Source organism: Pollachius pollachius (genome assembly GCF_949987615.1).
Source record: "Pollachius pollachius genome assembly, chromosome: 8".
Taxonomy (NCBI): domain Eukaryota; kingdom Metazoa; phylum Chordata; class Actinopteri; order Gadiformes; family Gadidae; genus Pollachius; species Pollachius pollachius.
Genome location: NC_136941.1, coordinates 9762527 through 9901796, shown reverse-complemented (window position 1 = coordinate 9901796; position 139270 = coordinate 9762527). Strand labels below are relative to the sequence as shown.

General features: G+C 43.8%; 15 protein-coding genes across 21 annotated transcripts in view; 7 read left to right on the top strand and 8 right to left on the bottom strand.

Moving 5' to 3' along the window:
• Positions 1–4875, bottom strand: part of mapk14a (mitogen-activated protein kinase 14a) — a 10098-nt gene extending 5223 nt beyond the window's left edge. For both annotated transcript variants that reach the window (XM_079741658.1, XM_079741659.1), the window contains exons 1-5: positions 4394–4875; positions 2705–2834; positions 2488–2546; positions 461–572; positions 296–325 (exon numbers count right to left, since the gene is read on the bottom strand). In XM_079741658.1, the coding sequence (XP_079597784.1) occupies positions 296–325; positions 461–572; positions 2488–2546; positions 2705–2834; positions 4394–4512 (450 nt within the window). In that variant the 5' untranslated portion in view covers positions 4513–4875. The remainder of the gene's footprint in view (positions 1–295; positions 326–460; positions 573–2487; positions 2547–2704; positions 2835–4393) is intronic.
• Positions 4876–5159: 284 nt separating this feature from the next.
• elapor1 (endosome-lysosome associated apoptosis and autophagy regulator 1) lies at positions 5160–18006 on the bottom strand. Its single transcript, XM_079741099.1, has 22 exons — positions 17908–18006; positions 15786–15906; positions 15224–15401; positions 14402–14549; positions 14222–14302; positions 14029–14134; positions 13698–13847; positions 13275–13363; positions 12640–12817; positions 12207–12338; positions 11980–12070; positions 11608–11713; positions 11359–11496; positions 9261–9518; positions 8717–8893; positions 8219–8369; positions 7802–7895; positions 7581–7682; positions 7188–7314; positions 6880–7058; positions 6112–6277; positions 5160–5811 (listed from the first exon to the last, which is right to left on the bottom strand). The coding sequence occupies exons 1-22, from the start codon at positions 17986–17988 to the stop codon at positions 5725–5727; spliced, it is 2940 nt and encodes a 979-aa protein (XP_079597225.1). The 5' UTR covers positions 17989–18006; the 3' UTR covers positions 5160–5724.
• Positions 18007–19424: 1418 nt separating this feature from the next.
• cfap276 (cilia and flagella associated protein 276) lies at positions 19425–20710 on the top strand. Its single transcript, XM_079741647.1, has 5 exons — positions 19425–19510; positions 19692–19808; positions 20080–20195; positions 20290–20408; positions 20638–20710. Exons 1-5 carry the CDS (start codon positions 19430–19432, stop codon positions 20700–20702), a joined length of 498 nt encoding a protein of 165 aa, XP_079597773.1. The 5' UTR covers positions 19425–19429; the 3' UTR covers positions 20703–20710.
• On the bottom strand, positions 20476–32250 carry smc5 (structural maintenance of chromosomes 5). The gene is made up of 24 exons (XM_079741642.1): positions 32063–32250; positions 31521–31662; positions 30992–31044; positions 30565–30724; positions 30175–30309; positions 29738–29878; positions 29471–29632; positions 29162–29233; positions 28807–29062; positions 28260–28414; positions 27868–27981; positions 27491–27585; positions 27030–27162; positions 26707–26880; positions 26244–26413; positions 25853–25976; positions 25560–25682; positions 23752–23877; positions 23208–23303; positions 22678–22782; positions 22197–22316; positions 21655–21834; positions 21391–21486; positions 20476–21138 (listed from the first exon to the last, which is right to left on the bottom strand). Exons 1-24 carry the CDS (start codon positions 32236–32238, stop codon positions 20998–21000), a joined length of 3249 nt encoding a protein of 1082 aa, XP_079597768.1. The 5' UTR covers positions 32239–32250; the 3' UTR covers positions 20476–20997.
• A 2417-nt stretch (positions 32251–34667) lies between these two features.
• LOC307078894 (protein FAM107B) lies at positions 34668–37100 on the top strand (the record flags this gene model as incomplete). Its single annotated transcript, XM_079740904.1, has 5 exons — positions 34668–34691; positions 35977–36004; positions 36288–36429; positions 36610–36754; positions 36972–37100. The coding sequence occupies 5 exons, from the start codon at positions 34668–34670 to the stop codon at positions 37098–37100; spliced, it is 468 nt and encodes a 155-aa protein (XP_079597030.1).
• A 1313-nt stretch (positions 37101–38413) lies between these two features.
• On the top strand, positions 38414–48288 carry inavaa (innate immunity activator a). Of its 2 annotated transcripts, XM_079742420.1 has the most exons (10): positions 38414–38503; positions 41793–41893; positions 42203–42336; positions 42683–42805; positions 43228–43462; positions 43654–43707; positions 43881–44091; positions 44297–44440; positions 46280–47039; positions 47463–48288. In XM_079742420.1, the coding sequence occupies exons 2-10, from the start codon at positions 41827–41829 to the stop codon at positions 47553–47555; spliced, it is 1821 nt and encodes a 606-aa protein (XP_079598546.1). In that variant the 5' UTR covers positions 38414–38503; positions 41793–41826; the 3' UTR covers positions 47556–48288. The 2 variants fall into 2 exon arrangements, with proteins under 2 accessions (XP_079598546.1, XP_079598547.1); XM_079742421.1 differs by lacking the exons at positions 38414–38503; positions 41793–41893 and having other exon boundaries at positions 42220–42336; positions 42708–42805.
• A 5484-nt stretch (positions 48289–53772) lies between these two features.
• rpl10a (ribosomal protein L10a) lies at positions 53773–56444 on the bottom strand. Its single transcript, XM_079742255.1, has 6 exons — positions 56397–56444; positions 55890–55961; positions 55718–55798; positions 55134–55282; positions 54850–55022; positions 53773–53974 (listed from the first exon to the last, which is right to left on the bottom strand). Exons 1-6 carry the CDS (start codon positions 56399–56401, stop codon positions 53804–53806), a joined length of 651 nt encoding a protein of 216 aa, XP_079598381.1. The 5' UTR covers positions 56402–56444; the 3' UTR covers positions 53773–53803.
• Positions 56445–56707: 263 nt separating this feature from the next.
• On the bottom strand, positions 56708–59799 carry fance (FA complementation group E; the record flags this gene model as incomplete). The annotated part of the gene is made up of 10 exons (XM_079742344.1): positions 59520–59799; positions 58825–59401; positions 58660–58704; positions 58524–58580; positions 57992–58135; positions 57782–57905; positions 57362–57437; positions 57151–57217; positions 56913–57038; positions 56708–56812 (listed from the first exon to the last, which is right to left on the bottom strand). The coding sequence occupies exons 1-10, from the start codon at positions 59720–59722 to the stop codon at positions 56708–56710; spliced, it is 1524 nt and encodes a 507-aa protein (XP_079598470.1). The 5' UTR covers positions 59723–59799.
• Positions 59800–60312: 513 nt separating this feature from the next.
• On the bottom strand, positions 60313–62546 carry mkrn4 (makorin, ring finger protein, 4; the record flags this gene model as incomplete). Its single annotated transcript, XM_079741603.1, has 8 exons — positions 60313–60447; positions 60533–60635; positions 60848–60955; positions 61030–61298; positions 61397–61455; positions 61549–61787; positions 61872–62000; positions 62494–62546. 8 exons carry the CDS (start codon positions 62544–62546, stop codon positions 60313–60315), a joined length of 1095 nt encoding a protein of 364 aa, XP_079597729.1.
• A 265-nt stretch (positions 62547–62811) lies between these two features.
• On the bottom strand, positions 62812–68923 carry ppardb (peroxisome proliferator-activated receptor delta b). The gene is made up of 8 exons (XM_079742077.1): positions 68581–68923; positions 66651–67028; positions 66244–66395; positions 65998–66136; positions 65679–65881; positions 65223–65429; positions 64797–65040; positions 62812–64686 (listed from the first exon to the last, which is right to left on the bottom strand). The coding sequence occupies exons 2-8, from the start codon at positions 66967–66969 to the stop codon at positions 64439–64441; spliced, it is 1512 nt and encodes a 503-aa protein (XP_079598203.1). The 5' UTR covers positions 66970–67028; positions 68581–68923; the 3' UTR covers positions 62812–64438.
• A 344-nt stretch (positions 68924–69267) lies between these two features.
• LOC307078932 (differentially expressed in FDCP 6 homolog) lies at positions 69268–78587 on the bottom strand. The gene is made up of 11 exons (XM_079740969.1): positions 78461–78587; positions 76670–76810; positions 76377–76562; positions 75638–75865; positions 75408–75554; positions 75104–75212; positions 74623–74921; positions 74100–74266; positions 73435–73633; positions 71549–71639; positions 69268–70314 (listed from the first exon to the last, which is right to left on the bottom strand). The coding sequence occupies exons 1-11, from the start codon at positions 78554–78556 to the stop codon at positions 70124–70126; spliced, it is 1854 nt and encodes a 617-aa protein (XP_079597095.1). The 5' UTR covers positions 78557–78587; the 3' UTR covers positions 69268–70123.
• A 1050-nt stretch (positions 78588–79637) lies between these two features.
• troap (trophinin associated protein) lies at positions 79638–84981 on the top strand. Its single transcript, XM_079741008.1, has 14 exons — positions 79638–79760; positions 80250–80353; positions 80451–80688; positions 80787–81354; positions 81439–81560; positions 81964–82009; positions 82347–82492; positions 82576–82630; positions 82753–82832; positions 82972–83046; positions 83214–83321; positions 83527–83836; positions 84053–84252; positions 84498–84981. Exons 2-14 carry the CDS (start codon positions 80292–80294, stop codon positions 84558–84560), a joined length of 2073 nt encoding a protein of 690 aa, XP_079597134.1. The 5' UTR covers positions 79638–79760; positions 80250–80291; the 3' UTR covers positions 84561–84981.
• Positions 84982–95834: 10853 nt separating this feature from the next.
• pfkma (phosphofructokinase, muscle a) lies at positions 95835–103076 on the top strand. Of its 3 annotated transcripts, XM_079741378.1 has the most exons (21): positions 95835–95908; positions 96078–96155; positions 97028–97217; positions 97353–97518; positions 97823–97867; positions 98196–98304; positions 98393–98488; positions 98587–98679; positions 99050–99175; positions 99288–99352; positions 99470–99533; positions 99629–99775; positions 100220–100290; positions 100400–100487; positions 100883–101035; positions 101477–101641; positions 101733–101794; positions 101926–102037; positions 102158–102257; positions 102394–102499; positions 102736–103076. In XM_079741378.1, exons 1-21 carry the CDS (start codon positions 95837–95839, stop codon positions 102869–102871), a joined length of 2244 nt encoding a protein of 747 aa, XP_079597504.1. In that variant the 5' UTR covers positions 95835–95836; the 3' UTR covers positions 102872–103076. The 3 variants fall into 3 exon arrangements, with proteins under 3 accessions (XP_079597504.1, XP_079597505.1, XP_079597506.1); XM_079741379.1 differs by lacking the exon at positions 98587–98679; XM_079741380.1 differs by lacking the exon at positions 99050–99175.
• A 1220-nt stretch (positions 103077–104296) lies between these two features.
• larp4aa (La ribonucleoprotein 4Aa) lies at positions 104297–116666 on the top strand. Its single transcript, XM_079740695.1, has 16 exons — positions 104297–104844; positions 106493–106610; positions 106778–106930; positions 107752–107836; positions 107924–108060; positions 108172–108275; positions 108407–108517; positions 108613–108666; positions 109629–109838; positions 110557–110660; positions 111977–112225; positions 112639–112693; positions 113047–113205; positions 113313–113452; positions 113555–113762; positions 114125–116666. The coding sequence occupies exons 1-16, from the start codon at positions 104728–104730 to the stop codon at positions 114533–114535; spliced, it is 2415 nt and encodes an 804-aa protein (XP_079596821.1). The 5' UTR covers positions 104297–104727; the 3' UTR covers positions 114536–116666.
• A 340-nt stretch (positions 116667–117006) lies between these two features.
• asb8 (ankyrin repeat and SOCS box containing 8) lies at positions 117007–138315 on the top strand. 3 transcript variants are annotated; one of them, XM_079741986.1, is made up of 14 exons: positions 117007–117073; positions 117669–117876; positions 117970–118074; positions 126781–126852; positions 129484–129580; positions 129889–130019; positions 130704–130868; positions 131259–131407; positions 131517–131610; positions 131789–131908; positions 132780–132932; positions 134440–134628; positions 135192–135297; positions 135497–138315. In XM_079741986.1, exons 2-14 carry the CDS (start codon positions 117748–117750, stop codon positions 135772–135774), a joined length of 1788 nt encoding a protein of 595 aa, XP_079598112.1. In that variant the 5' UTR covers positions 117007–117073; positions 117669–117747; the 3' UTR covers positions 135775–138315. The 3 variants fall into 3 exon arrangements, with proteins under 3 accessions (XP_079598112.1, XP_079598111.1, XP_079598110.1); XM_079741984.1 differs by lacking the exons at positions 117007–117073; positions 117669–117876; positions 117970–118074 and adding an exon at positions 121992–122061; XM_079741985.1 differs by lacking the exons at positions 126781–126852; positions 129484–129580; positions 129889–130019; ... (6 more) ...; positions 135192–135297; positions 135497–138315 and adding an exon at positions 118183–119685.
• The last annotated feature ends 955 nt before the right edge of the window (positions 138316–139270 follow it).

Genomic DNA, 139270 nt, shown 5'->3' with positions numbered 1-139270 from the left:
GTGTATGTATATTTAGGACTGTATAATGTTGCTTAATGCTAAATGCCATACCCCATTCAAAATAAGAAACATATGTCATTCTATTAATGTGTGGGAAAACAAGGTAATGTTTATGAGGTGTTCCCGTTCAAACAGTGCTCCCATCAGACACAGGCCCAGGAGCCTTGTGTATGGAGCGGACGCTATACAGAGGGCACCATTTCCCTTGTCGCCTCCCGATACATACAAAAGGAGAGGGGGTTGCAATCTGAGCTGATATGCAGAAAGAAAAATCCAAACAAAACACGCCACTTACTCTGTGAATGATGTCCGCTGAGTGGATATACTGAGAACAGACAGGAGAAGGTATGCATTAAATAAAGCTCATATATTATGAAGTGCATCAATCCACCACAAAAGGCAAAGCGATGCACAGCTGTGATCTATTGATCAATTATGACAGCATCACACGTGGCCTCACCTTCAAACCTCGTAGTATCTGGTAGATGAGGAACTGTACATGGTCGTCTGTGAGCTTCTGACATTTCACTATGTTGTTGAGGTCGGCCCCCATCAGGTGGGTCACAAAATACCTGGGGATCACAAGGGGTTGCGCAGTGATGAACAGGAGTACTAAGGATACTATGTCACTGAGGATATAGAATTCAAGAACAGCTGAATTGTGCCTTTTACATAGAATACTATACATTCGCCATATTGATTTGCACTTAATCTAATTGCACTCTGGTGCAATTAGATACTCGTTTATTGTGAGCCTCTTCAAACAAAGTTCTCTTTCACTGATGTACTTATCGCTCATTTAATAATCCTTACTACGTAGGATCATCAAGAAACTGCAACGGCCCAGAGACGTTTCTCTAATGTATTAGGGAATCATTATGTACTCAGGAAATGGCAACTTCTGTGGACAGACACCTCTCTATTGGCCTCCCTGAACCGGTTAAGCTTCAACTCTGGCTCATAATCCTTTCTAGAGCGACGATAGACCAACTAAATGACTTATGTAAATAAACAGAATGCACCCAATGTGTAACGGGAGTTCATAAGTTCATAAGTGGGGGCGCTAATCCCATTGCCGGGGGGGCATGTGTAGGCATTCTGCCGCTCTGGGATTTCTTGAACACTCATCTATTCTCATACGCCAGTGAGAGCGGATCTTTAAATAGCAACTGGTGGAGATTTGACTTGTTCCCAGTAAGATCCTCTTTGAGACATCAGACCGCAGCAGCAGCAGCATATGCATATAGAGACGGCATATAGAGACACAGCAGAGTCCACAAGTGGGTGGTGCAGCACGTCCAACCAGAGATCCAGGTTTGAACCAAAGGAGTCTTGCAACATCAGTGTGTGAGTCACTTGATGGTTCTGCCGGGCTTTTTTTTTTTTTTTTCGATCATTCTTGTAGCAGAAAATCCCGGAGAACTCTGGGCATTTGCCATGATCACATTACAATCGAGTCAGTGGATGTGATTTAAAATGGACGAATTTGAGCGATATCATTGCATAACGCATGCACAGAAAACCTGCTTTTAAAAGCATTTCAGAATTCTCTTCGGCAACCCTTTCATCCTCCAGTCGTCACGCCCACTCCGCAAGGGAAGGCGACCTTGCACGGCCTCCGGGACACCGTGTCCTGCAAGCCACAGCGTGTTAATCTGGGACAGTGGGGCAACTACAGTTGTCAACAATCCCTTCCAACGTGATAGTGCAGCAATGTGGCCCAATATATGTGCCAGGGCCGGGGACATTACAAATGTTTTCAACGGTCTGATGGTTTGCTATGAATCGAGAGAAGAAAACAACAGCATTGTGTCATTGTAGTTCACTCCTCGCGATAGAACTCCATTATGTCAAGTGTAGAGCGCGTTAATGGAGCCACGTCACGGGTGAGAGACCTGACTAGTTAAGAGTTGTGGCCTTGATTGATGGTTTCTCGATTTAACACAGAGCTCCATTGTTGCAGGCCCAAGCCTCAACACCCTCTCTCTGTGGTGTCCTCGGAAACCAGGAGGAGACGAGGGAAGAGGCCAATCACAACCAAATCTCAAGCGGCCAACTTCTTCGATTTTGTAAAGAACAAATATACCGGCCACAAATAATTAAAATACCTAGAAAGCAAATGGGCCTTCCTTGTAACAAAGCCAGGAACAGGAGGTTGAACAGGGAGGGAAGGAAGCCAGCTGTGAAACAACTGTTGTAGCTGCAATTGACTGAATAAGTAACCAACAAGCGGGCCAGTCAGAGACACATTCCAGTGTGTTTAGTCTACTGGCCGGCCTCCAGGTGTTTTCCTGGCACCGGGGACGGTGTCTGCTGTAGCAGCGGCGCCCAGGCCAGATATGTTGGAGCACATTCGTGAGACAATGAAACACTGTGGCAGCGCGATCAAGATGGAAACCTTCACACTCGTTCAACAGGGATCTCTGTGTTAATTAGAGGTCAGGAGAGCGGAATAGTATATGATCGTGTAAAACGCATCCAACTCACACATCGTTGAACTCCTTCAGGCTGGTGGCGGGGGTGAAGACATCGAGAAGACAGATCACCTGTTTGTCATACAAAAGGACACAATCAGCCAATCACTAGAGCGTACAGGGTTTGCATAGAAATAAATCTATGCCGGTCGGAGGGCCTTAACGGTTTCAATACACGAGTAATAGTAAACGGGGGAAGTAAAAATAGTAAAAGGTAGAGAGGGACTTACATTTTCATGATTCATGTGCTTCAGCAGCCGCAGTTCTCTGTATGTCCTCTTGGCATGGATGATGGACTGGAAGGGCCTCGACAGCTTCTTCACTGCAATCTTCCGACATGTCTTCTCGTCGTATGAGGAACTGTTGAAAAGGGGACGATACAGAGTCTTAAGATCGGTGTCTTAAGGCTTGAGTCTCATAAATACTTTCATCTGTTCACCAAGGAACCATTTTATTATACTCCTCACAGGAACATTTGGAATTCAACGGAGCCCTTATTTATGATTACATATTTGGAACGCAAACAAGATGACTAATGTGCTGCTGAGGACTTGTGGCTGCTGAACAAGTTACTTTGAAAGCCGAATCAGGTGCGGGGAAAATGCTTTGGAGAATAAAGCAAGAGAAAAAGCATAAACAGAAAAATTATAATTATCAGCACATTCTGTTTCCGCTTTCATTTTAGCTGTAGTCTATGGGGAAACCGATAGCAATACAGCCTCAAAGAACTTCCTGTCTATATATCATGGCCATGATTTGTCAGTAGAATAAGTGACAAATGGTTTAGCACTAACAAAATACTCAATAGCTAACAGGCATTGCTTTAACAATGCCTGGTTTTAAGAAATAACTTGAATTTTTAAAGTTGAAAACAGAGATGCATATATGAGCTGTACAAATTCCCAAATGATTCTGAGGGATAATAGCTTCGTGTTTGGAAGGGAAAACAAGAGGTTTGGTCCATGCAGTACACCAGTCTAGTCTGGGGTGCAAAGACATTCACTGCCACCGTAATGCGAGCTCATAATCTGACCAGCAAGAGATTACCAGATTCCCTAGCAACAGTACAGCTGTCTAGTTCATGGGCAAAACAAACATCTGCCCGCTAACAGCTGAATAACAAAAAATCTCCTACACAAGGCCTTAAAAGGATTTGAATCGTTTTCATCAGTAAATTACTTCAAATGTATCACTGTTCGATCAACTGTCCTGCCCAGGCATAATTTTGATTTTCAACTAGTTATTTTCAGCCTGCATTCATTACAATGCTTTTCATTACACTGAATGCACGCAATAGCATACCGTGCCACAGTAGCTATGTTATGCTAATTATGCAAAACGTTTTTCTATTCCAACACCATTTAAACAATCCAAACGCATCCCAAAACAGACAACACATTATTTATGCATGGCATAACGTGTAAGAAAAAAAAAAATATATATATATATATATATATATATATATATATATATATATATATATATATATATATATAAACTAAACTACAAGAATGCACAGACCTGTATAAAACTTTCACTTTGGTTTGGTTTGAAGACAAACATGTTTTATGTTTGATCCAGCTGAAGCCATACAACGGTTTCAGTGAAAACAATCTCTCCAACGGCCAACATTATTACAGACCACAAACCAACGGAACTTTATTTTTCTAGATGCAATTCATACAAGCGGAATGCAAGGAGGCCTAAATTGTTGTTGTTACTGTACTCAATGTCTAGACATAAAAATAAATGATTCTCCTCGTTCGGAGGCACACCGTGGCTCCACCTTAGCTAGCGTTAGCTCGCTGGTGGAGCTGGAAGGCTAACTTTAGCATACCCACGGCAGGCCTCGTCGAAATGAATGGTTGTCAAGCGGGGGGAGAAGGACCTCAGTGTTCCGCACACAAAACGAGACTCACCACACAGATCCGTACGCTCCAGAACCGACTGGAAGCAGAGACTTGTAGCGCTCCGGAACCTCCCAGATGGTCTTGTTGACCTCCTGCCGGTAGAATATGGGTCTCTCTTTCTGCGACATTCCTGCAGAACCACTCACTGAGTTGACTTCTGCTTTCCCTGGCGTAAGGTGGCTGCCTGCTAGTGGGAGTCGTGCAACCAACACAAGTTTCCAAAAGTTTGCAGACGGTGCGATAGGAACCTTTGTCGTGCTTTCAGAATATCCACCAATGTGTATTTCCTTCCGAAATCCTCCAATATAACCATGTGGATCCGGGCGTTTGTTTTAGAATGTAATTTGCCTAAATCTACACGCATGCTGTTACCATGATTCGCCCGACACACAAAACTGTGGTGTAACCAAGTATCGCGAGATAACAGATATCCAAGCAAGTCAATGGATCAGAAAAGCCCAGAAGTCAGCGACAAGACCAGACGCTCTTCAGGTCCGACGCATTCATCTCACTCGCGCTATAGTTCCATCCTATGTTATGTACTGTGGGTGTGTGCTGCAGGAGGAGCTTACGATCATGCAGACAATTGTTTGGTTAATCACAATAGTTAAAAATACATGTTAATTATTGGCTTCGACTAATGATTCATGGATGAGCCGTGTAAAAAACACGCTGGAGTAGGCCTAAAACATCGACTCATAAAACAGCCTACAAGTTGAATTGGAACAACGACACAATTTAGATGACATGTAGGAGGAAGGACATTCCGTTTTTATAAAAACTTTTTTTATGGTTCATAAAATACAAATAATGGAAACTTAAAAAAACGGTTACAACATTGTATCAAAGGCAGATAGGATGTCATAGCAGAATCTAAAACACTAGTCTATATCACATATAGGACTACCGACATCTTCACAGTCAGCCTATAGGTGAACATTTCAAATATTGAATCATTAAACGTTCAGTTCAAGACAATTGTCCAACATAAACGTCTGTGTAGTTTATGTAAGGTCTATAAAACCTTTAAAGTACATTTCCCCCAATACAGATAGGTCTACTTTTGTATTGAAGATATTGTGTTGGCTATTACAGGTTTTGGCACATGTAACACTCTTTTGAAATAATACAGATTTCGTCAGGCAGAAAAACACAAAAAAACAATAAATAAAATAAAAGATCCTACACTTTCTCAAGTATTGTGACATTGTTTTAGATTGTCTCATCTTTGACCTTTTTGAGCCATCCCCTACAGATGCAACTCTACCGTTAATTAGAAACCACCCACGCAAAGCCTGCTCAATGTGGTCTGCAGAACAGGTTCTGCTTGTTCCTCTTATTCAGCACTCATCCATGTCCTCTTCGTTTCTCAGCAGGCTCGATGCAGACGACTTCAATGGAACCGAATCAAATCCATCTGAAGTCCTCTGATCAAAAGAATAATAAACACAAAATTTAAGTATCTTCCTATGCTTGGTTATATATACCTGTGTGTGTACCTGGACATGTGTATATGTACGTATGGTGTGTGCATACGGTGTGTGTGTGTGTGTGTGTGTATGATGTGTGTGCATGCAGTGTGTGTGTTTGTTTGTAGGGTGTGTATTGTGTGTGTATGATGAGAGTGTGTGTACTGTGTGTGTGTGTGTGTGTGAAGAGTGTGTATGTATGGTGTGTGTGTGGGAACGTGTGCGTGCGTGTGTTTGGGGGGCTGGGCTGGGGCTGACCTCTCTGGAGTAACTCTTGGCCTTGTGGAAGAAGGACTTCTTGGTGAGGTAGATGAGGTCGTCCTCAGCGTCCTCCCCCTCCATGATGGCACAGCTGTCGGCCGCCGGGAGCTCACACTCCTCTTTGTCTCCAGCAGTCATCAGCTTGGAGTACTTGAACTCCAGCCTGGGGAGAGACACAGTAACACAGTGTTAACCAGCAGGAGGAGACCTCATTAAACAGGGCCAACCTGCTCTCTGGCCCTGTGTTGTGAGGATTTCTCCAGTTGGTAAAAGGTGTGTGTGTGGTGTCTCTCGGCAGCACACACAGCGTTTACCTTCTGGAGGAGTATACCACACAGGGCAAACCTGCTCTCTGCCCTGCCGTAAAGAATGGCACTATGGCAAATGTACAGTTAAGTCTTAAGGCTAAATGGCTTTCAGACTTCACGGGTTGGACTTTAAATGTTTAAATAGATTTGAGTTTGCACTTTGACTTTTGCACTTTCATATTGGTCCCTTGTGTTTTTGGTCTTTCTTTCTTAGTCGATTTCTGATGACTTTTTTAGTGTTACATGTTGATAAGTGTATCTACAAGTCACTTCTCATGCAATAAGGAACTGGTTCAAGATAAGTGTATAGACCCAGAGTCTTCAGAAGGGGATAGAGAAAGATAAGAGAGAGAAAGCGAGAGTGAAAGAGGAAGTTAAAGAGAATGAGAGAGATAAAGAGAAAGAGAAGGAGATTGAGAGCTAGAGAAAGAGAGAGCGAGAGAGAGAGAGGTCTTACTTGCGCGCCCTCTTCCAGAAGTAACAGATCACCCCGATAAGCAGCAAAGCAGCCACTGTTCCCGTGGAAACACCAAACTTAAGCCAGAAATCCAGGCTCACGCAGGCATTGACTCGCTGTGCTGGCAGGGAAACCCCAGAGTAACACTGCAGGGGCTGCTGCCACACATAGGTCGTTCTCTACAACAACACACACACACACACACACACACACACACACACACACACACACACACACACACATTATTATTTATAACTCCAATATTTTCTTAAGTGTATTGTACATATGATGTGGTTTTAGTTTCCTACCTGTATTCCTTGGACACATGCGCTGACGATCTCTCTGTAGTGATCTGAGGTGCAGAGCGGACATGCAAACTGGCTTCGCCACAAGAAGTGGAAGGAGCAGCCGTTGCACGTCCCCTCCTGGCAGGCACTGTGGAAGGAAACAATTCAGGATAAAAATGAGTTGTCTTCCAGTAAAGAGGATGTAGTTCTCTAAATTAACCACAAGGGGCATCGTTTGCAATGGAAAATCATTACATTTTTATGTAGGCTATTGAAAAACCCTTTGGAAAATTCCACAATATCCTGTGAACTTGAGGACACGAGATGGCATGCTGCAGAGTCAGACATTTGCAATGCGTCCTGTTCTTTGTTAATTGAATGACTCCGATCAGGTGTGCAGGCGTTGTAACGTACCTGGGTAGAGAGATTTGGTGGCTGGCTGACACCGTAGGATCACATCTCATTCTGATCGTGGTAGACCGGCCCTGTTTACAAGCCTGCGTGGTCTCACTGGCCCTACAGACACGATGAATCATTGATGTCATAATGTCAAATGCAATTTAGTTTTTCTGTCTTTGATTACTCTTGCATCGTCACAATAAAACAATAGACGAAATAGGAATCAGCTGTGTAACCTGTAATAAAATATGACATCAGGCAGACCGATGTTCACAAGGAACAGGTTTTCCAGAGAAGAAATGTGATCTAGGGAATTTTCTGTGGTCACTCCTGCACAAAGAAAAAGACACACATGTCATTATGTTATATATGTCGTCTGAATATACATATTAGTACATAGCATACTTCAGTACAAGGCAATACTCATGTACAATATGCTATGCACTATATTAAATGTTTTCATTGCAGGCTTAGACAGACAGACAGACAGACAGACAGACAGACAGACAGACAGACAGACAGACAGACAGATAGATAGATAGATAGATAGATAGATAGATAGATAGATGAACAGACAAAAATACAGGCAGGCAGATAGATTCATAGACAGATGTACTAGAAGAGGATAACAAGAAGCAGCTCTCAGCCCTCACCCAGCAACATGTCGGCGATCACAAAGGGCTGGGAGGAGACCAGTCCCTGGCCTCTGGTGTCGGAGGGGACCACCATGGACTGGCAGGCGTAGCCTCTCACCTCCCTCTGCTGCTCCGTCACGTTGTCCACACACATGGCCAGCTGTCTGTCCTGTGGGGAGAGGAGGACGAGGCCATTGGGGGTCAAACACTTCCATCGTTCATGCATAAACACCTGGTCAGAAAAGGTACAGGGTTTCCCAAAGGCTCACATCCAAGTGGTGGTGTTTGGGTTTTGACAGTGGGCCCTGGAGGTTGGTAGTTTAGGCTGGGGTGGCTGTCTATGTGCCGGATAATGGGGAATTGAACCCAGTGCCTTTTTGCTAAGCATTTAACACCCTGGTTGTAAAAGAATAAGCTATGGACTCTACACCCCCATTTAATAGCCCTACCTGCTCGATAATGTCCTATGTCTGAATTCTGAGTCAATAAGGATTTAAGGATCCAATTAATTCCCACCTCTTTCCCACACAGCCCGAGGTGGAAGTGCTGGAAGTATCGCAGGCCTCGGCTGGTGAAGCGGGGGCTGCTCCTGAAGCCTGTGACGTTGGCCAGGGAGGAGAAGTTGTAGTGCAGGTGCTGGCCTGCTCCGCTGTGTACATGTAGGGTACAGTCGCTGACGCAGGCTGAGCGGGCCTGGAGGACAAACCGGAGGAACAGACCTTGATTAGTTAGAGACTCTGTGGCTCCTAGTGTTGAGCTGCAACCACGGCTAAGGCATCATCCCTCTTTTTTGTGGCCGCATTGCTACCATGCTGATTTGTGCAGATGCTAAATTCCTAAAGCCTTCATTTCCCCTGGGGGATGAATGCAATTGGTTAGCTTAGGCTAAAGAAAATGCTATATAAATGAAGCAACGAATACCATGGCAAATTATACCATAACAATCGGAAGGAAGATGATTTAACCAACTACCAAGAGTAGCAGTAAATAGCAGTAATAAGAACTCCACATTCATCCTAGGGCCCCAAGCCCGTGCTCTCCCGTGCTCCTCCCTCCTGACCTGGTTGGTGGAGGTGTTGGGTCCGCAGGGGACGCAGGCCTCCTTCCCCACCGTCTGCTGGGGCCTGACAATGGTGTTGGGTGGGCAGCTCTTACACACGCCCGTGCCGTTGACCATGTAGTGTCCGGGCGGGCAGGGCACGCAGGCCGAGAGGTCCGACGGCCCCGCTGCACACTGGCGACAACGGGAGGCCACGCCGTCAACGGCGTTGGTGACGAGGACGGAGTAGATCTTGGCCCCGTCGCTCGTGTGGTTCCTCTGTTGACAGTAAAGGTAGAGTTATGGTTGGACGTAGACGCAACGCAAGGGGGTTTACGGACCCATTACGTCCTTGCGGACCCTCCTTGCGTACACCCCAAGGGCCAGACGTGCACCTCCCAAAAAGTGTAACCTTGTGTTGAGGCGACGCAGCAGCAAGGGAGGCGATTGGTCTGCTCACGTAAACCCGAAGTAAATCTGACGCAGAACCAAATCAGGTTGACGACTGCGTCGAAGCGATTGCGGAATCATTACGTTGCATCAACATGGAACCATAACGAAGCCTTTAGGCCAGTGGCTATGCTTTTTGATCTAAGCTTTTCTAAATATGATAAATACATGAAAATTTATGAATATAATAGTAGATAAAGGGGAATAAAAAGATGCATATTTAAATAATAATAAATATAACATACAATAGATGTACACAAATACTAACTTGTATGTTTTCATGTTTATTGACTTTGTGGAGGAAGGCTGTGTTTCCCAGGCATTCACTCTCGGTGAATTGACGTGTGTGTATGGCGTGTGTGTGGGAGCGTGTGCGTGCATTTGTCTTTGGTTATTCTTCTGTTTCCCTATAGTTGTTTCACATCTTCGATCGTGTCCTTTTATAGTGATGTGATGCCATGGTATAACCACTTCGGGAGCTATAAGCTTCAATAAATATATCAGTAACAATTGGTGGCTCTCTTGGATTAGAACCTTTTCTTTTTTTACAAAAATAATCACCAAGCTGTAAATACCTGTTAAGCTCAAACTATTCAGTTCCCATTTGATAAGAATCTTGCATATGGAAGTGATACCGGACCAATTCTCTTTGAAGTTTTAAACATTTAACCACTTCCACTCGTACTTCCACTCGTACTCCAGCATGGAACTAATCGTGAAAGACATAATTTATACTTATTCCATTCTATAAATTGCTTCTGAGAAATTTCTTCTGATAGAAAAATATATCTTAATCAGGGATGAATGTTACTTTAACATTCTGCTGATAAGAGTAAAGAGGATGCAAGCCCCCATTGAGGTCACCCTCAATGGGGGCTCTTCACCCTGTTGCTCTTCCCACATCAAGGTTCTTGATGTGGGAAGAGCAACAGTTGAAATTATATTTTCTTAGCACTTAATTCTTGGATGGGAGTGTAGTTAAATGTCCTAACCTGGGCCTAATTAACCTTGTTAATGTTAAGAATATACCCTATACCTTTCCAGTATTTGTATTAGTAGAGGCAGGCCAGAACCTGGTTCCATGATTGGGAACAGTGCATCCTCTGCATACAAACTTTATACTTCCTACTGTGGTCCTCCAATAGATATATCCTATCATTCTGCCCCATTGGGCCAGAGGTGCGATGAATAAATTTAAGAATCTGGGGCTAGCAGGGAAACATTGGTCGCAGCATCGTAGCAGAGTTATGGACTTAGGAAGGCTCCTATCAAACTCTATTCTTGCAGTGGGAGAGGAGTAAAATACCTTAATACAATGTATACAAGTATATTGATGACTAGATATACAAATCCCAATAGAACCAATTCATAAGCTTTTTTGCATCTAAATTGAAAATAATAATAATACTACCTATACTTATTAATCTGCTCTACAATATGTAAGGCTCTTGTTATATTGTCCTCTGGGTTGAGATGGTGGCATAGTGTCTGTTTAAGACACCGATAGGTCTATAACCTTTACAGTCCATCATTTCCTTTCCTTCCTTGGGGATAACGGCTATGAAGGCCTTCTTCCAGCAGGGGAAGGAAGGGGGAGGCCATGAATATTCAACATTTCAAAAGAGCCCGAATACATTACTATCAGGGTGAATATGTGTGTGGGACTGACCGTGCCATGCGACTGCGTGCGTCGGAAGGCCCAGGTGAAGCTGGTGGTGATGTTGTCCTGCACCTCGTAGGAGTAGGACTGCTTGCCCGTGGTGCCGTGCCACTTCTCCACAACGTGCTGATTAATCTTGCTGTACCCCTGAACACGGAACCCGCCAATACCATGTTAAACACATTCAACTTGCAGATGACAATAATATTCCTGACGTTGATGATGCATCGCATGACAGGTAGGTGTTAGTGTCCTCACCGCCAGGAAGTCCAGCATGCAGTCGGCGGTGCACGTTGTCTCGAAGACGAAGGTGATCCGAGACAGCTTGGTCGCTTCCTCGTCTTTGGCAGGGGATGGAGGCAGCCTTTTGAGTAGATGAAATATAAGATTGTGTGAGCTCTCTCCTGCTATAAAAGCCAACGAATGCACACCCGCTGGCATATGATATAACCCTGTCTTTTTGTATGTGTGTGTGATTTGATGCGTGCGTGTGTGTTTGTGTGCAGGCGCGGGTGCATGTGTGTGCGTGTGTGTGTGTGTGTGTGTGTTTGCGTACATGCGTGCGTGCGTGCTTGCCTGCGTGCTTGCATGCGTGCGTGCGTGTATGCATGGTTGTGTGCTGGCCCTGACCTGTATCCCGGGACACTGAGTGTCAGGACCAGAAAGTCTGAGTCCTGCTCTCCTGGCACAGTGTAGATGTAGTCTCCGGCCACCTCCCACCCTGACACAACCACACAACATCACATCCATTAAGAACCACAGCGCTTCATCAACACACAACTATCGTAGCCCCTTCCTCTCAGCTGGCACTCGTAGCATGGGGCGTTTGGGCTCTGATAGGTGGAAGCGCGTCTCACCTGTGCTCTTCTCCATGTTGAAGGTATAATCGTGGCGCAAGGCATAGCTCGCCATGTTGCTGGGCATGGTGTTCCACCATTTGTACTCAAAGCCGACCACAGGCTCCGTACCAGCGGGACATTTCGCACAATCTGGTGTCGCGTTGGGAATTGAGGCAGAGAGTATGAAAGACACAAGAAGAAAAAACAAGTTGAAAATATTTTTAGGGCAATGGCAATGGCTATTGATACAGATTCCAACGAGGACCTCAAATTGACAGAGCATCACACATCTGTATTGTATATTGCATTTTATTGAGTGCTTCAACTTAAAGTTTTGAATTTACTGGTAACACTGGACATATTGAACCATATTAAACAACGTTATACAAGGCGCCCATCGAAACACACAAGCGAAGGCTTCAGAGACGGCGGTCTCGAGGAGGTACCCTACCCGTTCCGTTGGAGTAGAAGTCATCGGAGCAGGGATGGCAGGCGGAGGCGTTGGTGAGGAAGAAGCCCGGGTTACAGGGAGGGCAGGCGGTCAGCTGGCCAGAGGCGGGAAGAGTGACGGCTCCAGGGACAGTCTCACTGCAGATCTTTGGCTCCACCCACTTGTACATAATCTGGGTCTGAACAGAGACGCGGGAGGAAATCACCAACCATTGTTTTATTATTAGATTATAATCCCGAACCGTTTAACCCTTTTATTGTTGTTTCTATCCTGTAGTTTTGTTTGGACACCCACATTTAACACACACACACACACGCACATACACACACACAATCATATAAATGCTCAGAGTTATAATTGAAAGTGTTTTTCATTGAATATGTCATAAACTGAATTTTAAATTGAAACTTGTATTTAGCTCTTTGGTTCTAGCTCATGTTGCTGCATTGTATTTAATGTGGATGTTGCTTATTGCTTATTTTATTAGCAGCTACTCCCATTTTGATTGTATTCGTGCGAACCTCTCCTGTAAGTCTAACACTAAATGACTGAAAGTAAAGATAATGCAAAGATAATTCAAAATGTAATTTCAAACCCTCCTCCCCCAGACACATACAGGTCTTTGAGCTCAGTACCTGTCTCCTGTAGTCACACGGGGTGTGAGTGTAGAAGTAGTCACTGTTTGTACATGCAGGTCTCGCTTTGCAACTCCCCCAACCAGCCTCTGGGGAAACATTAGAACAGTCAGAGGAAACAGCCAGTGAGCATGCAGAAAAAACACATCTCCTACATTAAGATCCGGGGATAAGACACGCACACACACAGACACACACTTTGCAGTTGCATATTTGCATAGAGATAACCTGGCCTTTATGCGTACTCATGCAGGACAACGAACTTGTGGTATAGTGAAGTATAATATAGCATAGTATAGTATATTATAGTTTACTACAGCTACTTTACTATAGAGTGAATGAATAGAATGAATATATGAATGAAGAATCTGAATTTCTTTAGTGATCAGTGATGTGAATCAGGGAAGCTCACAACAAACGTACCGGCGTATGTGTCCGGTTCACACTGATGGCACACGGTCGCACCCTTGTTGGAGTAGGAGTCTGCAGGGCAGGGGTTACAGCGCGCGGACCCTAGCTTAGCACTGTAGGTGCCCGGCTTGCAGAGGAAGCACTCTGACGTGTAGGCCACCCCTGGACCAGGAACAGGAACCAAGATGTAATTATTAACAGACAATGGGGTCGGGGGGGGGGGGGTAATGTATTTAGTGGCGTGAGCAAACAAAACAGACTTTTGTATCATTGTTAGATACAGCAACAAGATAACCTCTCCATGAATCAACATCCAATATATATATATCAGATGATAACCTACCTGAGATGGCGATGTTCTTCAACAGAACCGATTTGACAGAGGTTTCCTGCAGAGCGTAGGCTGTGGTTCTCCAGTACAGGACGTTGGTGCCTTGGTTTAGTTTAACCTTGACACAGCGAGAAGTAGAACAGATTGAAGAGCAGAAACAGACCATAGCCATCTAGGACGAGATGTTGTGGGTTCACAGGCTTACATTATACTGACTCCAGTCGGCGTCGGATAGCTTCACAAACCGGCTCTCCGTGTCCGTGGACTGGCACTGGTCGTTCTGAACCTGCAAGACCCAGAGAGAGACGGCCAGAAATAAGTTAACAAACCCAACGACTTATAAACGTTGATAATGATACAGGGCATGCATCTGTAGGATACTTACGAAGAACTCAAAGTAGATGTTGTTGTCGGGGTATAGATATTCAAAGGAGACGGTTCCGGCTTTCTTGAGGTTCACAGCAAAGGACAAGGTGGTGGTGCACTCATCTACATTTGAGGCTATGTGATCCCCCATGGGAACCCATGAGGACCTAGGGGAAAGGACCACAAACTGTTTGGTACACGTCTGGAAACGGTTTCTACACACGTCTCTGTATATGACACTGGGCAGGATGCTGTAGTATTGACTATGAGTCTGCAACCTTCATTATCAAACGAGAAATCTTTGGTTCCTCTCCCACCAAATAAAATAAAGCTGGAACCACAAAACATATTTGACCCCTAAAAGGAAGATAACACAGCGTATATAGTTGTATATATAGTTATACTATATATAAAGTAACCAATAGCCTATAGTTTGAAATTTGCAGTTGTAGGATTTGAGTTTATTTTGGTTGACAAAATATTAAAAAACTTTCATTCGTTTTTTTTTTTGTCACAGTATAACCTTGTCCTCTAAAATAACATGTTACCCTTGAAAGAAAAAAGAAAAATAGCTATACATTCTTTTTTGAGAGGGGTGGAAGAGACACATGGGGCTCCAGAGCCGCGGTTGGCTGACCTCTGGGCTGGGGGTTCTGCTTAACGATACTGGGATCCACCCCTGATGAGGGCAACCTACCGGTCCGCATCCTTAAATGCTGCCTGATGACATCAATCTGAAATCATCAATCTGTCTCAAATTCACTCTCCAAGTCGCTTTGGGTAGAAGTGTCTGCTAAATGATTAAATATGAAATATGAAATGAATGTGAGGACAGACTCACTTGGAGCAGTTGGTCTGGGAGTCATCGTCGATGCTGACACCGTGCGTGACGAAGCCTGCCGGCAGACTGTCCCACTCATCGAAGGCCACCCCCGTACCCAGAGAGTAGCTCCCCGCCGCGCACTTCTGGCAGCTCTGGCTGCTCATCTCCAGGAACTCCCCGTCCATGCACGAGAAGGCTGCGCAAAGTAAGACGAGAATTAGAGGAAATGGGCCCATTTGGAAAGATTGTAGAGACGTACAGGAATAAAGGACGTTTCTCAAAGATGATTTCATGGAAGAAGGGTTCTGAACATGTGTGTTTTTACTTCCCCTGTCTCACTCCCACTTCCACAGAGATAAGATGGAAGATCATAAGAATGGATACTGCTCAAAACTAGTCCTGACTAATTCTGACTTATTATAAACAACAATTAAAGACCATGGCGCCAAGTTTCGGTCTGCCAAATAATCTGACAAAAGTCTGAGCATTTATTTTGGAAAAACAGAGCATTACTCTGGCCTTGACCTTCAAAGGATGAAATGAGGTGTCCTGCGTAATGTAGTCAAGGGGTGAAACTCACTGCAGTGGGTGCCTTTCACAGGGTCAGGGAGTCCTGTACACGTATCAAGCTTGTTTGGGACAGCCACTCTCCACCTGGACTGGTGCATATCACACTCTGTGTACTCAAAGTGGTAGTCCGACTGGAAAAGGAGAATTAAAATTCATTAAAATGTTAATGTGTGACTGCAAACCAGTATACAGACAATAAATCAACATAAGAAAAACAAAGAAGGCAACAGGGGGTCATATGATAAGAACCAAGGATGGAGTTTGAGTATTAAAAACCCATGTTCTGTAAATGTATGGTAGTGTGATGATCATTAATGTGTTTTACAGTTTGCTGTAAACCACAGCAAGCTCTTTTCCAAATAAAGTTGGGAGACAATATTTACCCAAGAAAGCTGCCTCACCTGTTGTCCCGATAAGTTCTTCTTCTATTCTCTAATCAAGGAAGTACATCTGTTCTACCTAAATCCCTCCAGGGTTTACTGAATGAGTCACGGGGAGATGTTGTTTGTGAACCAGTCCTTTTATCAACATGTCACCTCAGAGTTGTTGTAGAAACGCTGCCTTTCCACGGGGAGACAACAAACACTACGACGCCGCTTTGAGACACAGTAACAGTGGCTCATTAACTAACACCACCCCACCCAAAATGCACTCAAATTATGCTAATCGCTTTTATTTTGCTGTATGGATCATTTATAATTGCAGAGTAGGCGGATGGATTGAGCTAAGATGTTGTCACTGATAGCCTGGCATTACCTTGCTGTTGGTATTAAAGCCATACCCCAAGGCCAGTTAGAACCACGCGGGATGAACAGTTTAACAGTTCTAAAACACACATCAGCAGATGGCAGCTCTGTGTTTCTGATCAGTGCTGCTTCATTAGCAGGGGCCCAAGGTATCTCCTTACCCAAGGGGTCTGCGTCCCCAGGAGCCAGCGATCAATATGAATAGAAAATAGGAATAAGAATAGGAATATGCGCTCACAGCCCAACCGCTTGCTATTAACAAACATGAGGAAACCAGGGACATTGGGATCAGCTCATGGTCAAATGAGTTCTGGTGGCAGAAAACCCATTTACCTGGGGGACCAGCTGCTGCCCGCTATGCTTGCTGACATTTCACTTCTAAGCTCATTCACCTTGAAATGCAGCCGCTAGAGTTGCCATAGAGGACCTTTGGCGTCATTACCATGTAGATAAGCCTCGACACAGTATCTGTCTGCCATAAACGTTCTGCCATATTTGATAGTCTACTACTTTATCAAATACAGCAGTTATAATGCAAATATTTAGAAGGAGGTTACCAGATAAGTACTGTGTTGTACTTTAGGTGTTACAACTAGGAGTTACCAGTCTGGTAGAACACAGTATAGTACCATATTTGGTTAACCCAATGATTTTAAGACAATGTTTGTGAATCCATACATAGTGGCTTGACCTCAACGTCAAAATTATTCCTCACGACTATACTTATTTTCAAAGTATGGATGAAACGGTCCAGTGACCCACTTCACCAAACCAAGCAGAAACACAAACATTAGCAGGTTTTGCTAACATATGTTCATTTCCCACATGTGTCACCTATTATGTAGAATTTTAAACAAGCCCCTTTCAGCCAAATAACTATAATTCAGGAACCCTTTTAGAAAAATACATATGTTCTAGGTAAATTATAATAAGAAACATTAAAGTAAAACATTAAAACATGGATATTTAAGACAAAGCTATGTCTTAGCTTTTTTTTTTGGCCTACTTCAAACAGAAAATGTGTATATGTGTATGTGGGCTAAGGCCTTGGTATTTCAAAGGGTTTTTACATGCTGTAATACAACAAAACAGAATATTAAATTCTAACTTTAATATCCCTACAGTAATAGGCTCATTCTTGCTCATTCTTACATATTGCATCTGATATTGTTCAATTTCAGTTCCAACATAGGCCCAAAACCAAGCATTACCTATTGTGCTAAGTTGCAGTCATTTGCCTTTGAAAATTAAATGACAACACATTAAAAAGGGTCTTTCTCTCACACATGCTCTATATGACCGTTTTACAGTTGTGTGCCTTGTTCATGCAGAACAATATTAAAACAAAAAAAAACATGGAGAAAGTTATTATTGTGGTCATCTTACCTCTTTACACAAAGGCAATTCCGCATTGATATGAGCAAATAAATGCCATATAAAAAAATAACCGAAATTCGCTACGTCCATGGTTGCTGTTCCCAGGTCGTCCCGGTCTCTCTGTAGTTATGACGCAACACGAGCCATGACAGAGGAGCCACAGGTAGGCGCGGCTGTTTGAACGCAGGTAAACACAGGCTCCTTTCTGATTGGCTGCCTGGCTGCCAATCATCTTTAAGTAGCGTTTTGTGGTGAATAATACATTTTTTATTTACAATGAATGTAAGAATAATAACAAATGTTTTGGGATCTTAAATAAGATGCATTTTATTTGTATTTTTCTCATTATTACTGATTATTTATTTATTTATTTATTTATTTTATAGCATACATATTTTATGTAGTTTGCTTCGATTGGGCGAGATGGAAGTTTTCTTAGTGAATAGGGGTAAATATGGGTATAACGTAAGACTCAACATTTGTAAAACTGAATGACATGGGAAGATCATAAATAAGGCGTATCAGGGCTGGCAAGTTTTGCAAAAAGTTTGGAGTGAGATGACGTGTGTAGGGGGCGGAGCGACCGAACATTTTGCAAAAGGCGGCGACCCGTCCCCCTACACAATAATTAGAAAAAAAAGTTGGTGGCAATTATACATTTTCTTTATAATTTATGGTACAAATGTTGCAATAGCAATTGGAAAAGAAGACAAATTCCTACACATAAAATAAACTACTTTTAATTATAAATACAAATGGATATGAATTTATAATCTTGAACAGTGGGCCCTAATAATAGGGCATGGTGTTAAGGAATTATTCAAATCAGTGCTCTACTAAAAGAAAGCGTTCTCCTTTTTCCAATGTTTTCTTCACTGTCAACTTGCATCAAATTTCATCCAAGTCAACTTGTATTTTATGACAATGAAAAGCAATTGACATAGACCGCGTTAATTTGCTTCTGTCCAAAACTACTGTCGACGGATCGTAGAGCTAGGACAGCCCAGAGCCATAGAGAGAGAATAGTATTATTATTATATATATATATATATATATATATATATATATATATATATATATATATATATATATATATATATATATATATATATATATATATATATTATATTGTTTTTTCTATGACTCTGGCACAGCCTCAGTTGAAGCCAGAGCTCGGTTCACTCTGCTCTGTCTCGGTCAAGGTCACATTTATAAGAGCTCTGCACGCTTTGAACCTTAGGATCGCACCATTTCATTATATACGAGGAACAAGTTCATGTAATACCTAAATAGAGCGTCATTTGGGTGAGAAAGAGGAGGAGTGTCGTGAGAGCACGTGAAGAGGGTCATTCAAGCTCCGGGCTCATTTTTACAGCGCAGCGTTGTGAGGATTTTGAGGAAGGCCTGAGTAGGTTATTTGCGTTCAGTGGTTGCTTAGAGACCAGGCTGTAAACATCGTAGCTTGTGACCCAGTAAAACAAATCCAAGAGGCAAGTCTCTCTAGGCCTACTTGGTCATTCCCTGTCACGAGATGAACATATCAAGCCGAGACCCCTTTCCATTTCCTCAGCCAGAAAACGATAACACCTTCACGGGGACCAAGCCATTACAGGTAGGAGGATTTTTATTGAATCTGGTCGAGCCTAGGGTCACCTCTATTGTGCCTGGGAATGCGGCGCTAACTTAAGACATTAGTTATCAGGACATTGCGAATACGTTAAGTTTCATGCATGTTTGTACCCTGTTAAGATACCACTCACTTAAACAAAGCGCCGTGTGGCTTGCCTGTACAGAGAGAGATCTCTGATAAACCAACTCATCTGGCCCAGTACGAAGAGCCGTGGAGCCGCCTCTACGTCACTGCGACGTCATCGAGCAGCAGCAGGACCGTGACGCACCACGGCCGAAAGGTTTACATTTCACTGCGGTTGACTATAATGTAGGCTACGGAAGCGTAATCCATTCACTTGAGAAAATAAATTCTGCGTTAAATCACTGACACAATTCAACAAAAATCAACAAAATTTTCAACCGATTTCCATGACACTGCTCAATCTTGGCATTGCAGTGCATTATGTAACTGATACGCTATGCAGACCTTAATCACTGACTACATTGAAATATAACCCATCACCTGACCACAAGCACATCTGATCGGATTCTCCCTCCACTTCTCTCCAGGTTCCCCACGACAGCCTCGACTTCCACCTGAAGTCCCTCTATGACCACCACGAAGACTTCCTCCGCACCAGGAACCAGACCTTGTACCAGCCGGAGACCGTCTCAGGCGACATTAGGTGGCCAACAGGAATATGCTAATCCATCCACGGCCGTATTACCTCCCCAAATGAAAATAACTTCAATATGCTCATATCTAATGTAAACCAACAGGAGGACACTAAAAGAACGTGAAAAGCAAGAAGTCCAGCAAAAGAATCTTAAAAACAACAGCATCAGGGTGTGGATAACCCCCCAGAAGTGCTCCATTTACAGCATCAAAGGAACCATAGGTGAGTTGATATACATGTCAAACTCATCTACAGCTGGTGAACTCGTGGTAATGAATTAACAATATGATTATGAAAAAAAAGTGTTTATTAACAAAGTGAAGTGCAGAACATCAGAGCAAACCAAAAGAACAATGAAATAAATGAGTCAACTAGGCTGTTCCATACCTGAAAAATGCATGGGTGCCATGTTAATCCTTTCCTTTTTATCACAATATTTTCCCTCCCCAAGAGTCTCACCACAACGCGAACAGGGGCTACTCGAGGAAACACGACGGGGGCTTCTACTCCACCTGAAGGCACCTCCCACGCTCTAAAACTACAACCACGGGGAGATGGATAGTGGAGGAGGCGAAATAAATTCCTTTTCAAGATGCCATGTTTGTAATGCTCTTGTTATTAACCTCAGACACCACTGGAACAAGGCGTTGTTCAGAATGAAACCAAAAGACGATTACTGTCAATCAAATGTACACAGAATTGTAATCTCGTCAGTCAACAATAACAGAAAAGGCTCAACATAAATAACTTCTAGCAGGCTACGTGGGTCCACTGCATACGTTTTCCTGGAATACACAGATTCTAGTATTTATTATGGTTTTGTGCGATTCTTCCTCCGGGCGATGCGTCTGAGGAAGGCCTTCTCGTCCCAATCCCCCGGAGACAGCATCTGAGGTCCGTTATGGATGCAGAGCACAGTCATCTCCTCTGCATATTCGAGGTTTTGGAGGAGCTGAGGACACACAGCGAGCACATGTGTTGGACATGGCAGGTAGGGAAAAAGCATCACAGGTAATCAACCCCAGGTCTGAACTAAAGTCAACGGCAGGTATATTTAGTCGGAAATGCCACATAAAAGGAATCAAAGAAAGAGGACTTTGGTTTAAAAACAACAATGATGGGACTACCTATCGGGTTCTATGCTAATGGGTATTTTATGATTGTATCGCCGCCAATACCTGTCCATCAGAGAGGCCGCACTCACCTTTGGAGTGATGAAAAAGTACTGCGAGGTGGTCTCTTTGCACGCCGTGCGGACCACGATATCAAAGACCCTCCGCTCGTTGATGGGGTCCATTCCCTGTGGAGGACATTAAGCAAGGACAATAAAGAAACAAGCTCTTCAAGATGAAGACTATTGTATTAGGACATGCAATGGGGTTTAAGTCTGCACATACACAGTCAACACTGGCCCGTCATCAACACTAAAACCTGAACATTGAGGATGTGCAGGGCGAGTGAACCCGACCTGGTTGATCTCGTCCACCACCCTGAAGGGGCAGCGGTTGAGCTCCTGCAGGGCCATGAGGTAGAGCATGGTGGACACGCTGCGCTCCCCCCCGCTCTGGTGGTGCGCGGTCAGCTCATGCAGCTCTGTGCTGTTGTGGAACTTCACCCGGATGCGGATCCCATACTTATCGTACTCCTCCTACACACACACACAAATATATATATATTTAGTACATTCTACACGTGAACCTCCTACGATTGCGCAATTTCATTGGTTCGCAGATTGAGATCTCAAACTCAGGATATTTGGGAGTATGCGTGAAGGTCAGCTCGTCATGCTAATTAAAACAAATAAATCCCGGCAAAAAGTGTTATCTTGTTTATTTTTGGAGTGTTCACGTGTAGCATATACTAGCCTGGCTATTCCCCACTATTCACTTCGCCTTCGGCGAATAATTGTTAAATATATACACACAATCATTTTGGGAATTAATTCTCATTCACTTCCCAAAGTAAAATGTTGCTGGTAAATGAAATGCATGAGCAAGTGGGCCCCGTTACCTCCTTTTCTGAATGGAGGTCCACCTCCCCCACGCACTGCATCGAGCGGAAGAACTCGCCGAACCTCTCATTGATCTGACCAATCAGAGCTCTCAGAGGGTTCAGCCAGCGCTTTTTAGCCTGAGACCAAGACAGAGGCAGAGGCTTTTACCACACGAGGCAGCACACAGAGCAAGAAGGGACATTCTGCTGGGCAGAAAGAAGATAATCTAATAAAAAGCACCATAGCAGGCCACATGGATTTATTGGTACATATTTACTTTTATTGTTGTTGTCTTTTAATGTATCGTTCAAAGTCTATCCATCCACATAAGTAAACGTACGCAGACAAACAAGGACCAATACCACATACTTCCCCAATTTTATGCCCAACAAATCCGAGTACAACAACCTCCACAGCGGTCCAGTAACTTAATGTAAAACAGCGCACTCTAGTGGCCTCAAAGTATTTCAGGCCAACCATTTCAGGTTTTCCCTGTACCTCAGATATGTTATTTCGGAAGGTGTTCAGGGCTTGTCTCTGATCGCCCAGCTCCTTCTCCAGGTTCTGGATCTCCTGTTCTTTCTTGTTGTACTCCTCAACCACCTGGGGCCCAGCGAGGGGAGAACCATGTCACGCGGTCAGAGCAACTCAACGGGCAGCTTTAGCCTCCACCAACACAGGCTCAGCAGAATGTAAAAATGTAAATTTAAGGAAACTCACAACGCTTTTTGCATACGATTATAATGAAAACAACTTTGTGTGGCCTAGTTTTTTTATTTTGCTTTGTTCCTGCTAATTAAAAATACCCCCATTTCACAGAATAATTACGGGGAAAAAAATAAATGGTGTTTGAAAATGAACCAGGTTCAATCCCCAATGCCTGCAGTTTACCGGTAAGGCCTCTTCGTGGAAGACGCCGAAGCAGTACCCCCCTCCTAATGACTCTTATCTGAATTTAGCTTTAGTCACTATGGACCACATTAGCATCTGCTACATAACCAAAATAGTATGCAAAAGGGAGTGCTCACGTTTTCTCTGATTCCAGTGAAGCCCTCTGCCCTGGAGCGCTCCTCGTTCAGCAGGGCGTCCAGCTCCTCCATGGTGTCAGGCAGCTTGCTGAAGGCCTGGACAGACACAAGCCCTGTGACTCCTCACAGAGAACCAATCGACACTGCACTCATAGTACACAGGAAGAGACACTGCGTTTTCCCATTACATTGAGGATGTTTAAGGCCCTTTTGGATTTCTATAATATTATGGGTTACTGTTACTGTAAACTGTGGGCCTGTTTTTAAAAAGGGTCAGTGAGGGCTATGTGTAGCCATGCCATGATTATCTTTTCTCAAAGTCACGGTTCTGTTTATAATAATTACATATTTACAACAGAATGACATCCCAGCCATGACTCCTTAATTACAAACCTTAGAAGACAAGCTCCTTCAAAGTATTGGGCACAATGGGTACCAAGGGGCAAAGGACTAGCACCCACTCCCTCTCCCATGCAACAGGTGACCCCATGCTCTGCACAAGAGCTCCTCTGTTGAAGAGCAGCGCAGCAGGCCGAGTACTCACCACCATTAGCTCCGCAGGCACCGGCCCTGCTGGGTCCATGTTGCAGATGTTCCTGGCGCTGCTTAACAGGTCTATGCACTTCTCATGCAGCCGGTTCCTCTGCGTGTCCAGGCGAGTGAAGGCATTCTTTGAGGAAAAAAAAAAGGGAGTCACAAGTCAATGACAGGAGAAGTAAGACATAAAAAAAGGGGTTCAAAAATAATAAATGTACAAGTCTAATGAAACCAATGCCTCAATAATCGCATAAAAATACATACAGTAAGATATAAGGTTGGGCAATCGTCTACAAGGGTTCGCTGATTTATCACATTATTAAATAGCCGTTTTTTAAAAAAAAAAACGATATGGGTGGTCTTCCCCTTGGACCAGCGTGAGCCTCCGCTGATTTAAGTTTTGATACGTCGGGGCCGGTGGTGCTGTCATGATGACACAGTTGGTGTGTCTCAATAGTGAACCCTGGGGGGGGGGGGGGGGGGGGGGGGGGGGCTGGTCGTGTGGTCGTCAATATCACCGTTTCATGGAACGCCAGATGCAACTAACTCCACTCCGCTCATTCACTTTTTTTAAGCTGATTTATTACATTATAAAATTGCCGTTTATTTTCTCATTTTTTCTTAAAAACTATTATCATGGGGGTCGTCAATATCACAGTTTCATGTAACGCCGGATGCAACTACTCCTTTCTACTACTTTCAGTTAGTTTCATTGAAGCCGTCTGGTCAACCTCTGACAATTCAACACATCGTAACCAATTCAACCGTTTACCTACGCTCAAACCAATGAACATCTACACACTTGTATCTTTAACCCATTCAGACCGGATCACGCATCTGTGCGTGTTTACCTTTAAGACCGGATTGCGCATCAATGCGTATTTACCATTAACCCATTTGTACCGGCTGCGCGGAGCAACATTGTATCTACTAGATACCCGGCTGCGCGGAGCAACATTGTATCTACTAGATACAATGTTGCGCCGCACAGCAGCCGGCACAAATGGGTTAATAATATCTAAACGACATTTCGATAGCTTTAATACTTTTTTCAGAATCACAGTTTTAGTTTCTTACCGGCATAGTTTTCAGATATATAGTTTTCAGATATATACGCCTCAATCGGAATACAAATCTCTGATCGGAATAGAATTCGCGGGTTGATCCAATAAGTGGTAGTGTATACCCGCGCACCATTGGCATGTATGCACGCTTGTCTCTGTGTGCGAACGAGAATGACAGGGAGAAAGAGTGCTATGCGGAGATGAATGAACGGAACGATATTTATATTTAAAAATCGCTTATATATAAAAAAAAATAAGCAGAATCAATTCGTGGCACTATGTGTTTCTGTGGTGCTGCGCCACACAGTGGTCTATGTATGGGAAACTCTGTGATGTCATTTCGCCGTACGAGCAGACCGGTAGGTTTTGAGCCCCTCCCCTCTCGTAGCAGAGAGGGAAAACGTCAGGTCAGCGCTAGTTACGCTAACTTCAATTACAATTTGCGGGGCTTTTTAAGATGTAAAATTAGCCACCACACCACAGCGCTGTTTTTTGGGCAATAAAAAAAAAACGCCTTTTCATCGGCAACTTGAGACGATCGACAATGGAATCCATCTATCGTCGATAGTATCGACCATCGGCCCATCCCTAGTAAGATAATATTAGTATCTATTTATTTTTTAAAAAGGTATTCATGAATTATGGTATCCATTTCAATTTTCCTTGCTATATTGATCCTTTCAATACTTCAATACTTTTGATCCTTTTCAAAACTTAGGTGGGTATGTGTGTATCATAATTCAGAACCTACTTCCAACGTCCTGAGCTCCACTTGTCTTTCTTTACAGTTCCCCTCCAGGTGGTTCTTCTCAGCAGTGAGACCCAACGTCTTCAGTGTAAGATTAACCTTCAACATACTCAGGCTGGCTCTCAGCTAAAACCGTCACAGAGAGACAAAAACATATCAAGGCACTCAGTTTGCAACCAAAACACATTTATTACAAAATGTTAATTTTAATTATAAACACAAGGGTTACCAGCAAATGTAATGGAACTGGCAGAAACACAGAACTACACGGTAGTAATAAGCCTAGTCCCCCATACCTTTATTTCGACCATAACTTCGACCATTATGGTCACCTTCTGGGCATTGACAGCACAGATTTTGGCTTTGGTGTCTTCCTCCAATTTCTTCAGGTCGACACGATTTTCCTCGATTTGTCGAAGACTGAATACAGGAGCAAAAAGTGGAAATAGAAAATTTTGACGGTAAACAGAAAGGACACTTTTAACGAAAGTGACTTACAAGTGAGGTTGTGCACCAAAGCATACAATACAAATCATATCGAGTAGCTGAGGGAATCACAAAACACAAGCTTTTAAAAGCCGATGTTAGTGACATTTCTGATGGAGGGCAACAGTCCCGGGCAACAATCTAGACATGTCTAGACATATGGAGAGTTCGAAAAAAGAGAAATCATGGAGTCCATCTCACCTGTCCAACTTGGTGGCGATCTTCTGCTCCAGCTGCCTCTTCTTGCCCATCTGCTCCAGCAGCCCCTTCTTCTGCTTCCTTAGCTCGTTGTCCTGGCGCTCCAGGGTCAGGAAGTTCTGCTGCAGCCCCGCCAGACGCTCATCCAGGTCCTCCATTTTCCTCTCGCAGTTCTGTCCCAGAGACACAAACCCCACATCTTATACCGCACCCCTACAAACTACTTCTGACTGCTGCTCAATAATTGGTTCAAACTTTAAAAAAGGGAAAATTGTTTGAATAGAAGTTTGAAAACTTAACTTTAGACCGGCTAATAGACAAACTAAAGCGTTAGGGGAGGACATGATTGAAGGAAAACTAAAAAAGGTTACACAATATATAATAAATAAGGATTTTTTGGTATGGGCAAATATATAATTTATAAAAGAGCTCCCTCTTTTGCTGCTCTGAAAAGGTGTGTCCATACCTGGATCTGCTGCTCCACTTTGCCTTTCTCCTCGGCGTCCACCGAGATGGTTAGGAACTTGGAGGCCCGGAGCACAGAGTTGTTGGTGCTGATGTGGTTGGAATAGACCGACTTCTTGACCACATACCGCTCTTCTGCCGTGTATATGAGCTTCAGGTAAGGCTCCTCGATGACCTGGGGGGGAATTCATAAATAAATACTGTACATGTTGTATCAATCAATCATTGTGGTTTATACAAATCATCCCCTGTAGATGAACCCATTTGATCATTCCAATGAGGGTGACCTCAAGGGCTCACATGGACAAACCACCCAAAACAGACCTTATTAATCATGGCTTTAGTTTGGGCCGTTCCCACGGGAACGTCGTGCACGTTGTACTGGTAGCACAGGTAGCTGATCACATCAGTTGGGGCGTCAAACATCTCACGCAGGTAGGAGTAGAACCCAAAGCGCCTGCACACAGTCAATTGTTTTAGGAATGGTCCTTCCTACCACATGCTATCCCCTTGAAGAAGGTATCACTATGTACAGGTTGTCCTTGGTCTTAGAACTCCCGTCTCTGCACTTCTGTTTTAGCATTAAAATGTTTGGTAATAATTGTTTAAACATGATATTTTTTAACTACTGGATGGAGACAAAGGCAAATTTTCCCCCTAGTGCATAATACACATAAAACACACAGCGACAAACAACTGCATGAAAGGCCTGCTTATAAAACATGGTTTATTTAACATATTTCTGGAGGTATTTCTCCAAGAGAGGCCCTTCAGAAACAGCTCACTTGAGAGACTCGATTGGTCGAGACGGTTGCTTGTTGGCACAAGACACTGCTGGGGCCAGGATGGAGTTCACCTTCAGTTTTAATTTGTCACGCACCTGAGGAATACAAGTATAAATTATAAAAAAAAAAACATTGCAAGAAATTTCAGCACAAAAGGGTTCACGCTACACGCTAGCTAGGCTTTGGACTATGGAAAACAGCCAAGGGCGCTTGACTTATTTGTATAACAGCTCTCTTAGTTTCACTTTAACTTTCCATAATATACTTGATCTATCGCTGTATCTAGCAGTACATAGTCAACAATTATTGAATAGTCATTATGTAGACATAGAAACATTGCTTGCTGCATACGTCATTCAAAGAGTCAATGCACAGACCTCTTTCATGAAGGCCTCCATGTCTTCCCTCTTCTCGAACAAAAAGCCCCGAAGGTCATTGAAGGCGATGTGAGTCTCCACGTATTTAGCAAAGCGAGGATCCTTCACATTGAGCTGAAATCAAGCATCCAAATTCAGAAGACCTACATATTAGCGCTAGAGTATAATTAAGGAGCAGATAGGGGTTATAGGAGCATCACATTTGGTGTTAAATCACTGATATGAAACAGTTTAATTCAACTGTTATAAACTTCCCTTCCCTCTTGGGAAGTTTTTTTTGATGGTGACATTGTTTGTTTGCAATCGTTTACATGTTGTGTAGGTGCCTGCCTAGGTACCCTGGACATTGAACCAAGCACCGAGCACTAGCCACTGTTCTATCAGAGACTGACCACTAGCAGCATGGGCTCGTGCACGTTCCCGCTGAAGAGCTGCCTGTTCTGCCGCAGCCACTCGATGGCGGTGAAAGTGTCCTTGTGGCGAGACTTCAGCTTGTCCTCCTTGGCCTTCACCATGTTGTTCATGTCGTTCAGCCTCCTCGCAAACACTGTGCGAGCACAAGGACACAGCCCCTCCAGTCAACTAGTGCTGGGGTATCCCTCATAGGGTAGAACAGGGGTCTATAAACATGGGGGTTCAGCCGTCACAAGCCGTTTTGAAGATATGCCTCTTCAGATTTCACAAGTGGCCGAATCCACATAGATGTATGACGAAGGGATGAGCAACATTTGCTACCTTCGACTGGGTAGGCTGGTAGACTGATCTATCCAGCACACATCTAGGTGGATACGCCCAATTGTGATGTCAGAAGAAGCAGATTTTCAAAACGGCTTGTAACGGCTAATCACACTCATACCTGGTGGTATAATATGTCACCTTTTAGAAGGAAGAAAATAAATAAATAGGTGGTTGCTGGTATATTAAATAACAAGTACACACTTCTGGACTCTGCGACCATGTTGTCCTTCTCCCTGCAGATGTCTGATTTCTCCCCCTTCAACCTGGCCTGCTCCTCGTGGTTGCCCGTCAGCTCCATGTTGATGGCTTCTTTACGCGCCGCCACGTCTGGCTGCTCGCCCACCGTGGCCAGCTCCTTCTGCAGTTCGTCGATGATGGTCCTGGTGTTGGCGATGCGCTTCTCCTCGTCCACCTTCTCCGTGTGCTTCAGGTTCAGAGCCTGCTTGATGTCGTTGATCTGGAGTGGTCGGACGGCCGCAGAGGGGTTACGAGACAGGCGACCGAGGGCGTTTGTTTATTTGAACTGGGTTCATGGGACTGTGAGGCAAGGACTCACCTCTTTTTGCTTTCTGTCCAATTGGTCCTGTTTATCTTTGCACTTCTTTGCGGCATCTTTGATGTTGATGGTCTGGAGGAATCAACGAAAACATTTATTCACATTTTGTTAATCCCGGGATGAAATTCAGTTGTTACAGAAGCTTTATCTAATAGAAGAGGTAAAAACAGTTTGTATTTAATAGACAATACATATTTGACCTAGTTCCTTGCCTTTTTATGATATAGTAAATTTACAGAAAAGAACATAGGCACTTGCTCAGTTACTAAGGAATGTTTTTTCCACATTGAGGAGACAGAAGGGTCTGACCGTGGTCCTTATCTGGGCCTCGATCGGCTGCATTTGGGTGTTGATCTGCTGGATCTTCTTCAGCATGGGACCGTGGGTCTGCTTTAGACTGAACAGACGCTTCCTCGCCTCCTCCCGGTCCCTCTTCGCAGACTCGTGCTCTCTACGAACCATTTCGTACTCCTGGAGAGAAGACCAATCACATGTTGGGCATTTTAATAATTTCATTCAAATCACAATCTAACCAGTCACCCATGTTGTATAATCAACAAACAAACCACTGCTTACCACCCATGGTTTCTTCTTCTCAAGCAATTCAATCATGTCCAGATGTCTCTTCTTCTCATAGTAGCGATTCATGTCAAGCTTGTTGGACTCGTTTTTCTGCTTCGCCCTTTCCAGAAAGGCAGCCTTCTCATTCACAGTATTCTGTCAAATCAAAATAAATGTTTAACATCAGTCCTGGTTCCATGACAATTCAGCGATTCTAACTCCATTCCACTAATGTCATTTGCAATCAAGTTTATACACTTTTATTATAAAGTTACAAGAGATTTTTTTTTTAGAATAGTTTCTGCATTATGGCACTCTTCTAATACAACACATTTTCTTTAAAAATTGCAGCACTTTAAAAAGGACAAAATCATTATGTAGGTTTATCATCCACAATAGGCAGAGAAGGAATTCCCTTAAACTATTCAAAACCACTGGCTAATACTACACACCTCGAGTTCTCTCTCTCTGCCACGAAAGTTCTTCAGTTCACAGTGGTACGTGTACATCTCTGGTGGCCCCACAGACTTTTCGGTGGCCTCCAGAAGCTCTATCCTGGACATCTTTGCAAACTCGCCCACTTTCTCCTGCAGGAATATATGCCATCATATCAGCAAGCATGTAGAGTATAGTACAGTAATCGGTGGATTTGAAAACCTACTTTATTTTATATGTTGCAAAAAAATATATGTGTCAAAGAGGGTCTAAGGTTTAGTTTAACAAATGTCTTCTGTTTGCAGAATCGAGGCGAGTGTAGATTAAGGGTTTAACCTAGAGATACTCCTCTAAATTCATTACGTTTGGTATTTTGAGAAGGGGCTAGGAAATGCACAGAAACCCACCTGGGGAAGGAACTGACAGAGGTTGCTGACTTGGATTTGAAGGGCTTTGACTTCTTCCTCCACTGCCTTCTGACTGCAGGTTTTTCCATTCAGCGTCCATACAGACAGGTTCTCTGTGCTGATCTCTCTGTTTATCACCACATTACCGCCATTCTTGTACCTGTAAATTCAGTTACAAATGGAATGTACTGTGTGCAGTCAACTGGGTCCGGAAGTCCACTAAACATATAACCCTTAGTTGTGTTCTCCAGCGACATCTTAAAATACGGACATTCATTGAAATAAAAAAAATACATGAATACAAATATTAAAGCTGATCAAGCTTCAGGGTTAAGCTAAATGTAGAGTTGGGAATGTTGTATTGTTGTGACCAACGTGCCAAATGGTTTCTTCTTATTCCTATAAGAGTGGGAGTCATAGAACTTACAATTCAATCTCAATCGATCCTCTACTGCGTCCCCGCTTCACAAAAAGCCCAACCTGTAAGAAAATAATAGGAGTATTTATATTAACATAGTTTAAGTACACTTTGGAACTTTGGAACAGACCAAAGAAATCTGTAACCAAGTTCAGCTATGCTGTCTGATCATGGCACTGTTTTAGAAAGCCATGCAACAGAAGATTCTGTGATTTAGGGGAATTCTGACACAAATACTACTTATAATATGATAATACTACTAAACACACACTCATAATAAGAAAGACATTTTCTTGGAACCGTCACAGGTTCAAAATGTATACTTCATTATTGCATTGAAGGGTTTTCACTTTAAGATGTATTTCGGATTACAAAAGTATTATTAAAGAGGGACATATGTTAACAAGGTAGGAACATGTGTCACAAAGATGAGACAACGTAACACCTTGTGTCACAAGGTTCTCCATTCAGCCTACGAATTCAGTGATCATTGTGTGCATCAGCCAGACAAAACAGAAGAACCTCGTTTCAATCCTACCTTATCTCCTCTACCCAGGAGGGCAGTCTTACCAGCCAAACCAAGACATATGGCACACACAATGCTGGACTTGCCGGTTCCGTTGGCCCCCACAATCATATTGAGGTTAGCTCCCGGGTTAACGACAGCGAGTTCATAGGTTCTGTCAGAGTTGACACAGCAGACGACGTTGTTTCGTTACTTCTTTAGACATTGTAAACACAAATGGGAATCAAGAAAGTGCTGTGGGCTTGGCAGTTTCGGTTTCTATTCGTTTGACCAGGCAAATATGTAGTTCACTGTATCCTGGGCGTCTAGTGTTGTTAAAATATAAACAGGGCACTAACGAACCGATGTCCACTTTGTTCGTGCTGTCCGATTCAGACCGCAGGTCGATAGCTCGTTAGCCTTGTAGCAAAACCAACCACATTAGTAATGGCTAAATTACGTATCGTAATTGTATAACAGAAAGTTGAATCTGGTTTATGTGTATGGTGGTGCATACATGACTTTAGCTCGGAGTTTAACCGACAAGTGCGTATTTGATATTAAAAAAAACTTACAGGAAGTTATTCATCGTAATACGAAGTATGGAACCTTCAACAAAACTACCCATTTCACCATCGCTGGCAACCCGGGCGTCAGGCTGGCTACCACCGAACATAGGTGACACATTGTTGGTCACTTGGGAGGTGGAAGCGGCCCGACTTATTCTCTTTCTTTTGCTGCGGTCTGCCATAGTGCAGGCTTGTTCAGTGGGCAAACTACGCAGAACGCAGTGACACCGTTACATTGCCGCCTTCCTTAAGACGAACTCGGCTTGTGATTGGATCAAACCTTATCACGTGTGTATAGAAAGTACCGGAGATTCGACTCTTTAAGAATCAAAGCAACAAACTCGGGTTTTACTCGTTTTAATGTTTACAGCATATCCAATATAGTGTGTAAAACCATATAGACCGACAATAAATGCTACCCGCTCGTTTAATGTGAGGATGAAGCCAAACATACCTCCGCATATGGATGAGAGCTGAGCTGGTTTTGGAAAGGCAACAATCACAACACATACCGAAACTATAAGGGTGGGTTGGGTATTATCATCTACAACATTCTCCATTTTATTTGTGTACCAAACGACAAAGTAGAACAGTTCACATTAAGCACATTTAAAGTTGAATTCAAATGAAAGCATGCTGGTTGTGTGCATTGTATTCAGTCATCACAATCGTAATGGTTTCTTGTACTCAAAGACATTAAGCCGACATTTAGTTCTCTGTTGATCCTTTTAACGGAGGACCGAAAGACGTTAACGCCTTTTCACTGAGGCATTTGTCTTTCCTATCCCTGGTTTGGAAAACGTAGTTTCGGATGAAGTGAATTAAAGCTTCCCCGTAGTTTCAGAGAACTGACGAGGCAAAAATAAGCAGGACTTCCTCAGATTGTGGTTAGATCAGAATCGCTTCTATACTCATGGTCTGTTGTTAAACTTGAGGATTAGTCAAGTCCACTCAAGACTAGTATATCTGATCAAATCATCACGTCTGACCACAACTTCGTGTGGAAGCCCTGGAGTTTGGATCTCGTTCGCACAACGCCTTAGAGGCTAGCAAGCATCGTTTTATCATCTCGACGTCGGACCAAGGCTGAATCCGGGTCGATCAAATAAGATCAGTGTGTAGGTTTTAAATACATAGAGACAAAGAAAAGCACTCATTTACGCTCTCTCACACACACACACACACACACACACACACACACACACACACACACACACACACACACACACACACACACACACACACACACACACACACACACACACACACAGAAAGACAGACAACACAGAACACTCCATTCACTCCCGCACGAATGTTAAACAACGCTCAGGTTATTCTATTTATAGACCATGACCCGGAACTTCCGGTTACTATCTATCAACCCATTGATCAATTGCATCAATGCATTCATGCCACCTACTGGTTTGGAGGTCAATTATGTTTACCGAAAAGAGTGGCTTCGTCGCGCCTACCTACAGCGTCAAGCATGGATCCTTGCAAAGGAAAAGGTTGCATAGCACAGCAGTCTTCGGAGCTAAATCTAAAACATTTGGATTTAAATTTATCATTCATAAAATGTACCTAATTTCAAATCAATAAATATTCTAATTTGAAAAAAAATGGCATATAACTGTGCACGTACATACAAATACAGAAACTGATTAGTCTAATTGGCTACCCATTGACTGAAAATAGTGTCGTCAAATGTAATACTGCGGTTTCATGCTCCCTATTTTAGCCATACTTTACGCCCCGTTAAAAATGTAATGTACCATGACATTTTTTTATGTACCATGACATTTTTCATGAATTACTTGATGTGTACCTAAAAAAAAAATATATATATATATATAGACAAAACCTTTCAGGTGCATTTAATCGTGATTCAGACTGAAATTGAAACTTTTTCAATTTAGTTCCATTGACTCCCATACAACTTTGTCAGTCTCTAATGTCCAGACGTGACGCACGAGATGGACCGTGACCTATAAAGTAGATAGCCTTTCAGAAGAGATCGCCCCCATGAGGTCATGGACGGCTCATCAATTGAATGTTTGTTATTTGGGTTCTCATATTTCTTAAAATGACCAGAAGGACGTTGTGTGTGGATATTCACAAAAACATTCTGACTGAATAAATCTGTAAATATAAAGCACAGCTGATATAATAAATATTGAGCAAACAAGGGAGTATTTCTAATTCTTGAGGAGAGGGGTTATTAGCCTAACATATTTCTCTGCACTATATATTTCAGACTGCTAGACTGTAAGGCATGTTTTAATGGCTCAGGGAAAGACTATGGTATTTGTACCGGTGACAATCTTGGTAGAAAGCAGCATTTGTGTCCTGGCTAATTAGTTAATCCAACATCCCGTGCTGCAGGGGACTTGTGAGGTAATCTTAAACGTCTTAATGAGATTTCAGCGCATGTCTACTACAACTATTGATAACAACTACGGCTCTGGTTCATTACCAGGACTACGTGCGACTTTGCTGCCACTGGGAAGAAAGAAAGAGGAGACTGTGTGTGAGGTGCAGTGCTTTTAACTATGGACTATTAACCAAAAGAGCAGCTGCAGGATAAAAACCTGTGGACTTTAGTTATCCTGCCATGGAGGGGTCCAGTGCTAGGAAAGTGAGTTTTTACGGGATGTCTTTTTCTCTGTGGATCATAGTCGGACTTAAGTAGAGCTACTATTATATCTTGTTGACATGGAAGTGATTGATACACTAATAATGTTGGTAATATGAGGCATTACTGGCTTTAATGTTTCATAAAGCAACAAGTCCAAACCACTGTTGTATGTTTGTTAGACGAACACAATAATATGCCAGATTGTGATGGTTAAGATTAACCATGCAATTTTATTGTGATTTGTTTTTTATTATTCTTTATAGTCCACTTCAGATTGTCAATTTGTGCATTTGTTTCCAATGTAGGTCAACCATATGATCGGCCAGATCTGCTTTACACATATGAACTTTCACTCTGTTTTTTTCCAGACAAGTGCAATGGACATAGGCAACATAAAATTCAACAATAAGTTATTTTAAATTGTGTGAAATATAATGTCAATAATATTCACATAAGCCTACAGGGATTATTTCTGCAGTATTGCAGTTGAGAAGGCGGTCATGCATAAATCCAGACCAGGACCCTGGAGAAAGATAACAGTATAAAGTCACAGTAAAAGTCCCACCATAGATTAGAACCACACTACTAATTTAAGCTCTAGGCACAAATCAGCCCTGTGGGCGGGTAGGGACATGACAACATAGCCAGGAAAACAGGCAGAGCAGAGGTCACAATCCTAATAATGCAGATACGCAACCTAGAAGAATGGAGGGCTTTATTATTGTTATGATATGTGACCACCATGTATGATGGGGTAGGATTTCCCAATTGAACGATATTGGTTTGGTATTGGTATCACGCTTGACATAAGATAGGGTGCCTTTAACATGTCTAGTCAAAACAACAGCTTACCATCTGTGCTTTTGCCGAAGCCGATCTGCATCCTATTCACGTTTTTTAAGGAAAGCTTTGGTTCTCTGGTTTCAACTTTGTGTTAACGAAGAAGCCTGTGATAAAGAGATATTATGTCATTCAAAAGGGTCCAAATTATAAGAATAGGCACAAATAGTAAGTTGTATACTTACTATTTGGCCCTTTGTCACCCACCTGTCTAGTCACATTAGTAAACTCACCATCCTGCTTTAGCAGTTACCTCTCCTTGTAGCTCGTATTTACGTTTCCTCAACAATCAGGTCAATGAAGAGTAAGGATGATTAATACAGGTTCCCCGGGAATAACACAGCTTGTCTAATTGTTTATTATATTTTGCATTGTTTAAATATAACTGGTCAGATGTTTAATATAAAATCAGCTTTTCTCCTTTTTTATTTTATTTTTTTATCAGAGGCCAGCATTTGGACACAACAAAAAAGGTATATTGGTGAGGTTCCTTAAATAACAAACCAAAAATTGGCAAACTACTGATAATTGAAAACATTTACCATATATCTAGAGGATATATGGTTACTGAAGTCACTTTCTGAGAATATTGGTGGAAGACATATTTGTTACAGAAATGTTAAGTATCTTTCATGTTGATATATATGTTATCAATGATGCAATAAAAGTTATCCAAACACAATTTGATCAAACCTAATTAGCTAAAAAAAAAAAAGGAGATTATTTCACCTAAATCATCTTCTGTGTGTTCCTCAGAGAGTCATTTGTTTGTGACCCATCCGTATTCAACAAACAGCGACAGTGCAGATCTGAGTCAGCCAAGGAAGCTGAATGGATCTATTGTGGAGACTCCCAGCCACCAGGATCTACACAGAGAGCTTCTACTCAGTCACAAAAGGTCGGCCCTGCACCAGAAACTCCCTAAAGCCAATATCTCCTGACATCCCACATGAATGCATCCAGCGATTGACCAGTGCCCCGAATCGCACAAGCGAGCATGCTTTTGTGGAGGTGAATTGTTGTCTGGAGTCTGTGACTGGGCTGTTGTTGTTGATGACAACGTTGTTTCACTCTGTAGAGGCCTGGTGCTTGAGGAGAAGCCTGAGCTGAAGAGAGTGCTGCAGCAGAGGAGACTGGAGCTCACCAGAGAGGAGGAGCAGGCTCAGCGCAGGCCTTCAGACCTGGAGAAGGAGCTCCGCAAGAGGCAGCAGAAGCTGCAAGAGGTCAGCACACACACTGAGGTCCACTAGACAACCATGCCATAGCCCAGGGACATATGGCAGGAGCTTGGCAATTTCAGCGAGATCCGTGTCTTGAAAAGAGCTCCTTGTGTTTTTGTGCCTCTTTCTCGGACTGGTCGTTGTTGACGGTGTGCGTGTGTGTGTGTGTGTGTGTGTGTGTGTGTGTGTGTGTGTGTGTGTGTGTGTGATGTGTTTTCAGTATGAGCAGGAGGAGATAAGGAGGCGGGAGGACCAGGAGAAGATCCCTGAGTTTGTCGTGGTGAGGAGAAAACTGCGGCGCACCAAAACAGCTGAACTCTCGGGTGTGATGGAGCCAACAAATCCCTGAAGCCTCTCCCCAACCACAGCAGGCCTGTAGTCACCTTACTGCCCAGCCGGGAACAGTCGGAGCCGGAGGCTGGTGTTGCTATTGAAAAGTAGTTGATAGAGAATGTATTGTAACGCACACCATGCAGGATCTTCATATTTAGGGGATGTTGTAATTAGAGGATGGTTAAATGTATGATTGACTTAAATCCTCTCGATTATGGTAGTATCCCATTTTTATTTTCTGATGATGACTTGATGGTGTTGCTTCCTTTAGGTGTTATGCATACTATATTTTAGATGTTTATTATCAATGGTGTCTTATGGTGTTTCTTGGTTTACGGCAGTGGGGTACTGCTGTTTTGTTTGTTTCTTGCAAGGGTCATGTTATTGCAATGTATGCTGAATTTGTAACTTCGAACTCTGCTTAATAACCGAGGCCAAGTCTTTGAACGAGCATTGTATGAACATTCCAACGAAATAAACGTTGTTCTTTGTATGTGTGATTCTAGTGTCCGTGTGCGTTGTTAATTAAGTAGATGATGATTTTGGGCGTGATATTGAAAACAATTGAACTGTGAGAATCGATCGCAGATCTCTCAGAAAAGTGTCCTCCCTCCAGACTCACAAGGGTCATTCAGATGGATATGGGTCTCTCTGTTTAATTAGCTGATCTTTTCATTCCATGGCGGGACGAGAATGAAAGCAGGCCATCTGGAGTCGGCTGTATTGAGCAGGCCTTCCCTAGGGCCTGGTTAAGATACCCAAGAAAAGACCCATCTAGCCGAGTTCGGATAAACCAAAAGATAGAAGGCTGTAGAGGTAAATACTCGGATGAAGACAACTGGATATGGTGTTCCTAAAAAGTGTTTTCGCGCAGCCCTGTGCCATGTTGGTTAGGTTTGCGGGCTTCACCACCCGCCAGCTGTCCCCCACTCTCGCATTAACCAAAACTCTCCAACAACCCCTCGGGGCTTTCTTCTGCCCTCTATTCAAACACCCCCCACCCATCATGGCCCACAGTGCGTCGCGTGCTGCTGTCAATATGCAGAGGGTGTCCGGAGAGAAAGTACTGTCGGACCGACCCATTTGCACTGGGAGGGTTTTTTTCAGAGAGTGAAAAAACGATGGACGATCAGGGACAACCGCTAATTGCAAAAAACCTTGGATCACATGCAAGTTATTAGCTTTTACATAATTGTGTTTCACTGATGTTCCAATCAGAAGCAGTGTTTCAGCTAAATATTTTCGGTAATTACTCCACCCCTTTTTTGGAAATGTTGGTATAGTCTGGGATAGATGTAGCAAACGCAACGCCCACTTCATTGGCCGACCCACTCACGTCTGACTTGAGAAAGTCACCACTTCAGCTTCCCGAAGAGATGCTTCGCCTCTAACATTGAGAAAATCTGTAAAACAATCGAGGTAAGTCCACGCCATACTACTAAATATTTCTAATTTCTAGCTTGATATGATACAACTTTCCTCAACCTAGTTTGCTAACTTTTCAGAAGATGTGGCGTTCACTTGTAGGCTTATGCGGTGGTAGGACTAACATTAAAAATGAGATTTCCCTCTGAATCATAATTCCTGGACTGCTGGTTAGTCATTTTCCCGGATATGTTGTATCAACGACTCGTGGGGGATGGAGCAATAATTAAATAAAGATGTGGTGCGTGCGTATTAAGAATGTCTAATGTCTAATCAAACATTAAAAACCTAAGTAAAAACAAAGAAAAATTGAGTTGGATGCGTGACCGTTCACTGCCCTCTGGACCTAGCTGTCATAATGCCCGGTCCTAAACCTTATGGAGAACAATGACGCATCTCTTTGGCCCTCTGTATTTACGTTGTCTGTGGGCTGTGAATGTGTCTGGCCAGCATATGGCCTCCACTGACTAACAAGAGGCTGGTGTGAGCTTTATTATTCTCTGCATTGTCTCCTGATTCCTGATGTCACGGAAGCCAAGTCCAGGCAGAGCAGTGCTGAGAAGCTGTTCTCTTTTAAAAGTTTGACATTTAATACAAAACAAAGCTGCTAAACTGCCCTTATCACTTCATACATATTTTACCCTGTGTTTCAGTTCATTGTTTAGCAGTACTATTTCTAGCTACGACCAGACCCCAGTGACGTGCTTTGGGAACACAATATGTTTTTCTCTCTCACACGTTGGTCTGGGTTTCCTGCCGTGGCTCAACACTGTGTCCAGAGTGGACCTATTTTGCTGAATGGATTTTGACTCGCCACCAGCCTCTGAAATAAGGCACACTATAAAGTGGTTTGGTTTCTTCCATAGAATCAGCATTCACTGGAGAATCTTAATTACAGGGTTCGCATAGGCCTCAGCCTGGTTTTTCGAGCCTCCCCTGACTGTTTCCGAGGCTCGACTGGTCCCCGTTGGTAATTCCAGTATCGACCACAGCGATAATGAGCAGAGTGGTGGCAGCATTCCAGGGGATCCCAACTCCAGCGGCCTCATGGGAAAGGGTGGCGGGGGAAGTCTGGGAGACAGTGGATCCACACCGTAATCTCTCTGCCATAAACGCCAGCTTCCGCAAATGCTTCGTTTTCACGGTCTGCCGAGCCGCGAGGGTGGGCCATCCTCCTCATCATCATCATCATCATCCTCGATCGTCATCAACATTTTGTTGCTAGATAGCTTCTTGTGAGCGGTGATCACAGAGGCAGCGATTAGCATGTTTGGACAACAGCAACAAAGTTGTGTCTATTTGGTGATAGGGACTCGGGAGATGGCATCAGTCGTTAGATATTCAGGAAATGGGCTGTTCCTGTTTGTTTTCTGCAGAACTCTTTTGGTTCTGCCCTCCCCGCACTATTCTCTCTCCACTGCACTCCTATGAAGACAATGGTTTCGAAGTTACTGGCAACGCCTGCGCCAAAGCCCAGCACACCCATTTAGTCAGCACAGTAGAAGTCTGACCACAACATTGCTAAAGTCTTGAGAGAGTAATAGAGAGTGCAACATGGGTAAGATTTCACGTTACCCTGCCTGCAGGAAGGAATTCCTGTTGATGCCTTTCAGGTTTTAGTTTTTTCATGAAGTTCCCCAGCCCAGGCCCCTTTACCTACACCAAGGTTCTCACTCTCTCTCCCTTAACTCCCTATGTCTGTATCTATACAGCCCTGTCTTCATACGAACCCAGGACTGGCCTAAAACAACAACAGCAGCAGCACCGATGCTCCTGCCGAAGCTAGAGGTGTGTCAGCAGATCTCATGCCCACAGCAGATTAGCAGGACCGGGTGGCGGATACTGGGCTTTTGTTGGACATGCTTTGACTAAAGCATCGCACAGTCGAGCCGCCTGTTCCTCATTGTGCTGGTGGCTGCAAAAAACAGCACAGATCAGTTCACATGAGTGAGCTGAGAACTGTGGTGAATGGCCCCAGCCTCTGGGTGATTTCATCACATCAACCCACTTTTCAAAGGAGGTGCCCTTTAACACATGGGCCCAGTGTGTTCCTTCCTGGGCCTTTGCAGGAAGAGACAGTGATCTCCCTCTGTAAACAAAGGGCAGGAGACAATAGGCAACAACACATATTTGTTGAGGATTTTGGTGGATGTGTGTCAGAAGGCTATATCGTGTATATGATCAAATCTGGTCTGTTTGGTACTTTCCAGTCTGAAAGGCCTTGCTATTGATGGCGACCGAGGGGAAGCTAAAAATATCTTGTAATCATGTTATTAAGTTGAGCTTAAGCAGTCTCTTGTGATCCTCGGAAATGTTGTCGGAGAGTCTGAGAGTGGAGAGACCACATGCAAATTCACAAACAAACGAGTTGTGGAAAAATCGGGCGAAGAGTGGATGGTCTGCTTTCTGGAAGGTATTCTGTTATTCTTTAGGCAAAGTCTGGCCTACTTAAAATCAAAAATGCATCTCCATTTTGTTGTTGTTGCTGTTTTCTTTCTGCCGTGGTGTCAACACCCTTTGTTTACTCTTGTATTTACCGTGAGAATGAAACAAGACTGAAAGACGGACAGGGTCGTAAATATGAGCTGCGGTCTATTTAGTGTTTTTTGTTTTTTTTGTTGTGGTAAAAGCTGGCTTCGCGGAACATGAATCAGCATGGAGCCTGTGTGTGTGTGTGTGTGTGTGTGTGTGTGTGTGTGCGCGCCTGCTGCCAGGGTGGGGGGGGACAAGGTCTGCATTGAGACATTCTTCCACTTCAAAAGCCCCCCAGAGGCCTGGCCGAACACTGGTTGAATGGATGGGGATGGAGGAGGGTGTGCCGGGTGGAGAGTAGAGAGACAGGTGCACAGCGCGAAGGCGGAGTTGGTGTCGGGGGGGGGGGAATCCCACTGCCATCTGCTTTCCTTTTCTGAGACTGGGTTCTTTAAACCAGCCCCCCGCCCCGGGGGCCTTGCAGCGACACACCCCCCCCTCGGCAGCCGCCACCCTGCCCCTGTCGCCATGGCACCCCGCTCCGGATTAACCCCTGCACATGTGCCGAGTCAAGCGCGGGGGGTGCCTGCCGCCTATTGTGAGCCAGGGGAGTGCTGGCCCCCGGGAGGGGGGGAGGAGGAGGGTGATGGCTGCATGGATAAGCGTGTGAAAGGACACCCGCCATAGATTGACTTTAGAAGAGGTGGGGGGCGGGGAGGGGGTGTTCCGTGGTGAACTCATTTTGGGCAGAAGCCGCACTTTCTCTCACAGTCGATTTAGACTTGTTTTAACCACTGGATTACTTCAACAGGCACATTGCCTGTAGATCTGCAGAGAAAGTGACCATGACGGCCATCGAGAGCAAAGACACGGACGTCAGTGACACCGATAGTGGGATAATTGTGCATTCTGGTAGGAACACTCCTCAACAAACAACCTTTTAGGACTATAACGGATGTAACACTGTGTCACCATTTGACAGGTTCAATGAGGGTACAGTCAATTAAAGAACAATTTGTTTTCTGATTTAACATTGCCAACTTAAACTATAAATGATTGATGTAAATCTATAAATAATAACTACATACCAATGGCTGCAATATAATATACCTCATTTTTGTGATGGCCATTCGTTTTAAACAAGTATGACTGATCATGCTGCTCAAGACAATACTGCGGCTAACCTTAAAATGGACAAACCGTTTTCTCTCCTCCCCCCAGGGCCCGACAGCCCCAGCACCCCGCTGAAGGACGTGAGCACCCACACCAGAGCCCTGAAGCTGAAGCACCAGGCCCTGGAAGAGAGCCTGGAGCTCTGCCTGCTGGAGCTCAGGAAGCTCTGCATCAGAGAAGCAGTACGTGGCTCCTTTTCATATATACCACTATATCTAGATATACATAGATGTATAGATCCATATAGATAGATGCATATCTTCTATATATTGCACTCAGCTTTATAAGTTTCATCTGAGTTCTCAGGCACTGTTAAACCGATAACTGATGCACAGTAAGACTGTGGGTAAATACAAATATAAAATAATAATGCTAATAAATCTGCGGCGTAGGAAGTTCTTCTCTGGATTAATAGTATCCTTGGCGCATGGAAAATCAATCATGAACGTACAAGATGTGGCCTAACAGTAGGGGGAAGTAATGGCAGTGTTTGAAGAGCACAGCTAATCCAGGCTCTGCGTTTGGCAGGAGTTGACCGGAGAGCTGTCCTCAGACTATCCCCTGATGCCGGAGGAGCTGCCGCCCCGCGTTCGGAGACGCGTCGGAGCGGCTTTTAAGCTTGACGAGGGCCTCATCTGTCAGGATGGCGAGGTTTGTTACCGTGTCTACCAATTACCATTATTACCATCGTTTCCATTAAACGTCCTTATGCCATCAAATGTTTTTATCTTTCGCCCGCTATCCAAAATTCCACTTTTCATCTCGTATGCCCGTTGACATCTTCAAAACGCATCTGCTTTATAGGTGGCTGTGTGTCTAAGTGCTGTGTGCATCTGTTTGCATGTTTTAGCGTCATTCTCAATACAAATTAAGGAGTTTATCCATTATTATTTTTAATAAATACAGTAAAAAAAAGAAAACGCTTCTTTACAAGGAGCCCACACAAACAGCAGATATCAGGGTCATGTTAATTTACCAGGAGACCCATAGGTAGCACCTGACTTATGGCTCCAGCAGCCCATTGCAGATTGTGCTGATGTGGATGTTTCAAACTGTACCTTCTTCACCTCCAGGACCCGGAGCTGCACTCCCTGGCGGCCGACCTGGCCCTGCAGAGCCAGATCCTGGAGGCGGCGCGGAGGCTCTCCCTGGAACACCACCTCAGCAAGCCGCAGAAGAAGAGCCGCCTGCAGCAGTGCAAGAGGGAGGAGAAGAAGTTCAAGGACCTCCAGGAGGCGGTGGCCCGGCAGCGGGCCCGGAGCCAGCGCAACTCCCCTCAGACCGCAGGCTCGGCCCACTCTCTGAAAGGTGAGGGGTCACGAGGAGCCTCTCCTCTGGCGAGAAAGTGCCCTGATGGTTCCTTGTCACCCCGCGAACATCTTGGTTCTCAACACTAGCTTATTCCGCGTGCAGTTCCCATTTGCCGAGTGAAGAAGGCCAGTCTTTCACTGAGATTCGCTTTGAGGGAGGATTTGATGTTTTCCTTTCTGTGTCTGCAGACTCCTGCATGTCCGATGACAGCTCTCTCTCGGACGTGGTGGCTTTGGATGATGGTGAGCACGTTATTTAGTCTTCTAGTCCTACTTGTACTTGTGTATATGTCCCTGGTCCGTGTGTATACTTATGCATGGATTATATATCTGATTGGAACAAGACAAAGGGATTCACCTTGAACTCATTGAATGCCGTCTCACTCCCTTTTTGTGTTGCTATTGGACTTTCTCAGACATGGACCCCCCCGACGCCAATTATCCTCCGGCGGGGGGCTCCTCTTACCTGGACCCCCTTCAGCAGCGTCCCCTGCAGCAGTCCCAAGGCCAGACCGGAGTGGAACACGAGCGTTCCCCAATCCAGAACACTCCGTGGAAGGAATCCAGTCTGGACCAGCCCTACCAGAAGCTCCCAAAGCCCCAGTCGGCGTGCAGCAGCAGATCGAGGTAAAGCCCCCCATCCCCCCATCCCACCGATCAAACCAAAGCAGGAACTAGGGAGACATATCTTGAAGTTCCAAATATTGGTTTTCAACGACTCCAGAAATGTTTTTTACGCTGTCCCTTAGCTCATCAGTGTGGGATGAATCCTTGAATTTTTTTTCCACCATTCCATTCCGATCAAAGCTGGTGTCTGTGTGTGGTGTTGCAGTAGTCCAGTCGAGGCCCCGGTCTACCCAGAGAGGATCCTCCCCTCCCAGTTCATCAAGAGCCTGACCATGAGGCACAACCACTCCTGCAGCGCCCCCTCCACCCCGGAGCTGCACGTACGCAGGCAGTACTCCCAGTCCTTCAGGTGGGTCTAATAGGAACCAGGAAACACACGTACGCAGGCAGTACTCCCAGTCCTTCAGGTGGGTCTAATAGGAACCAGGAAACACACGTACGCAGGCAGTACTCCCAGTCCTTCAGGTGGGTCTAATAGGAACCAGGAAACACACGTACGCAGGCAGTACTCCCAGTCCTTCAGGTGGGTCTAATAGGAACCAGGAAACACACGTACGCAGGCAGTACTCCCAGTCCTTCAGGTGGGTCTAATAGGAACCAGGAAACACACGTACGCAGGCAGTACTCCCAGTCCTTCAGGTGGGTCTAATAGGAACCAGGAAACACACGTACGCAGGCAGTACTCCCAGTCCTTCAGGTGGGTCTAATAGGAACCAGGAAACACACGTACGCAGGCAGTACTCCCAGTCCTTCAGGTGGGTCTAATAGGAACCAGGAAACACACGTACGCAGGCAGTACTCCCAGTCCTTCAGGTGGGTCTAATAGGAACCAGGAAACACACGTACGCAGGCAGTACTCCCAGTCCTTCAGGTGGGTCTAATAGGAACCAGGAAACACACGTACGCAGGCAGTACTCCCAGTCCTTCAGGTGGGTCTAATAGGAACCAGGAAACACACGTACGCAGGCAGTACTCCCAGTCCTTCAGGTGGGTCTAATAGGAACCAGGAAACACACGTACGCAGGCAGTACTCCCAGTCCTTCAGGTGGGTCTAATAGGAACCAGGAAACACACGTACGCAGGCAGTACTCCAAGTCCTTCAGGTGGGTCTAATAGGAACCAGGAAACACACGTACGCAGGCAGTACTCCCAGTCCTTCAGGTGGGTCTAATAGGAACCAGGAAACACACGTACGCAGGCAGTACTCCCAGTCCTTCAGGTGGGTCTAATAGGAACCAGGAAACACACGTACGCAGGCAGTACTCCCAGTCCTTCAGGTGGGTCTAATAGGAACCAGGAAACACACGTACGCAGGCAGTACTCCCAGTCCTTCAGGTGGGTCTAATAGTGACCAGACAACACGTGTATAGGCAGTACTCGATCCTTCAGGTAGGTCTAGTAGTAACCAGGAAAGGAGTTGACATTGAAAATTTAAATCATGCAAAGTATTTTCAGCAGCTTTCACAAGTGAGTCTGGCCTTTTGCCATAAAGCAAGTCTACTTCAAATCGACTTCTGTCATATGTACTTATTGTAAGTCGCTTTGGATAAAAGCGTCTGCTAAATGCCCTAAATGTTAATGTAAGGGTAAGCAGTGGATTTTAAGCCATGCCGTGACAGACATCACCTTCAGCAAATCAGATTAACTTGACTCCACTCTGATGAGCTGATACAGCTTCTTCCAAATCATTGGTTGAGCTCCTATAACAGCACCCCTAAAATATAGGCTTGGTTAATCCAACCTGTTTAAATGTAGGATGAACCATGCTTGTATCTACTATCTGCTTCCTCTAATCAAGGCCCGCTGATAAATTGTGTTGTCTAGTTAGATTAATAGCTGCAGGATTGCACATAGGCCATCTGATATTTGGAATTAGGCTAAATCATTTTACATGTGTTTAATGACAGATATAGAATTAGGCGATATCATTTTACATGTGTTTAATGACAGATATAGAATTAGGCGATATCATTTTACATGTGTTTAATGACAGATATAGAATTAGGCGATATCATTTTACATGTGTTTAATGACAGATATAACCGATTTCAATTTTTACGTGTTACAAAATCAGACAGTGTGGCATGTGGATTAAAGATGAGTTCAACTAATTAAGGTTGGTGTTAAGGTTGAAATCATCATGCTGCCGAAACCTTTTATTAATAATAATTCATCATTTTTTCCCAAGACTTCCTAAGAACAAGCTGACGGTGGAGGTGCCGCGCCCGGGCTCGGAGGGGGGCCGGGCGCGCCCCCGGCTGCCCCAGCGCCGCTGTGCGGCCGACTTCATGGTGCGCTCTCCGGATTACTCCCCGCGCCGCCTCTACCAGTCCAGCTCAGAGGACAGCAGCTCGGAGCACTCTGTCTCCTCCCAGGCCAGCTCCCCCGGGAGCTGGCCTGCCCCACCGAGCCCCATTGAGATCCCCAAGCTCTGCCCCCCGCCCTACGGCTTCCACTACGGGGCACAGGGGAAAGGCCCCGCCGCCGGCCCCCCGGGGAGTTACAAGAACAACAACAACAGCAACCACGTGAACAACAACATGAACAACAACACGAACAACGTCAAGAACAACTCCAACTACAACGGCCCGGCCTCCCTCGGCGGTGGAAGCGCCCGTTCGCTTCAGTCCCCGCTTTCCCCTCCGAACAACATGTGTCGGACCCCCCAGCCGCAGAGAGCCAGGCCGGAGGAAGGGCTCCCCTCTCCCGGGAGGGCCAAGAAGGCTCCTCCTCCTCCGTACTCCCGGCTGGTCCGCACCCCCTCCCTGAACGAGTACCCCGGCCACAGCGGCCCGGTCATGCCTCGGGAGGTGGTGTCGGAGGAGCTCAAGTCCTGGCACCAGAGGAATAAGCTCCAGAGGTTCCCGCCGGGATCCGGAGAACGCCTGGGCCGATCCCAGAGGGTCAACAACGGTCCTGGTTCGCCTCAGCCCCCGCCCTACAAACAGGTGGGTCCAAACACTGTCCCGCCTTTACCTTGAACCCTTTAACTTACTTAAAGGGGCCATATCATACCACCAGGTGTGAGTGTGACCTAGCTGTTACAAGCCGTTTTGAAAATCGGCCTCTTCTGACATCGCAAGTGGGCGTGTCCACCTAGATGTGTGCTGGATAGATCGGTCTACCCAGTGGACTGTAGCAAACGTTGCTCATCTATCAGTCATACATATAGGGGAACACGCCCACTAGTGATGTCGGAAGAGGCAGATTTTCAAAACGGATTGTAACACCTAATCACACTCACACCTGGTGGTATAATCTGTCACCTTTAAAGCATATCAGGGAATTGTGAAGATGTTGTTGGATGCACCGTAAGACATGCATAGAGAGATGGACCACTGTCGCTGACCGCTCTGATCTTGTTGTTCCAGGGGTCAGGCAGCGTCATCCTCCAGAGAGCGGCTGATGGAACTCCAGTCCAGTGGTTCGTGGAAGAGGATGCTGAATTAGTTAGTCAGGTGTAACCTGGAGATCCCTGTTGAAGTATGCTACCAACTAGGAGTCATTATGTGTATTCCTTTCTATGTATTTCTGTATTTATTGAGCCGATGGACTCAGAGTTTGTATGTCCTAAAGTGGCAGGACACTATCCTTTTTACGGAGGAAGAAAAAAAGATAAACCTTTTTGAGGGTATGATAAGCACATTGTTGCTCCTATTTCTTTATTTAAAACTGCAGTATGGTTAATTTATTTGATCAATATTTTCTGATTTGGATTTCTGATAGATGTTATGTCTGTGGTGACTCAACATCGGCAACATATGTCTCTGCATTTTCCCAATTGTGCCACACAGGTTTTGACATCATATATACTAACTGTATATTCATGGGCCTTTTATGTGGCTGGTACACATATTGCAGGTTTGCAGGAGCATGCATAATTTAAATCTCAATTCCAATATTTATCTATTATAAAAAAAAAGAACAAAGTTCCTTCGTGCTAAGAATGCTGAAGGTAAATATTAATATACTTTAGAAATGTTTTGCTGAATCTAACAAAAGAAGAAAAAGAATCAGACCTTTTACAATGTGAAATGAGAAGAACAACGTTAGGCCTGACTATGAATTCCTATTAATATCTTAAACCTTTTATTACTGAGTGAAGGAGTGTTGGTGTGTTCACTGCACCGTGGTGTGGTGTTTCTAACCAAGTGATTGTATCATTTTTATATCGTATGTATTTATAAAACATTTGTATATGCATTATTAATAAAAAGTATTGTTCCCGATATGACTCATGCTAGTTATAATCAGATGAGTTCCACCAGACACAACACCGTAGCCCTCGTGGAAGCATTACGCATTCCTTCCGTCAATCTCCTCCGGTTTCCTTTTCCCACTGCATTCACTCATTTTCTGCCTTGCATGTTTGAAGCCTAAGAGTTCAAAGCACCCCTTCAATTCATCCAGAGTTTAACTGATAAAGGGCTTCATAATTCTACCCGACAAAGCAACCAAAATAAGTGATACAGACATTCAATAAATGTTAAATAAATGGTATACAGTCTATAGAATGAAGCAGTATGGTATGCAAGAGTATGACAAGAATGAAAGTCAGCTTTCATTTTTGTCATACATGTCTATGCATGGTATATCAGTGATGTTCATTCCAGTTGAATGAATATGCATAGTCAAAATATTCATTTCATAATATTTTATGAGAACAGAGTCACCATTGCGGCACAGAGAATCAGAAGGAGAGCAACGTAGAGGATGGCCCAGCGGGAGCGAACGAGCCAGTGAGCCAGAGGGAATGGTCTCAGCGTTGCGCTCTGCCTGGGGAGAAGAAGGGTTTTGCTATTAAATCACCAAAGAGAAACAAGGAGTTTGCTGCCATCTACAGGCGGACTATATAACATGGTTTTGTGGAATGTCACATTTACATACATTCAAAACATGTACTACCAGGGCCGCTGACAGGTTTGGCTGGGCCCGGGACAAAATTCTCTCAATGGGGCCCCCCCCCCCCCAAAAAAAAAACAACACACACACCTCTACTTTCTCAGTCCCTACCCTACCCTTAAATGACGGAAATTCAAAAAAATACTCATTACTCAACAAACAATTTATTTGAACATTTTAACATTAACTTTGTGTGCAACTATTTAGGTGCGAAATGCCATGCGCCGGACTTTTGTGGTGGCAAAGTCATCAATGAGGTCATTGAAGTCCAGCTTCTTTGCAAGCTTGTGCTCTATGGGGGTCCAGTTATGGGCCCCCCCCATTCCAGGGCCAGTCCAGGGCCCGGGACAACGTACCCGTTTGTCCCCCCCTGTCGGCGGGCCTGTGTACTACTACTAATAACTATTCTATATAATAATAGAAGAGGAGGCAGTCTCTTCTCTTCACAGGGATACATCAAAAATACTTACGAGCTGATAGAAGACCGCAATTGGTTGACTCCCTTCCTCTTTGAGAATGAGGCTCTGCCCCTGTGTCTCTGCCGCAGTAGAGTCTCCACCGTACAACTGCCGTAAACAAAGAGCGTGCATCACGTTCACAACCACACAAGAGTCAAACAGCTGGAATACCTCTGGCTTCACGCTCTTATTTTAAGCGGCACCTTTTGCTGCGGGTCTTCCTGGCTGCTTCTTCTGCGGATGGAGGAGGTGGAGGAGGTGGAGGACTCTGAGGGTCGGGCAGCGGGGACGGAGCCCGGACACGTCGGACCGGGGACAACCCCTGAGGAGCGTCTTCTGCCTCGACGAGCAGCCTGCGATCAGGATGAAGAAAGCATTGAATGGTGGATAGGTCATATATGGATCTCTGACACCATTGAGATATCGATAGCTATGTAGATAGATAGGTACGTTGTTCATCCCTGAGGGGAAACAAAGCTATTACGTCAGCTCACATCAGAAACACAATAGTCGTGTAACAATAAAGTCGGTGACAGCAGAACAAAATAAACATCTGTATCAAACCATTTGAATCAGCCTTGTTATGATAGATGATAGTAGAGATTTTTCTGACCTGCCATCCAACGAGCACTGGTCGACGGACCAGTTGGACTCAGAGCTGAAGGTGGGGGAGGGGGAATGTCCATCACCCAGGGACAACTGCTTCTTCAGGTCTCGCTTTCTCTTCTCCTGGAGAGAGGACGGACACAGGATGTGCATGTAACTGTAACTGGGAGATTAAGACACATCACGGACCCGGGACTCGGCAGTAGTGTTGGTGGCGGACAGCTCAGGAAATGCTATTCATCATTTGGAAGTGTGACACCAAGGGCATGTTTCCTCAATGGTAGTTTATGTGTCCGTTCCAAGCAGACAACACTAAGGCCAAAAAGAGGAGAACAGAACAAAACCCTACCTGGGATTCTTTTGTGATGATGGATGTGCTGACCCTACGGCGGCCATTGTACTTCAAGGGAGGAGAAATAACAGTTATAATTAAAACAGCAAAGGGAACCAAAGTCGGAATGGTAAAACCACCATGAGCATACCTTGTGGAAGGTATTTTTGTCCTGCTTTTGGAGTTCCATCACATCAACATCTGCAGGAAAATAAATAAAAACACAGCCGTCAATCAGATGGTGTCAAATGATTCCAACCACCATTGTGTATTTGAGCTCCACCTGCCTAGCAAAACAGACTTCTCTGGAAGCTAAGCAGGGTCCTTGGATTGGTGACCAGACGATGCTGGTAGAAGGGTTAGAGGGACAATAACGGGGCTCATCCCTCAGACATTTGTTATATCTTTAATGCCCTGTCTTTCAGACAAGATGTTTAACGAGTCCTGACTCGCTGTGGTCACTTAAGATCATCACAAAAGTTGGCCAACATGTCCCCCTTATCATCCACCAGGTCTCCCCTCCGCTGGTTTCATCATTCCTCTCCTCTCTTCTGTGATAGCTGGTGTGTGGTGAGAACACTCTGATAGTGGATGAGGTGTCACATCCCCTCCCCTCCCAAACACACACACACACACACACACACACACACACACACACACACACACACACACACACACACACACACACACACACACACACACACACACACACACACACACACACACACACACACACTATGTCAATAGATGTATGTATCTTCGGTAAGCGCTATATAATTGCAATGAATGTATCATTAGCTCGGCTGACCAATAGGGGCGCCCGGTTCGGTGAGGCATCTGCGGGAGATGCGATGGACCAGCTTCTTGGTCTGCTCCAGCTCCAGTCCTTCTCGTTCGTGGCGTCTCTTCAGATTCTCCACGTGAGACACCATGATCTCCACCGCTCTGCAGATACGCGCCTCCTGGGAAAAACAGGGAGTCCACAAGGACCTGTGACTAAAGAGCGCACACAGGATGCCCTGAACCACGGTGATATGGATTGAGTGAACGATGAGGAGCTTCTGTTGGAGACCCAATACTGGATGATAGCTACTGTTGATGGTATGTGTAGCGTCCACTGTTGCTGACGAAAATTTTCAATAAACAAGCATTTATTATGAAATACATTATGATGTATAATTATTCCATAGAACAAAAAAACGGAGAAACAATTCCTGAAAACTGAAAAGCTTTCTCTCGTTATTTCTCACTTCAAACAATAAATACGGAAGACACTCAGCCTTCATCATCCAAAAACCTTGAAGATATCCTATGACATGCCAACATTGATACCACATGAAGACCCTGTGTGGAGGGGTGTGGTTCACCTGGTGCACTGAGCCCAGCAGCTCCGCGGTGGTGGAGATCCGCCCCACGGTCCCGCCCACGATGTCTAGAGACAGCTGCAGCTTCTGAAGGATCGCGCTGCGCCTGATGTCCAGACAAAGACCCTTAAGGTCCTGGCAAAACACAGTCACAAATATTATAGTTAGGCAGCACTATGGCTACCAGGACACCCACGCATGCACACACTTGCCTATTACATACCATTTGGTAGACCCTTTTATCCAAAGTTTCAAACAATAGCGTGAGTACATGCATTCTTAACAAAGGTGACTCTAATTGGAAAGAAGTGTTCAAATCTTAAGTAAATTGTCACAAATTAAATTGTCAAATTGTCCCCAGGTGCCAACCTTCCCATGTAGTTCAGACCTGCTGCAGGAGTAGGCCTACCGCACCAGTGCCCAAAGGTATCCCCCCACAACGTTAACCGATCTTAGCTCACTGCTCCTGTTTACCTCCAGGGTCTCCCTCCCTCGGCTCAGCTCCTGCTCTATGTTCTCCTCAGCCATGTCACGGGCGCGCTCCTCCGCCTGTAGCCTCTGTTTCAGGGTGTACTGGTCCGTGCGGAAGGCCAACGTAATCTGGCAAAAGGCGGACTGGGCGAATTGCAGAAGGCAGGGGTTAAGAGTGAGACTGTCAACTAGAGTTGGAAAAGTGTATTTTTATAATATGTGAAAGTTGAAGTGATCAGCATTACCTCGATTTCCTCCTCTGACATTTGTGTGCTGCCAGAGATTGAAAGCGTTAATTGGATACTAGTGAAATGAATGAATGGATAACCAGATAGATACAATACACAGGTTATTGTCTTACGTGTTCAGGCCGACCCGCTCTACAATAGAAAGGTCGCTCCAAGGTGTAACAGGAGGCTCAACTTGACTGTATTCTGTATAAGATATTGTTCGGTTGAACCTCAGTATGGTATGTATTGATTATTTATATTGCATCATGTGAGAAGGTTTAACAAGGTCAGCCCCAACAGTAGCTTCCTCTTACCTTCATCACTGTCACTGCATGCCATGGTGAGATGATTACCAGTGTGTTGTGTTTCTGTAGAAGTCTATAGTAAGAAAGAACAAGCCTTAACTGCGGTCTACCGCAATGGAATATAAGCATTTACTCTGCGGTCTACAGCGTAATCCTATGCTATGAGGCTCCAAACAAACCACACAAGAATAAATATTCATAGAAATGAAATCCTTAATAAAGTGGGTAACCCTGAAGAGTGTTACTCACCTCAATGATCATTTCTGAAAATCTTGTGGGTACCCTACAATGATCCCAAAGGTGTAATTGCAAAGAACCCCTATGCAATTAACAGTGCAGTAATAGCTAAAATGTTGTCATTCTTCCACTGTGGTCGTTGCCTATGGTTCTTCCGACAAAGTAGAAAGTAGATAATCTTATTAAGGGATCCACAGAAACTAATCTGGAACACTCAGTGTACACGAGGGCGCCTCTGGTGGGCAGGTGTGAACATAACCGAGGTCAGCAAAGGTGCATTATATACTCGGTTCATCTTATCACAAAATACATATACCTGGTGGCAACTATGGATATTTAACTTATTTACCCAAGTTTGGTTAACCTTGAAAACCTAAGATGCATACGCAAGGCAGACTTTACTCCCTCAAAAGGTAACTTCCCCCTGCCGTAAACGGTGCAGTGCTTTTCTAGTCATCTTTAAGGCTGTTCATTGCGGCCTTTCTAAACATTGTTTTGTCCAAGGCCATTAAGGTTAGTCTGTAACATTACTTGACTTTACCTGAATAAACATTTACTAACTAGAACCTCCCACTGCATAGTTACTGACAGGTCTAAGCTATTCTGTTTGATTAAATACTGATTCAATTTATTTAAATAATTTCAGTGTTGTTGCAATAAGAAAGCCATGACTTAGGAATCTAAAAATTACAAGGAACATGACTTTAAATTAAACCTGACCAATCTACTATTGGACTAACTGGAGGAAAAAGGAATTCAAGTCATAACAAAGTTGGATCAAATCCACACTTTTTATTATAGAAAAGCACTAGTAGAGTCGCTGGGGCTTTCCCATGGTGCTTTTAACGTAGAGGGCGCGCACGTTCTGCCAGTTCTTCTTCAGCAGAGACACCAGGAAGTTAACAGCCAGGTGGATGTTGTACACCAGCTCCTCATCAGTCATCTTGACGTGACCGACAGCAACGGCCAGACAGAGCACCTGCAAAACAAAATGTCAATGTTTACATTTCTGTGACTTTAAGCTGTTGAAGGCGGACAACACAAATGTCACAGGATGGCATCTGACTTTGCATCGTAGGGACAGGTTTGCTGGTTCACGCGTCAACCAATGGAGTTCAATTTTAATGAACCATCCATGTTGCTTTAAATGAAATTAAGTCAAGTCTTTAAAATAAAGCCACAATGTTTTCTCAAAGCATTGCGAAGCACGAGATGGCAAGAACCACTAGTTACGTTTAGGAAAGGACGATGACGGAAGGCCAAAATGAATGCCACAGCTACCATGGTCGGGTAAGCATTACCTAGTCAAAGCAAGATCTTACCAGTAATAATTTCTCTTTTCAGAAAAGATTGGCAGAATCATTTTTCGACGTTATGGTGCCAATAATGACTAGCAAACAAAAGACACTCATCAGGCAGAACTGATTCATTTACCTTTGAGCAATGAACAGCTGATTTGGATGAGTTACAAAAAGGGGGCTAAAGGTGGCATCTAATCCAAGCAATCAATGACTTCCCTCCATTACAAATACAAACCTACCTAATGTTGAATGTTACCATCACAGCAATAATACAAAAGCGATGGTCATTTCCATTGGTTTGCATGTTTAGCAGATGTGGCTTCTAAATCATCTTGAACTTCTAGCTTCTCTGACAGTCAAGAGCAGTGGAAATAAGCTAAGGCAATGGTAGCACCATAGCTGGGGACACGCATTAAAAAAATAAAATAAAGGGAGGTGGACGACTACTGCAGATTACCTATGTTTAAATACTGCTGTTGGCAGATCTATCAAATATAGGCTAGATCAGACAAATCCTAGTACTATGACATTAGGACACCGTTGACGAGCCTACCTTCTTCATCTGGAACTTGATGGTGGACTTGACCTCCTCCACTTTGGTGTTGAGGTTCTCGTTGTGGGTCAGCAGGGACGGGAACTTGCCGGCCTTGTTGAGCCCAGGGCCCAGGATACGAGGGATCTGCTTGATCAGAGACTCCGAAGCGAGGAAGGCATCATACTTCTTGGCTGGGGAGAGACCACACACACCATTTAGTCACATACAAACCAAAAACAATGTTTAATGCTTTCCCCGGTTTCTTGTCCTCAGGGCCATGCAGAGTACGCCTAATGCTTTACCCAGTTTCTTGACCAATTTCTTGTTCTTGTTGAGCTTCTTGAGGGCCTCGATGTCCATGTGGGGCATGTTAGCGGCTTTAGCCTCGTCACAATGCTGCTGGTCTCCCAGGACGCACACTGAGAACTTGGGCCTGGGCAGGCTCTTCAGCCTAAGGGAAACAAACGGTTTGAGTGACAAAACCCTCATTTCTGCTACCAATCCCTGGTATTTGTAAATATTCTACAGCCTTACCAACGAGGGCAACCAGGGCTGGTTTCCAGTTGACACCATTAATTACAAGTGGTCGGCTTGGAGACATGGACAATAAAGTCAAGTCTCCATTAGCCTCCCCTCATGTTTTAAGACCCAGGGTAGGGGTCCGTCTGCTTTGCTTTTCCACAAGTGGTTCAGCGCAGTCAGACTACCCGAAGTACTTCTCCATGTCTGATTCTAACCCATCTGATCATTTATAATTGTCAGTTATCGTCTGTGCCTTTGCTTCTACTTACATTTAGACACGTACAAGTCATTTATTTGACACTTTCTCAAGACTGGGCTGAACGCTAACAAGGAGAAGGTTGGGTGAGACAGTAAAGGGCCAAACCTGACGGTGCCAGAGAAACGCTTATCCTTTTGGGGATCATAATTCTTCAAGCTGATTTGAAGCTCCACTGTTTCCGTAAACCTGAAATTAGGAAAATATTGTTAGTGATAAATCCATAAATGACATTAGCATAGATGCTACAGTTTATTTAAAGAGTTTAACATCAACTTACTTCCTGGGTTTGGCCAAGGCGCCCGCTTGGACCTCCTTGACGACCTCATATAGCATATCCCGCGAAACCTTACTGTAGAAATAAGAGGAAAATAATGTCAAGCAGATAAACGCAACTACTGCTCTTAACTTCCCAAGAAGTAAGCCACAGTAACCAGGAACCATGCTAATCGGTGCATGTTCCGCGTGAGAACTTTATAATCCGTAATTCAATAATAACTACGTAAATGTGCAAGACATTGTAGCGAGGGTATCTAAATAAAGCGTTTAATGTATGGAAGTGATGGGAAATTGATTTTAAATGCGACGATGGCAATGGATTGTATTGCTTTACAACGCCAACGCTAAACAGCACACCGGGCCACAATCGGCTTGGATGCTAGACATTTACACTAAAACCATCAAAACTCTCAAATCTGAGATCGGACATAGTGTATACATATGCTATAGGGACAATCAGCTTTTAAAACCTGGTTAATAAATGGTATTTAACAAAAATATTTCTGACCTCATTTTGACGGTGCGTTCCTTCCGTCCCTACCATGTGAAAAGGCCGAGCTAACGGAAGTTGCGCATAATAAAGGCTGCGCAGGGGGACGTCCGATAAAGTCCGCCATATTGGAAGAGTAATTTCTTTCTATTGAAAATGAATTATTGAAAGAGTCATGTAAACTATTCATCATGGTACATCCATTCGGGAAGTCCATTTATAAAGATAAATATAAATATTTATCAAGATATGTTTATATATACAGATACACATAAGTCATAGCATAAACGCAGCATTGTTTTATTTGTTACTACAAAATGTACAAAAAGTCATTCATGTGTTATTCTTTTAAAAGCAGCTTGAAGAGACTTCTTCAGGAACGTCTGGTTCAACATCAAACAATGTGACAGGGATGGTTTGTGTGAAGCTTTGACCTAAAAAATAAAAAAAATGCAAAAACCCATTGATTGATAAATAATAATTTGGTAAATCATTTTGTTTAATAATTACTATGATCATACATTTACAACTTACATGAATACTGTATTTTGTGAGTACTGTTAGCATCATTTTTGCGTACTTCATGGATTTTATGAATTGTGGAGCCTGGCTGACTAGCTGAGCAATAAAGTTTGAGAAAAGTTTTTCATCTATGTCAAGCTGAAATGAAACAGACAGTTATGTTAGGTTTTTTAATTAATCAAATGAATGATGGAAATCCAAATCCACGTAGTACGTTTTTTTTCTCCAATATCTAAAAACATGACCTCACCTTGGAGTCTAGTAGGCTATGAATGATTGACAGCATCGATTCACTCCATACAATGGTAAATGTCATCCTGATAAAAGGGGGTGGAAAAGGTAAATAAATATTGAACACATCTCCCCACAATGTCAACAACGACAATCCCCTCACAATGGCAACAAACCTCAATAGTATTATTGAGAATGAGATTTACAAAGACAAATACTTGGTATCTTACTGAAACACCAGAAGATTGTAGTGGGGTTCCAGGCAGTCTTCTACTATTCTATTTATCAGTTCGGCCTGTTGAGTTCCTGAAAAGTAAAGGAAATCCATTACTTCTGAAGCGAGAGTAGAATAAGAAATAGGAAGGTTTGGGTTCTGGAGTAAAAATTCAAGTTCTCTTACTTCTTCTCTGACTAAACCCAACCGACTTTGAGTTTTTCATAACTTTTTGGCATTGTAAAATATAAATGGATCTTGCAAAACATAATAAATAAATGAATAAAAAATCTAGCTCTGATTATCACAAAATATGGTAAAATCTCATGATTTGGAATCCTCAAGCTCACAACTGAAATCGATTCAAAATAGACAAATCAAAAGGCATGACAATAACCATAACCTGGTGTGGCGCAATCTTATAGGCTGCAGTTACCTAGGTTTTCCTCCTGTAGAATGGGTCTGATTAGGGCGTGGCAAGCTGCTCTGGGATACTGACTACTAAGTGATGTCACTGCTGTCACCAGGCATCTTGAGGCAGGTTCCAAGAGGCATAGGATCTTAAGGTAGAGACAAACAGGTTGGTTGAATAAACAAACAGCCAGCCAGTATCTGTTTGTATACTCATGAGCATCATTGAAATTACCTTTCCCAGGAGGAGGCTCTTAATAACAACGGAGGCTGCACTGTAGCTGAGCTCTGGGGAAAGGGCCAACAGGCAGCTACAGAGTTTAGGTAATGTCTCCTCTGGTGTGTCAGCCAAGTTCAGCATACCACACAGCAGCTCCACCTGAACACGAGAGCCAGCATAGCAGTAGCTCAACATCAACTCATCATCAAACACAAGTAACCTAAGAAGGTTTTTTAACTCATGAACCCCTTCTGAACATAAATTTGGATTGTTTTGTCGGCCCATACAGAAGATGTTTACTCCGAATTTTGCAATGAACTATGTGCTTTTGATTTTTGTGTCTCCTCTTCCTTCGACTCCTCTTCCATATCCTCCACCTCCCTCTTCATCTCCACCTGTTCCTCCCCCCGTCTATTATTCCTTCTTCATCTGCTATAGTCCGTTGACACTCACTCAGCATCTGCTAAGGCTTTTAAACATGTTGGGGGAAAATCAACTGGATAAAAATCCAACATTTGAATGAAATGAATATCACGACAATGTATACCTGGGCAGAGTCACATTCATTCAGCACCTTGAACACATCTGGGGAGCCCTGGTCCCACTGAAATAAAACACCAATTAGCAGAGATAGAAATATTGCTGCATCACATCCAACCAATGTTCGCACAAAAGTGTGTTACCTCTGATTGACACCCCAACTGTTCTTTTATCTGAGGGACAGATGCCTGAAACATCCACAAACAAGTCAGTGGTTATATATACTGTTGGAACTTTAGTCTTAAAAATAAGAAGATGGCAAGTCTCTCGCTGCATTCAAAACTTTAGACATCCTATATATTATTTACCTTTATATTTTCAGGAAGGTTATCCCACAGATTGCTAGTTGGTGGTTCACCAGACTCAACTTTTGCAAAGTCACATTCTCCTCTTTCCATTAAAACAGGTTCCTCTGATGTAAAAGAACCATGAGGATAAGCACCCAAGCGCTCCTCCACAGAAGACATATCCATCTTCATCCGTTTATGCTGCTGTGTAGATTCAATTTCTGTATCAGGGGTCATAGAGCTGCTCTTCCTTTTCTTCTGCTTTTCTACAACGTCCCCTCCACTTTCAGAAGTTAGTTTTGGTTCTGTGAAGTACTTGGCCCATCCTTCATTCCTACCCGTATCTTTTAAACGTTCAGAAATCATCTTTAGACGCTGGCTACAACTCGCAGTGTAGAGGGGCACGTCCTGAAGCGACCCAAAGTCTCGCTGGAGCTGTCCTATCAGAGCAGTGACCCAGTGATCCTGACGTGGGTCTTGGCTCAGGCACTCCAGGAGCTGAACCACCCTGGTCTGAGGAAGGACTTGGTTGACCAGGCGAAGAAAAGATAACAAATTCCGCTTAAAAGCTACAGGAAACAGGCACACCAATGGTCTACTACAAATCAAAGAAAACGGGCGTTAATGGACACACTTGTTCGAGCAAGATGTTACGGAAACACTTACAGCATGCATTTCATTTGTCTGCATGGACTAACGATTTTCAAGATACTCACGGCAGAATAGGTTCGTAAAGGTTTTCTGGGGAAATAGCCTTTTGACAGAGCATTTCAAGGAAGGTACTTAACGAAAGTTTGAGGTCATATCGTTGCTGCTTTTCAAAAACGCACAAAGCCCTTCGAGCGCCAGAGGTTCCCGACATGAGTGCCAGGACAAGTAACTTATCTTTCCCGGTCAACCTAGCAGTTAGCCCGTCCATGGGTTTGCCCTCAAATATAGATAGGTTAGGTAGAAAGTAAACCCTTTCAGAGATGGTGTTTTGCTTGTTGCGCTTTCAGTAATGTACTTCTTCGTTTGACTGCGATCATCCTAGAAGGCCGCCTAGTGGCCAACCAAGAAATTAACTTGCAGACGTACAACACAAGAAACGCTCGCAACATATGAGACAATGTTTATTCTTTTGTTTGCAAGCAATTAGTCATAAAACTATAAAACGACAGATCCATTTATCATAACTAGCATTCTGAAGAACAGAAAAAAAAATCAGCAAGACTGGGTACAATACAGTAAGTATGAGACAATAAAAATGCCTTCCTAATACAATAAAAGTGGTGCAAATTAACAAGATATTTTTTGTATAACAATTACAAAGTAACCAGGCCTATTTGAAGATATCCCTCCCTTCCCAAAAAGGGTCCAACCAAACAGCTTCAGAGGATGAACAGGACTGTTGCCATGCTTCCCAGGAGGAAATAAATGTGCCATTAAGTTTGAGCCACATTTCTCCCTCCCAGGCTAAAGTGCAGAAAGGCTCAAACCAGTCCTACGAGTACCGAAGGGCAACAGGGCTCAGAAGCTGAGGCCATGGGTAATGTGAAAAGGAAGCTCATAGTCATCTTCATCATCAATGTGCAAAAAGGTGATGGACATGACGAAATCCAGGATTTGCATGGGGTCAATATCTTCAAGGTAGTCCGTTTGAAGCTGAGGAAAGAAACCAGACACCCAAGATATACCAACTCATTCAAAAAACAATTTATAGTACAAGTTTAACGAAAATAGCATTTACCAAATGTGCAGAACGACGACGTTGCACTTCGTCATGCCAATAAATGCACTCCGCTTTGAAAGGGCAGCATCCATGGCGCAGAAAATAACTACATCTTCTTTTTCTAAATCACAATAGAAAGAATTCCATCAAATCTTGTAGCTCACATATCTAAAACAATACTCCATCTAAAGTCCTTCACCTAGATTTTAACAAGAGTGCCCTTGATTAAAAATGGGCCATCAGTCATTGAAGGCCTTTCTCAGGAAGACTGCAATGCCTAATGAGTTTCATATGTAGTTGAAAATCTGCAATCAAATAAATAAAAAGTCTGACCTGCATTTCTCTTTGAAGGATGCAATGAGAGTTTCCTTCGCCGGGCCCTCTACCCAGTAATTATGTGGCACATAGAACGCAGATTTCACCCTGCATTGAGGACAACCCCTCAAGAAAGAAAGTCATGTCAAAGCCCTGCCAACAGCCCAAATCACCATCTGGAGACCAATACAACTACCTACTTGATGACCTCCTCCTGCAAGTCTTTTGTTTTCCTCCACGTAACAATACACCTCAAACAGAAGGAGTGATTGCAGCTGGGCAGGATGCCAAAGCGTCGCTCATCTGCGCTCATCTTTTCATAGACTTTATCCATGCAGATGCCACAGGTCACTTCTTTACTTTCGAAGTAGGCTTCAGTTTCCTCCTGGTCTTCAGGAGCAGCAGCGGCACCACCACCACTGTCGCTAATGCTGTTACCATCCCGACTACCTTCTGGAGACTTTGATTCCTTAAGCAAATTACAAATTAAAGCGCCAAATTAGCCATGCCGTTGAGTATGTAATGTCAAAAGATGGAGACCTGTTCGTTAAAATCTGTTGCACATGCCTGAGACGCTTCTGAACTCTGAAGCAATTCCTGGCAAGCCTCGAGAGCAGAGTGAGCACCTGACCAATGTAAGACGACAGAAGTATAAATAATGTTACAGATGAAGAGCAGAGGGTCACGTGATCAATGTAGAGGGGTTGAAAATCACATACCATATTCTATTAGATGATTGAGCGGCCGTTGTGTGGCCCCGATGTGCTGTGGGTTCAAGGCATTGTGCCGTTCCCGGAGGTTTCGGGGGACTAGACCACGGGCGTGAGAGAGTGCCGGCTCAGACCCTCGTCTAGGGCTGGGAAGGCTGTTGCTGGGGCTGGAGAAATAGAGCTGAGGTACAGAACTTCTTCTGCTTGTGAAGGATGCGTCCCGTTCTGTCACAGAGATATGAAGATATCTAGAGGGCAAATAGGGTTTACTTGTTTTCAAACCATATTATTTAAATCAACCCGAGTCAATGACATACATGTGTCTAGATTACCTGCAGCGTGGACCGTACCAGCATCCACCCTTCTGAAAATATCTACATATTTGAGCAGAAGGCACAGCTGGCAAGTCATGTTGATAGTTACACCTTGAACCATATCTGCAGGACCCGTTCAAATAGTGCCTGGAAAACAGTATGGATAGAAGTAGGCCCACACATTTCAGCGTTTAGTTCGATCTCACCAGCACCACCATGTGTATCCAAAGGGGGTGAAAGAAAATAGTGTTACTAGGCTACAAGTCAAACAAGTTCATTGGTTGTCGTTCCCCATCATTAGGCTAGCCTTGCAATTCACCTGCAACTCCCACTCCTATCCTTAAAGTAATGTCGATAATGATTTAAGGATCCATAGTGTGCCATCATTGGCTACTAGCATTAATGTGCCGCAAATGTCTAGAGAAAGGGACAGAAGCATCAACTGTCACCCTCAACAACCGTTAACTTTTACGTCACACATTTTCTGGAGCAAATCCAAGAGATCTCGTGACCGCTGAGCATGGAAGCACGACGAAACAAAAAGCATCCCATCCAGAAGACATGCAAACTTCAGAGACACGCGTGATTTGGGTATAAAGAGGGCAGAAGTGATTTAAAAAGTGAAACATAAAATGCTTACCGACACACTAGACCAGTACGCAAAGATGAAAACTGATCTGCCCTCGGGTCCATTGTCTCCAGCTTTCGAATTTGCTTCTCCCCGGCTTAGATTTCATCAACTAAATAGTTGACGGGCAATGCGTTTGCTAATTACTGATGTCGTCAATGAACCAATTGAAACGTGTATCTACTTCCTTTTATGACGTGGAAAAACCGAAACTAATACAAATCAAGAATGCATTTTCAAAATACACCCGTTTAGGTCTTGTTTTGTATGATCAAAAAACTTGTGAAAATTTGTGAGAACTTTATCATTTATTCACATAATTGTTTTGGCACATTGCACATACACTACAATATAAAATTTGCAATGTGTAGCCTACTGATAGTATTTAAGGCAAAATGTCAGATATTAACATATTATCAGACATTGGTACATGTGATAAAGTGAAGGAAACATACAACATATAGAGGTAGTTAGGGTTTAAGAGATAATAAAACAAGATTTTTTCATTGACCTTTCAAAGTAAAGTTTGTTTATATTGATAGACATATCAAGTTTCTATACATTAATGATATAGTCCATCAAACTATATGTATTTGAAAATAGATATATTAAAAACCATTTGCTTTTACAATATAAATCATTGAATTGTGGAACTCTCTCAAAAACAGAATAGTGCATTCTGAAAAACAAGAAAGACAGACAAGTCGAAAAATGGTACTGTGGTATTGTGGTCAACAGTTGTGACAGTACATCAAACCATTGTGATGTCACACAATCAATAAATTGATCTAATAATTGTCATCAAATTAATAGGGATAGCATGCTACGTTGATTTTAGTATAACTCCTGTCAAATTTATCAAATTTGTAACGTTAAGATGAAAGAAATTGTTAGGTTACTTATATTTGGTGCATTCTTACACTCAATACAGTCATGCACTCGCGAAATCTATGCTTGGTACAGTATACATCCAATAGATTTTTCATTCACTCATAACAATAGGGACAATAACTAAGGAATCTTAAAATAAATTGGGGAGAACTATTTGCCTGGTTAAAGAGAATACCCCCTTGAAATAAAGGAGTGATGCAATTCTATTCACCAATTCTGAGTAGAATCTGTGCAGCATAGCCCATTTATCACAGCTCAGTGAGCTCACTAAGTGAACACCTCTATCACCCAACGCAAGAAACTGTTCTCACAAAAATGTACACAGTATAATGGTATCACACAGATGCAGCCACTTGTGTGAGCTTTACCCTGCTGGAGCCTGCCCAGTTTTCTTTTTTTGCTATTCTGCCTCTAAGAAACCCAACATTGTTTAGTGCAATGCGGATGTACACAAGCAAAATACATTTCACACCTAGTTTTTTTTAACATAGAGACCGAAAATAACTCTGCTACCAAGACCCTGGCATGTCTCATCTCCATACAGTACAAACAGGGAGCTCTGATCACTTGTGCTAATACTCTTGTATACAAACATTGGCAGAGTACAGAGTAACACTGGCACTGAAAGGCCAGGTTCTCTCTCAGGGCACTGATCTGGGGTCAGAATGAAATGGGAGCTTACCCCTGAGGAACAAGATAACAGCGCCTCTTTAAACACAACATACCATTCAAACAGTTCAGTGACCTTTTTTTTTGCGCAACGAGGACTTGCGAAACATGATTCTACATACACTAATGATTTACATTATTATTCTTCTGGTAATTCTGATATCAAAAGGGTATTTGCCGATTACCTTAAACCTACAATGTAACTACAGTATTACCACTCAAGCACCTCAGCCAGCCACACACACACACGCACACACACACACACACAACAGTATGTCCATGTCTGGAGCAGTGCTTCTCTAGAATTTCAGTTTGAAAAAAAAAACATAACCATAACCATATTGTCCGTAACCATATTGCTCATAAACCCACAACAACCGTTTGTGGAGTTTAAAAACTAGTACATGTCTTTGTAGATCTCCTGCAACAGAGGGTGGAGCGAGGTCTCAGACTCCGTTTTTTTAATCTTCTGAACCAGCTGAACATTCTCTGTGACCAGCTGTCGGAGGTCGGCCATCTTTTGCAGCAGCTTGGGGAAGAGGTAGAGCGAGTCAGAGTGGTTGGTCTGGAGGTGCAGATCAAGGGCCTGCAGTATCCTGTCCTGACTCTGTTCCACCTGCTTCACGTTCATCAGCCCTGGGCGATCTGCAAAAAGGCACCCACAGCATTAGCAGCAACCATGATGGCATTACGTAGTGGCCCTTTGATAGGCCGAAAACAACACAACCAACAATTGGTCACATGTACCCCCTCACCTCCACAGAGTATGATGGCTGCAACAAACAGTGCCAGGTCACTGTCGTCCAACTCCAGAGCATTGAACTTTAAGGCAAACTCAAACTTGGGCTCCATTATCTCACTGAAGGGCTTCCTTAAACTCCGCAGGAACTCTCTGGTCACAAATCCTTTGCCATTGGCCACCAAAAGTCCATCTTTGTTCATGAGCGAGGGGAGCATGGCGAAAATAGCCTCATGCACGCCATACTTCAACAAAGTCACCTGAAGAAAGCAAAGTCCTTTTAGTACAAGTAAGAAGAGAAAATATTTTAAAAACAAATTGGGCAATGTGCAGGTCATTCCCATGAGAAAGAAACGACCTGTCAGCTGAATGTCATTTAATCTATAAATAAGTCATTTTATGAAGAATTGCTTGTCGTTTCAGAAGAAAAAAAACATGATACCTGGTCATTGAGGAAGAGGTCTACAAAGCCTGGAATGGACTTGGCAAACTCTGTGAGCTCCCTCACAGTCTCCACTGTAGTGCACTGGCAGCGGTAGAACACATGGACCCCAATCTCCTTGGTCAGGGGTGCCCCCGGCACCAACTGGCTCCATACTAAACCGCTCTCTGCTTTCCATAGGGTGTCCATGTCATAGATGACAAAGGGCTGAAAGGGGGAGTGATCATTAAGGTTACTGTAATGTAAGCTGAGGCCCACTATCCTATTCCTTTCTACATTGCAGCTGTAAGGACTACAACTTTGATAGGGAATATTGATATGTCAATGATTCAATAATGTATGAAGAAGTGACCATTTTAGAAAATTTTCAAACGGGAATTAAAGTCGCGAATACTCTGTATTGGATGAATGAGTGCAGATTCCTGGATGAATTTAGCGATCCAGAAGGAGACATACCGAGGTGCTGTTGGTCTTGCCCGTGAGGATACTGCGGGCCTTTTTCTTGGTCATACTGAGGTTTTTCAAGTAGGCTGCGTTGACCTGTTTGGCCAGCGTCTTGAGGTCTGCACCTTTAGGATTGCGGAGGTTCTGTTCCTCTGCCTGTAGGCCCGCCACTAGCTTTTTCTTCTCAGCTTCAGGCATGCGTCCATACCGGATTGCTGATGTGCAGCACACACACACACACACACACACACACACACACACACACACACGTCAATGAGTCACTCAACTAAATTAAGTTGGCACTTCAAGAAAAAGTTGTATGTTATCTCACCATCGTGAGACATTCCCAAAGATAGGCACTTCTGGAATCGACAATATTGGCACTTATTCCGATTCTTCTTCTGTATCTTGCACGCACGCTCGCAGCGCTCGTATTCCAGCTTCATTCGGATGGTCCGTCGGAAAAAGCCCTGGGTCACAAACAGAAATAGGCTCAACCAAACCAACAATGAACCCATTGTCACACCGTCTTGTTCTGAAAGTCTGCCATCACAGTGTAATCCACTAATACACATACCTTGCAGCCCTCACAGGCATGCACACCGTAGTGGAAGCCAGAGGCCTTGTCCCCGCAGATTTTGCACTCCACATTAATCCCAGCCCCTGCGGCCTCTTCTCGGCCCAGGCGAAGCTGCTCTGACAAGGAGGGCGACGAGGTATGGGAGAGATCTGCATAAAGACGAATCAAGGTAGAGTGTGTGGGTGTCAGGGCTTTCAGTAGGCCAAAGCTTGTTTAATGAAAGGCCTGGATTAGTTGAATCAATGAAGCTCTTCTTGTTCAGATTTGCCAGATACTCTCACACAACAGATACCCATGTGACCAAGTTGCAACCTGGGAGTGTCCACACCTGACAATGAATGCACCCTGGCATGATTCAACTCATAGCTGCTCAACCAGATGCTAAGGAAAAGCTAGTGTCATACCTGTGTAGTTGGGGGATGATGCACGGCTGACGTGATTCTTGTGTTCTTTCACATCCTGCTTTGTGGCTTCCTTTTTAGCTTTCTGCTTCGGCCCTTTAGATGCAGGCGAGTGTTCTCTGTCCACTACTTTCTCCTCCTCTTCATCATCATCAACAGCTTCCCTGGTTCTCAGCTCTTGCAGCTCGGGGACCTCCGGCGAGTCCGGCCCATTTGCACAGTTCGAGGCCCCCGACGACTCTGGGTCTTGGGGGGACTTTGGCTCATGTGCTCCGTTGACGCCATCCGGCAGCTTTCTGGCAGTATGCTGAAACGCATCCATGGCTCCTGTTCAGGGTGGTACAGAAGCTACCGTCCTGTCACGTTGCCAACATAACTCCCCTGGGAAGAACGCAGAAGGACTGGTGTAAGGCAAAGGTTGTTGATGGGTCAAGATAAAGACACGATTAAACGTGGAAAAATGGTAAAAGCGATCCATGAACTGGACTAGCTAGTCTGTTAATAACACACAGCCATTTGTCATATTAGCAAATACTAGGAAACACCTTTCAAGAGCAAAGAAAGTTCAAGGTAACACCAAGGGGCTAATTTACAATGGAATTTGGGGAAAATTGTGTAGCACAGCCAGCTGCAACAGAAGTGGCTATTTTCCAAAGTAGCACAATAATTATATGGGATGATTCAAAATCATAATTTCAGTTCATAACAGGCACACAGGAACAGGCATAGGATTTAATATCTATCATAGCTGTAACAAACAAGAGTATGAATAGTGCCAAGAGGCAGGGACAGTAAACAACTTAACTCTCTGTTGTATAAAATCAGTCTCTCTTTCGAACGCGGATCACCACAATATGTTATTACCAGTAAACCAATGAAATTCTTATTTTTTTAATCAATAAACACTAAAACAGGTAAAACTACAAATTAGTTAAGATTCGCTGAAAAGAAACGCTTTGTATCTCTAAACATAATTCTTTATAAAGATGTCGTTGACGCATCAAGTTGATATCTCTTAATTGTTGTTTTATTATAGTTTTAAATTGGTTGTCAAATTAATGTTGGGTCTTTAGGGTGCTGTACCACCAGTCTCCACTACGCGTAGCTGCCTGCGCTTCAATCCGAGTCTGGCCCCAGGGAGCACAGACCATGGACATATGGGACAGACCCGCCACAACCAATGAGTACGTTCCGCGAATACATTTAACCCCACAAATAGTACCAAAAATCCAAAGTATCAAACAATGCACATTTTTGAAAATACTTTCAAACCGTAACATTATAAAGTAGACAGACCTGTTTAACCCAGTTTGTATGAGTCAGACATGGGGCTGTGACCCCCTTAAGGGCATGTCCTTGGAACTCGTGAAGCAGATGCACATTATCTGCCTAACGTTGTACCAACCACGACGTAAACCATGATCGGCTGTTTCAACGTCATCGTTTGAATACATTCTCGAAAATGTAAAAAATCCTCTAATCCTTTATCAGCAATAGAACCCAGTGGTAGCCTTTTGGTTTTGCCAATCTATGCCAGGAAATATCCTGTGAACAGTGTTTCTGTTGAGACATGCCATGCCCTGCAGAAAACAACCTGTCACACTTGCTCTAACAATGGCCATCTAGTTTCATTTTTTTGTATCAACTATTCTGTGACTGAATGCAGGACTTTGTTGGATTTCCTGAGGTCTTGTTTTGTAGTAAGTTGTTTTGTAAGTATGACAGATATACTTTAAGGCAGCTGTATCACAAGTGTCGTATGCGTGTCAGTGGAGTGTGCAGGACTGAGTTAGTGGACGACAGCTAGCCTTAAGCTAACACTACGAGCCTTATTGACTAAAGACGGGCTAGCAGCAGTCCACTGTTAACGTGGCTGACCTAAATTCCAATGTTTGCTTTTAGCATTGAATTGCCTTGTTTATACTTTGCTTACCTTTCACAGTGTTACTGCCGTTCCAAAGGGCGTTGAGTACGAGAAGTATCCCCGGTTTAAACAAGTAGCTGCCACCAAAGATACAATACAAGCACTGTCGAAGACTGATTGTTGACAAGTTGTTTGTAGACAGGGACTAGCTGGACTTAGCATTAAGAGCTAGCGTTTGGAGCTCCGAGACATAATGACGATACTCTTCATTTCTTACGTCAGCAGAATGAAACCAAGTGGTTGCACTCCTACGGTCTACCATATCATCCAGAGATAACACAACCAAAGGCAAAGTCAACTGATATCCTTAGCTGTGCCCTCCTAACCCAACTCTTCGCGTTGCCATGCCTCATTCCTCTCCTGCGCCTGCCGCCCAGTGCAAGTAAAGAGAACAGCATCCCATCCTTTCTCTTAATAAAATCATATATCCACCAATTGTGCAATCCTCGTAATACCGGCATATTATAACACCTTAAACATACAAACTAAACACTATATTTTTTACATGCAACTATTTGCTACTAAAACTAAAAAAATAACTGAATCAGTATTTAACTTCAAACAACCATCGTTGGAATTTGATTTGTGTACATGTAGTTGGCCCTCATTGACAGATGATGTCCCTGTTTGCTTGATAAAAAAACAACTACGCATGAAATTACTCACTGATGATGACACATTTCTTTACTGTGAACTAATTATGCAAGCCTACTTGAAAACACAGGAAGTAAAAATCGTCGTGCGCCAAGACTGTTTAACACTTCAATAACACAATTACATGTTATTTATGTTTAATATATCCAAATGAAAACAGTTAGGTGACACGGATCTAGTTAAATATAAGAATACACTGAGGGATTAAACCATTTTCTTTACAACGAGAATACCGAGGAATCTCTGACGTGCACTCTCTCTACACGTTTGTTAACCGACATGGAAACAGGAAGTATGAAGACTTTTTCTGTCTTTAGTTGTTTTTTTCATTTTCCTGTGTATGTGAGGAGATACCTATGATATTAAAATGTGAAGGTTTCTGAGATGATGTCAGCTTGACTGGAAAAAATCAAGACGTTTGACAGGAAAAATCGATTTAACCTCATAAATCTATATTACAGCCTTACTAAAGGACAGATTAGTTTACATCCTACCAAAGGTACTATGATACACTGACTTGCACTTTTTTTTTTACTGAAAATGCTCTATTGATCAGGGTGGCACTTTGCCATTCCTTATTACCCATGTATTGACCAAACTAACCAAACATAAAACAAACATTAGTTAAGCAACAATTGATGCAACATATATATGCATGAACAATGCATAACATAGTGTGAGGTGATGAAGGTTAATCCAATATTTAGCACAAATGTCAGTAAACTCAGTTTTGTTTCGGTGTGGCTATACCTTTTTGAGTTGTACCCCACCTATGTACACCACCTATCTCCCATGCAGAAACCTCCATGGTAGGAATGTCGTGCCATAGCCTAGTCTCTCGCACGTTGGCTCCAATTCTACTACTTGATCCACAATAACTGTCTCTGATGTGGCTCTCTCAGGGGATGTCCATTTCTCCATTGGACGCATGCGAAAGGCGTTTCTCGTCTCCGCAGCCAGCCCCGTTGTCCAGGTTCTCCTTGCTCTCCTCATCTTTCCCTTCCGCACGTGGCCGGAGACGCAGCCCTGGGTCCCTCTGGCAGGGCATTGGGAAGGATGAGTAGGAGCTTCCTAGAGATGGTCTCTTCTCTAAAGGGAGATAGGGGATAGGAGAAGCAGTTAGGACAAGTTGGAAAGAGAGAGAGAAGATTTTAAATTGTATTTTTTAAATACTAGGTCGATAGTGAATAGTGATGACGTGCCTGGCATTTTTGTAACAGAAACTTAGTGCATAGTTAAAGCTATGGAAGGCAATTTGGAAAAACCAGGTTTTTGACGGATTTGAAAGTATAAAACAAAACCTACAAATCCTCCATTCAGGCTTCCCTCCAAAGCCACTCCCCCAAAACATTTGACTAGCTGGCTAGCTATAGCAGTAGGTCTGCTTAGCTTTGTTGAAGACTCTGGTCATGCACAACGGGTGCACCTGGGTAGGTAAATAGACAGGTAAGCCATCCAACCATTATTCGGGTTGAATTTAATTATTAGACAGGCTTACTATAGGCCGCGCCAGCCACAGATACCAGTTTTGTTTTTCTTATGAGCATTTGATTTATTGACTGCTTTCATGGTGCAAAGAGAATTTTAACAATTGAACAAAAAAAAAAATGCTTCTAAAATAAATTGCCTACCCTAGCTATAAAGGTCCAGTGTGTAGACTTGTGCAGCAACTATCTGTGAGGCAGGTGACTGAATTCCCACCCCCTCACCTCTCCATTTCAAATGGCTACTGTGGCCTGTACAGGCCCGTGTTTTGAAGTGCCAGTTGGTACTTCCAAAACATGTCATCACCTACATGCTGTTGTAGTAGAAGAAGTGTCAAGTGATAAGGTTCCTTGATAGAATAAATATAATTTTTTACTCATTAAGTCTGAAAATGTAAAATAGTATAGCATAGCAAAAAATAAAGTGGGTATTAGTTTATGCCAAGTCCATTCAGCTAGATGCCACTGAAGTTGAAGCACTGCACCTTTAAACGCCACTTAGATAACAAAATCAACCACGATGTCTGTGAAAGGGGAAAGGAGCCGTTGTTATTAAGCCCAATAGTGGCTTTGTCTTAAAATAATTCCTGATTTTTCAAATTGGTTTATAGGTCAGAAATTCTTATCAAACACATGCATTTGTACATACATTAAAATACAGTAACTTTATAATATGCACTTCTTATCAACTATAATACATGCACTGCAGTACTACACTTTGAAAAGGCTGTTGTTTTTTAATGGCCATTAAAAAAATAATTATGGCAATATGAGTACCTATAGTACCTATAATGATTCCTGATCATATGTTGAGCTTAAGAACAGAATGATACCCATACCTCCTGGGCCAATTGGACGCATCAGTCTGTTCATCTGAACATTCCAGTGTTTCACATTGGTGCTGGCTTGGCGAAGCTTCCTCTGGGCAGCCTATCAGGAAGAAATCAGTGAAACAGTCAACCAATGTCAACACTGTGCTATATATATATATATATATATATATATATATATACAGCATTTCCCACAGGTTTTTTGGAGACTATGGTGGAGGCCTCGCGATCTTCTTGGGGGGGTCTTCCCCGGGAGAAAAATTTGAATAGATTTAATTTAAATGCATCAATCTGGTGAATTTTGAGAACCATAATATGACATATAAATTACTGACTGTCAATTACTACTTATAACCTGCTGGTACTGATATGTATGTTGATGACACTATGTAAAGGGTCATACTAAATGGGGTTAAGGAGTTTTCAGAAAGCATTTAAGAAAAGATGAAAACAAAGCGTTTATACTATTAGTCTCTACGTCTCTCAGCCCCCCCCCCCCCCAAGTCAAGTCAGAGGCGCAAAACGGAAGTAGCTTTGTGGGCTCTTACACGGGCGGAAAAATGACTCTTGCTTCTGACGCAAAGCTGAAATGGGTTGGTCTGTATACCAGTAGGCGAATTTTGGGGGTAACATGCAATAAACCAATGAGAGTACCATCTCCCATCCCCTTTAGGAGCCATGAGCCATTCGAAACTGACGAGTTGATATTTTGACAGCGCGTTTGCAATCTCCCCTGAGACAGATGCATGACCACATGAATTTCCAACTTTAAATGGCTCAGTTTATGTCCAAATAATATGGCCTAACTCACACATGGAATAGCGTTTCCTTCTGCAACTTCAGAAACACTGAGTCGTCATGTAATAACATATATATGATATGTTATTTATTATTCATTATTGTTATTATTATTATTATTATTATTATTTATTATTATTATTATTATTATTTTAACGCATGGCATAGCCTACTACAGTGTAAATTCAAGGAGCCCCTATGAAAAAAAAAATCCAAAATCCACATGCTATTTCTATGCAGTTTCACACATATGAACAATCTTTGACATCATTAGGCTAATTGTTTGCATGTTTGTGCTGTCTATAGCAAACGTGTGTGTAAGCTTATGTTACAGTTCCGACCTGCCTAAGCATGTCAAAATACCGGTCAGTGGCGCAATTGCAAAATCGATCTGTAAAATAGCCCCATGTATCATTTGCGCCGGAACACGCCTCTGCTCTTCGCCGACACGCCTCTCAGAGCTTAAGTGTAGTGGCGCGAGTTTGCTGCGGGGGAAAATCAGCTTTGCGCCAGGTGCAAACTAGCAACGATACATGCCTTGATGTAGATAGTCAATTGCGCTGGGTGCAAGATAGGGCCCTTACCAACACAGCTGCCCTTAATACAGACTGCTGGCTTCAACCCAAACCAAGTAACACAGAAATGTTGAGTTTGTCTTTTTTTCTTTTAAATTATTGAAACTATGGCGGCCAAAAATAGACTATGGCGGTGCACCATAGTCTCGTCAATGTGTTGGAAACACTGTATATATATATATATATATATAGCTTTTATTAATAAATAGCTCTTAAAGCTAAGTTCAGCTAGAAAAAAAAAACTACTTCAACACATTTTCAACATTACATGTATTGTATCTTTGGTGGAAGCGATTAAAAAATATAAATAAAAAAATGAATGAACTCAATATTTGTGACCTGTAATGTTATATATATTTACATTTATGAATTCCATCTGGCTAAAATTGTGTAAGAAAATAAAATTGTCCCGCTGTAGCTATTGTCCCCCTGTCAATTCAGTTTCTCGAAAATCTTAAATTTGAATTGCTTAAACACGTCCACTGTCTTAGGCATCATAGTGTTGTTCATTGGTCCTCTTACCACCACGTCCTGGTCGACCCGGTAGCGGTTGGCGCGGACCTCCTCCAGCTGCCTCTGGGCCTCGTCCAGGGCGCGGGACTTGCTCTCCATCTCCTGCTTAAGCTCCTGCTTCTCCCGCTGGGTCTTCACGATGTACTCCTCCTGCTCCTCCTGCAGGGCCATCAGAGCCTTCATCTTCTCCTCTTCCTCTGCCAACAGCCTGGAAGTAGGGTGAATATTGGGACAGATTTAGTTTAAAGGTTCAGACTCTTCTGTATTTATTGCATTTTTTGTTTTATTTGACCATTGTCCAGATAAAAAGGCCTGAAGAAACACATGCTGAAACCTAATGCGGTCATCTAATTTGATCAAAACATATGTACAATGCGTAATCGACACCAGAAACGCAACACAAATGAATGAGGTGTGACTGCAAGGCACCTGATAACTTCCCATGTTAACTGTACTGTACTTCCTCAGCAACCAAACGGGATCTTCGTCAGTTCAGAGGAGCTCCACAGCATAACATTATTAATGCCACCAGAAAATGAAGCAAAGCCCCAAACAAAGTCCCACAAGGCTTTCCATACCACAGTCCCATTTGTACATCTCAAAACGGTGTATTCCTGTCATAGACAGATCATTTGTGTGTGTCAATGTGACTGCGTATTAGATGCTGGGCCTACCCGGTTTGAGCATAGCGGAAGGCCTCCTCATCCATCCTGGCTTTTATCTCAAGCTGCAAGGCCTCCTTCAGGTGTTTCTGCATCTCCTCCAGTTCGTGGATCCTCTTCTTTTGCCTCTCTGCCTCTTCCTCTTTCAGAACCATCTCTGCCTGCATGCTGGCCCGTGCCTTCAATCAGACAAATCGCAAATCAGTCTACAGACTGTTTACAAAAGCATTCAGTAAGAAGCGTAATGTCGTGAACACTGTAGTGCTCTACATCTTAAATCTTTTCAAAGTGGACGGGTGGTTAATTCATTGATCATTCAAATATTCATATGCTTTGGACTATTTGTCTGTTATCACTTTTCCTTTTTTTTTAACCCCCACTTGCTGATTCAATACTTCCACCAACATAAACAATCACCTCTCCGGTCGAACTGCCCTCCTTCCCTCCTCCAGATCCGCCAGAAACGTGCCCTTTCACAGGACATGCCCCCTCTCCCCCGGGGTCCTGCCCCCACCGCCCGACCACCCCGCCTCACCTCCTCCGCCTCCCGGAGCTGGACCTCCAGAGTCCGGTGGAGCTGCTCGTGCTGCTCCCGCCTCTTCTGCTCGTCCTGCTCCTGGAGCACCTGGGCCTGCTTCTGCGCCTCCCTGAGGACCTCCAGCTCGGCCAGCTTGTGCTCCCGCTCCTCCTGCAGGGCCCGCAACCTCTGCAGCTCCTCCTCTTTGTCCAGCCGCCTTTTTTCGCGCTGTTCCCGCTGCTCCCTGCGTTTCAGCTTCAGGTCCTTGTGGAGGGAGGTCTTCCCCTCCACATGCAGACGGATGGCCGTCTGAATGGCTACCGAAAGGAGAGGAATGAAGAGGAAAGGTTTGATGGCTTTCATAGAGGGATCATCTCTTGAGACAGATGGCTGTTTGAATAAGAAGAGATTTGATGAGAGGAGAGTAGAGGAGAAATTACAAGAGCAGAGATGTGAGAGAGAAAATATAGGATTTCAATTAGTAGATTAGGCCACTGACCGGTGGTCCATTCTTGTCTCTGCTTGGTGTCTGAAGCGCTCATCTCATAAGTCTTTGAAAGAGTTTTAAGACAGAACATACACCTCTTCCCATCTCGATCCGGCAATACCTACACAGAAAACAAATGTGTACTTAAATGTGTCTCATTTAACGTTTAAAACAAAATGTAGCCCTTTGTAATAATTAAAGAAAAAAAGTAATTACTGCTTAAAAAAGGAAAACCAAACGAAATATTCCAATCAGATGATAACACATCCAGTCAAGCATGTTATTCTTGCCAGAGCATCTGTCTCAGCTGTCCCACCTCCACACAGCAGTTCCCATCCAGAGTGATATTGCCATGGCCTTCCTTCCGGTCCTCTCCAGAGTAGTAGGCAAGGCTGCTTGGTCTCAGAGTGAACCATCTCTCCTTCCAGTTTCTTCTCAGCTGGCCCTTCTTCCACAGGTAGCCCTGGGTGCACCCGACCCAGTCAACCACAGATAAGCAATGGCACAAAAGATGGGAACTCAAAGGAGATGAAGAGAGTTTCTTACCTCCTTGAGCACGTCCCCGACTATTTCTCTGTATACCTCCTCGATAGCCATGCTGGTTATGTCCTTATCGATCCCTCTGGTTATCTTTCCAGAGTTCATCATCTCCAGGAAACCCCAAACACTGAAGCCATTCCGTTGCACTGCATCTTGGGAAGTGAAGTCCTCTAGTTCAACACAGTTCAACTCTATGCTCATGGCCATGCATATTTTCTTAAGGAGGTACTCCACCTGATAGAAGGGGAAGTTGATGTCTTAGTCAACGTAGCTTTGGAGGAGAAACAATCTGAGCATTACAAATAGAACAGACAAGACATTTTGCACAAGCAGCCCAGCTATTGAATCAAATTAATTATTGTGATCTAAGCATTATGGTGTTGTATTAAAGCAGCTACAGAGAGGTCTTACAAAAAGGGTGGCTATCAGTTTCCTCTTGAGATAGTGTGACTACAGGAAACCAGAAAGCATGCTGCAAGTAACACAAAAAAAAGCCACTCTGCATAGCGCTTCATGATGTCGCCATGCAACTCATGGACTTTTTGAAAAGCTAGCCATATGGAAACCTTCTACCTCCAAAAGATCCATACAGTACGCATGGACATATACAATATTAATCAGCATTTAATTAGAAAGGCATCAGAATATTAATTATCAGCAACTAGTGAAATCTGTGTTCTGATTATGGAATTATGCATCCAATTTATGAAGGGTTGTCCATGATCAACAAGCTCAAGCTGAATACCTCATCAGGGACCATCACCAAAGGGTATTTATCCTCCGAGAGAAAATTGAAAAGACACCAGAGCCGAAAAGCATCTTTCTCCGGGAGCACAGTCGTGGTGCTCCTGTCTGGCCGGTAGTTTTTCTTCGCCGTGAGGGTCCAACACAGCTCATCAACGTTCTCTTTGTTGAATGCACCGTTTTCCACCTCGAGACACACATTCACATAAGATCATCTTAGTAGCCACACCACGATCATCATGTCAAACTGTAGAGGCATACAAGGGCCCGAGCTGTACTGAGACACGTCCACACCTTGTCAAGGATATATTTGGTGAGGTAAGGCATGTAGCCCTGGCTGGACACAGGGCCATCATCATCATCCCTGAAGTGCTCCTCCAAAGCTACTGGGTCGTGGGGGATGGACAAGACTGTGCACAGGTTATGGGACAGCACCTGGGAAATACATGACTCAACGTGTCAACACATAGAATGTATGTGTTTATGTGTGTGTATATATTGGTACGTGTTGGGTAAAAACCTCTTATTGCAGTTACGCAAGTTATGTGTTGGCTATGAAGAATATCAGTCAGCATTTTCAGGGCATTAAAGCAGGGGTAGGCAATTTGGATAAACCAGCCAGAGTAAGCAAGATAAAAAAAAGGTATGAAACTGAAAACGTATGGCAATAGGTCTGCTTAGTTTTGTGGAAGACTCACAGAAAGAGTGAGCGATAAACCATCCAATCATTTAATTTGTCTGAAAGAAGTGGTTGGTTGGGCTTATTACAGACGAGACATACCTATAGAAAGCTGATTTTTTCTTTTTTTGTGAGAGTTCGATATATTTATTGCTGTCGGTTATCAAGAGAATTTCAAAAAATATATATAAAGAAATGCTTCTTAAATAATTCCCTTCCCTTCCTTTAACCAATACCACTTTCTCATTATTTCCTCAGAACCTTTTGAAATATTTATGATCAACCTTTACAAGGAACTGAAACATAAATTATGTTTTCAGGGCATGTCCTGACTTCAGGAAATAATTTGCAAAAGCACAAAAGCTTTTTTATTTTGAATAAATTTCCATGCGAATAATTTGCAATAAATATCAACCAATGCTGTAATCTTGTTGTATTGATGTATTATTTACTCTAAAGTCAGGCTTATACATTGAAAATAAATGATTGCTCAATCATTAAAATTTGTTAAGAAGTTACAGTCTGAGGAGGCATCTGCTAGTTTTTCAGACTCAACGCCTCCATGTTTTGAAACTCAACCACATCCTGTCAAGTTTCTCAAACATATCTGATGGATCCAAGACTACTGCATGTAAAAGGCCATTTGATTTAGGTTACGACGGCCCAAGGGCCTAAAAAGACATAGCAGCCGGCTGCTTGCTTGCATGCATTCGAGGGATAAGCTGAGTCACAGGGCTCTGTTTTGAACAACAGTACCAGAGAATGGCTGAGACGGCTGAATGTACCCCCACCAGAGTGACATCACTACGAAATCAACAGAACAGCGGTTTCTTTCACCGATGGACGTCGTGTCCACATGTTCTAAACCTGCCAGTCTGCTCCTTCCTGGTACTTTTTCACACTGCCTTGTGTGACGTACATGCTGTAGTCGTTGAGAAGATCTCTGGCCAGTGCCAGCGTACTGATGGCTCGGCCTGACGCTGTTACATCATGTATAGGCACCACTCTGAGATGAGGGCTCCCATTCATATACAGGGTGAAAACAATATGTGGCTCTCCCACTCTTAGTATTCGTGAGACAGAGATGTTTATTGTATGTCCCTTCTTTTTGGACAGAGGCCATTTCACTCGACACTACGAACAAATTGTCAGCAAAATCATTGTTTAAGAGTGCCCTAAAAGTTCTGTTTACACAAATTCGATATGTTAAGTAGAGTACTTTCCTCAAGCAGTATGGTATGTATTACAATAATAATTTGCTAGACTACGTTTCTTTGGATAAAGTTCACGTCCATCCTCCTTACAGCAAGAACCACATGTTGTTACAAGGTTAGAAACTGAACTCTCAGGGCCTACAATAATAGTGTACCTATATGATCTTATTTAATTTTAGTTAAAGTCCTCACCTTGAGCTGAGACTTGGACACCTTACCGCTCTTCTCAAGGTCCAGAGCAGTGAAACCATACCAAATAGACTTGAGAAGCTCTGCGCGAAGCTCCATGACTGCAGCTATATCACTCTGTTGCTCACTCCTTTCACACTTTTTTCTACCCTCTACTCTTGTTATTTGCGGTGACAGCCACCCCCACTAGGTGTTACAGAGACCTCTATATGTACCAGTTTATTCTCAGCGCCCTCTTCTGGTATTCAACTGTTACTTTCATGATTGTATGTCGTCATGCACAACCAGCGCAACAAGTATTCGCGGTCGTACCAGGCCGACTTGTTATTGGAAATGACAGTCCACTGTCGTTCTTTAATTGACAAGATAACTGCATTTTTTGGATAGTTTTCTTTAACTCCACCATGGTGGGCATTGCAGATCGTGAGGGAATAGGGCTACAAAGATCTACTAATGTACAAAGATAATAATAATTTTATTAAGGAAAGTACCGTTATCCAACGCTTTGTTGCTAACGGTGTTATCTTGATTTAATTAGTTGGCTATTAATTCACATTAATTTGTTTGTTGGCATTGATTGTGCCATCTCTGATAAACTGTCCAGCTTCAGCGGATGACTTTGTAAACTGCTTAGGCTTGCGTTTAGCGTTAAGTGGAGGTGTGTTGGCGTGGCGAGGATGCTGCTCAACTTTCTGTGAAGATAAATGACAATTTTGTCACTATCATCATTTTTAAGGGTAACGGGTTTATTACCTCGGAGGCGGAGTGATACTGAACTGTGCAAAGGAATTAGACGTCATAGCTGTGGTATATGGTAACTTAATATACCAACGCTATGAAACAATCAGATAACTTGGTTAGAACTACCCGTTTTATAAATATCTCTGTATTTATGTATCGCAAATACCATATGTGTATTCTTATTTTACAAAACAGCAATGTTTTGCAACACACAGTGTTAAAAACAGCAACTGCGGCAAACAAATCACGTGGTAAAACATTCTGGATTCGTTACCATGGAAATGTTTACTCGAATCGCTGTCTCATTGGTCAGAAAAACCAAACAGCTAGCACAGCTCACTGATTGGTTCCTTTAATATCCATTGAAGACCAATACAAAAACGCGCTTTTTACAAACTACTGAAAGTCCAGGAAGTTGACAGTCCTTGGTGCAAAAGAACAAAACGAGACCTTTAAATCAACCCAAAGACAAACGAAGGAGACATTAATTGGGACTTTTTTCAATCGGGAAAAGGGCAAGGACAAACTAAAGAACGGTACACCCCCCCCTTAATTCGGGAAAGTATGTATTTGTGTTTAAAAGTAACTTAATACCGCATCTTACCTTTCTTATTCCTCCACTTGTGCTACCAGTGTTGTGCATTGCGACTGTTATCCCATTTGCCACTACACAACGGACGCCAGTGTTGTTTTAGCATCAATGGGCTTCAATTCCAAGCTTGGTTTTCACGGTAATGAAATGTATCGGGCTGTGCTTGTCTTTGGCTAACCATAAAATGTGTGTTCGTTTTGGATATTTGAGTTTGCATGCAGCGTACCCCGATATAACGGCATTTCAGTGATACTATCGGGCGTAGGTGCTAGCTCTACCTCTGCATTCATACTAGCTCTAGCTCTGCATTCAGATTTATTTTCTTTTGTTTGCCATTACTTGTAGTGTTGGCAAGTTTTCCAGTTAGCATATGACCAATGCATTTACTGATGTTTGTATATTCGAACAAAAGCTCACGTATGCATTTTGTTTAATTAATATCTCATACTACCTTTACAGTCTTTCAACAGCCCACACATTATTCCTGCGCCTAAAGTCATTATGGACCCAATATCAGTACTGGGTCAGCAAAGTCAAAACAAAATCCAAAGTGACTACACCAGGTATTATGGCCTCTTTGTGTAAAACAACTGGTAAACAGTCATTATGTAAATAGTTTGGCTTGAAATCCATCAATATATGTATTTTCTCTCTACACAGGTTGAAGAATGAAGAAAATCGGATCCCTGGAGACCCCAGGCCTTCTAAAAATCAAACTGTGCCTCAGTTCCTTAAGAAAGTTGTTGAGAACAAGACCCCAGGGAGCACTGGGAATAGCCAAAAGACAACTGTTAAACCGGGCTCAAGCAGACTTCCAGTCCTTGCAAAGTCCCTCAATCTTCAGATCTCAAAGGAATTTGCACAATTCCACAAGAGTTGGGAGGATAAACCTTTGGCTGTAAGTGCATCTTGTCCTTCTGCTTATTAACCCAAATGTTTTATTAACACAAGCACTTTTTTTTAAATTTCTATTTCCCTCTGGCATTTTCTTCATAGGGAAAAACCAAGTCCAAACAGCCATGCACCAAGCCCATGCCTTTCAATTTCTCTCAGACGAGGAGCAAAGGAACAGCACCCCAAAACCAAAGAGTTCTCAGGACATTAACACCAAGGGTTGGCAGTGATGAAAATACATTAAACTCCAGGTATTCAAAGAGGAACAATGTGAATGGAAAAACCCCAAGGAAAGAGTCTGGTGTAGACTTTGCATCGCAGCTCTCTATCGCACAAAAACTGGCTACAAGAAAACCAGAGTCATCTATTATTCAAGCTCTGAATAGAGATTTGATGAAAAGAATGGAGACACTTAAAGGAACTGGGCCTTCAAGTGATGTGTCCTCGGCGTCTCATGCTATTAAACCAATGACTTCATCGCAGGTGTCCGTTCAACCGGATGCTAAAACTATGCATCAGTACACCTTTGCTGCCTCGGCCCAGGTTTCAGCAAGCGAAGCGAGTACAGAGGCTTGTCTGAATAATCTGGATCTGCTGAGTATCAAAGACCCTTACAAAAAGCGGAATTTGCAAGCTGCTGTTGCTGCTAGTTCTTCTAGTGGTTCAGATGGTATGTACCGTCAATCTTTCCCTCGCATTTTGTTTTCATGAGAACCTGAACAACTTTTGAAAAATCTTTATTTTTGTTACTTAGGTAAAGAAGAGGCGTTCAACCTTGACCATGCAGCCCTGCTCAGTATCCTGCGAAACGAAGGGATCGGGGCAAAGCATGTGGGCGTTGCAACCCCAGAGTCCACGAAGCCCTATAACTATCAAGTACGTCTTATTTGGACTAGCCTTCTATTGTTTACCTGGTGTAAATGAAAGCTTGGCATATTTTACTGTTGAGGATTGACAGTGTGACAGCCCTCTGGCACCTCCTGATTGCCAGTCTTCCAGGAGGTGATCATTGTAATGGCTAACACCCATGCTGATCCACTTGCTCTCTCTCTCCCTTGAAATATGGTTTGTTTAGATTGTTGGGATAGCTTTGCACATACACCACATTCTACTATTATTGTTAAACTTAAAGCCATGTGTGGTCCCCTCTTTGTCATTCCCTTGAGCCGGACTGTGACAACAGTGATCAGGCAACCATTTTGTGGTTTGAATAATATTCTGTGCCTGAAAAGCAGTTCCGAACACAGGCAGTTTATTTGGATGTTATCTTTTTTTCCAGCGGATATCTGTCATGAAGAGCCATGCAAAGGCTGGAGCCACCACAGGTTGGCAGAAAAAGATAGTATTATGTTTTCATCCATCACAGCTACTTCAAACTAGTTAAACTTTAAAACTCTATGGTAATGATACAGGGTAAATAGTTGAGCCACTACATTTAATTACTAATAGTTTAGCTTGATATTGTTTTACTATTCTTTGTTTTACTATTATTATGATTACTTTTCTTTATATTTTTGTTAAAAATTGTGTCGTTTTTTAAAAGCCTGTAATCCCAACAGCTTCTTAAGTATTGTTTGGTGTATAGCAAATCTCAGGGATAGTAGCAAAGATTTAGTTGATTTCTGCGTTGCATAATCTGTGTTTGTTCTTTTACCCTCGTAGGACCAATGAGAGTGGCCCTGCACTCTCTAGACCCTGCAGCCATGCGAAGCACCATGCAACGGGAGGAGGTGAAGGCCGGGGGAGCCCTGGAGAAAACCCCCAGCAGCACAGCTTGTCGAACAGGCAGGGGAACCTCCATCAACACAGTAAGTCAGTGCCTGAACATGTTGTCCCTGATGTGATGTGATATGAATTTAACGAGCAAGGTGGGTCTTTATTCACATCCCAGGCTAGGAGAGTACCTGTGACCTATCGTCGGGGAGAGTCAGCAGGGGGACCGGCAGGTTGGACCGCTGTTGTTGTCGTTGTTGTTTTCTGAAACCAGTTTGCTTCCTTTCTTGTGATTGCACTGGAAACATGGCTTCTTGTGTTATTTTTAAACCATCTCTGGACATGCCACATGCAGGAACCCCCGCCATGAAGTGGACCCCTCGGAGAGTTCCAAACACAGGGAAACAGCCCATGTCTGCCATCGCCAGTGTGCATGTATGTCTGCAGGTTCTGCCCATGTGCTCCTAGCCCTGGCTCTCTTTACAGCAGACCCTTCTCCCTAACGTGTGTGTGTGTGTGTGTGTGTGTGTGTGTGTGTGTGTGTGTGGTTTTGTCTCGGTTTCTATACATTTAGAAAAAGTTTTTTTCTGCACGCCAAGTGTCATACAATCCCCTGGCCTGCCCTTCAAAACCCCAGCCGCAGCATGAGGTGAGCAGCGGAAAGGGAAATTAAAGAAACGCTTGTTAACGCCAATCAACTGCTATTGTAGCTGCATGATAAGTTACATATATGACATATTTCTGGATTACGCCACAGATCCATCACTAGGATGCTGGTGCGGATGAACATTGAGACGATTGTTCTTTTATCGACAGGATGTGGTCCAAAGACTTTTTGAAGATCTGGGCGACGAGGAAAACATGACCATTCCTGACAGAGGACCGGAGCCGCACGCGGATCAACTCGCTGATCAAGCCTCCACTGTGAGCCATCCAAACCCAACGCACAGGCCCGACGCACGGGCCCGACGCACGGGCCCGACGCACAGGCCCGACGCACAGGCCCGACGCACAAACCCGACGCACAAACCCGACGCACAAAGGGACATTCAATCCGATTCCACATTTGCTGACACAAGGTCTTTATGTTTGTTTTTTTTATTCCCGAACCGACCTCTGTGCGGACTAGGAGGCTGGGATCCGCTGGGCTGACAGAGGCCACCGGGCGGACGAGGCTGAAGGGGAGCAGGAGAAGAAGGGCGGTGCGGGGCAGGGGCCCTTCCTCCAGGAGCCCCACAGGGAATCGGTCATCTTCTTCTCGACGGGGAAGAAGCTTCTCCGGGCCCCTCGCGTCGAGAAGCCGGAGGGCCCCGTTCGGTCAGTGCCAGAGAGGGACGTCTCGGTCGCCCAGAGAGCGGCGACCCCGGGACCCGTCGGCGCGCGGTCTGAGTTTGACGTTCCCGCCCTGGGAAAGCACTTTGCTTCCAGTCTCCAGCGAGGTGTGTGTGTGTGTGTGTGTGTGTGTGTGTGTGTGTGTGTGTGTGTGTGTGTGTGTGTGTGTGTGTGTGTGTGTGTGTGTGTAATAATACAAGCACTACATATCGTAATCATTCCTTTTTTTTCCGGACTTTGCTCTGCAGTCCTTAAGTAACTTTAACTTTTTCCACTGCCGCCCCATGTGGTTTTAAATGTCCACTTGGCGTTTGCCTATTCAGACTTCCTGATCCGAAAGACCTGTGCAGCCGGGAGCCCCGCCGTAGCCTTGCTGCTCAAGCGCCGGCTCCTATTGGACGAGCTTCGCCTGGATGAGGAAGTGGCCACCTACATCGGCTGCTCGGCCCCTGACACCCAGTCGTTCCAGCGGCCCCGCTGTGGAAACCCTCTGGCCTCCTCTATGCACTTCCAGGACTCGACTGTGAGCTCCACCTCATCTTTTCCCAACATGCTAATCAATTGCACGTCGTTATCGTTATTGTTATTTTTATCATAACCCTAGTAATTATTCTGATTGATTTAATTCTAATGACAGGTAACGGCACATTTCATTAAAGAAGATGCTCAAATGTAATAACGTTTCATAGAAAATATCAAATTAAGTGCTCACAAAAAATATCAAATGTGGACCATATTGTTTAAACTTGTTTTGATTTTGTCTTTCAGACTTTTGTGCCTGTGGGATGTGAAGGCTCCCCTGGTTCTGCCTCTCCGTCGAGGGAGAGATAAATCTTTGCACTAGCAGTCTTTCCTCGTGTTACTGTCTTCTTTTGCTCGTCAAACACTGTAGTAGCACACGCACTATGAAGGAACCACAGCAGAGTTCCATAGGCAACTTTGAACCTAAAAGTGTTAAATAATGTAGTTATTCATTTTTTGACAACGTGTTGACAATAATGTATTTGTAGACTGCAATTTTTTTATAATTTGAACTATTCTCTGTATTATGCTTTATATTGTGAAACTCAAGTGTGGTGTGTGTGGACCTTTAAATATGACGTCTATGTGTAAATAGTTAAATGTTTGTATAAATTGGCTGTTTCCAGATCCTTGTTTTTTTTTACAGTAGCCTATTGGATGAGTTTGTATGTGGTCGGTTGACACTGACATGAAAGTGATGCTTCAACTAGGGGGAGTATATATAGGGCACAACAAGTAGTCCGTAGTGTTAGGACATATGCCATTGGTCAAGATCCAAAATAAATATATTTAAAAAAAACAATGACTTTGATATAGATACTTGCCCAACTCAAATTTACACAGTAGCAATATTAAAAAGTGAAAGTAAGAAAATGAAAAATATTTTCTGCACATTATTTATGTTCCAGTTCCTGTTCCAGTTCTACGGAAGAGCATTAGGGCCACGGAGTAATATATTAATTCTAAATCTCTGAGAAAAAAAGTCAAAATTTTCGAGAAAAAAGTCAAAATTTTCGAGAAAAAAAGTCGAAATTTTAAAAAGTCGAAATTTTCGAGAAATAAAGTCAAAAGTTTTGAGAAAAAAAGTCAAAATTTTCGAGAAAAAAGTCGAAATTTTCGAGAAAAAAGTCAGAAATGTAGGCTACCAGGAAGAACCAGGTCATTCAGAGCTGGAGCTGACAGACTTCGTGTCCTGGCATAGTGCTGCTGAAATGGAGGATTTAATTAAATGTTACTTCGAGATTGGATTATCTAACAAAGAGATCCTTGCAGTCTTAGCACAGAATCACAGTATTGTGATTTCTATTCGGACCTTGAAGAGGCGGTGTCGTGAACTTGGACTGTGTAGGAGGCGAAATCAGTCGGACATAGACAATGTGATAGCCTTCGTGCAGGAGGAACTGCATGGGAATGGACAGATGCAGGGGTATCGTTGGCTACACCTACGAGCTATCCAGAGGGGGTTTGTGGTGTCTCAAAGGACTATAAGGCTGATACTCAGGGCACTTGATCCTCGTGGGGTGGAAATTAGACGGGCACGTCGTCTGAGGCGGCGTGAGTACACAACCCCGGGGCCTAACGCACTGTGGCACATGGATTCATACGATAAGTTGAAGCCATTTGGAATTTGCATTAACGGATGCATTGATGGCTACAGTCGGTACGTATTGTGGATGGAGGCGTATACCACCAACAATGACCCTAAAGTCATTGCCTCATATTACACCAAGTGCATCGAACGTGTGGGGGGCTGTCCGGAGCGGCTGCGAGCAGATAGGGGGACTGAGAATGGCCACGTCGAGGGCATGCAAGTCTTCCTTAGAAGAGAGCACTCCGATGCATTTGCAGGCATCAAAAGTTTCTTGTATGGCCGCAGCACTGCAAACCAGCGCATTGAGTCATGGTGGGGTATCCTTCGCAAACAGAGCGTGCAGTTTTGGATGAACCTCTTCAAATCATTGCAAGATGCTGGCCACTTCTCCGGCGATGCCTTGGATAAGAGCCTAATGCAATTCTGCTTCCTCGAACTACTTCAGGTAGGCTATGCTACTGTTTGCATCATCACCCAATGTGAGAATCGATTTAATCAAAATGCCATTTAAAATGAAACATACAATATGGTGTACCGCAATTAGGCAAGTGCGAACCCCGATGTGACATGGCTAAGTGAGTCCTATCGTGGGTATGCTAAAACTCATTATTCGGGGATGTATTACTTCTGTTAGGCCTACATGCAATACACATTAAGGGTGACTTCAATTCTCTGCAAAGGACCTGGGGAAACGAAGTAGTTTAGTAGGCTAGTTACAGGTACATAATAAAAAACACACGACTATAGGATCCATTACATGTGAAAACATAAAAAAAAAATGTATTAATAGTCTTCAGGCCAGTGTAATCTAATATTACTGCATTACCATTAACTCGCATGGAATTATGGGATCACTCAATGTGCTGAAACTTCTACAACCCTCTGCTGAAACTGCAGGCGTAGATTGTTTGCTTATAAACTCGCACTGCGCAGAAACAAAACTTAATTTAGCCTAATTCATTCAACCGTGCAGAAACCAAATGTGTGTATTATATCATTTTAATTTCATTTGCATTGTCTTGCAGAAAGAGCTGGATGAAGTTGTGCAGACATGGAATACTCATAGAATCAGACCAGCTACATCCAGGGGTCAGTCTGGAGGTCGTCCAATCCTACTTTACACAGCCCCGCAGATTTCTGGTGGGGAGGACAGACTGAAGTTATTTAATCAAGAGGAGGTTGACCTTTGTAAGGAGGAGTGCACACCCAAGGGTCAATTGCCTTGTGATGAAACAGTCTACGATCTGTCCACATTGCTGGTACAAGAAAATGGATGGAACACTCCTAAAGATGCGTTTGAAGCTGCTGAACTGTACACACTGTTACGAGAGGAGATACAAAATAATCTTTGAGGATTTCACCTACTCGTCTGTGCCCACAGTTTGGGTGCATCAGCACTTGCTGTGTACTTGGAGAGACTTTTGATTGCTATTGCCACTGAGCAAGCCTCCACTTTACCCATCCACTCGTACACACACACACACACACACACACACACACACACACACACACACACACACACACACACACACACACACACAGTGGTACTTGGAGAGACTTTTGATTGCAATTGCCACTGAGCAAGCCTCCACTTAACCTGCCCACTCGTATTGTTTCTAACCTGCGGGAAGGGACACCTCACCTGTTTAGCTGGGGTTGGGATAGTCTTGGGGTGGTGACTAGTTGGGTCGTACACATTTACACACCAGTTAAACACCCTTCAGGCACCCTGACAATCTGCAGATCCTGAAGCTCACTCTAGCAAGTGACTGCTAAATAGGAATGTCCCTTGAATATCCCCTTGGGGATTAATAAAGTATCTATCTATCTATCTATCTATCTATCTATCTAGGAAACCACCTGCTGCCACACGACAGCACTAATCCTACTAGGCATTGGGCAAGGGGGAGTCAGATCCTGTCCTGCTCAGTCCTCCCTAGGTTAGCGTAGAGGTTTAATCCCTACAAGACTGTGGCAATACCCCATCTGCTACACTTTAATAGGTTAACACAGTAGAGATGACTGTGTAGTGTGACATCCCAAGAGGCCAATGAGCCAGGGCAGGGGTGTATAACAGGGATGTATAAAATAACGATAATAGTTGTAATGTTAGGTGCAATAGATTAATATAATGCAGTTCTTAACTAATGGGAATATTATTTAGCTTGTTTTTCTTCATTTTGGTATACATTAGTTATTCAATGATATATTTTGTTCTACTGTATACTTTTCCTGACAACCTGCTGCCGCCCCCCCTATCATGTCGTGGCCCCCCAAGGGCCCCCGGCCCCTTCTTTGAAAACAGCTGAGCTAGAGGGCTTTTTGAGAGGCAGAAACTCTCAGTATGAGGGTGGAGTTTGGGGAGACACATACACTCAGCTTCATGCACTCTTGTTCTTGACTGGACTCTGCTGTGTGGAGCATTCACTGAAAACGTACCTGTGATTCTGGCCTTGGGAATTGTACTGAAACTTACTTACCTGTGGATTGAGTTTCTCTGTTACTGGGCTGAAGATCATATGTATTGTTGAATGAACTGAAAGTAAGATTTTGTTTGTTCTGTGAAAATGATATTGTTGGACTGAAGGAAACCTACCTTTAAGTTTGTTGTTCAAGAGCCAGAGACATTGTTTGAGTTTGACTTTTCAAATTCAACCCTCATTAAATGAATTTTGAACATTTACAGTTTTTCATACGGTACAGTACAGCTCAATGAGCACAGTAGTACAGTATTGCCTGTGGGCTATTCTGTAGGGCTGTGAAAATAAAGTATGTTTCAAGTATTTGGTGAAAGTATTCCTACTTTGTATTCATACACAAATCTTAGTTCCATGGAGAAGGGTGTACTAGTATAATGTAGTGTTTATGCTATCCCTTATTCTTTGTACATATTCCATAATTACCCCAAAGTAGCTCTGTACATTCCTGCAACTAGAGTCTGATACAATACAAAATTAACACTAGGGATTTGTACATTAAGGGGAAAATGGCACTCCCTGCCTTTGAGGGCAAAATAGCAGTGCAGTTCCTCACATCCTCGAATCATCCACAAAATGGCACTGTAATGCCATGAAAGTTTATGTACATTTTATGAAATACGTGTATTGTCACATTTTTGTTTGACACATTGAATTGCTTTTTCAAAAAAGACCCCTTGTATGTTTTCTTACTTTTCAAAGATCCCATGACTGCAGACCGCAGTATCTATTACCATTTTAATAAAGACAACTATGTAAACTATTTACAAAGCATTTAATGGAAATGATTTTTGCAGAAAACAGCACAAGTACAGTATAATGGTGCAATGTGCAATCAATATATATGCCTACAAAAACCATTCAAGGCAGTACTCCTGTAAAATTGGCTGTGCGTTAAGATAGTAGAGAATACTTCAGTATTTTGATATTCAAACAGAACTGTTTCCAAAGACCTATAAAACCATCCCTGAGCAATAATGCATTCAAAAACCATTCAAGACAGTCATGCTGAAATGCACAGACGTTAACTAGAGTTCATTGAACATTGCTTGAAATATATTGAACTAAACATAGCTTGAGCTATGTTATAAGTACACCTGTAAAATTGGCTGTAAAAATACATAAGTATTGCGATATTCACACAGAACTGTTTCCTAAGACCTATAAAATCATCTCTGAGCAATAATGCATGCAACAGGGCAAGCATTCTGCAAACATCAGAAAACTAAACAATGTCCATTACCCAGATGTTGCTGTCTAAGACTTTATTGAATTCTGACCTAAACTCTGGGAAGTTGTCAAAACTATCTGACAGTTCCAACACACATCCACATGTGTGACCAATGGGTCTTCTGGAGAAGTCTGACATTTTTGTAAAGACAACCTGGATTTTGCTACAAATTATTACATCGCTGCCTGTAGTAAAACGCAGAAATTTTCCAAGACGTTCGTCATCTGATTCTCTTAGGTACCGTCTCAGGTGGTTTACCACCTCCTGCTGCTTTGCGGTGGTGACCTGTTCAAATTCCAGGAGGCCTTGGACTCTCCTGGGAGTGGGTTTGATTGCCTCATAGTGTGCCCGCAGCTCATCAATGCCGATCATTCCCTTTGTCACCTCTTTCCAGCAGTCCATAACGTATCTTGGTTTTTGAATGAGATCTTTATGGGCGATTTCCTCCAAGATCTGTGGCAGTGTGTGGGCGTTGACAGCCTTTCTGCACTCGTATGCCTCCAGCACATCCATGAGGTCATTGTAATCCACCTTTGAGAAATCCTCAAGTGCTGCTTTGAGGATGACCTTGTCCTGAGAACTGACATAGTTCAGGAAACTATCCAGGATGTCACAGCACACACATCCATGAAAGAAGTCCTCCATCAGAGGAAGAGCTAATTTTATAGGCAAGTACTGACAGGTGTAAAAACCTGACAGCAAAATTCTGCCAATGGCCTGCCAGGTCTCGCGGTTAAAGTCGTGCCTAATAAACGGAACTTTTACTGTTGTTCCAACAGTACAGCGATCATAGAATTCTTCCCAAAAGGCGCAGTAAACATCTCTGACAACCCCTTCACCAATCCCCTTTTCCACACTGTTGTCTGGAAGAATTCTCCTAAAAACGAATTGTTGCGTGAGCACAGCAGGATCCATGAACTCCTTAATCAACTCGTTCAGGCAATTACCATGGTGTATTTCTATTATTCTGGTAGCACTGGCTTGTGATGTGGTGGCAGGTGGTTGTGCATCGTGGGATACAGGCGATGGTTGTGCTGAAGAGGCATCGTGGGATACAGGCGATGGTTGTGCTGAAGAGGCATCGTGGGATACAGGCGACGGTTGTGCTGAAGAGGCATCGTGGGATACAGGCGATGGTTGTGCTGAAGAGGCATCGTGGGATACAGGCGACGGTTGTGCTGAAGAGGCATCGTGGGATACAGGCGATGGTTGTGCTGAAGAGGCATCGTGGGATACAGGCGACGGTTGTGCTGAAGAGGCATCGTGGGATACTGTGGAGAGCAGTTCGTCAGGTGGAGCGTCCATCACTAGAAATGAGGAGGAAGAACCCGGTGATGGCTGCAGCTCAAACACAAACTCAAAGGGCTCTGTGTCATCATCATCACCATCAATGTCACCACCCGGACTTCCTGGACCAAAGGTCACTTCCTCATCCTCATCCTCATCCTCAATTGCAATTACCTTAGCGGTAGTTGCAATGTAAAATCGCAAACGAGCCATGCACAAAGTGTCGTAGATAAACCCAACAGTAAGATCCTTTTGCACAGGGTTTTGTTTGTAGTCCCTGAGTTCAAAGTTAAATCCCGATTCATGTCCTTTTGATGACATTCCATCTGGAAAGAAGAGCTTCTTTCCTCTTTGTAGAACCTCATTCATGCCACATTCCACTCCAATAGGTACCATTCTGGTCCCGCCTCCCTGCCTTGCTCTGATTTGCTTCATTTTTCCTCCCTCACAGTGCAACCATCCAATTTCAATTTTTCGGTGGCTTGCCTTACGCCTCTTATTTGAAGTAGGTGCTGATGTACCACCTGGTTCTGCATTTTGTTTTCTGTTTTCCTCAGCTTTTCTTTCATTTTGCTCGTTCCTGAGTTTTTCAAAAAGACCAATTTTGTGCTTCTGAAGAGCAGTCCCAGTTCTGCAAAAATTCCTCAGAGCTAGACGATCCCCGAATGATGAAAGGTACTTTGCCAGGTCATCGTCTTCCATCAACGGGATTATGTCTTTGTCAATCTGTAAAATCACAAACAAAATCGAATGTAAGTTGTTTTTCTCTTACAATAAAATATGGTGTGTGTGTGTGTGTGTGTGTGTGTGTGTGTGTGTGTGTGTGTGTGTGTGTGTGTGTGTGTGTGTGTGTGTGTGTGTGTGTGTGTAATTGAATTGATAGGTTCCAATTTCTATAACTCCTGGAAGCTGAAAATTTGACAACACCAGAAAAATGAGACTGTTTCAATTTCAAGTAGTTAGTGTGTAGCATGTGTAATGTAATACCAGTATAGATGTATTTTCCTGTCGACAACTCATTAAAGCCATTAATGTATAAAAAGTTGGCAACAAAAGTGAGGACACCTCAGAGTGAAAAGGTTCTTATCAAACTGTGCATAAAATATGTACACTACACCCATGGACTTGACATTCAAAGGTGATGATTGCCCAAACACATCCCTACTTTTTGTTTTGACATGATAGATCTCTGACATTGGTAACTTAGTGGTTATCAACTTGTTCATAACGCAGCCCATAAAATGAATACTATTTACCCATACCCATTTTCTAATGGAATCCCCCACCAACTCCCTGATGTTGACATCACTGGGCTGTTGAAAAGTTACACATCTGCTCTCCTCCTCCTTCCACATACAATGGATGCACCACACATGCTCAAATTAGTATCAAATACCTATACACACTTGCTCAGTCCAACAAGGCAGTGGTGGTCAACATAATGGTGTTAACTTTAGTCTTCATCAAGATGTATAACTGGGCAAATGATATTTTAGTAGTAGCACATGTCAGGGATGTGCAACCACAGCTAATGCCACTATTGTATGGATTAAATGTTGTTTTTAGTGGATTGTCTATGAACCATATTAATTGCTTTACATTAATTGCCAATTACTAATTAATTTATGAGCATTAGCTGTGGTTGTACCACCTGACGTCTGAGCCAAAAAAAACATCATTGACCAAACTACACGTGTAATAAAAAGTGTTCTAAGGCATCAACCCCCATTTAGTGTTGACATTACCGTACATGTACACATTCATATCCAGAAAAGCACAACCTGACATTTGTCATCTGAACACTTTACCTTGTCCTCTTCCAAGTGTTGTATTTCATGTTCTGGGGCTCTTCTCTGACGTAAGAAATCTGACACACTGAGACAGCCTAGAAAAGAGATGGCATATGCTGTAATTAACAAGGACAGAATGAAATTTCATTGTCAAAAAGTGCAGTGACATTCTGTTGAACTCAAACCCTTCACCTGGAGTACACTCGTCCTATGTGTAGTGTCCCCCCCCCCTTCTACGGTTTTGTGCAACATAACTTTAGGAATTGCATTAAGGCAACACATTTATGTTTACTACAGGGGATCTAGTAGGCGCATTTCCTTGCACTGCTGCTATAACTCTTATATTATTACAATGTTAGGTCTATTTTAATTGTCCATATATTTATACTTATACTAGTACTGTTATTATTATCACTATGCTTACTTTTTGTACTGTAGCCTACATATTTATTGCTGGTGACTAGAAAGTAATCTTGCACTGTTGCACTGTGCAGTTTTTTTTATTTACTATGCTTACATTTTACATTTTGTACTGTACATATTTATTTCACTAGAATTTAATCTTGCACTGTTGCACTGTTGGACTTATTTGCACTACCAACTTGACACACACCTCATACTGGATCACAGTACCAATCCTCAGTAGCCTACATTCATGCACATCTTATCCATAGTAGGCTATTTTACTGCTCCCTTAGTCATGTTGATTTGTTGATTTGCTTTGTATTTCCTGTTTACATTGTATTGTATGTCCATTCATGCTCAACGTGTGGCAATTTACGTCCGTATTTTGTACGTACGTTCTATCCGGTGGTGTCTTCAGCTGCTGGGACCTTGAATTTCCCCTTGGAGATCAATAAAGTATCTATCTATCTATCTATCTAGTGAGAAGTGTTAGGCGCTAGCCAGGCTAGTGCTGTGTAGCACTATGTAAATGTCTGGCGTGCGGTAGGCTACCTTGCATTATATTATTAAACGCATTTCCAAAGCCAAGTAGTTTTACATGTCCAAACGACGTAGGCTACTGCGGCCAAGTTTTCTGGTTGAACTCCACGAAGCAGTCACAGGCTAAGTTAGCCACACGGCACAAACTAGCCGAATAGTTGTGGCTAGCCAAACCACACCCGCGGCATCATCTAACCGCACTCCCACTCGCCTCATATAGGGTACTGCTTGAGTATCACAGAATGCAGCATAAACATGTATTATCTACCCACCTGCCGCAGCCATGGCTCCCCGGTTCCTCCAGTCGAACCACCAAGCGGAATGCGTGTGTCTCTCTGCCACTCCGTCTCAGCCATTGACATCTACTGGCCGCCAGTGAATGTCACTGCCGTGGAGGGTTGCATTCTACAGATTTCTGACTTTTTTTTTCGAAAGTTTTGACTTTTTTCTCGAAAATTTCGACTTTTTTTCTCGAAAACTTTGACTTTTTTCCTCAAAACTTTTGACTTTTTTTCTCGAAAATTTCGACTTTTTAAAATTTCGACTTTTTTTCTCGAAAATTTTGACTTTTTTCTCGAAAATTTTGACTTTTTTTCTCAGAGATTTAGAATTAATATATTACTCCGTGGCCCTAATGCTCTTCCGTACAGTTCAGAGTCTGTTCCAGTTTTGTTTTTTTCCTTGTTCTGAAACCGTCCAATCCAGGTGGTCAGACACGACTCATGTATATTTAGCTCGGATGTGTGACGGAGTGCTTGTGTTGGAGATTAAGTCACGGGGCCAGGGTTTGGGAAGAGATGCCTATAAAGCCCGCTCCCTCACCCCTCTCTCCCCTGAGAAGACAAGAGTGTGTAGAGAAGCAGTAGCACTCGATTTCTGCTCCCTTTCTCTCAACCAAGCTCTGTTTGGTTCCCCTGGACAAATGTCCAAGACTTTACAGTCACGCACCATGGACCCCACCAAAATGGGCGTGGGTCGCTCCATTGCTGTGCTGACCTCGGGAGGCGATGCCCAAGGTAAGCGGTGGGTTGTACCACAATGAAGAGGAGGGGGGAAGCAGTGTTGTTGTTGTGGCTTTGCCACAAAAATGCACCTTTTAATAGATGATGGCTAATAAAAGGTGTCAGTGAAGCAGTCGCTGTGGAAATGGCAATGGTTACTAAGGTTAAAGAGCAGATGTCAAGCGTTGTTAAACATTATACTCGATTATAGAACGATATTTTGAAAAAAACATCCTAATACAAGCTCCGGACAAACTCATTTTGAATGTGAATGGCTTTATCTGGTTAATGAGTTGAAAGCAGATTGCAGTCAAACATTGTATATAGCAACAATTTGCAAACCATCACAGTACATTCAATCTAAGGTCTACACCTTGATAACCTTTAATGTGTCTGTAAACTACACCCACAAATCAACCTTTTAAACCTGTACCTTAAACTTTAGTTATTAATCATCTAACCTTTTGATGGTTAGATGATTAGGTGTTCTCTTTTAGGTGTCTTCTTTCTATCTCTAGTATCGTTGCCCTGTGCATAGCTAGACCATAGTTACCTTAGTTACGGCGCTTGGCGTCGCCCTCTAACCTTTTGCATTCGATCTTCAGCGAGCCCTTGTCCGTTTGGTTCGTCCCTCTGTCACAGTTACAGGCCTAATTTTAGTGACTGTGACCTTTTTCCGGAATGGACGGGTCCACAGCTGCCATGTGCTGAAATCAGAGCCTGTACGGCAAACTGCAATTACAGAAGACACACTATGGCCTTTAGGTTTACATAGCCGCACTTTGACTTTTGTATTTTCCTCGACTTGGTATAAACTATTTTGGACTTTTGGACTATCTGTCCAAACTGACTACAATAACCAAGTTAGAATAACCAAGTATCATTTTAGGTGCTTTATGTCCCCACAAGTTACAAATCATTGGGATTGAGTGACCTTTTCATTTCCAAAGGTCAGAGGTGAAGTGATACGTGATGTTGTTGCCTTTGCCGTGGCGGCAGTGTACATCATATGATGGATCTTGCTTTCATTTTGAAATGTCGGATGCGGAGGTGGAGATTCGAAGGCCGCAATGTAAAAAGTCTCCCTGGTATGTTGGGTCAATAGTTTGGGTCTGAATTTTAGTTATATTCAGCAGACCGTCACCAACTTGTACCTTTATTTTCTAAACCGGGGTTTTTGCTTGTTTGACTGCTTGTTTGTTTCTTTTAAACCCCAAAATGTCCAACATAATGAACCTTCACCATTACTTGTGTGTAACAGGTATGAATGCAGCTGTGAGGGCGACTGTCAGAGTTGGCCTTTACACAGGAGCAAGCGTCTATTTTGTCCATGAGGTATATCATATTAATTGATATTAAACACAGCAAACTATTTCACTTCACAGACAGTGTTAACACATTTATTTTCAGATTTTCAGACTGAAAAGCAACAGCCGGTATCACTGGCTGTCAGCACAAAGTTGTTGGATAATACAATAAAGTATCATGTTGTCGTGTGCACCAGGGCTACCAAGGACTGGTGGATGGAGGAGATAACATCAAGCTGGCCACTTGGGAGAGTGTGTCCATGATGCTGCAGCTGGTGTGTATTTAGAATAGCAAAAAACAGAGCACGTATCATAAGCATCACACTTAAAGGTGTCAGGTTGTGAAAAGGCATTCAGACAAGGGCGTAGGAACCGGGGGGACGGAGGGGACGTGTCCCCTCCAATATCGGAGACAGGCGCATTTGTCCCACCTAAAAATTATACCGGATCTGTCAGGTTTCCAATATGTGTCCCCCCCAATGTTAAACTCATTCCTACGCCCCTGCATTCAGAGGTCAAAAACTCAAGCTCTGGCTGTTGTAAACAACATTTACATTCAGGTTTTACGTATTGGTTTAAAGCAGTATTGTTTTAAAGGTCCCATGACATGCCACCAGGTGTGGTGTGATTAGCCGCTACAAGCCGTTTTGGGAATCGGCCCCTTATGACATCACAGGTGGGCGTGTTTACCTAGATGTGTGCTGGATAGATCAGTCTACCAGCCTACCTAGTGGACTTTAGCAAACGTTACTCATCTATCCTTCACACATCTAGGTGGACACGCCCATCTGTGATGTCATAAGGGGCAGATTTCCGAAACGGTTTGTAACGGCTAATCACACCACACCTGGTGGCATGTCATGGGACCTTTGATCCATTAGACATTTCAAGATTGCGATTTTTGGGGATCCATTTAGTGCAGGAAGATCTTCCCACCAATGTCAGCACTGATACCTTAAGTCAAAGTCTATATTCAACCAGTTTACCTTGGTAACAGAAGCCTTCTTAGACGTGGTCATAAGCCTTAAATAGTATCCAACTTGCTATCGTGACAAAAAAGGTTGGCAGAGTGAGGGAGTCATAATAGAGGAGCTCATCTATCAATCATGCCTACACAAGAGAACTGCATAAACCCCATATTTCCCAGGGTGGCACCGTGATCGGCAGCGCCCGGTGCAAGGACTTCCAAACCAGGGAGGGCCGCATGAAGGCCGCCGGCAACCTGGTGAAACTCGGCATCACAAACCTGTGTGTGATCGGAGGTGACGGCAGCCTCACCGGCGCCAACCAGTTCAGGACAGACTGGAGCGAACTGCTGGTGGACTTGGTAAAGGCTGGTGAGCGACAAGACCGGGGCGGGAATCGGGGAATGCAGTTCATTGCCTGAAATCTCATAGTAACTCTGACACATTGGTTCCTGTTGTCGATTAATTTGTGTGTACAATAACCCGTGATTGACTTTGTGTCTTCAGGTAAAATTACCAAGGATGAGGCGAGCAAATCGTCCCACCTCAACATCGTTGGCATGGTGGGGTCCATTGACAATGACTTCTGCGGAACTGACATGACCATCGGTACGGACTCGGCCCTGCACCGCATCATCGAGGTGGTGGATGCCATCACCACCACAGCACAGAGGTCAGAGACACATGCCCTTAGCCCCTCAGAACATCATGCACACAAAGTTAACAGTTTAAGTATGTTTTATTAGTGTATTGTGGAAAAGCTACGACTAAGCTTTTCCTATGGCGTTGGAAAGGGAGGGCTTATGGTTATTCAGTTGCACTCTGCAACCTCACCGCTAGATGCCTCTGAATCCTACACACTGCACCTTTAATTCATCGTAAAATCACTGTTCTTCATCCTTCACCTTGTTAAAAGCATAGTTTACATTGCATGGACAACGTGTCTAACTTTAGAATATTTTTTCTATTTGTTACAGCCACCAGAGGACTTTTATTCTGGAAGTGATGGGCAGACACTGTGGGTGAGTCATTTTCTCTCTACACAGTGTGTCTGTGTGTGTGTGTGTGTGTGTGTGTGTGTGTGTGTGTGTGTGTGTGTGTGTCTGTGTGTGTGTGTGTGTGTGTGTGTGTGTGTACTGTATGCGTACGCAGAATAGTCAGTCTAACAGAAATGTGTAAACACTGGGCTGGGGTCATATTTACCTAATGTTGCGAATACCTTGCCCTAATATTGACTTTGAACTCATACTACGTGTGTGTGTGTGTGCGTGTGTTTGTGTGTGTGTGTGTGTGTGTGTGTGTGTGTGTGTGTGTGTGTGTGTGTGTGTGTGTGTGTGTGTTCTTGCACAGCTACCTGGCCCTGGTCACAGCCCTATCCTGCGGCGCCGACTGGGTGTTCATCCCTGAGATGCCCCCAGATGAGGGCTGGGAGGAGCATCTCTGCAGGAGGCTGGCAGACGTACGCCTTCAATACACTCCTTTAATATCCACATACATCCCCGGATGCCGTGTGGCGCTCTTTGTTTGATTGTTTTGGTCTGTTGTAGCAAAGGGGAAGAGGCTGTCGTCTGAACGTCATCATTGTGGCTGAGGGGGCCATGACAAGAACTGGAAAACCCATCACTTCTGACCAGCTCAAGCAGGTAGGCTCCTCCCCCCCCCCCCCCCCCCCCACAGGCAAAACATGACATTTGTATATGTTGTATATGTGCTCTATAATAACACAGGTGGTGTGTTGTAGCTTGTGACTGACAGGCTGGGCTTTGACACGCGAGCCACCGTCCTTGGACATGTGCAGAGAGGTGGAACGCCTTCTGCCTTTGACAGAATCCTGGTAGGCATCCAGATAAATGACACAACGTTCTTCTCCTGTGACTCCACTTAGCTATCCCATTTGCAACGTTTGTGTGTAAGCTGCCAGTCCACTGTTAGACCTCTGTATTGATACTACCTGTACATACTCATACTACAATAACTAATCGTCGATATACATCACTGCAGTCCTGATGGATAAGGCTGATAGACTGATAGATTGAAAACGATCATACAGTGATAACTTCGAAGAATTTCAACAATAACTACAATAGTACCATACAATATGGCTGCCTTACAAAATATATAACCCAATAATGTAATACCTCTTATGGATTGTACATTTTACTTTGGACCACCAACTACAATTTAGCTCTCAATTTAATCTCCAGGGCAGCAGGATGGGAGTGGAGGCTGTGATGGCTCTCCTGGAGGCCACCCCAGAGACCCCGGCCTGCGTGGTCAGCCTCTCAGGGAACCAGGCCGTCAGACTGCCCCTCATGGAGTGTGTACAAGTGGTATGTCGTCCCCCCGTCCCCCCAGCCCGACCTTCAGCCATCTAAACACCCCTCCAATATCTTGTACTTCCTCCTCCACCAGGTGTGACATAACCCTCTGTCCTCTCCCCAGACTAAGGATGTCACGGCAGCCATGGCAGAGGGCCGATTTGAGGACGCGATCAAGCTGCGTGGAAAGTATGAATGTGGGCTTTGGACTGATATCTAGAAGAGCTCATCTTTAGATCTTGGGTTGAATGCATTGGGTAAATACAGCACTTGAGTCATGTCATTTGCTTGGTTTGCATTGCACAGGAGCTTTGAGAACAACTGGAACACATACAAGCTTCTTGCCCATATCAACCCGCCAGACGTAAAGGTGAGTGAAACGACAAAGTCTAATTGAATCCCCTCCACCCCGCTTTCTCCTTCTCCCTCCATCTTAAACCCTGTACCCGTCTCTCTGATTCCCAGAGCAACATCAACGTGGCCGTCATGAACATCGGTGCGCCATGCGCCGGTATGAACTCTGCAGTGCGCTCGGCTGTCAGGATCGGCATGATCCAGGGACACACCATGCTGGCGGTGCATGACGGCTTCGACGGGCTCGCACACGGAAATGTACGTACAGACGTATACAATTGATGTCCGTCTGTCTGGTCTAAAATAGTGAACTGTTGCTCAAACGACATACGTCAAAGTTTAGATAAGGAGTAAGGAGGACCTTGGTTTGTCCCCCTGGGAGAAGTTCTAATTCGAAAGACACCAAAAGTCCTTGTTTTATTGTAGTTAGGGGTCTTGTCTAGGTCAATTGGTAAAGCATGGCGATAACACAACCAGGGTAAGAGGTTTGATTCCAACTTTGACCCAGGCCAGGTTTGCCCACACGTTATTGTAATATGCTTTAGATGAGAAAGTGCATATACATTTAGTTTGTTATGCAAATAGTAATTGTAGCAGTACTTTGTGTTTTTGAGTAGATTGCCACCAACTCAATTACTGGTAAGGTATTAGTCTTATTATAATTCCTTATTATAATTTCCTAACACTTATCTCTGGTCCCAGATTGAGCCACTTTCATGGACTCATGTGAGCGGCTGGACCGGCAAGGGAGGGTCGATGCTTGGCACTAAGAGGTGCAACATTGTTGATCATACTTCAAATATATGATGGATGGTATTACAATATACATCTTGCCGTTCACCAAGTTCATCGTTCTGCTTACCTCCTTGTTTCAATCCTTAGAACCTTGCCAGGAAAGATGATGGAGGAGATCAGCTTGAACATCAGCAAGTTCAATATCCACGCAATGGTGATCATCGGTGGCTTTGAGGTATGGCCTCCTGGTCCAGCTCGTCTAATCTCCCGGTTAACCTGTCACTCCCATGCCCTTTACACTTTAAAGGTTACATATTATACCACCAGGCCGTTTGAAGAGCTGCCTCTTCTGACATCACAAGTGGGCATGTCCACCTAGATGTTTGCTTGATAGATCAGTCTACCAGCCTACCCAGTGGACTGTAGCAAACGTTACTCATCTATCCTAGGTGGACACGCCCATTTGTGATGTCAGAAGAGGCAGATTTTCAAAACTGCTTGTAACGGCCAATCACTTGTGTATTTCTTCCAAACCCTGTCCTCGGTGAAGTCTTGGTGCTTTTCGTTCAGCATCTTATCGAAGTATTCCCACAAGAAACTGGCCTGCGGCCGCTTTTTCCCCACCTACAGGCCTTTGTGGGCGGCCTGGAGCTGGTCCAGGCCAGGGAGAAGTATGAGGAGCTGTGCATTCCAATGGTGGTCATTCCTGCCACCGTCTCCAACAATGTCCCCGGCTCTGACTTCAGCATCGGCGCGGACACTGCTCTCAACACCATCACCGCTGTCAGTACTGTCCCCAACACACATTCACCAACACACACCCACACACGTGCACACAGACAGAGACACACACGCACGCACGCACATACACACACACACATACACGCACACACACACACACACACACACACACACACACACACACACACACACAATGACTTTAAATCCCTACCAGAATATAAATCCGTAATGAAACGACCATGTTATAGATATGTTTTATTTAGGTTACAAATGATTCAAGGTTCATAACTACAACTGTCAAACATCTGACATTTAATTCTGAAATATGGTAACGACAATACATGAGAACCTCACATCACACAATCAACGTTACACTACATCACGTGTAACTCTGTGCCTTATAATCCTAACAGCACACTGAAGCATTACTTTTCAAAACTCAACATATTACACCAACTAACGCTGTCTTTGTTTTACCCTCAGACCTGTGACAGGATCAAGCAGTCTGCTGCTGGTACCAAGCGTAGAGTGTTCATCATAGAAACCATGGGCGGCTACTGTGGCTACCTGGCCACCATGGCCGGCATGGCTTCCGGAGCAGACGCAGCCTATATCTATGAAGAGAAATTCAATATTAAGGACCTGGAGGTGGGATCGCAGAGCTACGGCATTATTCAATAGACAGACATGACTGTTTGAGGTTTAAACTTAAAAATAAATGTTGTAATGTTCTTTACAGCTGAACGTGGAGCATCTTGTGCAAAAGATGAAGACAACGGTGAAGAGAGGGCTGATTCTCAGGTATGTTTGATGTTTTTTTTCTTGATTAAGGTTAGGTGCGTATACACATGCTGTGATCATGGTCCAAACTTGGATAAAAGCCAACACAAGTTAAACTCATGTATGATTTATGACCACTGTTTTCATCATAGGAATGAGAACTCCAATGCCCATTACACCACAGACTTCATCTTTAACCTCTATTCAGAGGAAGGCAAGGGGGTCTTCGATTGCCGCAAAAATGTCTTGGGACATATGCAGCAGGTCTGTAAGCATGGCTAGAGTTTCATTTTGCACACTTGAACTATAGCACTTTTATTATTAATAATAATACGAATACTTTGTGTCTGATATAGTTTCTGAATTATGAACATCTTTGCATAGGGTGGAACCCCAACACCTTTTGATAGAAACTTTGGCACAAAAATGGGTGCCAAGTCTGTCCTATGGCTGACTGAGAAACTGAAGACCTGCACTAGACACGGTAAGTAGAACTAAGGAAGTTTCAGTGGGTTCATGTGAACTTCACAGATCGGGATCCTTCCATACCAAGGGATCATGGTAAAGTTGCTTCAGCGATTCTATTTAGTGTTAATGGATCTATTTGAATCCTTCTTCAGGGCGCATCTATGCGAACACACCAGACTCTGCCTGTTTGCTGGGCATGAGGAAAAGAGCACTCTACTTCCAGCCCCTTGCCGAGCTGAAAGCGGAGACCGATTTTGAGTAAGACCCATTAAAACATTAACATAAACAGTGTTTTAAAAGTGATTTATTTTGATTCTGGTAGTTAGTCCAGGGAACTACTCTGGGTCATAGTTTATAACATATACCATTCTGTGTGTGTGTGTGTGTGTGTGTGTGTGTGTGTGTGTGTGTGTGTGTGTGTGTGTGTGTGTGTGTGTGTGTGTGTGTGTGTGTGTGTGTGTGTGTGTGTGTGTGTGTGTGTGTGTCTGGTCCAGGCATCGCATCCCCAAAACTCAGTGGTGGCTGAAGATCAGGCCAATCATGAAGATCCTGGCCAAGTACAACATCGAACTGGACACATCTGAGCATGCCAACATGGAGCACGTGATCAAGAAGATGGGTCACCTGTAGTAGTCTTCAGAAAAGTAGAGCTTACAAGAGAATCCTACTGAGAATTCTCTGTTAAACATTGTGATCTCCATTTGGCTTCCCGTTAGCCTTAAAGTCACAATGTGTAACATATAAACCAGCTCCTATCTTAAAATAATTTGGAAAAATCTGTCGTCAATGGTGATCATTAGGTATTAATTAATTAAATCACATCCTATAACTGATATTTTCTACAAATAAATAATACTGTCCAGCCCGTAACTCTTTGTTTATAAGAATCGCAATGAGCCACACACTGCCAGTGAGAGTGGACAGAACACTGTTATTACCCACCTACTAACTTGGAGGACCTGAATCTTACCCATTGTGACTTCAATGAGGAGACTGTCTAAGTTGGCTCCCTTCACTTCCCCATTTTATGGCTCACATTTTGTAAGCGGTTATTTTTGTGCACTTCAAGAACCATATTAAACGTGTGTCACAATAATGACTAAGTGTCATTTTTTAGCCGTTATTACTTTATTACTTTTTTATAAGACTTAACTGTCTTCCTTTTATATATTGTGAACATATATAAATATTCAACATGTTGAATATAGCAGGACGAACATGTTCCCTACAAACCATTTAATGTGACAATTGGTTGATTTTAAGAGAAGAAATAATGTAAGGATCATTATTTTAAAACAGCCAAATAATGACCTGCCAGCTGTTTTGTACCACATACTGTACATTCTCTCTTCCCCTACAATCATTTAGTATCTCAAGGTGTCTAGATATAAATAATATGTTAAACATTTGCATCTAAACTCAGCATTCTAGAATATCACCATTACACATGCAGAACATTATATTTTTTAAGGTTCTAAATGTCTTTAGAACTTCTGTACCAGGTAAATGAACTAGGGCACAAATAAAAACATTTAATTCATTACATTTTACAAAAAATTAAATTTGAAAAGATTAATGTAAAAATTAGACAGTAGACCTTTTTCTTTACTTTTTGAAATACAATATATATCGTAATTGTAAAACATAGTGACTGTTTTGTCTGTATTTGTTGATATAACTACGGATTTTTAAACCCAATTTGTATTGTTTATTGCAACATTTCAACAAACCTATAGGAGTGTAGACCCTCATCCCCCTCATCATCCTAATCTCCCAAGAATTGGCAGTGTCAACAATCGTCCACTTTACAATTACCATGCACTCTGCCAAAACAAAGCAGACTAAAACCCTTGAATTATTTCTCACTAAAAAATAATAAATAAAAAAGCTAACATTTTCGGTTTTGTATGCATGCAAGAGTCCATACTAGGTTGAGCATATAGACTTGTAGGTTGAATATACAACTTGTGCACAGTTACACAGACAACAGGAAAAGGAAACGTTGATTGTAAAGGTCATAGAAGTCGCAATGCCAGTCGGGACGTTGGAGGACTGTCTGCCTGCGCTGAGGCAAGGTGCGTGTCCCCAGTGTCCGCTTCGGTCGCCCGGTTAGGAATGCGCCTCACGAACTCGTTTGTCGGTGATATGTTTCAATAGACGTTATACGACGCGGCGAATTACGAAGAATCATGCTTGGGTATTGTTCATGCAACTAATATCTTGCGTCAAAGTTTGATTTGAGCCGCTAGCTCGGGTTAGCTAGTTCCCCAGAATCACACATAGCACGCTAAGCTACCTGTGTGTAGCATACTTGCTAGCGCTGGCAAGTCTCTAGCTAGTGAGCTAGTCTTCGTGTGTTGCTGGACTACCCAGTCGAGCCAGTTGGAACAGGCTCGATTGCTGCACACAGGCGATATTTCCAGAAGGTTTGGTGGCAAGCCGGGTTGGGAGAACGCGACGGGGTAGACGTGCGTCAGGAGCGGCTGATGAGTTCGGATCAGGGCGGAGAGCCGCCGCTGCTGCAGGAGGAGGCTGATCCGGGACCGGCCACCGGTGGGAAGGACGAGGCTCCACTTGGGACCGAGGAAGGGTCAGGCGGCATGGTGAGTTGAGGCCTTCAATGCTAGCAACAGCTCGGAGCCTGAAACCACCTTCATAATTGTTTTCGTACACTGCACATGTGCAATTGCTCGATATTTCAATAACGTAGGATATTGGATTAATGTGTATATTGAAGTTACCGTTCACTTGGACACGGTGTATATCGTGTATTACGTTATATAGTTGCATCCCCCTGTGTCGTCGATTTCATTCACATGTAATTTATTCACTCGCTTAATCGTTTATTGGGCGTTGCACTCAATTCAATGGGTTAATTGTTCGTAAAACAACTAAACGTTTAATTCGTGTATGTTTGACTATACCACAGAACCAGATGTATATTATTAGCTATGTTCAAGCCACAGGTCCCCATATGGCTAACGTTAGCTTAGCTACCTGCAGGAGCGAGCAAGCTCATTAAGTAGTTTGCTGAGTAATCATTAGCGTGGTTGAAGTTATGCAATTAGTGTGTAACCACGACAGCAGATGTTTTATTCGAGGTTCAGTGCGGGGTTGCTAAGAATACTGTTGATAGGCGATGGGATGCGAACGAGGGATAACTAAAGGATAAACGACCATTCATTCGGCTGACATTACGGCTAGCGCGCAGTGGGACGGCTAGCTGCATAACATGCGCTGCAAGTGTCTGGCCTATGCTACGCAGTGCAGTCAGCTGACTACACTGGGCTTCCTAGCGCCTGGAACATTAATGTCAGTCATGTGCTTATTTTAACGGTTTAAATTCATTTATACACATTTTGACTCGACCTAGACCCTACTCCAACCTTTAACATCAGTGCCTAACTATTTTGTAGTTTCTTTGTAAGAATAATTAATTAGAATTGACTTGGCCTTAGCAGCTGTTCTTGTCAGGCCAGGGCTTTTGTAAAAAGAGGGTGGGTCGGTTGGTCAAGGATTCTCTTGCATACTACAACATAGAGTTGAGTACATTTCTCTAGTTACATAATACCAGCCGAATCCGTGATTTATGTTTTATTTGTTAGACTTTCAGCAATATATACAACTAAGATGTCGATTTTAATCCAATCTACTGCTTATTTGTTCTGCATAGGTAATTTTTATAATTAACCTGATATACTGTTAATCGCTTAATCCATTTTTAAACCGATTTCTACTTTATATAATAAAGTGGTGAACTACACACAGTTTGCATCGATGTACCTTTTCCAAAATTGCACATTCATTTATGGACCAGAGTGAACTGTTTATTTTAAATTATAGTTTTAAATTATAGCAGCAATTTTATATTCTTTGTGCAAGTTTTCAAAGTGTGTTTTTCACAGTTTAACAGAATGTGCAGCGTTTTAAATTGTAGGGCCTTTAATGAATTAAAGCACAAAGTACACATTTCAAATTTCCACTTATCTAGTAATAAATAGTGGGAGGTTTTAGAAACAATTTTCAGGGCCATATGTTAGAATACAGATCATCTGAATTACTAAAATTTAAAAACATTTTGCTGTGCCACATCATGTGACTATTAAGCAAGTTTGTAAACCCTTTTTATTTTGTTTGTCAAGTTTGTTAAGCTAAGCTTCAACATTTACAAACACAATTTGAGTGCTGCATTCTTTCTATTGGACAAACGGATGTATTTCATGTTAGGTGTTCTCTCTTGTGCTTTTGAAGGTCACCTCCAAGGGAGTCGGTCTGAACCCTAACGCCAAGGTGTGGCAGGAGATCCCAGTGGTCTCCACCGAGGTGGCGGCTGATGCAACTCCCTGGTCACCTTCAGATGTCAATGACGGTGAGACGTGCAACAAAACACCCCAATTTTCTGAAACATGAACTCCAATTGTGTGCATCTTTTTTGACATTGTAATTGAATAAGGGTTTATCATTTTGGGCTCAATATATGATCAGCACCTCAGATCAATGGTTAACCATTAGCGAACCGTCTGTCCTTTGTTACAGCATATTCTGAGTCTAGTGGGTGCAAGCCCTATGCCGTGGGATTCACAGCTCTGGACGAGGGCCTGCCCACTGACACCACTGAGGTCACGGTGAATGGAATGGACCCCCCGGACCTCGGCTTCTCCCCTGCTGAGTCAATCACCGGAACCTCGGGTCAGTTCCAATATATGGGTCTGCAAAGACACAAACCCATTAGGGTTTGAATTTATTGCTCATTTTTTCTCCTTGGTGGAGACATTTGACGTGTCTATAAATCGCTCGCTAATTTTTTCAAAAAAACGAGCATTGCCTTTTGGGATACAGCTGAGGAGCATCAAAACTATGCTAACTTCATAAATAGTTTTCATCGTAGCTAAAGTTCAAGTCGAACCAGTTTACATTGTTTATTAATGTATACAATGTATATTACTTATTTTGACAAGGCCTACTTTGATTTATGGATTAATTTACAAATGCTTCTCAACTCTGACCCGATGAAGACAAACTTTTGCGCATAGAGGGAAAAATGGCTGCGAGATGACTGACTTTGGGTTTCCTTCTCACTCCACTGCTCTCTACTCTCCTCTCTGAACTCTCTTGCTTTTCTCCATCTCCCCTTTACCCCCAAAATTGGAAACTTTCAAAGCAATCCCAATGAGCGTTCAGATTATGAGATCTGAGGGTTAAAAGAGAGAGAAACCGGTGGGATGTCAAATTGGCCAACGATGAGCTAACGCCAAACTGTTCAAATAGTGGGAGACTTTATTTTATGTTTATATTTATGTCTGTTATTTTAGTAACTGATAAGAATACATTTTTTATTGGGATGTTGGAATTCCTGATGGCGCTCAATGGTCGGTGGCCATTTTTCAAAGAATGCCAGAATTGTAATTTCATTTCGTTTTAATTCGCAGGCCCCCGTTCCCAACAATAGCTAAAGTTCAAGTCGAACCAGTTCACATTGTTTATTAATGTATATTAATGTATTTATTTAGTGGAACCCAAGGTGGAGGAGCCACCAGTCTCTTCTGAGAACTTGCGTGAGTCTCTGAAGAAGGAGCTGGAGTTTTACTTCTCCCGGTGAGTTCAAGAAAAATCCATGACTCTTGTTTTCTGTTTCGCAGAGCCTTTTCCCTACAATGTTTTCCTTGCTCCATTGTCCTTTAGGGAAAACCTCTCGAAGGATTTGTACTTGATGTCTCAGATGGACAGCGACCAATTTGTTCCAGTTTGGACCATAGCGAGCATGGAGGGCATCAAGGCACTCACCACGGACATGGATCTAATCCTTGACGTCTTGAGATGTGAGACAATGAGAGAAATAACGTACTTTTGGGGCGGGGGTAGTCTGAAATGTATTCGATCTGGCCGGTCGGTGGCTTGTAAGTGTTGACGTTTGACCGCTTGACTTCCAGCTTCTCCGATGGTCCAAGTGGACGAGAAGGGGGAGAAAGTGCGTCCAAATCACAAGCGCTGCATCATCATTCTGAGGGAGGTCCCGGAAACCACTCCTGTCGAGGTGAGACCCACTACTGATGTTTGTAAATGAAAAAAAAAAACATTGTTTACATCATGTTAATAATATTTTGGCTTGTGTGTCCCTCAAGGTCATTGCGCCATAACATTTGTCTTTCCCCTTCCCTTTTTCAGGAAGTCGAAGCTCTCTTCAAAAATGATAACTGTCCGAAGGTGATAAGCGTGGAGTTTGCGCATAACAACAACTGGTACATCACATTCCAATCAGATACGGACGCTCAAAAGGTAAGCAACCCGTACTTGCACTTTCTTTTATGGAATTCTGCATTCAATATTTGGTATTCCCAGTTGACTGACATTCCAACGTTTTCTCTTTTAAGGGACACAAATACTTGAGGGAGGAAGTCAAAACATTTCAGGGAAAACCAATCATGGTGAGTAATGTTTGAATTGTTTTCAGAACCAGAAGTTTTGAAATGCAATGGCCAAAGTTCTGGGGGAGGACTGCAGAGCGCCTGGGCGGGAGACCAGAAAGGGAGAGGGGCGGAGTTGCGCAATGTTTCCTGTTTTTGTGGCTTTACCTTTGCTAACGCATCCTCTGATGCAATGTGGTGCTGGCTTAGACCCCAATAAGTGGCATGATATAATTGTAAATGTTTTCCTCCACGTTTTAATTGATTTTGCTAAAAGCAATAGCAGTATGTAACGGTGGAGCCTTGTTCATTTTTCGAAAGGATTAGAATGAGAACACTGGTCAAGGCAGTTATGCCTTTTTGATACTTATGTCCACGCTTATTTTATCAAGTTGTGTCGTACTTCCTGTAACATTAAGCTTTGTGAATGTTGTTTCTTCATGCATTTAAATTAAAACAAAATATAAAGGCTTTTTTCTCTTTCTGGCAAAACAATGTAAAATTAGGGGCATGTAATGACAATGTTATGTCGAAGGTTAAGTGTACAGATATATTCTACTGAAGATAACACATTTGCATGTGGCGAAAAAGGAGGCTTCAGAAAGCGAGTCAGTGGCAAGAGTGTGATTTCTAACCTTTATACATTACACATCATTCATCTGCATCTAAATCTAACGGCCATATCATGTTGGTTGCGGTTTCACTTGTCTGGATGCCACCAGTAGAGACCTGATCTATATAATGGGCGTCTACCAATCCCGCCACCAGCAACATGATTTACTAATGCATTTGAAGTGAAAGGAAATGAATGTTCACCCACATTTAAGCTAGTCTGCCATCAGACTTCAGATGATGGCAAAATATGGCTTGCTAGACTACATTCAATTGATCTTAATTGTAGTGTCTCAACTGGATGCTTAATATTTTTCTAAACTTCTACTGCCCTTGTTTATTTCTTTCCAATGAACCTTAATGCCCAATAGGCGAGGATAAAGGCAATCAACACGTTCTTTGCAAAGAACGGATACCGGAGCATGGACAACAGCATGTATGCCCAGCCATCGCAGGCCCAGTCCCAGTTCAACTCTCCTCTCTACATGCAGCATATCTACCCACAGCAGCAGTACCCTGTGTACGGCATCGTGCCCCCCACCTGGACGCAGTCCCCCACCCCCTATTTTGAAACCCCTCTGGTAAGACACGCAGTAACGTCAGAGATGAAGAGTAACCAAACGCTCCATGAGGCAACCCTGTCCTGTATGTTTCAGTCGATCACAGACTATCATTTTACTTTGGTTAAAACATTTGTGTTTAGTTAATTACAATGTTCATACTGTTACAAAACTGCTACTGTTATAAACTAAACCATTCAGGGGGATGTCAAATTAGCTATCGATGAGCAACCAAACTCCCTGCTACTTAGGAGTTTATGTGGTACTTATTTTGACAGACTACTTTGAACCTTTACGAATGCTTCTCAACTCTCACCCGATGAAGACAAACTTTTGCGCATAGAGGGAAAAATGGCTGCGAGATGACTGACTTTGGGTTTCCTTCTCACTCCGCTGCTCACTTCTCTCCTCTCTGAACTCTCTTGCTTTTCTCCATCTCCCCTTTACCCCCAAAGTTGGAAACTTTCAAGGCAATCCCAATGAGCGTTCAGATTATGAGATCTGAGGGTTTAAAAGAGAGAGAAACTAATGTGATGTCATATTAGCTATCGATGAGCAAATACCCAACTGTTGGAATTGTATGTTTATATATAGGGCTGTTATTTTAGTGAATGTGCTAAGAATACTTTTTTTATTTTTTATTATTGGGATGTTGGAAGTCCTGGTAGTGGTCAGTGGTTGGTGGCCATTTATCTAAGTGTCCAGAATTTTAATAATTTCATTTTGTTTTGATTTGCAGGCGCCCTTTCCAAACAACAGCTTTGTGAATGGCTTTGGCTCTGCTGGACACTACAAAACTGGATCAAACTCGCTCAATATGACTCGGCCCTTCAACCGAAACCGGTAAGCAGTCCTTTCTCCGCCAGCTGTGGTGCGCTTGAGTTCCCGGTGTTTTGGTCTTATCACAGTATCTGTCCATTCACCTCTTTCTAATGGGATTGTCTTGCAACATGCACTGCCATTTTACAGTGTTGCACATCAAAGGGATCATCGATCATCAATCAGCAATACAATGTCAAAATGTCTCCCCGCTTGTGACCTAAATCTCTGTGCTCCCTATCTTCTTACTGTGCCCACAGTGTGCCCCTCTATTCAAGAAAGAATGTAATAAATGCCTTCAGGTACAAAATATGATACAATAAGCTTCACCCATCCTATCATCCCATCATTTAACTGCAGCCAAATGCCCTCTTTTCTGCTAGTTTAACTATTGTAGAACTGATCACCATTTATTTCACCATCTTCACTGGCTGTTCCCAGGTAGTGAACATCATGCATCTTTAATCATCTCAATAGCTTTGTACTGCCCAAGGTTGCCATGGCTTGTTTGGCCATGACCAATTTATTCAGTTTTCACCTCGGCTCTAAAGAATTTAACTTCTCATCTCCTGTGTAACATTTAACACCCTTCTTCTGTTATCACTTGGGCAATTTGGTTTTTGTGTTTTGCCGGCTCTATGGTAATGCATTCTTACACCATCAAGACAAATGTCTTCAAAGGGTTTATGTCTCTGTAAGTGTTGATGGTTAATGTGAGTTACCCCAAATCTGCCTTGCTGTTGGCTTTTATTATTTAAAAGATGCATTCAAAATTACAGGCAAAGAACTTGCAACCTTGAAAATTAGGTTATTGGTACATGTTTGGTTATTCCAACTCGCAAGGTTAAAGGTTGCATCTCTCCCCTCGAACCCAATGATGAGATCATTATGCGCATAGAGGGTAAACAGGGTGTGGGGTGACTGGCTTTGTCTCTTCACTTCCTCTCCTTCCCCTCTAAACCCTCTTTTCCCTCTCCTTTTCTTTGTCCAACAAAGTCGCAAACCATCACACCTGTCCCAATGAGCGTTCAGATTATGAGATCTGAGGGTTTGAGGAAACGTGGTGAATTGTTATGTATCCTAAATGGGAAGTAACTTGAGCTCGGTTCAATGTTGAGGTGGCTTAAGTTGCTCCATTTATTGCTTGGGAATTACATAAAGTACCAAGGCAACTTAAAATATCTTGCATGCCTGCACACTTCCCCTCTGACCCGGCATGTTGTGTTACTCCTACCTGCAAAAAGCTGTTTTTATTTTTCATATGATGGGTCAGTGGATTTTTCTAGAATTTCTAACTTTACAATGATTTCTTGCATCTCTCTTTCCCCCTCTGGGCACAGGAACCACGTGAAGCCCCAGGGTAGGACGGGCGAAGTGGCCCCTGCGTCCGTCACACCAGTCCCTCTGGAGAGTCTGACTGGCCTGCGGAGTCCCCAGCCCCTATCTTGTGTCTCCAACACCACCACTAGCAACCACGGCAACAACCATGCCCAGACACCCGCAGACCTGGCCTCTGCCTTCCCACATCTCTCTGCCGCTACTTCCCCACTGGACCTAAACGACGACGGCGGCATGGCAGGACGTGGCCGGTAAGCTCATCGACTCGACGGCTGTAGTGGGTCATGTTTTCTGGGGATTGTGTAAAATAACGAGTCAAGCAAGTATCAGGATTATGTGCTTCCACACCACGTGTATCATCAGGTTGACAGAAAAAAATATTTTTATCCACAGGGTATGGTATGCAAATCTTAATATAGCCTTGCAGTATTTACAGAATCGTAATATGCGTCATAATGACTTAAATATCGTGTTGTAAAGTCCTTGCAGATTTCCGTCAGTTTTCTTATGTAATTGGATATCTCGAGATTGTCGTGAACAAGATGTATTTTATTGCTTACTAAATCTTAATTTTAAATGGCATGACTTTGCATTATGTGGACGAAACACAAAGACTCTGTTACTGACTACCAATGCTGGTGCCTGGCTGGTCCTTTATCTGCAGGAGGAGCACTACCTACCGAGGAACACGCAGGCGGAGGGAGGACGACCGCATCCCGGTAAATGCTCTTTTTAGACTCAGACTTGAACCTTTTCTTTAGTCTTTCACAATGTTGACCCGATGAAGAAATCCTTTTGCGCATAGAGGGATAATGTGGCTGTGAAATAACTGGCTTTGGGTCTCGCTCTCTCTCGCTTTCTCGCTCTCTCGCTCTCTCTCGCTGTCTCTCTCTCTACTCTTTGCCCCCATAGTTGGAAACTTTCACAGCACTCCCGTTGAGCGTTCAGATTATGAGATCTGAGGGTTTGAAAGATGAATAAAAACAAATATATTCAGTTAATGTTGGCCTACTGGAGACATACTTTGGACCTGTGAAAGTTGTTTTTGATGTTGACACTTAAACTCTTTCAGAGGCCTGCGGTGCCCATCGAGGTCAAGCCGTCCCCACCCAAGTTTGACTTGGCAGCCAACAACTTCCCCCCGCTCCCTGGCTGTGTGGTCAGCACACAGGGTGAGCCTGTGCTCGAGAACCGCATGTCAGATGTTGTACGCGGTTTGAACAGGGACAAGGTACGAAGACCGGCGTCTCCCATTTTCTCATTAATCACGTTGTGGTTAATTGTTGTTGATCCCAATGGAAGAAACTGACTGTTTCCATGTCTTACTGTCTCCTGTAGACGGAGCAGCCCAGTAAGGAGGTCGTTGTGACGGCAGCCCCTGCACACAGCCCTGCGGTGGAGGAAGCGGTCCACGTCCCCTCGGTTTCCCCGAGCACAAACAAACCCGTTGCCCAGCCACTCGGACCCCCAGTGCTGAGGTAAGACGCCGCATTGGTTTCAACGTTGCGTTCAGGATCTTCAGAAATGCATTATGCCCCGAAGCGTAAACCTGCACATATTAAATGTCCTGATTTGACCAGCGCCCAACGCCCGGAGAAGAAAGTCGAGAGGCCCGAGCCTCTGATTCCGAAAGCGAGCGTCGTGGTGCCGACCCCTCCAGCTGTGACCACCAGCCCAGCCTCAGCGCAGCCCGTTGTGGCCCCCCGGCCTCAGCCCACTGCTGCCCCCACACCGGCTAAAACCAGCACTCCAAGCGCTGCTACCGTCACCATCGCCCCACCCGCACAGGTCAGAATGTTTTCATTTGGAGTTAGAGTGGTACTTATTTTGACAAGGACTACCTTGAACAGTTACGAATGCTTCTCAACTCTGACCCGATGAAGACAAACTTTTGCGCGTAGAGGGAAGAATGGCTGCGAGACGACTGACTTTGGGTTTCCTTCTCACTCGTCCCCGCTCTCTCCTCTCTGAACTCTCTTGCTTTTCTCCATCTCCCCTTTACCCCCGACGTTGGAAACTTTCACAGCAATCCCAATGAGCGTTCAGATTATGAGATCTGAGGGTCTAAAAGAGAGAGAAACCGGCTGATCACTGTACTCAAAGAACATAAACCCACTTGACCCTCGCTTTGTTTCTCTACCTGGATCCAGGAGCCTCGTAAGCTCAGCTATGCCGAGGTGTGCCAGCGACCACCTATAGCCCCCTCTCCGGCGGCCCCAGCAGCCCCCGCCCCGGCCGGCCCTGCGGCCCCCCCCACGGCCCCCGGGCAGCCACTGCGCGAGCTGCGGGTGAACAAGGCGGAGGAGCCGGGCTCCAGCGGCGGCCCCGAGGACAAGCAGGAGAGGGCCCACGACCGAGAGGGCGGATGGGAGTGCAAGGAGAGCCGACCGCCGCGGGACCGTGACGGCCAGGGCCACTACCGCAGGAACGGACCCCGGGGAACCGGGGCCCTCAAGTTCCGAGACCAGAGACGCCCCCCACCAGCCCGCCGAAGCTCCCCGCAGGGGGGCTACAGACACACTGGCAAAGAGCAGAACATCCCGCCCGTATCGCCAAAGTAAAACAAAAACAAACTTGGTTATGAAAGATGTTGGAATATATATATATAAATATATATAAAATATATATATATATATTAAAAAAATAACCTATAAAAGCAACAACCTTATGGTAGCCACCTCCCCCTGCCCTGGAACTTTTGTCCAAAGAAAAGCTTTTCAAATGACAGTAAGACTGGGGACATCCAGGACTAAAGAGCAAACAAGGGGGAACTTTTGAGAGTCAATCCAAAAGGAAAGGTAAAAAAAAAACAACTAAAAGAGGTTGGGTTTCTCTGCGGGCGGTTTTCCTTCAGCTCCGCTGGGGAGAGGTGGGGAGCTGGCCCTGTAACGGCCCTCCACCCGCTTGATTTGAAAGAATAGCTGTTGGTCTGCAACAACCATATGCACTAAGAAGAAAAGGAGATGCATAAATGTTATGTACATATACAAAGATATCACTAATGCGCAATGAGACATCAGTTTTCTTTTTCTTTGTTCCCTGTGTGCTTGTGGTTGCCAGAAGGGTTTACTGATGTTGATGTATGCATTGATTGTTAAGCGAGCAGTTTGGAGTGCTACACTTTGCTGTTGCACTGAGTATAATGAAATGGCTGATTTCAATGTTTTTTTTTCTTCAAATTTGTTAAATTTCCGCTGCAAAGCTGAATCTTTGTCCTGAAACTGGACGGTGTGGTCGTCGGATGTACGATAGATAATAATGAAGTGTGTGCTAAAGCGGTATTTTTTAGCCTTGGTAAGATGGGCATCAACGCACCTGTGAGAAATGGTAAGGAAAACCCGTTACCCATGTGGCTGTCAGGAGGGTGATTAAGTTTGAAGCTTAAATCCACAAGCCTCTAAATCCTACGTGAACCCAGCAAGCCTACTCGTTGGGTCCATAATTTGATTGTTATAGGTAGATTAATCTAAGGTAGTTTAATCTACTCCCACTAATGGATTTGGAACATACACATAGTATCAGTCAAGCTCTCTGTTTACGTGTCTCCACATAATAGGACGGTTACTTTTGTTTTTTTTAAAGAAACTAAGGAGTATGCTAATGATCAGATATAAATGTAATACGCTCAATGGTATGGTCTAGATTTGGCTTATCTACATGAATCCCCGGCTATCAAGGTTAAGTTGATATTTGTGTATTTGTTCTTAACAAGGTTATAGTGTCAAAAGTAGGCTGTAGACTTCTGTTGCCAAGGACAATGACAAACATGTGGCCGCCACTTCAAGGGTACACGAAGATCTGACCATTTCCATGTGCTATGTGCCAGCTGCCTATGATCATAGTGGATAAATAAAGGTTACGTTTCTTTCAACTACAAAACATTAACCTTTTTGAAAGTCTGCAAAGTAAGGTAGTCTTTCAGGGGTTATATTGAGCCTAGTTAAACTAGAGCCTTGGAAAAAAAACTAGAGATATAGCTGCCTATGCTTTATTGTGATAACCCTTCAATAGAGGTGTGTGTGGGAGAATGTATTCTAACTATGAGCTTGCAGAGGAAAGCTTTTCACCAGATTGTGTTGTGGTTTTTAGGTTGAGTTTTCCGTTTGACTTAGATTTTACAGTTTGACACACTGTATGTTTTGTTTTATTTAATCCCGCAGTGCAACGCTTTTTCCCCCAATCTTGGTAGGCTGGTTTCCCCAAAGTTGTGTGAAATCGCATTGGCAAACAAAAGAAAGGTTTGACCCCCCCTCTCCCCCAAACAAAATCACTCAAAAGATATTGTATATTGTTTGCGATTTTCATTTGAGAGAATAAGTGGTGAGTTCACTTTGGGTTTAGTGATGCAGTTAATATCACAAATTGATCACTGGGGCTGTTATTACTTTTTAATTGCGTTGGAGCAGCTAGTGATTTAGTGTAATAAAAATAATTGCACTAACTTGTTTTTAAAGGAGAATCTTACTCATAAGAAATGTGAAATCATATTAGAAACATGGTAATGATATTGATGTTGACAGACTTGCAAGAAACTGCAGGAATTTTTCTTTTGTTATAATTCATGTTTGGGTTATTTTCTGTTGATTTGGGTTGGGTGGCAAAAGGAAATATAGTAATGGATCGACTTAAGTGTTTGAGACACAATTCTAGGCCTGTATGAAATGTCACAAAAAAATAAATTATTTTGATTTGGCATTTGAATTGTTCACTTTGTCTGCCTCTTGTGGTCGCCTTTTATTCTGCCGAACATTCCTCCAAATGAGCTCCATGACATTTTAACCACAGTGGCTCGAATTGCCGACTGAGATATTTACTTTGAGGGACGTGCCGTCTATAAGAGGCGATGGTATTCAGAGCATTTGACCATCGACCGAGCGAACCTAAATTTAGAAAGGCAGTGTAAAGAACCAACAGGCTAATAACGGGGAACGGATTATGTAACCGAGCACTGTACGACACATAGATGTATCTGCGTTGGGGACGAGCGCAGGCCAACCTTTAAATAGAGGGCGTGGCCGTGGCATGCACGTCACCGTGTTTACGTCCAACAAGCAAGAAAAAGGGTGCTCTACCGATTCTGTAATCGTGAACAATAAACGGTATGTATACCAAGTCTTATGGCACGCCGTCTGTAATTATTTCAAAGCCAAGATACAGATACAAGCGAAAGCTGTTTGAAGCTGTGACATTCAATTGTTTGGTTGTAAAAGGGTTACTTTTGCTTGATTCTAGTCGCTAGCTAACAAGTTAGCTTGAGGTGTCATTTTCTCCGCACCTCCACACGCTCAGCTAGCGTTGCCACATTGTTGGCACTTGGCAGCCTTAAAAGGTATCGTTTGTCAATGAAGCTGTTTATCGGCAAGTTCAGGTTTTGGTTGTTTTAACAATATCAATTATTTGACCGCTTGCAAGATATTACGCTAACTGTATTTCGTCTACTCTCTGGGGGAATTGCTATTCAAGCAGGGAACATATTTAGTCAGCAACTCAAAGCAACTAGGGTTTATCGACACATTAAATTAAAAGGCTATCCTGTGAATTTTTCACAATTAGTTGTACAGATCTTAGAAATGATCAGAAAAGTGTTAGGTGATACTCCTACACTTTTCTCTTTGCCTGGACACTTCACCAACTTCAAAGAGGCATTCAAAAACCAAAATATGTGATACAGTTTAACAAACTTTTGTCTTTCAGATTGTACCGTTAATCAGTGTGGTCCGTGTGCTGTCGTACGGTGACACCCAACTCCGGGTGCCATGTCCTCCTGCCCTACATGAGCTCTACTATGTGGTACATCATGCAAAGCATTCAAAGTAAATACTCTCTCTCCGAGCGGCTCATCCGCACCATCGCAGCCATCCGCTCTTTCCCACACGACAATGTGGAGGATCTGATTCGCAAGGTAAAAACGGTGATGATAAGTATCTTTATGCATCTGAATTATATCTTAATATGGTATTTAATGTAGTCTGTTTACATTTACTTTGGGCTCAAGGGAGCCGATGTAAACCGGATGCATGGGACCCTGAAACCCCTGCACTGTGCCTGTATGGTAGCCGATGCAGACTGTGTGGAGCTGCTGCTGGAGAAAGGGGCAGAGGTAACCTATGACACCTACAGCTAGAGATCAATCCTGATGTACCAGGGGTGTTTATCGGATACACGGACGTCTCAAAGTCTTGTTTTGCTTTGTTTGCTTTCATTTCAGGTCAACGCCCTGGATGGGTATAACCGAACGGCATTGCATTATGCAGCAGAGAAGGATGAGGGTTGTGTTGAGCTGCTGTTGGAGTACGGCGCCCTGCCGAATGCCCTTGACGGAAACAAGGACACCCCGCTCCACTGGGCCGCCTTTAAAGACAACCCTGAGTGCGTGCGGGCCCTGCTGGAGAGCGGCGCCTCTCCCAACAATCTGGACTACAACAGCGATACCCCTCTGAGCTGGGCGGCAATGAAGGGCAACCTGGATAGCGTCAGGGTGCTGTTGGAGTATGGCGCCCAGGTGCACGTGACCAACCTCAAGGGCCAGACTCCCATCTCTCGGCTGGTGGCCCTGCTGGCTCGCGGGCTGGGCACGGAGCAGGAGGACGAGTGCCTGGAGCTGCTGTGCAGGGCGGCAGGGAGGTTCGAGATCCGACGGGCCGACGGCACCCTCCCCAAAGAGCTGAGTAAGAACCCCGAACTGCTGGCCCGGCTGACCGGCATGGCGGCCAAGGCACCCACACTTAGCTCGCTCGCACGCTGTGCTGTGCGGGAGTGCCTTGGGGTGCAGTTTTTACCCACTGCAGTCAAAGAACTCCCTTTACCAGAATCTATCAAGGAATATGTGCTCCTGGTAGACTAAAGGAAGGAGACCACAGGGACCCACTCATAGATTTTGCTGGCTAATGTAAGAAGGCATATGACTCGCGTAAAATTTCTCTAGAGATTATTTGTTAAGATGATCACACAAGCCATCAGCATATGCATTTTGATCAAGTCGTACTTTGTAATTTGGGAGTTATATATGTGTGGCAGTTTATTTTTGTCTGCAACTTAAGTTATTAACCATTTTCATAACAAATATTCCCCCAGAACCGAAAATGCTATTAAAGCTATTAATATAAAAAGTATTATTTGAAATTATAAGTCTTATCTTGTGGTCTCATAATATAGATGACTGTGACAGTTTGTTTATTTATTTTATCACAAAAAGGTCAACATTTATGAAAGGAGAAATTAACTGTACAGCCATTAGTCTCGATATCCTTTAATAAATAAAAAAAATTGAATCAAAAATAATAATTTGTGAGCAATGCAAAGGTTTAGGGTGTTAACAAAGCATGCAACAGTGAATTTGTGTTTAAGGGAGGTCAATTTGATTCATAATCAGCAAATATGCAACATGTGTAAGAAACTAGAACATTTTTACTTTAGGCGTTGTGATGTTTTTTTAATGGTAAACCGAGTCTAATTATTTTAAAATGGATTGTTTGTGTTTGCGTTGACTAAATATATTTATTTAGGCAATTTATTATGTTTGTGCTTTCTAATTCTATGTCAATTTAACCTTTCTTAAAATTGTGCCCCTCACAAATGTTACAAGGAAATGTACCCCATAGTTATATAGCAGTCTTTATGCACACCATTATTTGACATATTGTTTATGTTAACCCTCAAAATACTAATTTCACTGTTTTTGAAAATATATATTTTTTGCCTGGGCTTTTGATAAAGGACTTATAAAATGAAATACCATGAGTTTTGTTTTACATTGTATGGGCGAAGTGAATTTATTTTTTATATCTTCTTAATCTTAACATTGAAAATCAATACCATTCGTGGGAGGACCCATCTTTCAATTCTCAATGTCTCCACACAGGGTCTCTCTTTGACTTTGTCTCATGATTTAAATCCAAAGGTTTCAAAGTAACTTCTTTGTAAACATCAAATGACTTTGGTCAAGAAGGATTTCTTCCAAGAAAGCAAACTGTCAACAGTTTGTTCATTTCTAACCACGCTAAACCCTGTTGCTATTCAGAAAGAACATTTATTTCCAGAAGTTGAGGGCGAGCATTTAAATAGGGAAGCCCATTAACTGAGACGAGCCCCCACTCCTGTCCTTGCTCAGACATTTTGTTTCATCCAGAGTGTGATGTCAGCAGGTCAGTTGAAACAAAGGTAGCCTAAAAGAGGAACAATTTGTGACATATTTCAATGTGGGGCTTTATTTTGATAGAAGCAGTAAAGCACAAATCCCGTGATTTAACTCTATGGGCTAAAAGTATTGCTTCCCCTTAGTAATGTACTTCAGCAAAACTCCAACGCTACAACATTGAGACATTTGTTCTTCACTTGAGGAATTGTTATTCAGAAACAATTAGACAAACGAAAACGGGATCATCAATGCTTAATGCATTCGAAAATGCTTAGATTACAATAGTTTTGGACATAACCGTATCAAGTTGTTTGTTGCTATTGTCGAAACCAGTGAGCCAGAGATTCCCAGACCCCCATTTATACACAATCATTACTGCAAGAAGGTCATGGCCGGGCAGGAGACCTGAGCACGTGACCCCATATTCTGTTTCGCTACACGGATCAGTCTGGACATCTTGCCACCCACATCAAATTCAGTGGGCGTGTGTTGTTGTTAGTTGTTATTGAGTCTATTTCTGAAATAACTGTACTTATGGCTGTGTTTACAAATGTTATCGTTAACGCTTGTTGCCTCGGGACACACCATTACTGGTTTGCCAGCAGCAGCCTGTATTAAGGTCTTACGACACAGTCAATGATCGGCCCTTCATGTCATCACCTATGACACAGTCCCCGATTGGCCCGATTACATTGTAATTTCAGGAAAACGATGTGGGCAACTAGAGGTCCAGACTGATTTGTGAGGCAAAACAGAATGAGAGGTCACCTGATCAGGATGATCTCCAGGCTAATGGCCTGTGGGAATTAAAAAGTTGCTTATGCTCTCAGTGTATTTATCTAGCAAACAAAAATTAACACAAATCATGGAAAGCAAAACAATGGAAAACTATGGAAATATTTTTTTAAATAACTAATACTATTTCATTTACTACACAATATTCATTATACATTTATTTTCAATTATTGTATTGAAAATAAATATATTATTGTAAATGTGTATTTCAAGATTAAAATCCCACGTACCACCTCAAGTAACCCACTGTACCACCAGTGGTACGTGTACCATAGGATGAAAGATACTGGACCAAACACACCAGCTGTGGGTGGGGGTTATCTCAGAGCTAACCTGCTATGTGCTAGGTTTGCTCTAGGTTAGGCTCACAGCATGAATCGCCATGGTTCTGAGATTAGTAAAATCTTGGCAAACTGAAAATTTGGGCTTTCTGCTTAACATGTAAATCCTGCCACTTGGTTCAGTCGGTACACATCACGTGCTAGACTGGTGTTGGGCCGTTTTTATTTATGCAATACATCATTGTATAAATGATTGCATTGCAAAAGAGACTTACCAATATTTTGAAGTATAGGACTCATTTAACACTTGATATAGAACAATTGTAAATATAGACATGTATGCTCCATGTGCATACAATCGTCCTTCATTAGCCTACAAATGTTGTGTACATGAAAACAAAAACGAACATGCCCAAAGGTACATGCATAATTATGACACATTTAAATTAGTTCTGTCTGTATGATGAAATAGATAATAGATTACAAAATAATTAATCATAAGGGTAAGTTAAATTGTGTTAAATCATTTTCTTAAAACTCAATAGACAATCTTGAACAGCCTAAAAACATACAACATAAACTGATTCATCAATGTTGGAAGTAAAACGGTAAGACTAAGTCCGTTTTTTTTTTAAACTAGATGCCTGCAAATAGTTTTTTCTCATTTATTTATGGTCAGCCATCCCCCTGACGCGCACCGTGGGTTTTTGTTTGACGTTGATGTTGACCCATACCTAACGTGCCAATGTCTGAAATGTCATGTCTCGCCATGTTGTCCATGCTAAACGTGACGTGGGCCTCGCGATGTTTCAGAGAGGAGGGGAGTGTCAAATTCCAGGAGAGAGGAGAGGGAGTCGGAGATAGGGGCGCAAAGGTGAGTTTGTAAACAATTGATTACCATTTCAAATTACTACACAATGTCTAATTCAGTTTGAAGTATTACAAAGTGCGACCAAGCGCTAAAATCTGTCCTTTTGTCTTATTTTAAATCGTTATTTTCAATAAGTTGTCAAAACTGTTGTGGTAGATACAACGTCTCGCTTGTACTCTCGCTCGCCGTTAAGTGTCAGACTGCTAACTAACTGCTAGCTTTTGCTATTTCCACTCAATAAGTTTGTGCTCGAGTCTTATATCAAATCAAAAAAGTAACCGCATGGGTGATCAAAGTAACGTTTTGATGTTTAGTTGACAATGCTGTTATTCCGAGTCCCCGACGACGCTTTAAGTTCGCATGAGCACTAGTACAATCTGTGATGTTCCCCCAAAGCGGCCTGCATGTAGTTAACGTTAGCTGGTTCAGCTAACTCCTTTCAATAACGTTAGAGGGAAAAGTTGCTTCTCTTTTACCAATGACATTCAACTTGTTGCGGTTATTGACATGATCTAACTTTATGCTTAACTTATTGGTTTTCGTTAGATTTGCCTATTACCAATTAGTGAAAAGAATAGGCGGTCTTGTACGGGAAAAGGCAGGGCTAAGTTTGCTCGTGCACAGCCAGAGGGTAATGGAGGCTAGAATCAACTTTACACGACGGCTAAAGGTGTCTAACGGTGTAATAGGCAACGTTTGACCTGTTACATGATTATTACACGAACCTGATGGTTGTTTACCTGTAGATCTCACCCTAAACGACGCCAGAAGGTTACATTTCGGTCTGCAGGATACCCCTCACTAAAATATTTGTTTGTCTCAAGAAATTACGAATTTGTTTTTGCAATTTAGCTCATGAACACTGCCTGTCTTTGTACCTGTCAACACCTTGATTATAAATGTAGGTGATGTTTGAGACCAAAATATATCATTCCACAACATGCTCAAGTGTTGTTCAGGGGCAATGGCCGGTTTAAACAATAATAATGCAAACGTTAGAGGTGAATAAAAATCAACATTATTTCTTTAAATTCTTAAGAGCAGATGTCAATCTAAATTAACCTCAAATATAATTGAAGGTGCAATAGTAGTGTTACTGTACCTTTTTAGTAGTTTACTCTTGCTCGGCTGTTGTTTAAATTAATTTGAATGTGACTGTAAATGTTTAAATTAGTTTGGCTGCTACCAAATGTGAAATGCTTCTTCAAAATGGATACGAGTGAATTGTCTGAGAGGTTCCATTCCATCCTACACAATGCATAGGGTCATGCATGTATTTTGGCTCCATGTTGGTTTAATATTTATTCACTGGTGAATACATATCAGCTTCTATTTACTTATAAGTAATGCACATTAACTGTAGCTGCCAGCAAGCTGCAGCCTAGCTCGTCTCCCAGTGTATACAGCTTATATTTACTACAGCTTCACCTGTGATCTACCCAATACCCTTGATCCAATGTTAAACCAATCACGCTCTCTGTCTTTTGCCTTCTCTCTCCCTTCTCTCTGCCCTCTTTTCTGTGGGGGTCTCCCCTACCCTCTGGCAATTCAAGCCTCAGATTCCAGAGTCGCGGCTGCAGCGTGAGCTATTAATACAGTTTGTTTAGTCAGTTTCCTAGCAGTCTCCATCAAACACTGAATGGCTGTGGCTGATTATAGCCGGGCCCCGTTCCCCTACACCTGCTGAGTCTGAGAAATCCAAGTTAACAGCAGGATGGTGGGCTCAATGAGTGGTAATGGAGATAGAATTGGGGCCATTTGGAATCTGTGTCACCTTGGATGAATGGAGGCATAAAGAGGTGTAGGGGGGAATCTGTGGCTCCATCATCATCAATCAATCATGTGAATCATGTCAAAGGGCATCACAGTGATTTATGTACCAGAGTATATTCTTGAGGCCGGTCAAGGCTGTCTGGACTCACTTTGCTAGTGGGCAGTCATCCTCAACCATTTACCCTAATCTTTAGGGTTTGGTGTATTCAGTTAGCTTGTTTGGCTCAATGCCGTTCACCATGTCGCTTATTGTTGACAGTGATACCTACTCTATTTCTCTTCCGATCTGTTACTACTGTGAACTAGCCAACGACTTAATAATTAGGTAGTTAGTAGAAGAATAAGTAAAATTGAGTTGGTTTACTTGCATGATCATAGTTACATGTAAAGAGGGGATAGTAGGAGTGATTGACACATTGAAACATCTTATTGCTTCATATCATTACATTATTGATTTTTAGGTTGTGTGGTTCTTGCCAGAAGTGTCTTCCACCCCCAAAACCGTAATCCTACATGTCATGTCGGCGTGAGCCAGGCCATGTGGACCTCTACCATGTCTAGGCCTGCAGCGAAATGTAAACTCCCCCCAGCCAATCAATGCCAGATGGTTCTGTTTCCATATGTTGTCCACACCCATGGTATAATGAGGTGGCTGCAGTATCTCGTTTGCAGATGCATTTCTGCCCAAGTTGACTCAGTGGATTGGAAGCATTTAGCGAGAGCCAATAGCCTGCTGCCTTCCTCTCCAGAACCTGGGAGGTCTGCAAGAAATCAAATGGCACAACGGCATCAGCCCTTTAATCATTGTGCCGAGGGATCGGAGTAGTCCGCTTCTTCCCATGAAAGAATGTAAGCTGAGGGAGAGACAATTGGTAAAACATATTACAATCAAAAGTGCAAGCAAAGCCATACAGCTGAAGTTCAGGAGACCAGGAATCATGTGTTGGCACAGGACAGCGGTCTTCCTCAGCAGTACTGATGGAAGGAGGAAAAAAGCCTGACTTCAACACTGGGAAAACATTCATAAAGCTATACCCGTGCCAACAGCATGAATAATCTGTCCCACTCAAACATATTGGTGCTACTAGTGTGCTCAGACCCATGCAATGGTCAGACCCATGCAAATAGGCTATTTGGAGTGAAGGGGTTTCTCAATGGCTTGGCTTTTGTGATTATCACCCTTGTTAATTTATCTGACTTTGTCATCATTGGCAGAGGCTGCATTGTTAAAAGATTACCATAATATGTCAATGGTATTTATTTATTTTAACGTCTGTTTGCGCACAAGAAAGAGCCATGCACATTGGCGTACATCTCGTGTGGTGGAATGGGTTATTGTGTAATAGCTGGACTCCACTTTGAGCCAGTTGGGTGTGCTTAAAAATTCATTCTCTGAAACCTTCCCTGCTTTCCAAAATTCCCATATTTAAAAGTTGTCTTTGTAAAATTCCTGAATCGTGGTCTGCAGTGCAAGTAAATTTATGCTGGATAGTATTGGCTTGTGTGTGTGTGTGTGTGTGTGTGTGTGTGTGTGTGTGTGTGTGTTGTTTCTGTGCAACAATTTTGCTCTTTCATGGAGACAACTCAGCAAGAGGCTGCATGGACTGCTCGGCCCTAGTCGGTACCAGGTCAGTGTCGGTCGCAAGTAGAGGCGTACTCAAACAATGGCGTGTGCATATTTAACTCTGGTCAATAGCGTGTACTCTGGGGAAAAAGGGCAAAATATTTGGTTTGTCACCCGATTGAAAGCTTGGATTTTAAAACAACAAATCAAGTGGCCTTGCAAACTTTTCCACTCTTTTCTTTGATTGTGAACCCCAACATTTTGACATTATATTTTATACCACAAGGGCATGCTCCCCCTTTCTCCTGTGTAGTATTTTGACATCATACAATTAAAAGGTTGGTCTTTTTTGGTATAGTTTTGGTTTAATCATTTGTTTTTAAGCCATGTTGTGAATCAAGTGACCATTATTGTATTGAGTTAACCAACTCAATACAATAAAAAAGTGTTGTTACTGAGAAGATCCATTGAAAACACATTGAGAATACACATTGACATGTACAGATGTTGAATAGTCCATGGTATTGGGCAATAGTTTAGGAGACGGGGTATCTTTCCAGTAATGTCCACCTGGGTTTCATGGTGGAATTTCCCACAAAATGAAGTTCCCCATTTTTTATGCTAGTGCCAGCAATGATAACAAATGTTCTCCATGAACAGTGTTTAACAAGGTCTAATAACATCTAAATGTGTCTGTTGACCTTCCAACGCCACATGGGTTCATGTTCCTAGGCAGACAACCGACACATGCTTCCATACATGAAAGTGTGAAGATTCTCTTGTGTCGCGCACACTCTACATGGATCACTGTGATGGTAACCCAGGAAAGAGATATACGGAGCTAGGGTTCACTGGTAGTCTACCAAAGAAAATGTGTGCTGTAGAATTGCATTTGGTTTGCAAAAAGTAAGCGTCGGTAGAGGAGAAAGGAGCTTATTTACCTTGAGATGGCTAAGGGGGGAACTTACCTAACTGCCTTCGTACAGAGAAGGTAGGAGCTGTTTGAGAAGTGAAGAGAGGGGGTGGTGGAGACTGACAGAGAGAGAGAGAGTGAGAGGGCGGGAGTGGGAGGGAGGTAGAGGGAGATGACTGTGTAATCCGTAGCCGTTGCCCTCTCTGTAAACTGTCCTCATTGGCCAAGCAGAAGCCCCCTGCGTGAATGGAAGTGTCACCAGGGAAACTTTGTCTTGCTACCTCTGTGTGTGTGTGTTTTCCCTCTTGAAAGGGATATTTTTAAACGCCTTTCTGCTTCCTGCTTCCGAGTCCCGACTACCGACAACAAACCACAGCATCCCTGCTTTGTTGTTTGCTGGATGCTCGACTCAAATCAAGAAGACCAGAGAAGAAAAGCCACAACAATGTTTTCCTCTTCTCTTTTCCCACAGTTACATTGCAAGCTCTTTGCAAAAATGGGGGACGACCGACCTTTTGTGTGTGCTGCCCCTGGCTGTGGACAGGTAAGCTCTCTCCCCTCTCCCCCTCTCTCTATCTCTTTGCTTGCCTTAGGTTCAGCTGTTGAGGTAAGGGGGAGGGAGCGTTGTATTGTCTGTGTACTGCTTGCCTTGGGAAGTTGGCTTAAATTGATATTGATTCCATTTCAAATGTTTTATGTATCATTTAAATATATTTATGTTGGAACGGCTTTGTTTGTTTGGCTCATCATATCATGTTGCGAGTTGCCAACTGGTCTGACGTTTCCTACAGCGGTAGCCGGCGTTCACTTTGAGCTTCCCTCTGACGGCATTCTGTCTTGTCTGTTACAGGCCGTCTTGTGAAACAAACAGTGTCTCAATTTAACGGTGACTCATCAGCGTTTGAAATGAGTAACGGGTGAATATTACTGTTTCAACCTGCCACCTTAGACATCTGCTCCCTGCAGACACAGGTCTGAGCCCTGGGTATGAATCAGCTCTGTGCCAGCCGTGTCTCCACTATCCACATGGTCCTTACTTGGTATCAAGTGGACTACACTGTCTATTTGTCACAAAGAATCCCACAATGCCCAGGCTGGCATGCTCCCACCTGAGTAGTGTGAAGTTGGCCATCTAAAACAGTTTGCTGGTTGGTTTGTTCTCTGGCAGCCGGTTAGGACGCTGTGTTTGAGAAAATGAAGTTAAGCCTGTCTGTGAGGGATACACCAGATCTGATACCGGTAATGGATGTTTGGCCCCTCTCCTTGGGTAGTTCTGCTACATGAGCCAGATGACATCGCTCAGACAGTATCGCCATATTAGACGGTATACTCTAACATGATACACTGGATCAAAGATAAGATAACCACTGTATTGTGAAGGATTGAATTGGTTATGGTTGCATTACTTACTTTGAAGTGTGATTTAGAATGTGTTGCTTTTAACTGGCCTCAGCCTGCTCTACAGTGAGATTGGTTTGACCGTAGGCAGTAAGGCAATGCAACACGCAAACCAGTCCAGTAAATAATTGATTTGCTTGTTTCCTTTTTCCCCTCAAAACTTTATGGACACCCAGGGACTCCACTGGGATGGAAACAATCATTGCTTATTTCATCTGTTGATATCATTCATTATTTAGCAGTTTGATGGATGTGTAGACACGTTGGGTTCCTATTGGAAGTCGAACTGATGTCAATGTTGGTTTAACGGGGCATGCTTTGTCACCCTCAAGTTTGAAGTGTCTTGGTTATTTAAGTGTGAATTGGCTGATGGGTAAACACACCTGGGCTTGTGTGTGTTGGGTCTGGGTGTGCCTTTGGTACACTATAACTGGGTATAGTAATGCAGTTTTATGGTCTTAACCAAGTGTTATATTGTGATGATTATCATATTGGATGAAGTAAAGATGACTTAAATTATTATCCTTGGAAGAGATATGATTTTTTATCAAAAAACGTATATTTAGATGTGACAATATTAATATATTATACATTGCTAGCTATAGATGATGTTGTGATTTATTATCACTTTGTTACAGAACCCATACCACATACAAAAAAGCCTTACATCCTTCACTTAACATCTCATGAATTATGATTGTATACATATCATGATTGTATACATATCATCATTTAATGAAAAAGGATTATTGTCACTCAATCTAAGAAGTATAAGTATTAAAAATCTAGAGCCTGGTTAGGGACGTGGATAAGACCTGGAGACCTGGCCCTCCTCTCTCGGTACTCCGAGCCCCAGCTCTGACCGGGATCGACGGCCGGAACAGGACTTACAGAAAGTCTTGGGAACGTCCTTCCAACGTGTTGACAACCTCACTTGGAACCCTGTTCTCCGCCAGCCTTTATTTATTGACAGTTTGGGCAGCTGAAATGGTATCTGGCAGTATGCGCTGCAGAGAGATTAGCCGGAGATAGTTTCCTAGTTGCCCCGACGGGCCTGGCTGTCAGAGACCAGCGAGACCTGTGGTTGTATCGGTGGTGATGCTGCTCGGCGTGGCTAAAAATAAGGCCCCCCCCCCCCACCCGACACTTGACTGTGTTTTCCACTTCTCTCTCGCAACCGACTGAACTCACTACGTCGATGCGAGGCCAGGAATAGGCTGTAAGGCCATGAGGAACAGGCTGGCGTCGCCGCCGCCACAGCCCATTTTCCTAAGTCAACTCCTTTGAGTGTTTGGGACCTCATCCATGCCAGTGTTGTACCACCATTTTGTCAATTTTAACTGCTTAACGTGTCCAACCACTTCCTTTTGTGGTAAAAATAAAGACTATTCATATTCCCTGGAAACTGTTTGAGTGCATCGTGCCATTTCCCAGTTCTATTTCGTCTTTCTGGCTTGGTGTAGCATGCAGCCGAGATATTTGAGGCCACGTCCCGGGGCTATAGGAGACACTGATACCGTGCGTCTGAGGCGCAGGCTACTATTCAACAACACGGATATTCCTCTTTGTGGGCCAATGCACAATGGTTCAGTATACATCTGTTGGGACACATCTCAGAGAGAACGTCTCCCTCCCTCTCTGTCTCTGATTATCGGACATTTGATATTTATGGGTTTAGGTGCCATGACTCTTCAGTCAACCTTGTGAAGACTAATTCATGTATTGTTGCCTCCTTGTCCTTTTCTTTCCTTCATTTCTCCCTTGATGCTTACTACAGGGCTTTACCAACGAGGACCACTTGGCAGTACACAAACACAAGCACGAGATGACGCTCAAGTTTGGACCAGCCAGAACGGACTCGGTCATTATTGCAGGTAAGGAGTTAAATGCAAAAGGCTCAATTATACACGCATCTCTGTGGCTCTGCTCCAGGGCAGTAAAAGCTATTTAAAGCATAAAAACAAGTAAGAAAAGATTCAAATTTAGCTTTCCCATAAATAAAACCAACAAAGCCAGCATTCGCCTGTGTTTTACAGTGTCCCTGTTATCCAAACCAGATGTATCTGGCGCGTTCTATATTTAGCGGCGTCAGACATCAGAGTGTGATCCGAGTGCAAAGGCGCTTCATTGAATAGTCATTTGTTCTTGTCGTTTCCGCCCATCCACTCCTCTCCTCCACCAGACCAGACTCCAACGCCCACCCGCTTCCTCAAGAACTGCGAGGAGGTGGGCCTGTTCAACGAGCTGGCCAGCTCCTTCGAACACGAGTTCCGCAAAGCGCAGGAGGATGACGACAAAAGGTCCAAGAACCCTGTAAGAGCCGGAGGCCGGCCCCCGTCTGTGTTCAATGTCAGGAAGCAGAAATCACACTTTTTCAGCGATGATGCAGATGTCAAACATTTATTATGCCGGATACTGAATACCGATCTACTCTTACAGAAGACCTCAGATCCTTAAATGTATGTTTCCTACTCCCAATACGGATGTAAAATGCAAGCTTGGTTGTAGAGTATCAAGTTCCTTTATTGGCATAATTAAAACCATAATGAAAAAGTCCTGCACGTCTGCATGCCCCATGTGTGGTTTGGATAGAGAGAAATTAGTTTGAACCCCTTGTGTGAATCCGCAGGGTTTAAACAAAATGGAAACCATGGCTTTCTAAAGTGCAGTGAAATCATCTGCCCATTCCCCCGAATTGGGTTATCACTGAAAACGATGCTTGCTGGAAATACGCTTTTTTAACTTGCCATCTCGTTCAACAGCTGCTCAATGAACACGCTCTTGGAACAAATGTCTAGATTGCGATCCAACTGAGCTTGTGTTCTACGCCTATGGATGCGGTTCTAATGCGATGCGCCATAAGTGGGTTGTCCCTTATGACTCTAGAGCGACTTTATCTTGAGTTACAAAGCTCCCGGGTCCCCTAGGGCCGGGGCCGGGGTAGGGATGGCAGGGATCTTAATACCACCCTGCTCTATCTCCCCCCCTCCTCCTCAGCTCCCAGCAGCCAGCCACGCCGCCACTCAGGGTCTGCAGACGCCGTCGGACGTCAAGGTAAAGGAGGAGGACCCCGTGGAGGTGGACTCCTCCCCGCCGTGCAGTCCCGGCACCATCTCCAGCGACTCAGATGGGGGCTATGGGGACCCCCCATCCATGAAAAGGGTAGGAGAGCGAAGCGGCGATGGAACTGTTGGGACACAACGTTAGTGACGAACACGCAGGCTTCATGCACGTCGTCCCAGTCTCCCTGGTGCTCTCCAGGGCGCCATATTGACATAAATGACATGGAGGGGAAAGAAAAATCTTCATTCAAAACCTGAAACGCATTATCTGTTGGTGCGTTCATCATTAAATTGAGGCTTAATGTTTTATTATAGTTAGCTTAAAACCCCCAATCTACACAGTATTCCCTAGATTCATATAGAAGCTGATCAAAGTACACAGTTATAACTCTGCCTACTGTCTTCCACAAGCAGAGCCACGACCACCATGCTCAGCCGCAGGTGTTGGCGATGTTTTGACCTAACTGTCGAACCCCTTTCCCTCCACAAGGACACCCCGCCCCGGAGCTCGGCCCCGACCCCAACCATCGTTCGGCCCGGGTCCCTCCCGCTCCACCTTGGGTTCGACGCCCTTCAGCCGACCATGCCCTCCCCCACCTCCGTCATCACCCAGACACCACCCTCCAACCGCACCCTGGGGTGAGCCTACCACACAAATGGTCCCTTGACGTTCCTCCCCTCCTGGATTGAATACAGCCCCTTCTGCAGCTCAACACGATAACATCACATCTGCTCTATGTGCACACAGCTCCCCCACCAGCCACTACCCCATGATGATGCTCCCCAATGGGCATGCAGTGCCTGTGCTCCCAGGACCAGTGCAGATGCCCTCTGTCATCAACGTAAGCCTAAACGGTCATCCTACATCTATTTCATGCAGTCCCGGTGAACCCTTTCTGAACCACGCATACAGACACACAGCTCAATAGGTAACCCATGCATGTTTGGCCTTCAGAACCAGTGTTCGGATTTGCGTCAGCGTAAGAGAGCTTATGCATCATCATTTTGTGTCCTCCTTAGCTGGCCCGGCCCGTTTGCACGGTGCCCAACATTCCTGGGATCCCTGGACCTCCCATGGGAGGCAGCAGCAGCGGCTCCAGCTCCCCCTCTGGCTACAGCATCCACTCTGAGGCAAAGATGGTCAGCACACGTCCAGACGCTCTCCTTCTGGCTCTTTCTATTCCTGTCTCCCGTCTTGCTTTATCTCTCGCTCTCTCTTGCTCCCCCGCCTCCTCCTGCGCCTCCTTCTCCTCCTCCCAGCCCGATCTCTTGTGTTCTGTCTGTGTACTGGTTTACCCCCCCCGGCCCGTCCTGTGGTCTAGCTTTCATCATCATATGACTGCAATCCTTTTTTAAATGGTGGTTATTTACCCCACACACTGTAGCCACATTTAAATGATGTAACATTGTAACTCATTGTGGTGCAGTTCTCTTGATGAAAATGAGGAAGCATGGGGGGTAGTTAAGTTGTCATGTTCATTTTTATTTTTACTTGGATATATGGGGGGAGAGCAAAAAGAATCATCCGATTAATCGGAGACTAATGATTTTGTCGATTGGCTGCTAGTGGAACGGTCTAAATCTCACTCGATGGGCCATTCGAGTTACATCTTTAGCTACCTCTGCAATATATTAAATTTAGCAAATGTCATCAGAAAACCAACATTTCTGCAAAGGTTAGCGGTCGAAAAAACTGATGGCCTTGGGCCAGACTTTGCATGAACGTATTGAGAAATAATTTGCTTAATGTAACCGACATACAGTGTCAGCAATGTTTTTATGCTTCCTCTTAGTTCTCCTGCTTAGATTCAACATATGAAGAACACATGATCATTTTCCCTCAAAAGGTTAAATAATTGTTCCGCTAATAATCCTATGAGAGTGTTCTACGCTCTTTATGATTGTGTTATGGAGTTAACAACAACATAGCCCACGTTTTTTTACGTAGATGTTTGTCAAAGGAAGTCAAGTCATGCGGTTTCACTTCCCTCTCCTGCTCCTCTTTCTGCAGCGTCTGAAGGCGGCGCTGTCGCAGCAGAGCCCATCCAGCCTGGGCATGGGAGGCATGATGGGCATGGGCTGCAGTCCCATGGTGCCCCAGAGGGCCGAGCAGAGCCAGCTGCTGGTGCAGCACCCAGATGCCCCGTCCCCCGCACAGCCACAGGTACACAGCAGGCACCCAACCACTGAGAGGCATTAAAAGTTTAGTGTGCGTGTGTGCCTCCACCTCTTATGGGTGTCATCCCTCCCCCTCCTCCACCTCTTATGGGTGTCATCTCTCCCCCCTCCTCCACCTCTTATGGGTGTCATCCCCCCCACCTCTCCCCCCTCCTCCACCTCTTATGGGTGTCACCTCTCCCCGCTCCTCCACCTCTTATGGGTGTCACCTCTCCCCGCTCCTCCACCTCTTATGGGTGTCATCTCTCCCCCCTCCTCCACCTCTTATGGGTGTCACCTCTCCCCCCTCCTCCACCTCTTATGGGTGTCATCTCTCCCCCCTCCTCCACCTCTTATGGGTTTCGTCTCTCCCCCCTCCTCCACCTCTTATGGGTGTCATCTCTCCCCCCTCCTCCACCTCTTATGGGTGTCACCTCTCCCCCCTCCTCCACCTCTTATGGGTGTCGTCTCTCCCCCCTCCTCCACCTCTTATGGGTGTCATCTCTCCCCCCTCCTCCACCTCTTATGGGTGTCGTCTCTCCCCCCTCCTCCACCTCTTATGGGTGTCATCTCTCCCCCCTCCTCCACCTCTTATGGGTGTCATCTCTCCCCCCTCCTCCACCTCTTATGGGTGTCACCTCTCCCCCCTCCTCCACCTCTTATGGGTGTCATCCCCCCCACCTCTCCCCCCTCCTCCACCTCTTATGGTTGTCGTCTCTCCCCCCTCCTCCACCTCTTATGGGTGTCATCTCTCCCCCCTCCTCCACCTTTTATGGGTGTCACCTCCCCCCCCTCCTCCACCTCTTATGGGTGTCATCTCTCCCCCCTCCTCCACCTCTTATGGGTGTCATCCCCCCCACCTCTCCCCCCTCCTCCACCTCTTATGGGTGTCGTCTCTCCCCCCTCCTCCCCCTCTTATGGGTGTCACCTCTCCCCCCTCCTCCCCCTCTTATGGGTGTCACCTCTCCCCCCTCCTCCACCTCTTATGGGTGTCACCTCTCTCCCCTCCTCCACCTCTTATGGGTGTCACCTCTCTCCCCTCCTCCACCTCTTATGGGTGTCACCTCTCCCCCCTCCTCCACCTCTTATGGGTGTCATCCCCCCCACCTCTCCCCCCTCCTCCACCTCTTATGGGTGTCGTCTCTCCCCCCTCCTCCACCTCTTATGGGTGTCATCTCTCCCCCCTCCTCCACCTCTTATGGGTGTCATCTCTCCCCCCTCCTCCACCTCTTATGGGTGTCATCTCTCCCCCCTCCTCCACCTCTTATGGGTGTCATCCCCCCCACCTCTCCCCCCTCCTCCACCTCTTATGGGTGTCGTCTCTCCCCCCTCCTCCCCCTCTTATGGGTGTCACCTCTCCCTCCTCCTCCCCCTCTTATGGGTGTCAACTCTCTCCCCTCCTCCCCCTCTTATGGGTGTCACCTCTCCCCCCTCCTCCACCTCTTATGGGTGTCACCTCTCCCCCCTCCTCCACCTCTTACGGGTGTCATCCTGACGTATCCCCCTCCCCCCAGTTCTCCCCGGCCCAGCCCACCGGCGGGCGGCGGAGACGCACGGCTGAGGACGACCCTGACGAGCGGAGGCAGCGCTTCCTGGAGAGGAACCGGGCGGCGGCCTCGCGCTGCCGACAGAAGCGCAAGGTGTGGGTCTGCTCCCTGGAGAAGAAGGCCGAGGAGCTGAACTCCATGAACGTCTCGCTGTCGGTGAGTGGGCCTGGGAATCATACTCCTGTTTTATAGCAAATTCAGATCCCTGGCCTTAAAGGGCTCATGTCAAGGCTTTAGCTGTGGGTGTGATTAGCTGGTACAAGCCGTTTGGCACAGGGAAGGAATGATTTTCATAGTGCCATAACAAGTGGGTGTGTCCACCCCGATATATGAAGAATAGATGAGCAGCGTTTGCCACAGTCCATTGGGTAGGCTGGTAGACTGATCTATCCAGCATATATCTAGGTGGACACGCCCACTTGTGATGTCACTATGAAAATCATTCCTCCCCTGTGCCAAACGGCTTGTACCAGCTAATCACACCCACCCCTGGAGCCATGACAGGAGCCCTTTTAAGGAGTAGGTTCGGGGTTGAGGCCTCTTGCTCGAGGCTGCCTACAGGTAGATTGCAGTATTAGGCATCGAGCCCAGTACTTGAATGCTGGGAGTAGAACAACCTGGAACTGTGTTTTATTCACAGCTTTGGCTGTGTGGCTCAAGCAGTCCTACAACACGTTTCTATGTGATACTTGACGTGTTGGCTTTACTGTCCCTGCCAGAATGAGGTGTCACTGTTGCGAAACGAGGTGGCTCATCTGAAGCAGCTGCTGCTGGCTCATAAGGACTGTCCTGTCACCAACATGCAGAAGAAGACGGCCTACCTAGGTGGGCTCCCTCTCCTACTCCCTTCCTCCTACAGCTACTCTACTCAGATGAATGTGCTTGTGGTTGCTCTCTCTGTTTCCACCTGGTGCATGGTTCAAAATATCCACCCTTTTATTCATTTTTCTTTAGTTGTGCAGAAATGAATGAATGTCCGAGACTGACTGACTGTATATTCACCTGTCCCTCCATGTGGCTGCAGAGGGGAGCATGAAGGAGTCCAGCGAGCCTACTGGCTCCCCGGCCCCAGTGATCCAGCACAGCTCCCTGGCCCCCAGCCCCTCGGCGGGGCCCAACGGCCTGAGCTCGCGGGCGGCAGCGGAGGCCATGGCCATGTCAGTGCTGGCGGGCATGGGCCAGCAACGTCACCACCACCACCACCACCACAACAACCACCACCACCACAACCACCACCAGAGGGCTGAAAGTGGAGCCTCCCACGTCATCATGGCTGTACAGTCCCACTCTAGTGCCAGATGATGAGCCAGGTCACCGCCACCCAGGCATAGCTTACACTTCACCACCAGGGGGCAGAGTCGGAGCAAGGACAAAGAAACCTTGCTGACCCCAAAGAGTCCGAACACCTGAACTATTGCCTGTCTCCTTTGCCTCCGCTTCTTTCTTTTTTACCCTCCAGTGGAGCCATGTTGCTGAAGCCTGGAGCTCAGCAGCAAGCCCTCTGGGAATAGACTGAGACTATTGAGCGAGCTTCCTGTTCACTCTGCCATAAACTACAGGGGCTGGACTCCAACCTTGCTCTCCCCCCTTTAAACCCCACTCTCCTCAGCTGTCATCTCCATCTCCCTCCCCTCCGCCTCCCCTCCTCAGTCAATACAACACTTCACTGGACTTCAATAGGACTGCATCACTAACGAGTTTACTGCCGCAGCAACACTCTCCCCGTGGACAAGTACTACACATCGGCGCATGTTCTGTAACACATGGGCGACACCGCAACCGTTTTAACTTTCTACGTTCGAGCGAATAACCAAACACAACACACAGGGCTTTTATACTTACAGATGCTGCAGGGGGCCTTGGGCTCAGTCAATGTTTTTATCCAATGCACTCAACCATCAAAGATGCAATAGCCTGGATACACTAAAAAAGTGTAATGTATGGCCCATAACCTATTGTGTCAAGATCATATCAACCTGCACCCCCGCCCCCCCCCCAAAACGTACCTCATGTAAACCCCTTTATAAGGTGTATAAACTGTGTGAGTGGCTCTGTGTATGTATATCAGAAGCTAGCAGTTGGCTTACTAAAGGTCTGATACACTAATAGCTAGGTTGTTAGCATGTGACTTTTTCTACTTGCTTGTGTTAACGTTCTCCACATGGGCAGCTATCTTCTAAAGTTAACTCTCATATCCTCACCAGTTGGGCCACAGAACCAAAAATTAGAATCAACCAAGTTAACGTTTTTTATAATCGCTTTCTGCAGTTTTTTGCAATAAGTCAATATATTTTACTGTTTTTTGTCAAGCCTGAAGGGATTTCATCCGTTATGTCACTCACACACCCGCTTTCCCGCTCTCACTCTCCCTATCTACACCAGGTTATTAATGGTATTTATTGTTTTTTAAATGTATGCCATTTCTATATTTGTGAGACTGTATGAATTGACATTTCTCTGTGTGACCTCTCACCTTACTCTTCTGGCTGCTTGCTGAGGTGTAACACAGCCCTTAACCTCTCAGCGAACAAACCAAATGTTAACGAAGCCATAGTGACTACCCATCAGATATCCATCATCTCTAAAGAGCTCCCACTCCTGTCTGGTTTCCACTACAGGAAAGATTACCTTGACTGTTGTTTTTAGCGTTCAGAGCTCACAATCTTTATCACTGCTCTTTCACTCACACTCAGAGATTCATCATTTTGCCTTAAAATCACATTGGTGCCTCGGACTACCCCATTCAAAAATACATTTTCCTGCATGAATAACAGCCTTATGAATGAAATCAATTGTCAATATTGGATTTTTTCTATTCTGAATGAAAATCCATTGCAGTCGGATACAGAATACACATTTTGAACTGGGGTTAATTTCATATAAGTAACCCCTGAATGATGTGATAAATACTTGTCGGCCCTCCTAGTGGAGGAATAATGCGAAGACATTTATATCTTAACGGTCCTTGCTGTCATGGTACATGGTAGTTTTTATCGGGACCACCATGTCGATAAAACCTCCCAAACAAGGAATTTTATGTTTTGTAATCAGTAAAGTTTCTCCACCTCAGCTATTACTCCGATATCAGTGATTTATTTGCAATGTGAAACGTTGCAGAACTAGGATTTCTGTTCATGAACATAAGGACATGTCTTTATGCACTAAAAATATGCACGTTTATTGTGGAGTTTTTTTTCTGTTCAAGTGGATTTTTCTGGATTTCACTCTTCATACAATGTAGAGACTTGTGCTAGCACTATATTTTGCTGGCAGTTCTTTGAAGACAATGGTTCATCTGAAATGAAAATGCAAACTATAGTTAGCTTTAGTGATTGTCATTGGCACTTTTCTTTTTCATCTTGTATGTCTTTCGTCGTGTGTTATTTTAAGCACTATACATTTTGCTGTTGTATCTCTTGAACTCTATCTCATTGTACTAATGACTATAGAAACTTAATTTGTTTAACACAAGCATTTCATTTTCCCAACTCAGTAATGTTGTTAGACCTGTCTATCAGACCTATTTTATCCCAATAGTTTATATAGTCTGAGATTATTTCTGCAATGCCTTTTGACTGTCAGTTTAAGTCAGCTATTATAAGTTATGTTTTTTTAATTGGTCATATGCAAATTGTTAAAAGCGTTCTTGACATATTAACAAAAAACAGAATTATTTTGAAAATAACAATTTACTGAGAACGCAACAACGTGAATGTTGCCCTGAGTGTTTTAATGTTTTTTCACACTCCCATTTCAGAATTGTCCTTGTATTGTACTATATGAATATATTTACTTACTTTTCCATGCATGTCCAAATGATCACTTACAGTCCTGCGGTTTTAATTAAATACACAACATCTTAATGTTTTTTTTAACCTTTTATTCATTATGCAAATATTATGCTTAGTTAACCTGAAGTTTACGGGGGGGTCAGCAACAAGACCTTTTGAACTTCTAGAATAAATGTTTTACTGTATGTTAAACGTTTACATGTATATTTCTAGAAAGGAAATATTGCCATAGATTTAGATAGACAAAATATAATGCAATTGATGGCATGTTGCGACTCGCGTTCGTCACCTTTGTGATCCTATTTATGAGTGCTGCATACTCAGGCTAAAAGACACAGTCTCCTTCCAAACTTCTCAGACGTGTTTCTGGAGCAGAAGTGCAGGCTACTAGTATGAGGTTAGTAGTGTATTGTGTAGACCTGGCCCCTACATTCTATGTGCTTCTTCTGTAGAAATCTTACTATATGGATTAAAATTACTTAGGAGACAAAGGAAAGAAGAGATGAGGAGAGGTGTCAAGGAAAAGAGTGGAGACAAGGGGAGGAGGGTGAGAGCCAGAGGATTACAGAGGAAAGAAGCAGAGGAAAGGAGACAGAAGATGGCGTCAACCCTATCACCAGCAAGGGAGAAAAATAGATCAGCAGAAGATTGATATGCCATTTATATATTGTCATAGCATTATTAGTTATTCTTTATGTAATAGTAATAGTAGTCGTAATATATCTATGATCTTCAACATAGTATTCTGTCTCGGACCTCGGTCAACCAGATTTCTAACATTCTACCACGTAATGAACTTAACTGACGTTATGAACTTTAAGTGACGTCGAAGTGGCAGTTCAACGTCCCCGAGCGCTCAGCGCTCAGTTTCACTTCTAATTCGAGCTGAAACGGGGAGTTAACTTACAGTATAATAAAAACAGTGGGCGAACATTTTTAACTTTTCGACACCTATCTTACATTTTCTTACAAGTGCAGCTACATATTCTTATTCCTTTACAATTTGT

Bases quoted from the DNA above. Each gene is read 5' to 3' on its own strand.
- elapor1 (XM_079741099.1), bottom strand. From the start codon at position 17,988: ATGGACGTAGCGAATTTCGGTTATTTTTTTATATGGCATTTATTTGCT. The intron at 13,848-14,028 runs GTAGGTTATCAT...TTCCTGGTCCAG, and splicing joins GAAGAACATCGCCATCTCAG to GGGTGGCCTACACGTCAGAG. The intron at 7,896-8,218 runs GTGAGGGCTGAG...TTCTTTGTGCAG, and splicing joins GATCGCCGACATGTTGCTGG to GAGTGACCACAGAAAATTCC.
- cfap276 (XM_079741647.1), top strand. From the start codon at position 19,430: ATGAACATATCAAGCCGAGACCCCTTTCCATTTCCTCAGCCAGAAAAC. The intron at 19,511-19,691 runs GTAGGAGGATTT...TTGCCTGTACAG, and splicing joins CGGGGACCAAGCCATTACAG to AGAGAGATCTCTGATAAACC. The intron at 20,196-20,289 runs GTGGCCAACAGG...GTAAACCAACAG, and splicing joins ACCGTCTCAGGCGACATTAG to GAGGACACTAAAAGAACGTG.
- smc5 (XM_079741642.1), bottom strand. From the start codon at position 32,238: ATGGCAGACCGCAGCAAAAGAAAGAGAATAAGTCGGGCCGCTTCCACC. The intron at 23,304-23,751 runs GTGAGTACTCGG...GTGTCTGTCCAG, and splicing joins TGCCTGCGGAGCTAATGGTG to GCCTTCAGCAAGCTGCCTGA. The intron at 21,487-21,654 runs GTCGGGTTCACT...TGTCCTCCACAG, and splicing joins TGGTGGACGAGATCAACCAG to GGAATGGACCCCATCAACGA.
- inavaa (XM_079742420.1), top strand. From the start codon at position 41,827: ATGACGGCCATCGAGAGCAAAGACACGGACGTCAGTGACACCGATAGT. The intron at 42,806-43,227 runs GTTTGTTACCGT...CTTCACCTCCAG, and splicing joins TCATCTGTCAGGATGGCGAG to GACCCGGAGCTGCACTCCCT. The intron at 44,441-46,279 runs GTGGGTCTAATA...TTTTTTCCCAAG, and splicing joins CAGTACTCCCAGTCCTTCAG to ACTTCCTAAGAACAAGCTGA.
- rpl10a (XM_079742255.1), bottom strand. The intron at 55,283-55,717 runs GTTTGGCCCTTT...TGTTTCCCTTAG, and splicing joins CGTTTCTCTGGCACCGTCAG to GCTGAAGAGCCTGCCCAGGC. The intron at 55,023-55,133 runs GTAAAGCATTAG...GTCTCTCCCCAG, and splicing joins GAAATTGGTCAAGAAACTGG to CCAAGAAGTATGATGCCTTC.
- ppardb (XM_079742077.1), bottom strand. From the start codon at position 66,969: ATGGATGCGTTTCAGCATACTGCCAGAAAGCTGCCGGATGGCGTCAAC. The intron at 66,137-66,243 runs GTATGTGTATTA...TTTGTGACCCAG, and splicing joins ATGCCTGTGAGGGCTGCAAG to GGCTTTTTCCGACGGACCAT. The intron at 65,430-65,678 runs GTATGTCTCCTT...TCCCCCTTTCAG, and splicing joins GCAAGACCAACAGCACCTCG to CCCTTTGTCATCTATGACAT.
- LOC307078932 (XM_079740969.1), bottom strand. From the start codon at position 78,556: ATGGAGCTTCGCGCAGAGCTTCTCAAGTCTATTTGGTATGGTTTCACT. The intron at 73,634-74,099 runs GTAGGCCCAGCA...CCCTACTTCCAG, and splicing joins TTCCGCTATGCTCAAACCGG to GCTGTTGGCAGAGGAAGAGG. The intron at 71,640-73,434 runs GTAAGAGGACCA...TCTTCCTGATAG, and splicing joins GGGTCGACCAGGACGTGGTG to GCTGCCCAGAGGAAGCTTCG.
- troap (XM_079741008.1), top strand. From the start codon at position 80,292: ATGGACCCAATATCAGTACTGGGTCAGCAAAGTCAAAACAAAATCCAA. The intron at 82,493-82,575 runs GTAAGTCAGTGC...TTCACATCCCAG, and splicing joins GGGGAACCTCCATCAACACA to GCTAGGAGAGTACCTGTGAC. The intron at 84,253-84,497 runs GTGAGCTCCACC...TTTGTCTTTCAG, and splicing joins TGCACTTCCAGGACTCGACT to ACTTTTGTGCCTGTGGGATG.
- pfkma (XM_079741378.1), top strand. From the start codon at position 95,837: ATGAATGCAGCTGTGAGGGCGACTGTCAGAGTTGGCCTTTACACAGGA. The intron at 99,176-99,287 runs GTATGTCGTCCC...TCCTCTCCCCAG, and splicing joins TCATGGAGTGTGTACAAGTG to ACTAAGGATGTCACGGCAGC. The intron at 99,776-100,219 runs GTACGTACAGAC...CTCTGGTCCCAG, and splicing joins ACGGGCTCGCACACGGAAAT to ATTGAGCCACTTTCATGGAC.
- larp4aa (XM_079740695.1), top strand. From the start codon at position 104,728: ATGAGTTCGGATCAGGGCGGAGAGCCGCCGCTGCTGCAGGAGGAGGCT. The intron at 108,518-108,612 runs GTAAGCAACCCG...TTCTCTTTTAAG, and splicing joins CAGATACGGACGCTCAAAAG to GGACACAAATACTTGAGGGA. The intron at 113,206-113,312 runs GTACGAAGACCG...TGTCTCCTGTAG, and splicing joins GCGGTTTGAACAGGGACAAG to ACGGAGCAGCCCAGTAAGGA.
- asb8 (XM_079741986.1), top strand. From the start codon at position 117,748: ATGAGCTCTACTATGTGGTACATCATGCAAAGCATTCAAAGTAAATAC. The intron at 129,581-129,888 runs GTAAGGAGTTAA...CTCCTCCACCAG, and splicing joins GGACTCGGTCATTATTGCAG to ACCAGACTCCAACGCCCACC. The intron at 134,629-135,191 runs GTGAGTGGGCCT...TGTCCCTGCCAG, and splicing joins CCATGAACGTCTCGCTGTCG to AATGAGGTGTCACTGTTGCG.